The following is a 142,953-nucleotide window of genomic DNA, read 5'->3' on the forward strand; positions in this document are numbered from 1 at the left end:
CAAAAAGTGTACCTGTCCAAACCATGTGCTTCCAGCTTCTTCAGGAGAATATTGTGTTAAAGGCCTTGCTGAAGTCTAGGCAGACTACGTCAACAACCTTTCCCTCATCCACCAGGCGGGTCACCCGGTCATAGAAGGAGATGAGGCTGGTCAGGCAGGACTTGCCTTTCATGAACCCATGTTGACTGAGTCTGATCCCCTGGTTGTCCTGCATATGTTGTGAGATTGCATTCAAGATGACCTGTTCCATCATCTTTCCTGGCACCGAGGTCAGGCTGACAGGCCTGTAGTTTCCCTGGTCCTCCTTACAACCCTTCTTATAGACATTAGCAAGTCTAAAGTCAACTGGGACCTCTCCAGATTACCATGACTGCTGATAGATGATGGAGAGCGGCCCAGCAATCACATCTGCCAACTCCCTCAACACCCTTGGGTGGATCCTATTTGGCCCCATGGACTTGTGACAGTTCAGGAGACCTGCTATGGAGAGCAGGTCTCTAACTGTTTTCACCTGAACTGTGGGGGGTTTCTTCTGCTCTGTCCCAGACTTCCAGGTTGGGAGGCTGAGTACCCCAAGAATACATGGTGGCTAGTAAGGAAGTCCAGTCTGATGTAAAGAAGTCATTAAGAACCTCAGTCTTTTCCTTATCTTCAGTAGTCATGTTCCCCCCTGCATCCAGTTTTCAGCCACAGCCTTGAGGACGGGATGCCATGACTGCAGAGACTATGGCTTCATCAAAGTTTCGAGCAACATACTCCTGAACATAGTTAACTATGGAGCATTGTTGGAAACCGATTGAAATAATTCACAGCATTAGGCCCATCCTGTTTATTAGTGCAGGTTGATATTAAAAGCAGGTACATTCGCTTCCTCAGAGAATGTCAAAATTCAATAAATGGATCTTAATTGCTGCATACCTGACTGTTGAGCAATGTGTAGACTGGATTCCACATTAGTGGTAAAGAAAGAATGAGATGGTTGTCCACAGGGTATCTCAATGGAACTTTCTGTTGCAAAAACACTGTCCTTCTCCTGTAGAATGCTTGTCTGGGCCAGTGAAGATAGATCTTCTCCTTGGGGATTAACCCACATGGCTTTGGGCTTTACAAAGGAACCTCTTATTTGGCTCTCGTACATACAAGTGTTTGGCTTTTTCAGAATCATTCCATTCAGGGAACCTGTAACAGAGGCAACTTACCACCACTGCATTGGGCACAACAAAGAAATGCCAACTACGTCATGGGAGAGATCTCACAAAACACCTGCACTTTTGTTGCTATTTCATCTACAATTAAAAACCCTCTGGCTTTTAAGCATTTCGTATTAAAATACAACAAATACAACAAATGTTTCTCTTTGTTTTCCACTCACAAATGTGTAACTTCCTTCCCGGAAGGGGTCTGATTTCCTCAGCAATGCAGATACAAGTGTTAAAATGTTACCTACCAGTTCGGCTTATCTTTTCTTTGACGAGTGTGACTACACATTTCACATCTATATCGTCACAAGGCACTGTCATGATGCTTTGCAATGCGAAAAGGTCTCTCTCATTCCATGTTACATAGGTTTCAGCCTCCGCGTTTTTATTGCCTCCTTCATAGTTCGTCCAAAGTACTTCAGGCTTTGGGTTCCATCCTTTTGACTTACATGTGTAGCGACACATGCCTTCCTCCTGCAGATCCCTTTCCAAAGTTGGCTTATTTCCGAGTGCTGTAATGGAATTATTGCAGTAAGGATGAAACATGAGAGTTAAATAAAAATATAAACAAACATGTAAGTAACAACAACAACAAAAACTACAGAAAGATGACACTTTCTGATTTTTTCTGTTTTGTCTTGTTTCAATTAATACACTGCTCTAACTATTCATAGCACATAGAAACAACCGTAATTGATCTGATGAAAGTGACCATTTAATTTGATTCTCACAAGGAAACACACTAGCCCAGACAGTGAACGCCAATGAGTATGGAGGATGAAAAGTGATAATAAACTATCTGGGAACTTGCAAAACCAGATGAGCAATCTCCACATGGTTGAGAGTATATATGATACAGGGCTATAAAAAGGGAATGCTCTGAAGAGGAAGAAGAGCAAGTAATTGTTCCCTGTCTTTTCCAATACCAAAATAAGAGACATCAAATCAGACTAGCACATAACAGATTCAAAAAAGAAAAAATGGATTTCACACATGCCACTGATCTGTGGAATACATCTATGACATTTTTGTGGATGCTAGTTGTTTACATGCACTCAAACTAAGCTCCTGTCTGACTTGTCCAACAGAACGTCAGACCTGAAAAAGTGCCTTCTGGCAGTATTTCCAGGTTTATATTTGGGACAAGTCTTCCATGATGGGCAATTTCAAATGAGGAGGGAAAAGGGGTCCTTAGTGTATCATTGTGCTCACTGCACATTGGTAAATACCCTCCCTAGTAGCTCTAAATATATATATATATATATATATGTATATATATATATATCATTTTACAAAGCCAGACTTTCAGTTTACAAAGCTAACTGGAGAAGCTGAATATCAATAATTCCATAGTAGAAAAACATGATAGGTACTCGTACAGATACTCAGCAGTTCCCCATTGCACAGCTCTCCCACATGACAAGCCACAGGGCCTATGCTCTTCAGTACCCTGTCTTCAGATACTCAGAACTGAAGCAAAACTTTCCAGCTATTTCCTGGGTCTCTGTATATTTCCACAGGAGAAGGTCTCAACTGTTGAGGAAGGAATAGGCAGAGCCTAAAGAGCCCTGGTGGGAATTGAACTCAGCATGGTAGTAGCAGGTCTCATTTCACTGTGACAGCCTCCCTGCTTACCTGTAACATCAAGGTGAGTAACAGCCTCTTGTAAGCCAGCACTGCCACTCACAGCACAAACATATTCCCCCTCATCGGTTACTTGCACTTGCTGGATAATCAGGAGAAGTGATCTTCTTTCCCAACGCCCCTTAATCCTGCACCATTCTTCATCCTGGCACTGCTCCACCACCCCACCCAGGCTGGGGGAAGAGCACAGTGGAGTATCCCTTTCCTTTTCCTTTTTGTACCAAATCAAGCCTGTGTTGGAGGGGAGACTGTGTGTCAACTGGCAGGACAGAGTCACTTGCTCGCCAACACATACTACTGAAGGATCAACATTGATGGTGATAGGAACTTCACCTGCAAGGAAAAAGTGGGACCAAATGCATTGTTGTTGTTGTTGTTTTCTGCAAATATATTCTTTCTATCAAGGAAGCAATTAGGCAAAAAGTTATGTGTTACTTTAATCCAAAACAGAAATCTCAGGTTTAGGCTAGAGTTATCTAGTCCCCTGCAAAAATGAGGACAGGATCTTTAGTCATTGTTACCACCTCCTCCAGGCACATACATGCTTTAGGATTTCCACATTTCCAGGTTTTATATACATGGAAGTCATGTTATATGTTCATGGAGAAGAGGGGTATCGGGGGCAGCAATTTATTCAAGAAGACCATAGGTACGCCGGTGGGAGGATTGCAAACAAAAGCTCACTGAGATAGGAGCAAGTTACCATAAATGAGCTTCAAGGAGCTGACAATCTGATCAGCCTGAAAGCAATCTGTGTAGGTTCTTGCTCTCCACTGACCTTGGCTGTACTATCTGTGAGAAACTGACCAAGCCTCTTTCATCTGTGTGGTAAGATAATAAACCTATTATCTCCCTGAGATAGCCAACACTCCAGATCAGGACTGTCATGTCATCAGGACCTCATCTGAGATGGCCAATGTTATTCCACACTTGGGAGTTGCCAGACATTACACAGGGTCTACAGTACCTTTATTCCTTCAGGGAATGGGTACATGAAAGAAAGTGCAAGTGTGGTATCTTAGGAAATTGGCTAGCTGAACCAAATATTAAGCCATGCATAAGACATGAGCAGAACAACTTGGAGCCAACTCCTGGCCATGCAGTGCCAGGCATGGGATTAAAACAAATGTCCTAAAGGTGACTCAGGCAGGGACTGGCATCTCAGACCAGAGTAATCTCGATCAGGATTATCCGTCTACACCAAAGTTAGGTTTCAGTAATTGTTTCTGTGAGGGACTTCACCCTGAACAACAACCCCTTCGTGATCAGCAACTAAAATAGTCCACAAAAAAAAAAAATGTCTAACTTGGTGGTACTGTCATTTTTCTACAAATGCAGGGAAAAGGGGAAAGGGAAGGTTTTTTTCTTCTGTGTTCCAGCTTCCTCCATGGATCCTGTTTTCTTCATTTCATTACATGTACTGATCTTTCATATAATTCATCATATTTATTTCTATTCTGTAGCTAAAGTGAATTGCTAGATATAGTAAGGATTTTCTTACCTGTAAACCACTTTGAAATTAAAAAACATTTTGGAAGAGCTAAGAACAGGACTGCTCTGAGATTCATTTCTTAGCACACGTTCTGAAAAACTTCCAAAAATATAACGTCGATCAAGTTAACTTGCTAAGAATTCTGGAAATGGCTGATGTACCATGAGAAAGAATTCCTGAAATGAATAAAAAAAAAAAAAAATGAAACATAATCTCACTAAAACAGAAACACTTTCTCAAACAAGGCACAGAAATCTTCACTTTTCTTTAGCATGTACAGGCTCTATCTGACTGAATAACTTTTGGGGAGGGGAGTCTTGGGAAGAAGAGATGGACCAGTTAGCACAGATGTTTGGCATCCTGGGTGGAAGTTATTTAGCAGGGTGATAAGTGGAGGTGGCAAACCAGAGGATGCTGTGTATATCATAAGTGGGAAATATCCTGCACACTTCCTGATGATATTTTCCTAAGTGAAAAATGTGTGACTTGAACAGAGGCCACATAAAGAAAATTCCTTACGGCTCTAATATGGGCCTTTCCCCCCTCATCTATTCAAGCATTTTCCAACAGACAATAAAGAAACAGCAGTCAAAGAATTGCATGCAGGTTGGAAAAATCTTTCCCTCCTAGCTAAGCTCTTTGTGATCATATTTCTAGCCATGTAACTGCCTTACATAGTTCTGACTTGGGCTTAAACCACAAAATGGGCTTCATGAAAGATTTAAATACATTTAATTTTTGATGAAACTCTGTTGAATTTTCCCTCTTGGGATGGGAATAGCATTTAGGCCACTGCCTGGAAGCGTTTTTTGCTTTGTCAAGGATGGACCTGAAAACCATAGAACTGCTTTATAGTACAACTATATTCCCTGAGGTGAAGGTTTAACGATTTCTCAGGGAATGTTTAGAATATATTTCTTTACTTCTAAACAGAGCAAACAAAATATACAGCTCTTAGAACTAATCTAGTTTTGCCCTCATTGTAGCTGAGTATTATTTTATTTTGGTATAAATTGCAGATAAATCTTGTCCCTGTTATATTGACTCTTTCAGATCTGTACTAGCCTATGGTAAAATCCATGAGCAACAGGGGAGCACAGACAGACCCTCTTGTCTCTCCAGCCAGCGTCATACTGTGTAACCACTGGGGTCCTTCTTGCCTGCTCTCTTGGCACAAAGAATTGAGCTGATCACATGGCATTCTCAGTTTTGTCATTGTCAGTGCCTAAGTGCACTAAGGAACCTTCACAACCCTGACCACCCTCACTTCTAACCACACTCTCTGCTCATTGCTCTTGGAAATTCATTTAAGTTTGTGTCATGGACCACAGGCCTGTGCCTACCTCTCCCTCCTTGACAGACTTTGGACCTTGTGTCCTGAATAGATTTTGGACTCATATTGGAGCTTGTCTCTAGCCCCGTCTCCATCTTGCTCCTGACTGTACCCCTTAAATGGATCCTGCAACTGATTCATCGCTTTGCCTTGTGTAGGGCTGCTGATGGACTCCACCAGCAGCACCTGGCTCTGCCTGCTGTCTTCAGACCCTGTGGCATTGTTGGGTTATTTGGACAAAGGGGGAATTGTGCTTCCACAGCTCATAGCTCACTATATCTGAGGGAACTGCTGTCCATCAGTTTCCTAACTATCCCTTTTATGGGGCATAGTAACTTTCAACTTAAAACTTATTTTTATGTCAGGCCAGGAGTGGAGGATGCCCTCTATCAGCCCTCTACTTACATTGCTGGGCTCTCGTTCAATGTATGCAAGAGCACCTGCTCTTGTGTTCTTTTTAGGAAACTGGGCTGTATATCAATACTTCCCCACCTACTTTGTTTGTACAGTGGTATGTCACATCCTGGTGCAAGAGGCGCAATGTAAGAACACATCCTGAAAGTGGACATGACATCCTGCTTTCACTTTGTAACAGACTAGCATGTGTAGTCTATACATAACTGAGAGAGGGAATGATGGCCTGGTCTGGTTCTTCCATAACCTCCTTAGAAACTTCTCCAGGGTCCCATCTCAGAAGACTTCAGACAATAAATGCATTCCACAGAGTTGCGGAGTTGCAACACAGGACCTCATTTGTGCATACAGTTCTAGTCTGTTGTGACTTAACTACCACCAGGCACTCCTTTTTTTTTTTTTCACTTCCTCTCATAGCCTTTCAAAATCAATCAGCCTGTGTCTCCCAGCATACCCCATTCCTTATCTGTGTGTGTGTGTTACCTTGCACCTGCAAGCCATCATAATTCCAAAAGGCTTGTACTCTTGTCCTTGACCACTGTGAACCACTGAAGTGCAGTAAAAGAGGGCAATGAAACTGAGTGTTGTAAGGAAGCACCTGGGGAATATATCATGGCTTCATGAGTCCAGCATTTGCTCAAAATACGCAGAGTATAAGAGGGAGGCAATTCAACTACAGTGCAGGAAAACACAAGATACTGTTCTAATCACTCAAAAGTGAGGTTAGAGAATAATGAGTCCCCATGTAAGTCACCTCCCTTTTCTTTTCCAACCAACAAAGTTGTGACAAGCTGCATGTTACAAAAGATAAACTGAAATATGAAAATGCACATTAATCCACATTCTGATTGCAAGTTTGCACTTACAAGCTCTTTCCATATTACCCCATTTGAAGGACAGAGTATTAACATCTATGTCTAAATCATTCAAGAATAAAAAAGTATGAAAACAGCAAAATATGTATCTGTCATTCCATATCTTTGCACATTTCTCCTGCAATCCTTAATTTCTTGTTACGATAAATGTTTACACTTATATTATGATCATTTTAACAGATTTTTACCATTCCAAAACAGAGTATGTTACGTTTTCAATCATTCACATCAGAACACTACATATGTTTACAAAGTAGTAGTTCAATTAAATAAAATAATATAAACTACAATATAAATCTCAAAACAATACATGATTAACTTATATAAATACTCAGAGGTTTAGTTATCAAAACACTCTTTCCTTAATAACGCTAAGATATCTTCTACTATATTTCTTATCATTATAACAATCCCAAGATATATCTTGTGAAGTAGTAAAGAGAATATACTTGAACAAAACAGCATCTAGAATATATTATTTTGCTGTTTTAATTGTGCTTCTTTTTTAGCCTTTAAAAGTCTCGTGCTCTTACCTATCAGCAGAAACTTCTCAACCGCCCATTACTAAAAAAATCAGGAAGAAAAGAGATGACTCATGTTCCAGGATGAAGTAGGAGGAGCAATTCTGCACTAATGGGAAAAGGACAATAAATGCCTCTCACTTGCTGCTAGAAATAAAATCGAGAAGACTGGTATAACATGACAGGTAATTGTAGAAGAATAAAAAAATCTTCCTTTCTGTGTGTATTGGGTGTCTGTGGCAAGGATTTAGTAGCTGGGGGGCTGCAGGGGTGATCTCTTTGGGAAAAAGTGAAGGGCTGCCCCCATGTTGAGCACAGCTGGGTACAGCAGTCTTCAAAATGGACCCACTGTTGGAGAAAGATGAATCAATCAGTCAAGCTGGTGGCACCTCTGGGAAAATATATTTAAGAAAGGACAAAATGCTGTATGACAGGTAGGAATGAAGAAAATAAATGAGAGAAACTGCTCTGTAGACAGCAAGGTCATCAAAGAAAGAGGGGGAGGAGGTGTTCCATGCCCCAGAGCAGAGATTTCCACTGCAGCCTATAGGGAGGACTACAGTGGAGCAGGTACTGCACTGCAGCTTGTGAAGAGGACCATAGTGGAGCAGGTGTCCCTTCAGCCTGTGGACAACCACACCAGAATAGATATCCACACTGAAGGGGGCAGATACCTAGATCATTCACGAAAACGTTTAAGACTACTGGCCCTAAAATTGAGCCCTGCGGAACCCCATTAATAGCTGTCCACCAATTTGATGAAGAAAATTAAATTAATTAAATAGGTCTCTCCCCTCATGAGTCTTTGTTGCCTATGACCAATGATTGTGTCGTCATTCAATTTTTTTTTCAGTAACTCCCAGAATAATCTTCTCTATAATTTTAATAGGTACTGAAGTGAGACTGACGGGCCTGTAATAGATAGAAGACCAGGGTCTTCTATCTTGTCCTTCTTGAAAATTTGAACAATGTTTTCCAGCTGCTAGTCAACGGGGACCTTTCCAGATTCACAGGACAAATTGACAAATAATTGAGAGAGGTTTTGTAATGACATCAGCAAGCTCTTTGTATACCCTAGGATGAATCCCATCAGGACATATAGACTTACACACATTTATCTGGAGCAGAAAATCCAACAGAAGCTTAGTGCTGGCTGGAAGTTTATCATTTTCACAGTCATGGTCCTCCAATTCAAAGCACCTGGGGTACCAGTGCTCATCGTCAATCTTGAAGACAGATACGAAGAAGGCATTAAATGTCTCTGTTTTGTCTGTGTCCCTGTTTGTGAGGTGAACATCCTCACAGGTAATGGACAAATGTTTACTCTGGTCCTCCTTCTGCTGTTGATATATATATTTTTTTAAAAACCTTTTCTTAAGGTTTTAAAAACCTTTTCTTTTCTTTTCACAGTAATGGTCAGTTTCAACTCTAACTGAGCCTTGGCTGTATTAATTTCCTCCTTAGAACAGCAAACAGAATCTCTGTAGTCCTTCCATGTCACCTGTCCATGCTTCTAGTGGTCATGCGCTTTCTTTTTCTACCTAAGCTCTAGAAGAAGATACCTGCCCTGCCAAGATGACTTTCTGCCCTGCCTGATTAAATTTTGAGATTTTGGAATTGTCTGTTTCTGTGCTTTTAAGAGGTGGTCCTTCAAAAGTGACTAGCACTGTTGGACCTTGATGTCATCAAAACCAGTTTCACAGGGAATGTTACTAACCAGTTCCCTGAGTAGCCTGAAGTCTGCTCTCCCCTAATCAATTGAAGTTTTGGTGGCAATTTCTTCCTATCAGCAAAGATTTTAAACTCAACTACTTCATGGTCACTGTGGCCAAGATGCCCTCCAATTTCCAATTCACCCATGAGAAAAGGAGCATCAGATCTAGGAGGGCACCTATACCAGTCAGTACTAGTCTTCTGACCAATCAAGGTAAAAAGGACATTCCAGTTTTGTTTTGTTTTATTTTGTTTTGTTTTGGGGGGGAGGGGAGCTTTGTACATTTATGGGGAAGGGAAGCACTCTGGTTACTGAGTTCAAGTGAACACTACTTATTCTGGAGAAGAATGGGAAAAGAAAACCACAGTAAAGAGCTTCCTCTGTTTCTTCTCACGTGAACAGACCAGGTGGTTTACTTCCTGTTATAAAGATCTTTATAAAGGGAGGAAAGTAACTCTGAACTTACCAAGAGAAATCCAGACTTGATTTTGGACAGCTATTCAGCTACAGGGAGCTGATGAAAGAGAGACCCTGAACGGGATGGCTGATGGGGGCAAGTAAGGGAGGAAACTCACCATTTGAATGTCATGTCACTTCAGCTGTTGGGTCTTGTCTTGTATCCAGAGGTTTATTCAAGAATAAACCTGAATTTGTGAACTTGCCTTCTTACCTAGATTCAGGGAATCTTCACATATTAGTGGTTTTTTTGTTTGTTTGTTTGTTTTGTTTTGTTTTTTTGAGAAATCTAGTCATGTATTCAACTCCCTTATGATGAAAATGGAGAGTTTATTATACATGTATTCTTTGTGACTAGCTGAAATATTAAGCATTTTAGTAATTCCTATCATTCTAAGCTCTATTAATTGCATTTTCTGTGTTCATTGGGCTGGGAAAAAACAGGGAATTCAGCCCCTTCTACCACATCTGTAGTGTTTTCAGAACGATATGCATAAAATCTTAGTCAGATATTATCTTTCTACTTCTTATTTTCAATATACATGTATGTTTCTAATAACTTCCAATAACCACAAGGTTACCAATTGTTAATTGTGATTTGTTACTTACTCTTAGGAAAGAATATCAAAGAACACATAATGGCTGAGATTAGATCCAGTCAAGATGAAATGAAGAATTTACTGGATCATAAATTTATAAGTATCCACCAACATCTCAAAACACAATCCCACGATCCTCTTTCAGTGTTGAAAACTCAGATCAAGGCAATTGCCAGCAGTTTGACATCCCTTAGAGAAAACCTTGGCCATGGGTTTGAAATGCAACAAGTTCTAGTAGGCAAGCAGCAAATGAATAGAGACTAGATGAATCACACAAAATATCACCTAGAAACACAAACTAGAAGAAAAGAACAAATAAGCAATCCAATCTCACCTAAAACAAAAAAAAATTCTTCAGGTGCATTTAGATAAATTTCCTTTTGCTACTAGCACTCTAACCCTCATAAAACTGCATACACCCAGAAATGTGTTTCCCTCACCAGGCATCCCTGTTCCTCTTTCCCATCAGCCTGTGAAAGTCCTGAAAGAGTCCTGAAAGAGTAGCTTCCTGTAAAGCCTGTTCTATGAAGCAGCATGCAGTCAGAATCCCTTTACTATTATTCTGCTATCTGCCTCATGCAGAGTGATCTAGTGAAGGAAGTTGTCCCATAGGGTACAGATGACAGCCAGAAATGCAGAAGTAATGAGACACTAAGTAGAACTCTTGAAACCAAATCTGTCTAGATAGAGTTAATTTCCTTCCTAGTAGCTGGTATGGTGTTCTTTTAGTTGTTGCTGAGCAGTGCTTAGACTAAGTCAAGGAATTCTTGGCTTTTCATACTGCCCTGCCCATGAGGAGTCTGAGGATGCACAAGAAGATGAAGGGGACAGAATCAAGACAGATGATCCAAAGTAACCAAAAGAATTTTTCATAACATCATGTTGAACAATAAAATCTTAGGGGAGTTTTCCAAGCGGGCTGCTGATGCTTAGGAACTGGTTGAGCATTTGTTTTCTGTATTATTTTCTTTCATTTTTTTTTTCCTCCTTATTGTTTCCTACTAAACTTTATCTCAGCTTGTGAGTTTTGCAATTCTTTTTCCAGATTCTCTCCTCTGTTTCACCACTGGGGGGAGGGGGGAGAGGGGGGGAGTGAGCAAACAGTTGTGTGGTACTTAGCTCTCTGCTGGGTTAAACCACAACACAAGTTAATATTTCATAAAATTCACAAGAAAAGGCCATAAAAAATAATCCAAGAAATTGTGATAAGACTTTAAAATGACTTTTGTACTTTAAATAGCTTATCAAGAGGAGGCAATATATATGGCAATATATGGCAATAAAGTAGATTTCAGGTAGGGCTATAAAACCTTACTAGTGGGAACTCTTGTCAGTTTCAGAGGAGGACAAACTTCTTGGAGTGCTAGTGATAGGACAAGAAGGTATGGCCTCAAGTTGTACCAGAGGAGGTTCAGGTTGGAAATTAGGAGACACTTCTCAGAAAGAATAGTTAGGCTTTGGAACAGGTTGCCCAGGGATGTGGTGGAGTCACTGTCCTTAAGGGTATTTAAAGAAAGGTTGGACATCGTGCTTAGGGACATGGTTTAGTGGGTGATATTGGTGATAGGGGCTGGTTGGACCAGATGATCTTGGAAGTCGTTTCCAACCTTAATGATTATATGATTCTTTGATTCTGTTATTTAGAGAAAAATTCTAGAACATGGTTGCTGGCATGCTACTACTAGAAATCACTATTTCATGGGCAAGACAATGTTTCTTAAACCTGATTCCCAACTTATTCTGAATCTAAAAGGTCCCATTCACCACTTAATGTCCTACAATGTTCTGTAAAGGAAACAATAGAAAAAGTCAGATATGGCTCGATCTGGCCTACAGAAGCATCCCTAAAAATGCACAATAAAGGGGTTCCTTTACAATAAATTGTCTCCTACTGTGAAATCAGCAGGGTAATCCATTCCTGAAAATACAGCTGTCTTTCTGCTAGGGACCAGCCTTCGCCATGTAGGACCCATTCATATGTTATCTGTACCAGAGGCATATCAAAGATAACTCCAACCACACACATCATGTATGTCCTGCAACCTTTCTTCCTCAGATTACTTGGAGGCATTCATTAAAGAAAGGCACAATGCTAAATCTTATGCAAGGTTGAGATTTCGAAGGGTGATAAAAACTCTTCTGCCTGTTAGTGAAAGGCCTAGTGCAACATTTTTTTAAAGCCCTCTTTCCTGTAACTGTATAAAGTCCAAGGGCACTGAAGGCTGCCCGTAACTGTGCCATCTTACTGCAAGTGAAAGCCAGTCAGTTCAGAAGAGACACAGATGAGATGAGGTTTCTCTGAAGGTACGTTAACACATTTTTGTATATATCTACAGTCATTCTTTAAGAATGTATCACTCTATTGTACTGTTGCTAGGAAAAAATCTGTGAAAGCATAGTGTTCTAGGTTACCTTCATTGTTTCGAAAAGAAAATAAACAAATAAGAAAGCAGCTTAAAGGAATAGAGTTTTGTTAGTCATATAAAAGCATGATATTTTTAATATAATATATATATTTTATATGTATGTAATTATATATAAATACATATTTCAACCAGTAGGATTTCAGGACATTTTGAAATTCAGGTTTGAGAAATGTATTGTTCTGGGGTGAAAAAAAAGACAACCAGAAGTACACACAGTTGCTATCATAAGCTGTTTAGCCATGAGAAAAAGTAAGATATGGCAAGTCTTATCTGCAAAATCAATGAGGAGAACAATTCTTTGCTCCATTTCTCACAAGGGATTTCTCCCTCCAAGTGCCAGTTCAGCTGGTAGAAAAGTTTCACTTGCTCAGGGTGGGTGCTCTGGTTGCTGAAGAAGGAATACTGCGCTTAAAACTGTGTTTCCATAATGTTCGTTTCAGGTCTTTTTCTCAGCTGTTTGTGGTAATTTCTGTTGCTCTCAGAAGTACTGAGATGGGAAGCATCTTACCTCTGTGGTGCTCTTTCCCAGCATGGTAACTTTGGGCATTTATTGCCCTGAGAGAGGAGGACGTATGTCTCCAGGCCTGGGACTTAAAGATTCACTGCTAGGACTGAGCGTCCTTCCACGGGGGCTGAGTCACTTGCAGTTCATAGTTGCACAGGGTGTCCTTCCTGGGACAACGTGCAGAAGTTTATATGCTCGAGCAAGCAGAGCCACTACCTCACCTATAGGGTGCAGTTCACATCTCTACCTGGCTGTCTGGCATCTTTTGGGATCCCCTTGGTTACTGGAGACTCCCTTACGGGCTTGGCAGGTCTGAGTCAGTACTTAGTGAGACCCGGGCCCTCAAGCGGCAACTGCTGGAGAAGAGCAGGGACAGATGATGAAGGGCATCACCAACATCTCCCAGACACCAGAAATCCAGATAGTTAAGCTAGTGGTGTTACACAACCCAGAACAGGATTCCCTTCCAAGGAACGCATTCCTACTTCAAACACCGATGCTGGCATAAACGGTAGACAAGCATTTCAGTAGCCAAGGCTGGGGTGATCTACATGTGTGCTGTTCAGTTTAGCTTGCATTTTAGAGGAGAGCTAGTCAGCTCAGCCAAAGGTGTACAGTGAGGGATGTAGATCAGCTTGAAGTAGGCACAGTAGGACTCTGGGGGCTCCTCTTCAGGGTTCCTCTTCCTCCCTTTGATAAAACCACACTTGTGGGCTGCTGCCTTGTGTCTTATGTGTTTACTCATATGCATACATTGTACATTTCCATCACTTGTTCTTTGTATCAAGGAAGCTTCTGCAATTGCATCCTGTGGGACTGTACTGTCCTCTGGGACTGGCTTTCTTTAAAATTTGCCTTCCCATTTGATGTTGTAACTGGGTGGAGTACAATGCTGCCTTTATTGTGTAGCAAATGGATGTTATGACAAATAAGTGGTGTATTTTAGGAAATGTCTCATAGAATCCAAAGTTCCTGCATCCCCTGCAGGTTGCATGGATACCACAAAGTACTTATCAGGAATTCAGAGCTCAGACATGACACTAAGGCACACACAAATACATTCACTTTCACAAACATTTATATGTATCTTTTCTCACTGTTAGCACCTCCACTTTCTCATTGCCTTTAGCACGTTCAAGGCAGTGACTCTGCTGACACCTAACAGTCCTTCCTGTAATTCACTAACTCCTGGACAAAGTCCTTCTCTTTTTCATCATTGCACTTTCCAAAGAAAGCAAAAGAGAAGACAAGCAGACAGCAACAGGAAAGATGACTGGGAGAGAGATGAAGAGCAGAGCACAGCAATCAGGTGTGCCATGAGCAGGACTCCTCCACAGTAACAAACAGATCCCTATTTCTCCCTTCAGAATGATTGGTCAGAATTATCTTCAGAGCACCTCCTTAGCTTGTTGCTTTGAGTCTCCAATGGAAGATACCTTTCTCCTTTGACTGTGTAAGATAATGTATTGGTTTTATTTGGGAAGGCTTTGGTGGGGCTGGGGGTAGCAGTGGATGCAGGGGTGGCCTCTGAGGAATGAGACCAGTGTCTCTGTCTTGTGTAAGACAGAGCCGGTTCCAGCCAGTTCCACATAATGGAAGCTGAAGGCCATGGAGAGGATTCATGGTGGAGCAGTTTTGGAAGGACTGCATTGTTTGCAAGGGACCCCACACTGAAGTGGAACACTGTGTGGAAAAAGAATCAATGGAAATAAAGTCTATGAACTGACCAACCCCCCATTCCCATTCCTGTGCTCTAAGGTGCAGGCAGGCAGGCTACGACTTGGTTGCCATCATGGAAATGTGGTGGGACCACTCTCATGACTGGAGGGCTGCAATGTCTGGCTATAGGCTCTTCAGAAGGGACAGGCAGCACGGAAGAGGTGATGGTGTGGCTCTCTATATCAGAGAGAGTTTTGATGTTGTGGAACTTGAGGCTGGGAATGATAAGGTTCAATCCCTATGGGTTAAGATCAGCGAGAAGGCCAACAAAGGAAGCACCCTGGTGGGGGTCTGTTATAGACCCCGCCGAACCAGGATGAGGGGATGGACACGGAATTCTACAGGCAGCTGGCAGAAGCTGCGAAATCGTCGGCACATGTTCTCATGGGGGACTTCAACTTCCCAGATATATCCTGGAAGCACAACACAGCCCAAAGGAAGCAGTCTAGGAGGGTTCTGGAGAGCGTGAAAGATAGCTTCCTGATGGTTAGTGAGCCTACCAGGGTAGGTGCCCTGCTAGACCTTCTGTTCATAAACAGAGAAGGACTGGTAGGACATGTGGTGGTTGTGAACTGTATTGGTCAGAGTGACCACGAAATGGTAGAGTTCTCTGTTCTTGGTGAAGTCAGGAAGGGGATCAGTAAAACTGCAGTCTTGGACTTCTGGAGGGCTGACTTTGAACTGTTCAGGACACTGGTTGGTAGAGTCCCTTGTGAGGTGATTCTGAAGGGCAGAGGAGTCCAGGAAGGCTGGGCACTCTTCAAGAAGGAAATCTCAATGGCTCAGAAGCAGTCTGTCCCCACGTGCCCAAAGACAAGCCAGCACAGAAGAAGACCAGCCTGGCTGAACAGAGAGTTGTGGCTTGAGCTTAGGAGAAAAAAGAGGGTTTATAATCGTTGCAAAAGAGGGCGGGCTAGTCAGGAGGACTATAAGGATGTTGTGAGGCTGTGCAGGGACAAAATTAGGAAGGCCAAAGCTCATCTGGAGCTCAATCTGGCTACTGCCGTTAAAGACAATAAAAAATGTTTTTATAAATACATCAACACAAAAAGGAGGACTAAGGAGAATCTCCAGCCTTTACTGGATGCAGGAGGGAACTTAGTTACAAAAGATGAGGAAAAGGCTGTGGTGCTTAATGCCTTCTTTGCCTAAGTCTTTAGCAGCAAAACCAGTTGCTCTCTGGATACCCAGTACCCTGAACTGGTGGAAGGGGATGGGGAGCAGAATGTGGCCCTCACTATCCATGAGGAAACAGTTGGCAACCTACTACGGCACTTGGATGTGCGCAAGTCGATGGGGACAGAAAGGATCCAACCAAGGATACTGAGAGAACTGGCGGAGGAGCTGGTCAAGCCATTTTCCATCATTTATCAGCAGTCCTAGCTATCAGGGGAGGTCCCAGTTGACTGGTGGCTAGCAAACGTGATGCCCATCTATAAGAAGGGCTGGAGGACAGACCCAGGAGACTATAGGCCTGTCAGTTTGACCTCAGTGCCAGGAAAACTCATGGATCAGATTATCTTGAGTGTCATCACACGGCACTTAAAGGGGAACCAGGAGATCAGGCCCAGTCCTCATGGGTTTATGAAAGGCAGGTCCTGCTTGACAAACCTGATCTCCTTCTATGACAAAGTGATGCACTTGGTGGATGAGGGAAAGGCTGTGGATGTGGTCTACCTTGACTTCAGTAAGGCTTTTGACACCGTTTCCCACAGCATTCTCCTCAAGAAACTGGCTGCTCGTGGCTTGGACTGGTGTATGCTTCGTAGGGTTAAGAACTGGCTGGATAGCTGGGCCCAAAGAGTTTTGGTGAATGGAGTCAAATCCAGCTGGAGGCTGGTCACTAGTTCCCCAGGGCTCAGTACTAGGGCCAGTCCTCTTTAATGTCTTGATCGATGATCTGGATGAGGGTATCAAGTGCACTCTCAGTAAGTTCACAGATGACACCAAGTTAGGTGTGTGTGCCAATTTGCTCAAGGGTAGGAAGGCTCTGCAGGAGGACCTGGATAGGCTGGACTGATGGGATGAGGTCAACTCTATGAAGTTCAACAAGGCCAAGTGCCAGGTCCTGCACCTGGGGAACAATAACCCCAAGCAGAGCTACAGGCTGGGAGATGAGTGGTTGGAAAGCTGCCAGGCAGAGAAGGACCTGGGAGTATTGGTGGATAGACAGCTGAATATGAGGCAGCAGTGTGCTCAGGAGGCCAAGAAGGCCAATGGCATCCTGGCTTGTATATGAAACAGTGTGGCCAGCAGGGCTAGGGAAGTGATTGTCCCCCTGTACTTGGCTCTGGTGAGGCCGCACCTCGAGTACTGTGTTCAGTTTTGGGCCCCTCGCTACAAGAAGGACATTGAGGTGCTGGAGTGAGTCCAGAGAAGGGTGACAAAGCTGGTGAGGTGTTTGGAGAACAAGCACTACAAGGAGCAGCTGAGGGAGCTGGGTTTGTTCAGCCTGGAGAAAAAGAGGCTCAGGGGCGACCTTATCACTCTTTATAAGTACATTAAAGGAGGCAGTAGTGTGGTGGGGGTTTGTCTATTCTCCCATGTGCCTAGTAACAGGATGATGGGGAACGGGCGAAAGTTGTGCCAGGGGTGTTTTAGGTTGGATCTTAGGAAGAACTTCTTTACTGAGAGGGTTGTTAGGCATTGGAATGGGCTGCTCAGGGAAGTGGTGGAGTCACCATCCCTGGAGGTCTTTAAAAGATGTTTAGATGTTGAACTTAGTGATATGGTTTAGTGGAGGACTTGTTAGTGTTACACTTCTAAGTGTAGGGTAGACCCTGTATTCAGCAGCAGACACTGCTAGAGACCTTCCAAGGTCCTTCCCACCCTGAACAACTATGTCACTTGGTGAAAAAGGCAAAAACCTAAGTCCCAATCCAAGGCTGGACAAATACAACAAACTCCTCCAGAACCTTCCAGGCCATGAAGTCCAGTTGCCTTTTACCTGCTGAGAGGAGATGGGAGAAAGCAGAGCAATCCCTACGTGGGTTGGGAGGAGTGGAAGGGTCAGAATGTGCTCTCTGAAACCTTCCCAGCAAAGACCATGGGATGCTGCACTTGGGCTGTGAGGCAGTTTAGATGGGCTCTGGGGCAGTTTAGACAGCCTCATGGCCCTGAGAGCATGAATGGGGCTCCACAGCAGGATACATTGGTGCAAACCCACAGTGCTCCTATCAGGCCCTTGGTTCACAGGACACCATGTTTTTTGTGCTGCCTACGTGATGTGTTCTTTCCAAAAACTGTGCATATCATTTCTTCTACTTCCTTAGGAAAAGGTCTTTGCTAATTTCCTCTTTTCTGTCTTTCAAATGAATACAATGCCCAGGACACAAGGAAATATCTTCGAGTGTCCAAGACCTTAGAATGGATTTTGAGCCTTCAAGTAAGTATGCTGGATCCCATTCCTCTTGCCTGCGGTCTTCCTTGGGAACATCCCAGGTGGGATGGATGTCTACAGAGAGAACTGCACCCATGTAGGCTCTACTCCTGTGAGCAACTTACCCACAGAAGATCTTCCAGTCCACAGCAGAAGGCTTAGACTATGGGAAGGGATGTTTTTTTCCCCAAAAACTGTGCATATCATTTCTTGTGTTTCCTTAGGGAAAGGTCTTTGCTAAATTTCCTCTTTTCTGTCTTTTCATTTAAATATTCTATCCAGGAGGCAAGAAAATGTCTCAGAGTGTTCAAGACCTTAGGATGAATTTTGAGCCTCCAAGTAAGTACACAGGACTCCATTCCTCTTGCTCATGGTCCTCCTTGAGTACATCTTGGGTAAGATGGATCACTGCATAGAGAACTGCAGGCATGTGAGGTCTACTTCTCTCAGCAGCTTACCCAAAAAGGATCTTCCAGTCCACAGCAGAAGTCTTGGACTCTGGGAAGGGATTAATTTGATCCTAGGGCCACACCTCTTTAACGTCAAGCACGTCCTTCTGTCCTTCTACATCAGAGTGTATTGCTGTGTTTGGGAGAGGAGGACTTTCAAACAATGGGCTCAGAGGAAGATGATGCTGATGGGGGAGGTGAGAGGGGAGGGTGTTAACAGGTCATTGTGAGATTTCCCTCCACTGCTGTATGGTAAGGAGGACTGTCTCAACCCTTTGTGGAACTTCCCTGTGATGAGGAGGACAAGGCACCAGGCCAGGTCTTCCTCTGCTAAGGGAAGCAATGGAATATTTTCACCCTACACTCTTTGCAGGTGCTAGCTCTGCAGCTCCTCAGCTGGCAGTCCGAGGCAGAAGAACGAAAACTCCCCATGCCGGTGAGAGCCTGTCCTCATGCATTCTGTCTGGTGGCAAAGGCAGGCAGAGAGGCTAGGAGCAGTGCTCTTGTCTTGGGATGAATTAGAAGAGCATTGCTAGGTCCCTTCCTCTGCCTCCCAGAGTCCCATCCTTTCTCAGATCCCCACATGTGGCTCCGCAGTTTATTCTTTAGAGCTGGGAAGGTGTCCAGTGCAGCCAGCTTTCTCAGAAACAGCATCTTCATAAGGGCTTGTCCAGAGATTTCCACATCTCTGGCCACACTTTGGGAGAGGTGGTGTCTCCCCTGTGCAATGCAGACAGTTCTAGCTCAGTGGGCACACAGGGCTCGGGCATCCTCAGCCCGTCCCAAATGTGTTTCTGCACGTGCTGCTATTTCTGGGCAGGTAGCTGTTGTGGGACATGCAAATAGGTGGAACCTGTGGAGGTCTGTCATGCCTAAGGGACCACCGTGGTATCATAAAACTGCTGCTCTTAGAAAGAGCTGGCAACTGCATTATACTCTCCCTGAGTAGCCAGTCCCTTCTTCCACTAGACATAAACTCTCTTTTTCCCCCAGATTTTTCCCCAAAAGCTGCGCATATAATTTCTTCTACTTCCTTAGGAAAAGGTCTTTGCTAATTTCCTCTTTTCTGTCTTTTTATATGAATACAACGCCCAGGACACAAGGAAATATCTTCGAGTGTCCAAGACCTTAGAATGGATTTTGAGCCTTCAAGTAAGTATGCCGGATCCCATTCCTCTTGCCTGCGGTCTTCCTTGGGAACATCCTGGGTGGGATGGATGTCTGCAGAGAGAACTGCACCCATGTAGGCTCTACTCCTGTGAGCAACTTACCCACAGAAGATCTTCCAGTCCACAGCAGAAGGCTTAGATTTTGGGAAGGGATGTTTTTTTCCCCAAAAACTGTGCATATCATTTCTTGTGTTTCCTTAGGGAAAGGTCTTTGCTAAATTTCCTCTTTTCTGTCTTTTCATTTAAATATTCTATCCAGGAGGCAAGAAAATGTCTCAGAGTGTTCAAGACCTTAGGATGAATTTTGAGCCTCCAAGTAAGTACTCAGGATTCCATTCCTCTTCCTCATGGTCCTTCCTGGGAGAATCTCGAATTGGAGAGAAGTGACCCCCTGTGGAGGTCTACTCCACTGAGCAAGCTTCAACAGAACCCTTCCACATCAGACCAGAAGGCATGGCCTTCAGAAAAGATGGATTTGTTCCCAGGGCCACACCTCTTTAACATCAGGCATGTCCTTCTCCATCAGAGAGCATTGCTGTTGTTGGGAGCAGAAGGCTTTCAAACAATGGGCTCAAAGGAAGATGCTGCTGATGGGGGAGGAGGTGAAGGGGTGAACAGGTCGTTGTTAGATTTCCCTCCACTGCTGTACGGTAAGGGTGGACATTCGTACTTACAGTGCTGTACAGTAAGCAATGGATATTCTTCACCTCAACTCTCATGTGAGTGGCAGCTTTGCAGCTCCTCAGATGGAAGTCCCAGGTGGAAATAAGACAACTCCCCATGCACCTAGGAGCCTGGCTTCATGCATGCTGTCTGGAGGCAAAGGGAAGTGGAGGGGCTGGGACAAGTGCTCTTGTCTTGGGATGAATTAGAAGGGCAGTGTTGGGTCAGTTCCTGCTTCCTAGGGTCCCATCTTACCTCGTGGGGCTCCACAGCCTACTCTACAGAGCTGGGAAGGTGTCCAGTACATTGAACTTTCTCAGAAAAGATATCTTCGTAAGGGCTTCTCAAGACTTTTCCACCTCTTTGGCTACACTCTGGGAGAAGTCACGTCTCCCCTGTCCAATGCAAATAGTACTAGCTCTGTGGGCACAGAGGGCTCGGGCATTCTCAGCCCCCTCCTGGCTGTATTTTTGCACTTGCTACACCTTCTTGGCTGGCAGCTGGTGTGAGGCACTGCCAGATACGTGGGACCTGTGGAGGTCTGTCATGCTAAAGATCAACCTCAGCCTTGTCAAACTTCTTGGAAAGAGCACAGCAAGCATTCCCTATCAGCTGTTCCGAGCACACAACTGCATCCTCCCTTGGTGTTCAGCTTCCTGTGGGCATGAGTCAGGAATGACCATGAACCTGGAGAACATCCATGGGAGGATGACAGACCCTCAGAGAAGGACTACCTGTGAAAAAGGAACAACAAAGGCAAGGAAGAGCTCTAGCTCCTGAAGGCATAACAGGTGAAAGACAAGTGTCAGATATTCCTGGACACCAGCAGAAGCTGCCTAACAATGGGCAAATTATTTGGTAGCCTTGGCACAGTTGCCTGGTGAATTTGACCTCTTCTCTTTGTCTCTTTCCTTATTGTATGCTGCAAACCCATGCAGATCTCTTGGGCAGCATGTGGTGTCTTTAAGAAGGGTGTCTATAATAACACTCTGCAAGGCTAGGCCAGCCGTCAGACCAGCTGCCAGACTGCACTGAATCCCATCCTCCCTGGCATGGAGGGCAAGTTTTTTCCAGCCTTTGTCCTCCCCAGGAAACCTGCCTCCAAAGTCACACTCTTAGCTCAAGGATGACCTAGTATTACTGAGACCTGCATCCTCACACATGGCCATTGCTTTTGTTTGAAAACACTTGTTAGTTTGTGTGGTGTTTTTTTTTTTTGTTTATTTGTTTGTTTTCATTCCTTGTAGTTTCACACCATGGACAGTAGATGCTTCTGGCTGTGGATAAGGAACCTAGGTTCTATGGTTTCTTTTTTTCAGGCGTCACCCTTAAAGGAGAACAATCCTTCCAACAAGGAAGACAAATGTATTCCCATGAGGGAGAACAGGAGCACTACTCCAAGCTGACCAAGGGGGAAGGAAGTCCAGAAAGTCTGCAAAGAGGTAACTAGGAGTGACAGAGTACCCATCTCTACAACGCTGAGTCCTCACCCTGACAGTAGCCCTGCTCCTTATGTCAGGGCTACTTGCCATCTCCACAGAGATTTCTTTGCAGTCTACAAGGGGAGGGAAGGGTCGGTAGGGGAGGCGGGGAGGGGAAGTCCCCTTCTCACAGTTCTGCAGGTCCTATTTTCCTCTTCCCATGCTAACTGTAGCTAGAACAATGTGCTACCAAATTCGCCACACACAACCAAGCACAAACACAAGCACAAGCACACAGACCCAAAAACTGTCATGTGTTGGAGAATTCCTCAGTTTCCTTTCATTTGCAATTGGGATTAACACTGGCCATCTCTCAGATGCCTGTGGGCTTGACCCACGGCAGCAGGGCTAGAGATGCACACCTGACCTCTCCTGTCTTGGAAGAGTTCAGAACCCACTCAACAGAAGCCCAGAGATATCTGCTCATACCTCAGGGTAGACGCTGTATTCAGCAGCAGACACTGCTAGAGACCTTCCAAGGTCCTTCCCATCCTGAACAACTATGTCACTTGGTGAAAAAGGCAAAAACCTAAGTCCCAATCCAAGGCTGGACAAATGCAACAAACTCCTCCAGAACCTTCCAGGGCATAAAGTCCAGTTGCCTTTTACCTGCTGAGAGGAGATGGGAGAAAGCAGAGCAATCCCTATGTGGGTTGGAAGGAGTGGAAGGGTCAGAATGTGCTCCCTGAAACCTTCCCAGCAAAGACCATGGGATGCTGCACTTGGGCTGTGGGGCAGTTTAGATGGGCTCTGGGGCAGTTTAGACAGCCTCATGGCCCTGAGAGCATGAGTGGGGCTCCACAGCAGGATTCATTGGTGCAAACCCACAGTGCTCCTATCAGGCCCTTGGTTCACAGGACACCATGTTTTTTGTGCTGCCTACGTGATGTGTTCTTTCCCAAAAGCTGTGCATATCATTTCTTCTACTTCCTTAGGAAAAGGTCTTTGCTAATTTCCTCTTTTCTGTCTTTTCATATGAATACAATGCCCAGAACGCAATAAAATATCTTGGAGGGTCCAAGGCCTTAGGATGAATTTTGAGCCTCCAAGTAAGTATGCCGGATATCATTCCTCTTTTTCATGGTCCTCTTTGGGAACAGCTTGGGTAGGATGGGTCACTGCGCAACTTACCCACAGAAGATCTTCCAGTCCACAGCAGAAGGCTTAGACTCTGGGAAGGGATTAATTTGATCCTAGGGGCACACCTCTTTACCATCAGGCACGTCCTCCTACAGCAGAGTGTATTGCTGTGTTTGGGAGAGGAAGACTGAATTCTTATAGGCTCTATCATTCTGGTGTCAATCCATTCAAACCAATGCAAGGGAGATGAAAGGATCTTCTGTGCTCTGTAAATTTCTAACCAAAACCTATATGACCTTGGACCACAAGGAGATGAGCAGTGTACGGCTGAAGTTATCATGAGTAACTAAAAGCCTCAGAGAGATACCTAAAAAAGAGAGACCTTGAAGCAAAGTCTTTGGCAAGCTCTACTACTCTTGTTTTGATAAGTAGGGCCCAATTAGACTTTTTGTGAATTCTGTCCTCTCCATACAATCTTGCCTTCAAAAGTGTGAATTCCCTGGAGAGAACTGAAAGAAAAAGACTGTTCCAAAAGAATTATGTAGAAATTATGGAACATCAAAAAGAAAAGTACATATATGTTTTCCATTTTGTGTTTTTCTCAAAACACACATTCACATAATTGAGAGAAGGGCTAACATAACAGGAAAAAAAATCAGTTTCCCAATCAGCCTTGTTTAGTTTTTTTTTGTTGTTGTTGTTGTTTTTTGTTTTGTTTTGTTTTTGTTTTGTTTTGTTTTTATTTGTTTGTTTGGGGGGGTTAGGAAGGACTGTGGAGATAAACAGCACAAGGGCCCTAGAATTCTCGCAGCAAGAGGTGGAGAGGATCATGGATCAGAATATGGCTGTGTTGCGGAACCAACTGGAGGTTTCAAAGAATGCAGCTCCACCTCTGGAGGAACAGGCCAACATCCAGACTTCCCTCCAGGCCATCTCAGAAAAGCTACATAATCTGCAGGTGTGTCTGCAGAACCTGGAGGTATCCAGAGAGAAAGACCTTCAGATCATCAGAGAAGAGATGGAAGACAGAATAACCAAAGGTTTAGAGGCAGCCAAGAAGTCCTGGACCAAGGACTGCCTGCTTGAGATGGAAAACAAACTAGGTGAGCAGTGCAATTCTTAAACAAACCTTCAATTCTATTATGCTTAAACCCCAGTGGGAAGCTAAATACTGCAAATTTTCTCAATCACTTTCCTCCAATTGGCTGGGGGAGAGAAGTGGAAAGCTCAAAGTGAGAGAACTCATGGATTGAGATAGAGAGATTTTAAGAGGTAAAATCTGCAACCCCAAGCAAACCCAAGCAATGCAAAATGTGGGATTTATTCACTGATTCTGATCGGCAGGCAGAGGTTCAACCATTTCCGGGAAAGCAGGGCTGCGTCGCAGGTAACATTTCCTGGGGAAGACCAATGCCATCATATGAATATCTCCCTTTCCTCCTTTGTATCTCAGATTTATTGCTGAGCATAGTGTCATAACGTAGGGAGTATCCCTTTATCCCACTCAGGTTGGCTTCACAGCTGTTCTCCTTTCCAATATCATGGGCATCCCCTACCTCCTCACTGGCAGAGTGTGATGACAAGAAGAGGGGCCCGTGGCTGTGTGGAAGCACTCCTCAGAATAAATAAGACATCCACAGGTTGTCTACATGACTTTCCTCACAAATCCAAAATGCAGCATCATACCAGCTTCAACGAAAAATAAAAAAAAAAAAATAAATAAAAAAAATGACTCCATCCTGGCCAAAAGCAGGACAATTCCTTGAAGGCAAATGGTGCTATAGCATGACACCATCTTGTGAGCTAGTCTCCAGCATCTCCTCCATGGAAGGGGACATGGAAGGGGACTCCTCCAAGAGAAGGCCAGCCCATTCCGGGGAGAGGGACTCGTGTCCCTTTCCACTGAGAGAGATCCACGCCAAAGTGGTGGCTGCAGGTGGTAAGGGTGTTTCTTCTCTCCTTCCTCTTGGAAGACATTTGGTTTGATAGTCTCCATCCATGATGGCTGAATGTGGAAAAGGTTACTGCTAGGTCCCAAGGAACATCCACTTCCAGGTCCCGATACTGTCTCTCCATTTTGTCACTCAGAGTGCTCGACCCCAAACAGTCAAGTTTTCCACAGCCCACGGATCCTGCCTGGAGAGATGGAGTGAGACATTCCTACTCTCCAGCCTGTCCGGCAGGACTTCAGGCAGGATCATGGAGCCTATGCTCCTTCTCCATCCCCCTGGAACTCTTTGGTCTATCCAAACCAATGAGAGGGAGGTGGAAGCATCTTCTCAGTTCCATCCCCTTCCATTCACAGCCTGTGTACCATGCACCATGGGGAAGGAGTCACTTACAGGGGGCAATAACCATGAGAGGCTGTAAGCCCTAGGTGAAGATCTAAAGGGTGGGAACTGCAGTCCAGACCTTCAGTAAGCCCTACTTCACTTCCAGTAGCTCAGGCATGCTCATTCCCGCCTTGTGTGCATTCCCTCTTCCCAAGATCATCTTGCCACCCACAGTGTCCCTTTCCTACAAAAAAAAAAAAAAAAAAAAAAAAAAAAAATCTCAAGAATGACACCTTCTGAGCTACAATGTACTGCAGAGATAAGTCCACCATGAAACTGAAATCAGAATAGCATGTTCTCTAATATATCTAGGAGGAAACAGCTTTCCCCATTAGAAAGACAAGAAACCACTTCCCAGGAAGAAACGTCAGTTTTGAATCATCCATTTTTGTCGCTGTTTTATTATTTTTTTATTTTTTATTTTTATTAATTTATTTATTTTGTAGGAATGACTGTGGAGATAAACATCACAAAGGCCCTAGAATCCTCGCAGCAAGAGATGCAGAGGATCATGGATCAGAATATGGCTATGTTGCAGAACCAACTGGAGGTTTCAAAGAATGCAGCTCCACCTCTGGAGGAACAGGCCAACATCCAGACTTCCCTCCAGGCCATCTCAGAAAAGCTACATAATCTGCAGGTACGGCTGCAGAACCTGGAGGTATCCAGAGAGAAAGACCTTCAGATCATCAGAGAAGAGATGGAAGACAGAATAACCAAAGGTTTGGAGGCAGCCAAGAAGTCCTGGACCAAGGACTGCCTGCTTGAGATGGAAAACAAACTAGGTGAGCTGGTCAAACTAGGTTCCTTCTCTTTCATTAGAAAGACAAGGAACCACTTCCCAGGAATCAATGTTATTTTCCCATTGGCTCCTCTCTTTCCATGCAGAAAGGACTGTGGACACAAACACCACAAGGGCCCTTGAATCCACTCACCAAGTGGCGGAGAAGATCCTGAGTGAGAAGCTGACTGTGTTCCAGAACCAACTGGAAGTTTCACAGAATGCCTACAGAGAAGACCTGAATTCATTGGAAAGCAAACTAGGTGAGCAGGGTTGTCCACAAGGATGACTCCATTCCTCTTGGGGTTAAACATCCATGGGCAGCTAAACACTACACAGCCACTCACACCCTTTCCTCCAACTGGATGGGGGAGAGAAGTGGAGAGGTCAAAGTGTGTAAACCCTTGGATTGAGATAGAGATATTTAAGAGGTAAAGCAAAAGCTGCAAGCCCAAGCAAAGCCAAATGGCGCTGGTATAGGCACCAGTATTGGCTGGGGACTGACCTGTTGGAGAGCAACATATGGAAAAGGGATGTGGAGGTCCTGGTGGACAGCGGAATGACCATGAGCCAGCACTGTGCCGTTGTGGCCAAGAAGTCCATGGACAGCTAAACACTACACAGCCACTCACACCCATTCCACCAGCTGGATGGGGGAGAGAAGTGGAGAGGTCAAAGTGTGTAAACCCTTGGATTTAAATAGATAGATTTTAAGAGGTAAAGCAAAAGCTGCAAGCCCACTAAAGCAATAAATGGAAGTCATTCACTACTTTTGATAGTCAGGTAGATGATCAGCCATTCCCGGGAAAGCAGACCTCTGTCACACACAACATTTCCTTTGGACCAATGCCATATCTATGAATGTCTCTCCTTCCTCCTACTTTATCTCAGCTTTTATTGCTAAGCATTGTGTTATAATGTATGGAGCACACCTTTAGTCCATTGGGGTTTTCTTCTTGGCTGTTTTCCCTCCCAGCATTGTGGGCATCCCCTACCTTCTCCCTGGCAGAGCATGATGACAAAGAGTGGCCCATACAAGAATATTGCAGGTGTTGATCTAGCATTTTTTCTCCTGTCCAGAAATGACTGAAACACCTTTGTATGCTTGTAGGACCAAGTGCAGGAGTGACTGGAGTGTGAGTGCTTGAGTGCCTGACATTTCTAGGGATAAGCATTGCCTTTCTGGGAAGTTTGTCCCTGTGAAAGGTGATCTTTTTGGTCAGTTGTTTGGCCAGTTCTTTGACCTTTTCTTTCCAGCTGAAAAGGAATGAGAATCTCATCTTATGTCGTGGCAGCTTTTAGTCCTCTTTTTTGTTTGTTTGTTTCTTTGGTTGTTTTTTTGTTTGTTTTTCCCAACGGAGGATGGAATTTGGTAAGATAAATGTGTGTGTTTATGGCAGGGAGGGTGGGACTTGCTGTCACCTAAGGCAGATAATTGGTGAAATGCCTTTGGATATACTACAGGAGAAAACAGTCTTTGTATTCAACAGCATGGATGGTGTCTTATCACATTGTAGACCAGCATACCTTGATAAATCCACTTACTACCTGCTATATTCTTTTTCTCCACAGAGTTTTTCATAATTCAGATCTACAAAGGTAAGCATAAAGGAAATGATGAACCTACATTTTCTGAGCCTGAACCCAACTTCAGGAAACACATCCAACACTCTCACAGAGCTGTTCGGAGAACAACATGCTCAGAGGAAGGATTGTTTGATAACTTTTTTTGGTTGCGTTCTGCCAAAGTCCCTGTGCATGATTGACTCAAGCCATTTTAGCTGTGGAAAGTGGGGATGGAAAGCCTGTATTGGCTACTTCCATCTCCCACTCCTCTTTTTGCGCACTTTGGACTTTAGAAGTGTCAAGAGATGATCTTGTTCCACAAGATCTCTTTCATATTCCTGAAATCTGAGTTGAGCTAGATGAGCTTAGTTCACACCACTGTACCTTGCTAGAGTTCTGTCCAGTTATTATCATGTACACTGATAAGCTGGGTAAACTGTGGAAAGAAATATCTTCTTACCATTGCTGCAGTTAAGATCACTCTTCCATTCTAGTCCGTGTTGAAAAAATACCCAAGACTGGTGCTCTCCTTTTCTTGAGAAGAAACTATGCAATGTTTGAAAACAGAGCCTCCAGGCTTTACTAAGGAGATAATCATGAGACACAAACCAAATTCCAGATGATGTATATAAATTTATGCATAATTTATACTTGTATTCAACACAGGCAACACGTGAATTTCTTCCACCATGATTGCTAATAGTCTCTCTTCCCACGCATGAATGTTTAAACACACCTACAGGACACTTTGGATCTATATCTTAGCATTTCTTGCAGAACAGTGAGTGTCTACACTGATTTCCAGGTGTGATTCTGTTGTGTGCAGGGTTGATCAATTATTTACTAACTGTGGTGGCTTTACTCAGGTGGGCAGCCGAGCTCCACCACAAGTGCCCTCTCACTCCCGCTCCTCAAAGGGAAAGGGGGAGAAAATACAACACAAGGATCTCAAGGGTTGAGATAAGTATGAGGCGATTGCTCAACAATTATTGTGACAGGCAAAAGAGACTCAGAGTAGGGAGACAGTAAGATTTATTGCCTATTGCTAACAAGCTATAGAAGTGATAAACAAAGAAAAGAAACCAGAAACACCTTCCCCCATCCACCCTCTTCCACCTCCTCCCCCTGAGCAGCACAGGGGAACAGGGAAATGGTGGTTGCAGTCAGTCTATAGCACTTCTTCTCCACTGCTCCTTCTTGGTCACTCTCTTCCCTTTCTCCAATGTGGGGTCCCTCCCAAAACTGATCCTCCCTGCCATCCTTCCCAAACTGATCCTATGCAGGCTTTCCACAGGCATCAGCTCTTCAAGAACTGCTCCAATATGGAACCGTATCACAGGGTCCATCCATCAGGAGCAAGCTGCTCCAACATGTGTCCCCCACAGGTGACAGCTCACCCTCAGCTCTGGTCCTGCATGGGCTCCTCTCCACTCCTCTCCACGGGCTGCAGCTCTGGCCTGGAGTCTGCTCTGGCAGGGACTCTCTACAGGCCACAGACTCCTTCAGGGCAGATCCACCTGCTCCACCATGGTCTCCTCCATGGGCTGCAGCGTGATCTGCTCCATGTGGGACCCATGGGCTGCAGGGGAACAGCCTGCTCCACCAGGGGCCTCTCCACAGGCTGCAGTGGAATTTCTGCTGCATGCCTGGAGCACCTCCTGCCCTCCTGCTGCACTAACCTTGGTGTCTGCTCTCACAGAGGCACTAACAACATCGTTTATTGTCTCGACCCTGGGCAGCAGTAGGTCTCTTTGGAGCTGGCTGAAACTTGACCTTATCTAACATGGGGCATCTTCTGGATTCTTCTCATAGAAGCCACCCCTGCAGCTCCCTGCTACCAAAACTTTGTCATGTAAACCCACTACACCAACTGCTTCATAAAGTGACTTCTTTGGCCAGTAGGACTGCATATCAGTGCTCTTATAAAAGTCAGTTTTGATTCCAGTGTTGCCCAAAGAGAAGTCATATGGTAAATTCTCAGTCCTTTTCCCAAGGTCATCCCTACAGAAATTCAAAAATAGAGGAAGCAGGTATTCAGCCCTACACACTTCTCCTTGGTGCTGAAAGCTGGTGCCAGAGAAACCTTGGTTCAGTGCCTTTCATTTCAGGCACACTGTCTGATCTTTGTCAGGGAACCAAGGATGGGAATGGAGGCATATGTGAGGTAGGGGAGTGAAGATAACACAGGCACCCTGAGGTAAAAGCCTGTCTAGCACACCTGAGTGTAGAGATGGAGAAGGGACAAGTAAGAGATGGGTGAGGATGCAGAAAATAAAGTCTCAGAAAAACAGGCCTTGTGTTTTCAGCTACTTATTGTATGACTTAATCATTGCAGTTGATATCTCCCTGGATGCTGACACGGCTCATCCCAGACTGGAAGTGTCAGAAGATGGGAAAAGCGTGAAAGACACTGGCATGATCAGAAAGGTGCCCATGAGGGAGGAGAGATTTGATTCCCACCTTTTTGTGTTGGCAAAGGAAGGGTACACATCTGGGAGATTCTACTGGGAAGTAAATGTTGGAAAGAGAAGAAACTGGATCTTGGGTGTTGCCCAGGAATCTGTGACTCGCAAGGGGACAGTGACTTTGTCTCCTAATAATGGTTTCTGGGTCATAGGATTAGTAGATGGGCAAGAGTATAGGGCCTACATGGATCCTTGGACCCATCTGGCTGTAACTGGGACACTGCAAAAGATTGGGATCTTCCTGGACATCTCCACCAAGCAGCTGTCATTTTACAACGTCCATAAGAAAACAATTCTGCATGCTTTTACCATTGCTGATGACAGCATGCAGGAAGGTAAATTAATTCCCCTCGTCTCAACAGGTTCTGCTTCTGCAAAGACTGACCTTGAGCCACTAAGTTTAGTGTAGTATTTTGATGATGGTAACAGATCCTGAGATCAAACTGATGTCCTGTCAAACAATCCTGAAGTTGTGCTTCTCAATCAAAACAAGACAGGTAATTCATATAAGAAACACCTGGCACAGCCTGGTAACCCTGCACTGAGTCAATCAGAAAACGCCTTGGAGGACTGATTGCTTGTGTGTGACACACAATAAGCATGAAAGAACTTCAGTTATAGTGAACACTTATGCAGAAGAGTGAAATGTCTCCTCAGGGAATGAGGTGAAAGAACATGCCTTTTGTATTGCATCCTTCTGGCTCTATGGTTTTCCCACATCTGTCAATCAAAATGGAAGCAAATATCCAAGAGATGTATTTGTACAAAAGCAGATCACTGTTCTGGAGCAAGAAAGCTTTCTGGTGAGCTTGAAACACACTTCACAAGAACAAACTTCACTTCTGTACTTAAATTTGCACTAGTCACATAAGGCTGCTTTCAAACCAGTTGAGAAACAGTGGCATGTCCTGAAGGCAATTTACCTGACTTGTCATCCAAGTTTGCTCTGGAGGTGTGGACATTGCATTCTGAAAGTTCCTATTTTGTTCCAAATGCTTCAAAAGTTAACAAGGATTAGTCAGTCATTCCTAAGTATCTAAATGGTCCAAGATGAAATTTTACTCACAGCTAAATATTTGGGGCATTTGTAATTTCTCCTATTGAAGCTTTGCACTAAATAGTTCAATGTTCATTTAAAAACAGAATAGGAGGCAGTCCTATCCACCATATTTTTGTATACAGACTTTACATGCTGGGGGATTTACAGTGTTTGGATGTGCTTTGCTTTCTAGTGAGTGATGACTGACTTAACTTGTTGCAGGAATGGCTAAAAACACGACAGACACCAGTATGGTCAGATCGTGATCTCCTTTTATTACCTGAATAGCCTGACTTTTATAGCAAACTTAACAGGCACGGATAGTGTCTCACCCAAGGGTAGGAGATGGGAGAGACTAGTGTATACTTTCCTATAGCATTCAACAGACTGGGAAGTGGGAGGAAAGCCAGGGAAAACTGGAGGACATTGGGGTGCATCCTCAAGAATGCTGTTATTTTGCTACACTCACACTAAGTCTCCCTGGTGCAGTTTTCCAAGAAGCCTCCAGCAGAATGCAAATGTCTTTCCCTTCCTCTCTAGTGGGGGCCTCTACTTCTAGGATACCAGAGCCAATGTGCTGCTGATATATCATCCATTGAGGATGCCACATGCCAGAATACTGGAGGTTGATTACTTTTGGTCAAATCTGGTTCCCAGCAGAAGGTAAAATCAACATGGTTGGAGACCACCTTGGGAGCATTACAAATCCAACCATCTTCATGAAATTGAAAAACAGAATTGTGGTGGTTTTACCTGGGTGGGCAGCCAAGTTCCACAATGGCCACTCTCTCACTCTCCCTCCTCAAAGCAGAAGGGGGAGAAAATACAACACAAATTGCTCAAGGTTTCAGATAAGGATCATAGAATCATAGAACATCCTGAGTTGGAAGGGACCCATAAGGATCATGTAGTCCAACTCCTGCCACCACACAGGTCTACCCAAAATTTTAGACCATGTGACTAAATGCAGAGTCCAAACACTTCTTAAACACTGACAAGCTTGGCGTAGTGACTACTTCACTGGGGAACCTGTTCCAGTGTGTGACTACCCTCTCGGTGAAGAACCTCTTCCTGATGTCTAGCCTAAACCTCCCCTGCCACAGCTTGACACCATTCCTATCACTGGTGATTAAGGAGAATAGGTTTGTGCCTGCCCCTCCACTCTCCCTCCTGAGGAAGCTGTAGACTGCGATGAGGTGTGGTGGTTTTACCGTGCTGGGCAGCTAAACCCCACAACCGCTCTCTCATTCCCCCTCCTTTAGATAAGGAGGGGGAGAAGTAAAGCAAAGAACAACTCACGGGTTGAGATAAGGATAATTTAATTAAAGGGAAATAATTATAATAATTAAATAAAGACTACCATGAACTAAACAATTTAACTAAGGGGAAATAAAAGGGAAAGGGAAAAAAGGGAGGAAAACAAACAAACAAAATAAATGAAAGCGATATGGAAGTGCAGAGGAAAGAAATTACTCTCTACTTCCCACAAATGAGCGATGATTGACCACGTCCTTGAAGCAAGGCCTCAACGCACGCAGCCGGTGTTCGAGAGGAGGACCGACGTCTTCTCAACGAGAGCCCACCCCTCCCCTCTTCTTCCTGTTTCCACCTTTTATTGCTGAGTGTGACACCACATGGTATGGAATATCCCTTTGATTGGTTTAGGTCAGCTGCCCTAGTGATGTTTCTCTCCTCACCTTTTTGCCCACCCCCTAGGAGGGTTAGAGAAAGGCCCAATGCTGTGCCACTGCTGCTCAGCAGTAGACACAACACTGGTGTGATAACACTGCTGTTCCAGCTACAAGTACAGAGTACGGCACTGAATGGGCTGCTGCCGGGAAAGTTAACATTCCAGCCAGACCCAGTACAACCTCCACCCCTTATTCCATAACATTTGTGTCACACTCAGATCCCCATACTTTAGCATACAAGCATTTTCATCATTATCCCTTGTCCTTTAACAGGACAAGGATTTAACAGGACAGGATTAATAGGCAGATGTATCTTTTCATTCCATAGGTCTTTCTTGGAAAATGTTCATAAGAACTGTTGATGATTAGGTCTTCATCTGCCAAAGTGGCCACTCAAGGCAGGCGGAGTTGGATGTCTGGACACCAGCACCAGCTTAGCTCAAGTCCTTGTTGCACTGCCCGGCTCCTTGCAAAGTTGACCTGTCGTTGATCCTACAGCATCTTCCTACAACATATAACTTAGATTATAGATTAGTTTTCTCTCAATGTCAAATCTCCTTGAGGTACACACTTGATATCCCCATTCTTTTGCATGACCCACCAGGTATACCCTGGTCCTTGGGCGAAGACAATCCCACGAGTGGGTTTGCCTTTTCCCGAGGCAGGAGCAACCCACACTGCCTTCCCCATCCACCTTCCTATATGCACTACGGGAACTTTAGCTCCTTTCACAGTGTGTAGGGGTTTTGTTTCGGCAGGACCAGCACGGCTCTCAGACCCCCTGTTGTTAACTAGCCAAGTGGCCTCTGGTAGATTTGTGTCCCATTGTTTCCACGTCCCAGCACCTAATGCTCGTAACATAGTCTTTAACAGTCCATTGTACCTCTCAACCTTCCCAGAGGCTTGTGGGTGGTAAGGGATGTGGTACACCCACTCAATACCATGCCTCTTTGCCCAGGAGGTAACAAGATTGTTTCGGAAATGACTCCCATTGTCAGACTCAATTCTCTCTGGTGTACCATGACGCCACAATACTTGTCTTTCCAGGCCCAAGATAGTGTTTCGGGCTGTGGCATGGTTTACAGGGTATGTTTCCAGCCACCCAGTAGTTGCTTCTACCATGGTGAGTATGTACCGTTTGCCTTGGCGAGTTTTTGGGAGTGGTCCGATATAGTCAATTTGCCAGGCCTCACCATATTGAAACCCTAACCATCTCCCCCTGTTCCAGGGAGATTTTACCTTCATGGCTTTCTTGATTGCAGCACAGGTCTCACACTCACGGGTAACCTGTGTGATGGCCTCAATGGTCAAGTCCACCCCTCGATCACGAGCCCATCTGTAAGTGGCATCTCTCCCCAGATGTCCTGATGTTTCATGGGCCCATCGAGCTACAAACAGCTCACCCTTACGTTCCCAGTCTAGGTCCACCTGAGCCACCTCAATTTTCGAAGCTCGATCCACTTCTTTGTTGTTCTGATGTTCTTCAGTAGTGCGACTCTTGGGCATGTGGGCATCTACATGACGTACTTTAACATCCAGGTTTTCTACCCGGGCAGCAATATCTTGCCACAGGGTAGCAGCCCAGATAGGCTTACCTCTGCGCTGCCAGTTGCTCTCTTTCCATTGCTGCAGCCACCCCCACAGAGCATTTGCCACCATCCATGAGTCAGTATAAAGATACAATACTGGCCAATTTTCTCTTTCGGCGATATCTAGGGCTAGTTGTATGGCTTTTACTTCTGCATACTGACTCGACTCACCTTCCCCTTCCATGGCTTCCACAACTCGTCGTATGGGATTCCACACAGCAGCTTTCCATTTCCGATGGCTCCCTATCACACGGCAGGATCCGTCAGTAAACAACGCATACTGCTTTCTGTCTTCTGGCAACTCATTGTATGGTGGTGCCTCTTCAGCACGGGTTACCTCTTCTGTTGGCACTCCGAAATCTCTGCCTTCTGGCCAGTCCATAATCTCTTCCAGGATTCCTGGGCGATTGGGTTTTCCCATTCGAGCCCGCTGTGTAATTAACGCTATCCACTTACTCCATGTAGCATCAGTTGCATGGTGTGTAGTGGGAATTTTCTCTTTGAACATCCAATGTAACACAGGTAGCCGCGGTGCCAAGAGGAGCTGTGCCTCTGTACCCACAACTTCTGAAGCAGCTCGAACACCCTCATATGCTGTGAGTATTTCCTTTTCAGTTGGGGTGTAATTGGCTTCTGATCCTCGATAGCCCCGACTCCAGAAGCCCAGAGGTCGACCTCGAGTTTCTTCTGGGGTTTTCTGCCAAAGGCTCCAGGTGAGCCCATGCTCCCCAGCTGCAGTGTACAGTATATTTTGCACAGCTGGTCCAGTACGGACAGGCCCAAGGGCTACTGCACGAGCTATTTCTTGTTTGATTTGTTCAAATGCCTGTTGTTGCTCAGGGCCCCACTCAAAATAGTTTCTCTTTCGAGTCACTCGATATAGAGGACTCACAAGCTGACTATAGCCTGGCACATGCATTCTCCAGAATCCCACGAGGCCTAGGAAAGCTTGCGTTTCCTTTTTGCTAGTTGGCGGAGACATTGCTGTTATTTTATTGATCACATCCATTGGAATATGGCGACGTCCATCCTGCCATTTTACCCCCAAGAACTGGATTTCCTGTGTAGGCCCCTTGACCTTGCTCTTTTTTATGGCAAAACCAGCTTTCAGGAGAATTTGGATTATTTTCTTCCCTTTCTCAAAAACTTCTTCTGCTGTGTTGCCCCACACGAGGATGTCGTCAATGTACTGAAGATGCTCAGGAGCTCCCCCTTGCTCCAGTGCAGACTGGATCAGTCCATGGCAAATGGTAGGGCTGTGTTTCCACCCCTGGGGCAGCCGATTCCAGGTGTATTGGATGCCCCTCCAAGTGAAAGCAAACTGCGGCCTGCATGCTGCTGCTAAAGGGATGGAGAAAAATGCATTAGCAATATCAATTGTGGCATACCACTTGGCTGCCTTTGACTCTAGTTCGTACTGAAGTTCTAGCATGTCTGGCACTGCAGCACTCAGTGGTGGCGTGACTTCATTCAGGCCTCGATAGTCCACTGTTAGCCTCCACTCGCCATTAGACTTTCGTACTGGCCATATAGGACTATTAAAGGGTGAGCGAGTCTTGCTGATTACTCCCTGACTCTCCAGTCGGTGAACCAACTCATGGATGGGAATCAGGGAGTCTCGGTTGGTGCGATATTGCCGTCGGTGCACCGTTGTGGTAGCAATTGGTACCTGTTGTTCTTCAACCTTCAGCAATCCTACAACAGAAGGGTCTTCTGAAAGGCCAGGCAGGGTAGACAGCTGCCTAATCTTCTCTGTGCTCAAAGCAGCTATGCCAAAAGCCCACCGGTATCCTTTTGGATCCTTGAAGTACCCTCTCTTGAGATAGTCTATGCCAAGGATGCACGGAGCCTCTGGGCCAGTCACAATGGGATGCTTTTGCCACTCATTCCCAGTTAGACTCACTTCAGCTTCCAGTACAGATAGTTGTTGGGATCCCCCTGTCACTCCAGAGATACAGGTGAGTTCTGTCCCTTGGTAGCCTGATGGCATTATGGTACATTGTGCGCCAGTGTCCACTAAAGCTTTGTATTCCTGTGGTTCTGATGTTCCAGGCCATCGGATCCACACAGTCCAATAAATCCGGTTATCCCTCTCCTCTACCTGGCCAGAGGCAGGGCCCCTCTAGTCCTGGCTGGAGCGTCTGCCACTTAATTCTTGCAAATGAGAGGTAGAGGTCCCTTCATCGTGGTCAAGAATAACATCAGCTCTTCTACTGCCTCTGGGGTACTGCCCAATAGAAACCGGAGCAGCATTTCTCTTAGGAGCCCCTCTTCTTGCTGCTGTATTTCCTTTCAGTTCACGTACCCGAGCAGCTAGGGTTGAAGTAGGTACACCATCCCACTTCCTCATATCTTCCCCATGGTCACGCAGATAAAACCACAAGGTGCCACGTGGTGTACGTCTTGGGTACTCTCTCTCTTGAGCAGGCGAATGCTGATTCTTAGTGGCTGAAGTATCACTCTGTCTAGATGAGGGGGAATATACTTTCTCCACAAGCTTGTCAAGTCCTTTAGACAATTTCTCCACAGCTGAGACACAGGACTGTAGCGGAGCAGAGAGATTGTCTTCATATTTTTGAAGTTGGCAGGAGACATCATACATTGTTGGTCCCATCCCCTCATCCCAGTGAATTGCTGCCAGGGTACTGGCATGTGCTGCTGGTGCACTCCGCACAAATTTACGCCACATGGATGTTGTGCACTGGACTTCATCGGGGTCTTGAGGTGTCTGGGCATTGTCCAAATCACTATAAATCATCTCCCGCACAGCTAATTCCCGCAGATGTTGGAGACCTTTATCCACAGTGGTCCACTTGCCTATGTGATATACAATATCTTCCTTATGGGGATATCTTTCTTTGATAGCTGCCAGGAGTCGTCTCCAGAGGCTGAGGGCCTGTGCTCCTCTCCCGATTACTTTGTCGATTACCCTTTCTCTAGAGAGGGATCCCAGCTGCTTGGCTTCATTGCCTTCTAATTGTAGGCTACTGGCCCCAGCATCCCAGCATCGGAGCAGCCAAGTGAGGATGTGTTCACCTGGGCGTCGACCATAATCCTTTCGTATTTCTCGCATCTCACTCAGGGATAAGGATCGAGTGATTTCTGATTCCTTTATGATTTCCGTCTCGTCTTCCTGCTGTTTTTGTGATGGCTCTGCTTTAGAGGTGCCTGCCAATTCCCCTTCTCCCTCCTTCTTAGGAGAGCCTTCTTCCCTTACTAAACGAGCTGACCTCCGTTTCCATTGTTTTGACTTGACTATGGGGGCGACTGATACCATAGTTGGTTGGTCCTCTGGGTCAGCCACAGCATGTGTTACTTGGTCATCAGATTCAGAGACTTCCTCCCTCTCTTCAAGTTGCTGGATGATGTTAAACAGTGTTTGATAGGAATAAACCAGGACCCAGCACAATGCTGCAAGCTGTTGTTCTCCGGCATTATCAGGATCAGGACATACAACTCTCAAACATTCTACCAAGTTTTTAGGATTTAGCACTTGCTCAGGGGTGAAGTTCAAAACTATTGGAGGAGACACTCGTGACAGGTATCTGCTAACATCATCCCACACACCGTGCCACTCACCACGAGACTGTTTCAGGACAGATTCCCAAATAAGTTTTCTAAACAATCGACTAATCTTAGAGAGAAAATGAAACCTGTTATTCAGAATTAGAAATAGCAATACATGGGTTACAGATGGATCTTCAAAATACTCCCAAACTGTTGTAATTATCCCACTGTGAAAGAAGGGAAAGGTACCATTCCTGATATTATTAATAAACTGGTGTCCAGATGAGAAAAGGAAGGCAGTGTAGTTCTGAATATTCTCTGAAAGATAGTTTCCATGGGACCCAAATGATAACAGCGCAGAGCCTGAATTCCAGAGTAAAACCAAGGTCAGTGCTTGGCAGCACAACGAATTAAAAAAAGTGAACACAGATTGTAGCACTTTGTCGGATCGGATATATAGGAGAAAGGAGAATATGACACGAATTGCATGACATATGAACAAAGCCATTATTATTAACAGGGCAAGGAACATGGTTACTAGCAAGCAAGTGTGTTAGTTGTATGCGTTTAACCAATTCTATTGTTATCTCAACCCTTCGAGCCCCACGTTGGGCGCCAAAAAGGACTGTGGTGGTTTTACCGTGCTGGGCAGCTAAACCCCACAACCGCTCTCTCACTCCCCCTCCTTTAGATAAGGAGGGGGAGAAGTAAAGCAAAGAACAACTCACGGGTTGAGATAAGGATAATTTAATTAAAGGGAAATAATTATAATAATTAAATAAAGACTACCATGAACTAAACAATTTAACTAAGGGGAAATAAAAGGGAAAGGGGAAAAAGGGAGGAAAACAAACAAACAAAATAAATGAAAGCGATATGGAAGTGCAGAGGAAAGAAATTACTCTCTACTTCCCACAAATGAGCGATGATTGACCACGTCCTTGAAGCAAGGCCTCAACGCACGCAGCCGGTGTTCGAGAGGAGGACCGACGTCTTCTCAACGAGAGCCCACCCCTCCCCTCTTCTTCCTGTTTCCACCTTTTATTGCTGAGTGTGACACCACATGGTATGGAATATCCCTTTGATTGGTTTAGGTCAGCTGCCCTAGTGATGTTTCTCTCCTCACTTTTTTGCCCACCCCCTAGGAGGGTTAGAGAAAGGCCCAATGCTGTGCCACTGCTGCTCAGCAGTAGACACAACACTGGTGTGATAACACTGCTGTTCCAGCTACAAGTACAGAGTACGGCACTGAATGGGCTGCTGCCGGGAAAGTTAACATTCCAGCCAGACCCAGTACATGAGGTCTCCCCTCAGCCTCCTCTTTTCCAAGCTGAACAGGTCAAGTGACCTCAGCCGCTCCTCATACATCTTTCCTTCTAGGCCCTTCACCATCTTCGTTGCCCTCCTCTGGACAATCTCTAACAGTTTTACATCCTTTTGGTACTGTGTTGCCCAGAACTGCACACAGTACTCAAGGTGAGGCTGCACCAGCACAGAGTAGAGCGGGACAATCACCTCCCTCAACCAACTAACGATGCTGTGCTTGATGCATCCCTGGATATGGTTGGCCCTCCTGGCTGCCAGGGCACACTACTGGCTCATATTCAACTTGCTGTCAACTACAACCCCCAGATCCCTCTCTGCGGGGCTGCTCTCCAGCGTCTCGTTGTCCAGTCTGTACGTACAGCCAGGGTTGTTCCATCCCAGGTGCAGGACCCGGCACTTGCTTTTGTTAAACTTCATGCAGTTGATGATCGCCCAGCTCTCCAATCTGTCCAGAGGAGCTGGCCAAGCCACTTTCCATCATTTATCAACAGTCCTGGCTATCAGGGGAGGTTCCAATCGACTGGCGGCTAGCAAACGTGACGCCCATCTACAAGAAGGGCCGGAGGGCAGACCCGGGAAACTACAGGCCTGTCAGTTTGACCTCAGTGCCAGGAAAGCTCATGGAGCAGATCCTCCTGAGAGTCATCATGCAGCAATTGCAGGGGAAGCAGGCGATCAGGCCCAGTCAGCATGGCTTTATGAAAGGCAGGTCATGCCTGACGAACCTGATCTCCTTCTATGACAGAGTGACGCGCTGGGTGGATGAGGGAAAGGCTGTGGATGTGGTCTACCTTGACTTCAGCAAGGCTTTTGACACCGTCTCCCACAGCATTCTCCTCAAGAAACTGGCTGCTCTTGGCTTGGACTGGCGCACGCTTCGCTGGGTTAGAAACTGGCTGGATAGCCGGGCCCAAAGAGTCGTGGTGAATGGAGCCAAGTCCAGTTGGAGGCCAGTCACTAGTGGCGTCCCCCAGGGCTCGGTGCTGGGGCCGGTCCTCTTTAATATCTTCATCGATGATCTGGACGAGGGCATTGAGTGCACCCTCAGTAAGTTCGCAGATGACACCAAGTTAGGTGCGTGTGTCGATCTGCTCGAGGGTAGGAAAGCTCTGCAGGAGGATCTGGATAGGCTGCACCGATGGGCTGAGGTCAACTGCATGAAGTTCAACAAAGCCAAGTGCCGGGTCCTGCACCTGGGGCGCAATAACCCCAAGCAGAGCTACAGACTGGGAGAGGAATGGTTGGAGAGCTGCCAGGCAGAGAAGGACCTGGGAGTGATGGTGGATAGTCAGCTGAATATGAGCCAGCAGTGTGCTCAGGTGGCCAAGAAGGCCAACGGCATCCTGGCTTGTATCAGGAACAGCGTGACCAGCAGGGCGAGGGAGGTGATCGTCCCCCTGTACTCAGCTCTGGTGAGGCCGCACCTCGAGTACTGTGTTCAGTTTTGGGCCCCTCGCTACAAGAAGGACATCGAGGTGCTTGAGCGGGTGCAGAGAAGGGCGACGAAGCTGGTGAGGGGCCTGGAGAACAAGTCCTACGAGGAGCGGCTGAGGGAGCTAGGCTTGTTCAGCCTGGAGAAGAGGAGGCTCAGGGGTGACCTTATCGCTCTTTTTAGGTACCTCAAGGGAGGCTGTAGCGAGGTGGGGGTTGGCCTGTTCTCCCACGTGCCTGGTGACAGGACGAGGGGGAATGGGCTTAAGTTGAGCCAGGGGAGTTTTAGGTTAGATGTTAGGAAGAATTTCTTCACTGAAAGGGTTGTTAGACATTGGAACAGGCTGCCCAGGGAAGTGGTGGAGTCACCATCCCTGGAAGTCTTCAAAAGACGTTTAGATGTAGAGCTTAGGGATATGGTTTAGTGGAGGGCTGTTAGCGTTAGGTTGGAGGTTGGACTCGATGACCTTGAGGTCTCTTCCAACCTAGAAATTCTGTGATTCTGTGATTCTGTGATATGTCTCTGCAAGGCCTTTCCACCCTCAGCTGAGTCTACAACTCCTCCAAGTTTGGTGTTGTCAGCAATTTTGCTCAAAACACCTTCTAGTCCTACATCCAAAACATTTATAAAAACATTGAAGAGGGCTGGCCCTAAAATTGAGCCCTGGGGGACACCACTAGTGACCATCCGTGAGCCAGATATGGCCCCATTAACCACAACCCTTTGAGCCCTGCCCGTCAGCCAATGGCTCACCCATTGTATGATGTTTTTGTTTAGCTCTATGCTGGAATTTTTGTCCAGTAGGATCCTATGGGAAACCGTGTCAAAAGCCTTGCTGAAGTCCAAAAAGATCACATAAGCTGGTTTCCCTTGGTCAACTAGATGAGTGATCTTATCATAAAAGGAAATCAAATTTGTTAGGCAGGACCTATCCCTCATAAACCCATGTTGGCTGGGACCAGTGACAGCATTGTCCCCTATATGCGCTTCTTTTGTGAGGAATGTTTTAACAATTTGTGTCCATAAAGAACAATTCTGTTTGAATCCTGTCTGCCTCTGGGCCCTGCACTGGCAATTTAATTCTTGAACCACAGATGCAGTGTGTCCCAGTCTCCCCCTCATTCTAGTCAATTTATCACTTCTTAAATTTATGAACCTGTTTGCTTTTGTTATTCCGGACTTCTATTTCTAACACTGCTATAGATGTGTCTGTGAATGGCTGGGGAAGAATGTTTTAATTACTCGTGTGTCTGGGAGTTTCAGAACAACTGATAACAACTAGTGACTGTTATGGGATACTATGTGGATCTTTGGTATCTGGTTAGGGGGGGCCGAGAGATAAAGAGGAAGGAGAAAGAAGCTGAAGGACAGCTGGGAGACAAGACTTGAAGAGGATGTTCCGTAAACTTGGTATGGTGCCCAGTAAGTACAAAGGTGGAGAGGAAGACTACGAGCCTTCAGCATGAAAGACCCCTAGAGACCCCCAGAAGAGACCCCAGAGGAGACTGCGCATGCTCCAGTAGGAGGGACTGCACCCCGGAAGCTAATTTTAATAATCTATTTTTTTTAGAAGTAGTAATGAATATGTATTAGTCTAGGAGCATAAAAATCAGCTGCTTGATGTAACTGGTGTGCGTCCTGGTGGAGCGGAGACTCCCGGTGCACCCAGCGCTGTTTGCTTACCTCTATTCCTTTATATTCTTCCAATAAATCCTATTTTTTTTATTTAATCCTAATTTGAATCCTGAGCCATTTATAACAAGTAACTTCAAGGATTATCTTCTCCATACTTTTACCAGGTGCTGATGTGAGGCTGACAGGTCTGTAATTCCTAGGGTCTTCTTTCTTACCCTTCTTGAAAATTGGCACAACATTTGCTAGCTTCCAATCTACTGGGGCCTCTCCAGATTCCCAAGACCACTTTCTACTCTCTAGTCTAGGAGCAACATGAAGCAGCTTTCTAGTGAGGCAAAAATGCTGGGCTGAGACCAAAACCCAGATGGAGGGGCCACAACCCCCGTCTTGTAGATGCCTCTACCCAGACAGACCTCCCAAGGACTGAAAGACCTGCCCAGACCACCTGTTTCAGTGCTATCTGGAAGATAGCTCCGATATCTGGAGTTCCTGCTAGGGACTGAAGGCAGAGCTGGGTGTCATGGGTACAAGTGTGACCAGACAAATGAACTCTCTGAGCAAGCTGCTAGGTTGCAGCAGGAGCTCAGCAGGTTGCGATGCATCCAGGAATCTGAGTGAGGGATCAATGCATGGTATCATGTGCTGTTGCAGGCTGAGCAACAGCTTTGCCTGAAGTCCTTGCAAGGAGGTGGTAAGATGTCTTCCAACCCAAATCCAGAAGAATTGATGGACTCACAAGACAAGGGAGGCTGGACCCTCGTCTCTTCTTGGAACAGAGTGAGGAATCTCCCCCTTGCCCCTGAAGTGTCCCTATGCAACAGATACAATGCTCTGGGGCTTATAAAAAGGAGACCATGTCAATAACAACAATGGTAATGGTCAATACCCAGGAAAGGGCAACTGTGTAAGAACCAATGCCACCAAAAATAAGTAAATAAATAAATAAGCACAGATGGTGTTGTTAATTGGCAATCCCTGTCTGAGAGACACTGAGGCTCCCATTTTCTGCCCAGAAAATCTCTCAAAGTTTTGCTGCCAGCCTGGGGCCCACATTTGTGACATCACAAGGAGACTACCAAGATTGGTCAAGCTGGAGGATTATCACCAATTCCTGCTCTTTCATGTAGGAACAACTGAGGCCTCAACAAGGAGACTTGGAAATACCGAAAGGGTCTATGTCCCTTGGAAAGGTGCTGAAAGGATCAGGAACACAAGTAGTGTTCTCCTCAACCCTTCCAGTCAGAGACTGGGACCCAAGGAGGAGGTGGAGTACGCATCAGGTGAATGATTGGCTGGACAGCTGGTGCAGTGTCCAGGGTTTCTTGTCCTATGATCTTGGATGTGCTTTTGAGAGACTGAACATTCTGACACGGGATGGGGTGCACCTGAACAAGTGGGGCAACAGCATTTTGGACAGCAAGCTGGCTGGATTCATTACCAGGGCTTTAAACTGGACTTGGTGGGGGAAGAGGATGCACTTTTAAGTGAAAAGGAAAAAAAAAAAAAAAAAAGAACCCCTTAATACCAGTACTTTAGAAAACAGCAGGGAAACACCCATGAATCCTCCCATAGGAGTTAGGAAGGACTCCTCTAAAAAGGTGACATAGCCTTTGCCCAGCTGAAGTGCCTTTACACCAATGCATGCAGCATGGAAAAGAAGCAGGAGGAGTCAGAAGCCACAGTGCAATTAGAAAGCAATGATCTAATTGCTGTCATGGAAAAATGGAGGATGGGGTATCAGGATCATTACCTTCCCTGAGGAGCCCTAGGATGATCCTATGGGACAACTCAGAGGTTTTTCCATACTATCTTCATCAGAGTCAGCAGTGATAACATCCCCCAGCCCTCCTCTGTCACTTCCAACTCCCCTCCTTTCCCCCGTCAAACCTAGTTTAAAGCCCTGGTAATCAGTCCAGAGAGCTTGCTTGTGCCCCACTTGCTGAACTGGAGTCCACCAGCAGCCCACATACCCGGCTTCTCAGAGGCCTGCCCAAGATCAAAATACCCAAAGCCTTGACCCAGACACCATCCCCTCAGCCAGTCATTTACCTGTCCTGTTCTCCTCCTTCTTTCTGGGTCCTAGTCACCCATGGGGAGGACAGAGGAGAACACTACCTGCACCCCCGATCCCTTCAACATCCTTCCCAGGGATGCAAAGTCCTGTTTAATATTACTCATTTTTCTTGTTGAAGCTTCCCAGAACCCAACCTGAATGACAACAAGAGGATGGTAGTCCTCTGGTTTAACAAGCTGTGGCAAAGCCTTCCTAACGTTTCTGACACGTGCTCCAGGAGGACAGCACACCTCTCTGGAGAGGTTATCCAGATGACAAATGGGAGCCTCAGTGCCCCCCAGCAAGAAGTCTCCAGTCACTAAGACTCTCCGCCCTTTTTTGTGGCACTGGTTTTGATGCAGTGCCCTGTCTGGCCCTGCTCCCTATGCTTGGTACTCCCCTCATTCTTAACATGCTTGTCAGGGCCCAGGTTTCTGACTGCTGTCCAGACCCTCATCCTTTTCCTTTTCCTGCCTGAGAGCCTTGAATCTATTACCCAGGGATGACTTGCAGAAAACGGACACCACAATCAGTAAGATTGTAAAGTAGGTATGTTTATTCAGCGCTGGGCAGCACGGGGGGTAGTCCCACCAAAGTCTTGCATGCCTGATGCAGCAACTTCCAAGGTCATATGCAGCAGAGTTACATATGCATGAAGTTTCACAATGTGTCTATACATATTCATAACCTGCCCCTGCTTCATATTAAAATTAGTTAAGAAGTCATTTCCATAAGCTCCTCCTGTCTGCACTTGCGCAATGTCTCCTGGTAGTGGTTTCTGGGGGTTGTGAGCATGAAAGTTGGTGACTCTTCCTCGTCACCGCTAGTTGACCTCTTGTCTCTGCACCGACTCAGTTGCTCCTTTGCTCTTGTCCATTCGCAGGACCAGTTTCTGCCAGTTTCTTAAGATAGGTTCACACTCTTATCAAGACACTAACTTTGGTAAGGGGCCCAAAGCTTTTTTTTTTAATTAATTTGCACAATGAACAGTATTTAGTAAAGACACTAAGTAGAATCCACTAGTTTAATACTGTCAGCACTCTATCTCTACTTGATAAAATTCACCTAACTCCCTCTCTCTGGAACACTGTGGGGGTTGGTGGCACCATGGGCGTTGGGGGCAGATGCCTCCTTCTGCTTCAAGCAGAGATGAGGGTCCAGCCCCTTTCGTCTCATGAGCTGTCAAGCCCTCTGTCCTGCAGGTAAACAGCAGGATAAGCTACTACCCCTCACAGGGTCTTAGGAGGGGGCTGCTGGGCCTCAGTAGGGGTAGATTGAGACCTCCTATCTTTCTCACTTGGAGACTCCCAGAAGCCCCTCAGGCTGCCAATTTCTCGCTGCAGCCTGGCCATCTACTCGAACAGTTCCTTGAGCAGGACATAACTGCACCCACAATAGCCCTCTCTTCTCTCAGGACACAGGGGGGGCTCCAGATTCTGTAACTCCCTACAGTCTCCCATATGGACTGCCACTTCACCCCTCAGAGGGGATCCACCTGGGTGCCCACATGAGCCCAGAGAGGCCGCGTCCCCTCAGGCTGGGTTGCTGCCATGGACCAGCCATTGCAACAGGTGCCCACCACGGTGAATTTTAAATTATAAGAGGCAGAGTTCCCAGAGGAGAGGAGAGGAAGAGAAAAAGGGGTGGGAAAGGGAGGAGAGGATCCTCCCTGCGCTCCTCCCTGCCTCGCGCTCATCCCTGCCCCACGCAAACTGTCTGCCTGTCACCTGTCCTGTTTACTACGCTCCTGGGTCATGGCTCTCCCTAAGCCCTGCTTTTATGCCATCAGGGGGTGGCTGCTGTCACCCCGGCTCCACCTTCATCCCCGTCAGCACTCACAGCAGCACAAGCACAGCTCTCACCTGCTCAGGGCAGGGGGCTTAAGCTCTGACAAAACAACTCTGCGCTGCATTATTGAGGGTTTAGGGGGTCTATGATCTGATTGCTACCATGGAAAAGTGGAGGGATGAATCACACAGCTGGAACATTGGAATGCTAGGCTACAAGCTTTACAGGAGAGATAGACGGGGAAGGAAGGGTGTGGGTGTTGCCCTCTATGTTTAGAAATGGATAGATTGTGAAAATTTCCCTCTGTGAAACAGCCATGAGCAGGATGAAAGCCTGTGGGTAATAACCAAGGACTAGACCAACAAAGGACTCCTTGTGGTTGCAGTCTACTACAGGCTGCGCAATCAGCCTGTGGATAAAGCATTCTTTTCTAACAGCAAGAAGCATTGTGCTCACAGGCTCTCATCTTCCTGGGGGAATTCAACCACCCAGATGTCTGCTGGGAAAGCCACACTATAGGAAGTAAGCAATCCAAGAGACTCCGGGAGGACAACAGAATTGTCTCAATTGAGGACAATTTCCTTGTTCAGGTATTACACAAACCAAGCAGAGGAGAAGTATTACTGGGCCTGGTGCTCACCAATGTGGAAGAGCTTATTAAAGAGGTTAAGGACTGGCAGAAGCTTGGGTTGCAGTGACTATGCCCTGGTTCAGTTTGTGATCTCAAGGGATATGGGCCTGGCTAAGAGCAAAGTCAGGACCCTGAACTTCAGAAGAGTGAATTTCATGCTATTCAAAGTATTGGTGGATGAGATCCCATGGATCCTTAGGGATCAAGGATCTGATCAGAGCTGACAACTCTAAGAATATTTACCTAGGAGTGCAAGAGCTCTCTATTCCCAGATGTAATAAATCAAACAGGGAAGGTAGGAAACTGACATGGCTGAACAAGGACCTACTGGTAAAACTTAGGCAAGAGGAGGAAATGCACAGACAGTGGAAACAGGGCCATGTTCCCTGGGAAGAGTACAGAAACACTGTCCAGATGTGCAGGGATGGCAACAGGAAAGGCAAGGCACGAATGGAACTAAACACAGCAAGGGATGCAAAGAATAACAAGAAGGGCCTGTACAGGTACATTGGCCACAAAAGAAAAACTAGGGAGAGCATACTACCTCTGACAAATGACAGAGAACCAGTAACAACAGACATGGAGAAGGCAGAGGTACTTAACAATTTCTTTGCCTCAGCCTTCACTGTCAGTCAGGCTTCCCACATCTTTCAAGTCCCCAGATCTCCAGGCAGGGTCTGTGGAAGCAAATTCCCTCCCACTGTAAGCAAAGAGCAAGTTCAGGACCACCTGATGAAACTAAAGTACAAGTCAATGGGACTGATGACATGCATCCCAGGATCCTGAGAGAATTGGCTGATGGAGTTGCCAAGCCTCTCTCCATCATACGTGAAAAGTCCTGGCAGTCAGGCAAAGTCCACAGTGACTGGAAAAAGGGAAACATCACTCCCGTTTTTAAAAAGGGTAGAAAACAAGACCCAGGGAACTTCAGACTGGTCAGCCTCACCTCTGTGCCTGGCAAGATCATGGAAAAGATCCTCCTGGAGGCAATGTTAATGCACATGCAAGACAAGGAGGTGATCTGAGACAGCCAGCATGGCTTCACCAAGGGAAAATCATGCCTGACCAATCTGGTGGCCTTCTGTGATGGAGTGACTGCATCAGTCAATAATGTAAAACCAACCAATGTCATCAATCTGGACTTCTGTAAGTCTTTTGACACAGTTACATACAATATCTGTGGAAGATGACACGTGCTCAGCCTCATTGTTTGCAGAGTTTTCTGCCTAGCAATGTATCCATATGGCTAGGACATCTCTTCTTGATTGCCTAGCACCTGAACAGACTGGAATGCATGGGCAGGAGAAAAATGCCAGTATGCGATGTGCTGGGCACATGGCACTGGAGGTCTCCCTGCCCAGTGACAGTGGTCTCAACCAGTCAGAAATAAGAATATGCATAATGATGAACTGGCTATGTGCAGTTACCTAGAAACTAGGTAAAAAGACCATGAGGGGAAACTATAAGAAGACAGTGCTTTTTCAAAACACAAGGGACCCTCTCCACCACATCTTTGAAGACAACAGACCAACAGAATGCCACTTGGATGGTGGTGATCTTGCAATCTATAAGAAGGCACCTTCACTTATATTTTAAAACATTTTCTATCACTACGACCCCAGGGACATAGTCATGGCACCAAGCCTGTTGGAGTTTAAGAAGCATTTAGACTGCACTTAGTCATATGGTCTCAATTTTTGGGTAGACCTGTGTTGCCAGGAGTTGGACTCAATGATCCTTGTGGGTCCCTTCCAACTCAGGATATTCTATGATTCTATGATTCTCCAGACTAAATAACCCCAGTTCCTCAGCGGTTCCTCATAGGATTTGTGTTCTAGATCCTTCACCAGCTTTTGTTCACAGAATCACAGAATCACAGAATTTCTAGGTTGGAAGAGACCTCAAGATCATCGAGTCCAACCTCTGACCTAACGCTAACAGTCCCCACTAAACCATATCCCTAAGCTCTACATCTAAACGTCTTTTAAAGACTTCCAGGGATGGTGACTCCACCACTTCCCTGGGCAGCCTGTTCCAATGTCGAACAATCCTTTCGGTAAAGAAGTTCTTCCTAACATAGTTCTTCTTATTTTCTCTCCTGAGAGCAAGTGAGCAGCTGTTTGATGCTCAGCTGCTGGCCACGTTCAACCAACCACTGCTTAGCACATTGAGGTGAAGTTCAGCATTTGTAGGTTGTTTTATTATTCCGCAGTAGTTTCTATTTCTGACTTCTAACTTAGTAATGCAGAGGAACCTACAGCCAAGGGAGTGGGTAAGACTTCGCATTGACTAAAAGTAAAGAGCAAGATTCATTTATAAAATTATTCATCTAAGTTGTTTAAACAAACTTAGCTGCCAATAAATATGGAAGTGCTTTCTCATTCCCAACCTTCATCCTTTGGGATGTAGGAAGCATGGAAATATGCCAATCCATAACAAGGGTACAGTGAGAAAAAATATATTTTTTCAGCTGCAGTCAGAATAAAGAGCTGATCTCAGGAAACTGTGGCCTCCAAAGGATGAGATCACAGGTTTATCAAGTGGGTCTTTTAAAGATGCTTCCCTCTGTTCTAGCACCTCTCACTGCCAGGCTGATCATTATCTTGCACTGGTAATCTACCTTATCTCCAACAATCTTGTCCTCTAATCCTCTCTTAATCAACACACATTTATTGCCCCATGGCAGTTACCTATGAAATTCACAATACCTTGGGTCATCTGGATTAACAGAAAGGCTATGCCTACTTTAAATGAGCAATTATGGATTATGCCATGACTTGAAAGAATCCAGTATTTATTTTAAATGTATAAAATACACAAGGTATGCAACATTCCTCAAAGACAGTTTGGAGGATAACAACACATTCACAGGTTGGTCCTTTTCCTCTGCTTTAATGTATATTTCTCATTTCTCAGTTGGTCATTTTTCAAAGGCACTGGTGACTTTGAGTAAGAAGGCCATGTTGTTTTACCTGGACACATCTCACGACACTGACACAATACGCTGATTGACCTTTCAGTTATTCACACAAATGTTATTCATGAGAGTTTTAAACTGAACTAAGTATTAAGACTGAGCTACCCTCTTTTTTAATGTTGATGCAGCCCCACTCTGAATTAGAAGTGATACTGAGCTTGCAAACTTGGTAATTTAATTCTAGGTGCCTACATTCTCTACTGATTGTAACTAGAATGTGATGTCATTCATTTGCCTGAAGACAGACATCTATTGCCATTTACAAGCCATGTTCTATCTTCCCTCTTCTTCAGCTGCTACTCCAGGACAGAGATTCCCATAAATCTTATTTTCAGACAGCCCCATTGGGAAATCAGATTGCATTAGGCTTTCACATTCAGGCAGCAGAATCTAACTGTTGTCTATTGTTCCTTAGGTCAAACTATCTTTACCAATTGTTTACATACAAGCAGTTGCATGTGAGTTTCATCACTACCAGTAGTTTTATCATATCCAGTATGTAATCTGTGGATTTCACCTTCATCACTTAATATTACTTATAAGCAGAACTCCAAAATGGGGTCTTCCATTTCATAGTTCACAATTTGTTTGATATTTGTACTTTTCTGGTTCTGTATAAAATTAGAAATTTCAGAATCACAGAATCATAGAATTGTCTAGGTTGGAAGAGACCTCCAAGATCACCTAGTCCAACCTCTGATCTAACACTAACAAGTCCTCCACTAAACCATATCACTAAGCTCTACATCTAAACATCTTTTAAAGACCTCCAGGGATGGTGACTCCACCACTTCCCTGGGCAGCCCATTCCAATTCCTAACAACCCTTTCGGTAAAGAAGTTCTTCCTAATATCCAACCTAAACCTCCCCTGGCACAACTTTAGCCCATTCCCCATTGTCTTGTCACCAGGCATGTGGGAGAATAGACCAATCCCCACCGCTACAGCCTCCTTTAATGTACCTATAGAGAGCAATAGGGTCGCCCTGTACTGGGTCTGGCTGGAATGTTAACTTTCCCGGCAGCAGTCCATACAGTGCTGTACTCTGTACTTGTAGCTGGAACAGCAGTGTTATCACACCAGTGTTGTGTCTACTGCTGAGCAGCAGTGGCACAGCATCAGGCCTTTCTCTAACTCTCCTAGGGGGTGGGCAAAAAGTGAGAAGAGAAACATCACTAGGGCAACTGACCTAAACCAACCAAAGGGATATTCCATACCATATGATGTCACACTCGGCAATAAAAGGAGGAAAAAGAGGGGAGGGGTGGGCTCTCGTTGGGAGAATGGCGGTCCTCCTCCTGAACACCGGCTATGTGCATTGAGGCCCTGCTTCAAGGATGTGGTCAAGCATCGCTCATTTGTGGGAAGCAGAGAGTAATTTCTTTCCTCTGCACTTCCACATAGCTTTCATTTATTTTATTTGGTTTTTTTCCTCCCTTGTTTTTATTTTTCCCTTTTCCCCTCCCTTTTCCCCTTTCCCTTTTTATTTCCCCTTAGTTAAATTGTTTCGTTCATAATAATCTTTATTTAATTATTATTATTATTTCCCTTTAATTAAATTATCCTTATCTCAACCCGTGAATTGTTCTTTGCTTTACTTCTCCCCCTCCTCATCTAAAGGAGGGGGAGTGAGAGAGCGGTTGTGGGCTTTAGCTGCCCAGCAGAGTAAAACCACCACATGCCCCTGAGCCTCCTGTTCTCCTGGCTAAACATTCCAAGCTCCCTCAGCCACTCCTCAAAAGACTTGTTCTCCAGACCCCTCACCAGCTTTGTAGCCCTTCTCTGGACTCTCTCAAGCACCTCCATGTCCTTCTTTTAGTGAGGGGCCCAAAACTGAACACACTACTTGAGGTGCGGCCTCACCGGAGCCGAGTACAGGGGGACAATCACTTCCCTAGCCCTGCTGGCCACACTGTGTCTTATACAAGACAGGATGCCGTTGGCCATCTTGGCCACTTGAGCACACTGCTGCCTCATATTCAGCTGTCTATCAACCATCACTCCCAGGTCCTTCTCTGCCAGGCAGCTTTCCAACCACTCATCTCCCACCCTGTAGCTCTGCTTGGGGTTATTGTTCCCCAGGTGCAGGACCTGGCACTTGGCCTTGTTGAGCTCCATGCAGTTGGCCTCAGCCCATTGGTCCAGACTTTTCAGATCCTCCTGCAGAGCCTTCCTACCCTCTCAGGGTCCTACCCTCGAGCATATCGACACATGCACCTAACTTGGTGTCATCTGCGAACTTACTGAGGGTGCACTTGATGCCCTCATCCAGATCATCAATAAACATATTAGAGAGAAGTGGCCACAGTACTGATCCCTGGGGGACTCCACTAGTGACTGGCCTCCAGCTGGATTTGACTCCATTCACCACAACTCTTTGGGTCCGGCTATCCAGCCAGATTTTAACCCAACGAAGCATACGCCAGTCCAAGACATGAGCAGCCAGTTTCTTGAGAAGAATGCTGTGGGAAACGATGTCAAAGGCCTTACTGAAGTCAAGGTAGACCACATCCACAGCCTTTCCCTCATCCACCCAGAGTGTCACTTTATCATAGAAGGAGATCAGGTTCATCAAGCAGGACCTGCCTTTCATAAATTCATGCCGACTGGGCCTGATCATCTGCTTGCCCTGCACGTACCACGTGACGACACTCAAGATAATCTGCTCCATGAGCTTCCCTGGCTCTGAGGTCAAACTGACAGGCCTGTAGTTCCCCAGGTATACCCTCCAGCCCTTCTTTTAGATGGAAAGCGGTTAGGCCAGCTCCTCTGCCAGTTCTCTCAATACCCTCGGGTAGATCCCATCCGGCCCCATTGACTTGCGTACATCCAAGCAGGTTACCAACCATTTCCTCATGGATTATGAGGGCCACATTCTGCTCCCCATCCCCTTCCACCAGCTCAGGGTACTGGGTATCCAGAGAACAACTGCTCATGCCACTAAAGACTGAGGCAAAGAAGGCATTAAGCACCTCAGCCTTTTCCTCTTCTCTTGTAACCAAGTTTCCCCCTGTATCCACTAAAGGATGGAGATTCTCCTTAGTCCTCCTTTTTGTGTTGATGTATTTATAAAAACATTTTTTTGTTATCTTTAAGGGCAGTAGCCATTTTGAGCTCCAGATGAGCTTTGGCCTTTCTAATTTTGTCCCTGCACTGCCTCGCAACATCCTTATAGTCCTCCTGAGTGGCCCACCCTCTTTTCCAAAGATTATAAACTCTCTTTTTTCTCCTAAGCTCAAGCTACAACTCTCTGTTCAGCCAGGCCGGTCTTCTTCCACGCTGGCTCATCTTTGGGCACGTGGGGACAGACCGCTCCTGTGCCATTAAGATTTCCTTCTTGAAAAGCACCCAGTCTTTCTGGACTCCTGTGCCCTTCAGAACCACCTCACAAGGGACTCTACCAACCAGTGTCCTGAACGGTTCAAAGTCAGCCCTCCAGAAGTCCAAGACTGCAGTTTTACTGACCCCCTTCCTGACTTCACCAAGAATGGAGAACTCTACCACTTCCTGGCCATTCTGCCCAATACAGCTGCCGACCACCGCATCTCCTACCAGTCCTCTGTTTATGAACAGAAGATGTAGTGGGGCACCTCCCCTGGCAGGCTCACTAACCAGCTGCATCAGGAAGCTATCTTCCACGCTCTCCAGAAACCTAGACTGCTTTCTCTGGGCTGTGTTGTGCTTCCAGGATATGTCTGGGAAGTTGATGTCCCCCACAAAAACAAACGCTGACAATTTCGCAACTTCTGTCAGCTGCCTGTAGAACTCCTCATCCATCCCCTCATCCTGGTTTGGCGGTCTATAACAGACCCCCACCAGGATGCTTGCCTTGTTGGCCTTCCCACTGATTCTAACCCATAGGGATTCAACCTTATCATTCCCAGCCTCAAGTTCCATGACATCAAAACTCTCTCTGATATAGAGAGCCACACCACCACCCCTTCCGTGCTGCCTGTCCCTTCTGAAGACCCTATAGCCAGACACTGCAGCACTCCAGTCATGAGAGTGGTCCTACCACATCTTCATGATGGCAACCAAGTCATAGCCTGCCTGCTGCATGATGGCTTCCAGCTCCTCCTGTTTGTTGCCCATGCTGCATGCATTAGTGTAGATGCATTTCAGTTGGGCCATTGCCTTCTCCTCTGGTTTAGCCATTATTCCTCCTGGAACACCTCCAACAAGCCTTATTTCAGCCCCGTCCCCCTTCTTACCTAGTTTAAAGCCCTCTCAATGAGCTCTGCCAGCTCCTGGGCTAGGTTCCATTTTCCCCTTAGAGATAGGTGGGACCCGTCTGCAGCCATCAGGCCGGGTGCCGAGTAAAGCACCCCATGGTCAAAAAAAAAAACATTCTGTGTTGGCACCAGCCTCTGAGCCACGTGTTTATCATGTGGGCTTTCTGTGTCTTCTCTGTACCCCTCCCTGCTACTGTAGGGATGGATGAAAACACCACCTGTACTCCTGCTCCATCCACTAACCGTCCTAGTCCCCTAAAGTCCCATTTGATAGCTTTCAGGCTTCTCTCTTCAATATTACCACTGCCAGCCTGGACTATCAAAAGGGGATAGTAATCAGAGGGGCAAACCAGGTTGGAAAGCTTTCTGGCTATGTCCCTGACCCTGGCCCCAGGGAGGCAGCAGACTTCCCTACAGGTAGGGTCAGGCCGACAATTAGGACCCCCTGTTCCCCTGAGAAGGGAGTTGCCTACAACAATTACCCTTCTATCTTTCTTGGCCGAGGCAGTCTTGAGGTATGGAATTGACTTTAATGTGTTTAATTCGATTTAATGTGTTTTTAAGGGTATTAATACCCTTCCTGGTAAACAGAATGAATGGGCTTATTAGTTAAAAATGAATTTACAATAAATACTGCAATAAATGGTCACTAGTGGGGTTCCTCAAGGCCTCACCTCAAGTACTGTGGCAGTTCTGGGCACCACAGTACAAAAAGGACATTAAACTGTTGGAGAGTGTCCAGAGGAGGGCGACTAAGATGGTGAAGGGCCTACAGGGCACTGGGCCTGTTCAGGCTGGAGAAGAGGAGGCTGAGGGGGGACCTCATCGCGGTCTACAACTTCCTCGCGAAGGGGATTGGAGAGGCAGGTGACCTGTAAACACCGGTGATAGGACCCACAGGAATGGTGTTAACCTGAGGCAGGGGAAGTTTAGGCTGGGTGTCAGGAAAAGGTTCTTCACCGAGAGGGTGGTTACACACTGGAACAGGTTCCCCAATGAAGTAGTCACTTCATCAAGCCTTTCTGAATTTAAGAAGTGGTTAGACTTTGCACTTAGTCACATGGTCTAAACTTTTGGGTAGACCTGTGCAGTGCCAGGAGTTAGACTTGATGATCCTTATGGCTCCCTTCCAAATCGGAATATTCTATGATTCTATGAGATCCATAATGGTTTATTTTGTTTATATATATATATATATATATTATATTTTATTCAGGCAGTAATTGCAACATTTGATAGGCTTGGGTTTTTACAAAATTCATTCTTACTGCAAGATGTCTCACTAGGAAGTACTTCAGGGACTACTTATTTCTATGCCAGGATTTTAAAAGCTGATAATTATTTTTTTCTTCCTTTATTCTTTTTCATCCTCTTTTACTCACCACATTATTAATTTATTAATCTCCTGGCCCTGTGGAAGAACATCAAAGAGAGGGTAATAGGTTTAAAGTCTTTACAGGACGTACTCCTAACCATTTGCCATCAGAGCCTGGACTGAAGAATGGGTACAGCTTCCCAGATAAGTTGTAAAAGATGGATCCAATAGAGGTCTTTTCTTCAGCATCATAGAATGAAAGCTTTTTACGTTCTTGGTCCAGGAAAACAGCCACCACACTGCACTGCTTGCAATTTCTTAGATCCTTCTCATTAGTTAAAATGTATTTCCCCTGAGAAAACTGTAGACTAAGTAAGTTCTCCCCTGGGAGACAATTTACTGTGCTGCTCGTAAGTGCATTCCTAATCTCCTCAGTCACCACTCCCAGCTCCCACTCTGATTGGTCTCCCACCTCCACTTCCCAGTAATGTTCATTTTCTGAAAAGCCCTCAGTAGCTGCCACCATCATTTTGAGGGCATTCTCTTCCTGGATGGAGGACTTCACCCTATTTTTCTCCTCATTAATGCAGAGGCTGGGGTGCTTGTATTTCTGATCCAGAGTGATATTAACTTGAGAAAGGAAAAAAAAAAAAAAAAAAAAAAAAAGTTATTTCTGAGTTTCAGAAAAGCAAACTATAATCTCAAAGGAAATGAATACAGAAAATAAACTGTAAAATAATTAAATATATATATACACCCAGAAATATACAGTGTGGTTTTGTGAGAAAAAAAAAATGAATGAATGGGAAAAATAACATCCATCAGCGCACACCTTTTCTCTGGTTTTACTGTGACTTAATGAAACCATCTGCACTCAGAGTAAGGGGATCAAAGTCCTTTGGTCAGATTCATCTGGCAAATGGCTTTTTAAGTAAAATGCAAAGCTGAACCTCTTGAAGGTACATAACATTTTTAAAGGTCCTAGTTAGCTGAAAAGTTATTTATCCCTACTCACAACACTGAGAACTGTGTAAATGGGAGACTCCTACAAAAGCCTATGTGTTCATTTTGACCAACAAGCTTAAAATTTTCTCTAAATTATGATAGCCTGTGAATTTTTCGTAACAAAAATGATACTCTTGTATGTGCATGAAAGAACAAGAGGTTAATGGTAGGCAAGACTTAGCTTACCTGCATTGCTACGAGCTTTCCAGAACTCTGTAAGAAAAGAAAAGAGTTAATTTAAATTACTGCAGAGTGTTAATATTCCAGATTGTGGAGCTGTGTGGTGGTTGAGGTTGCAAGAGAACTCTGGAGACCATCTGGTCCAAGCCCCCTGCTCAAAAAGAGCTACCCAGAGCCATGTTCAGAGGGCTTTTGTATATTTCCAAGGTGGGAGACTCCACAACCTCTCTGAGCAACTTGTTCCAGTGCTCCATTTTGATAGAAAATATTTAATAATATTTAAAATTTGATTAAATTAATTTTCAGATTTCAACTCACCCAGTTCAATCCTTGCTTTGTCTGAAAAACAGAGAAATTTATATCATCTCTATGAAAGGCAAAGCTCTTCTGTAGTGTATCTGCTAATATGAGTATTTCCAATACTACATTGCTAAGTATGACATGGCTAGAGTATGAGATGCTAGAGTAACTGCGTGTGTTGAGGTTATCTAAATCTATGCTAGTCACCTGCATGCTGTGTAAAGTAAGGAGAAAGAGACTGGTACATCAGAAAGTGTTTCTTCTTTGCTGTTTCAACCACCTATCTCTTGGTCGTATCTCTATTTTCATCTCTCAGTAAGAAAACCAAGAGTACCGATTCAGTCTTGATGTCCAGAATTTAAATAACTACCCAGGTGAGCTGAATTGCTTGTTAAGAGCTGTGGGCATACTTCCACATCCTGTCAGATGACAAACAGGAGCTTTACATGTCCAAGAGTCAAATTGTATATAAATACATATATATGTTTTATTCCTGTTTTCAAAAGTATGTGTTAGGACGGAATATGTTTTCTGCTCAGCAACAGCAAAAACTGTACCCTTAATTGACTGAAATGAAATTCCCATGATGTGGAAACAGATATTCCAGAGTCCAAGATTGTGCCAGATAAACACTTTTTTAGGGACAACTATGCCTCAGAGTATGAAAGAGAGAGTGCAGTGCTGTGACAGATCTCAAATCTGGGGAAGAACTCAGAAATTTGCACAGTTCAGATCTAAAATAATATTTCTGAACATAAATAACTTAAATGAATTTTAAGGATATTTCAAAGTTAACTTATTATCCTTACCAATTTTTTCCATTGCATCATCAATTTCTATAAAGAAACAAAATTAAAAGTCCATGAAAAGCTAGGAAGACTAAAACAGGTGAATTATGCTACTATCACACATTATAGAATACTTTATATATAAAATTAATCTGTTCATATAGTGCCTCTATTATTCTTCATATATAAGTTTTCTCTAGTATTAAATAATGTGCTTGTAGTTATATACCTATAGATAAAAAGAGGGACTGTATGTACACATACAAATATAACACAACTTTCAAATTATATTTTAGTTGCAGTAGGGGAGTTAATCTTTGCAAATAAGAACTTCTAAGAACATTTCTCAATTCAAAATTGCATAAAACACCACTATTTTTGTAGAGAGGTCATCTGCAATGCATCTTTCAGGATATGGTTAAAAGAACAATGTGTCATAGTAAATGTACAATAGAAAAAAAATGTTATTTTACCCTTCTGAAAATTCTTCTGCATCTCATCTGAAACGAAAACAAAGCAGAAATAGCAATAAACTATACATTTCTCAAGAGGAAAACTCACAAAATTTCACTGAGAATTTTGGTGTTAAACAATTTGTTCATTTATGGAAGTGGGGCTTAATGCTAAGTTAAGAATAAAATAAAACACAAGTAGGTTTTCAAAGGAGATGGGATAACTTGTCCTCTGGAGATACCCTTCTTCCTCTATATACTGCAGAAGGAGTCTAGATGATTAGATTAGTCTAGATTTGTAAAATCCATTGGCTAAAACCAGGTGGAATTAATGATATCTGGTATTTTTATCTTCAACTTAATTGAAAACACTGGGTTTCAAATAGAAGGACATTTTCCGTAGGGGCCCTCTCTCATGATTTCACAGAATTTTCTAGGTTGGAAGAGACCTCAAGATCATCGAGTCCAACCTCTGACCTAACTCTAACAGTCCCCACTAAACCATTTCCCTAAGCTCTACATCTAAACGTCTTTTGAAGACTTCCAGGGATGGTGACTCCACCACTTCCCTGGGCAGCCTGTTCCAGTGCCTCACAACCCTTTCAGTGAAGAAGTTCTTCCTAACATCTAACCTAAAACTCCCCTGGCTCAACTTAAGCCCATTCCCCCTCGTCCTGTCACCAGGCACGTGGGAGAACAGGCCAACCCCCACCTCGCTACAGCCTCCCTTGAGGTACCCATAGAGAGCGATAAGGTCGCCCCTGAGCCTCCTCTTCTCCAGGCTGAACAAGCCCAGCTCCCTCAGCCGCTCCTCGTAGGACTTGTTCTCCAGGCCCCTCACCAGCTTCGTCGCCCTTCTCTGCACCCGCTCAAGCACCTCGATGTCCTTCTTGTAGCGAGGGGCCCAAAACTGAACACAGTACTCGAGGTGCGGCCTCACCAGAGCCGAGTACAGTAGTAGATTGTACTATGATAGTAGATTGCACTAATGATAGTAGATTGTTTTGAAATATAGAGGATTCTTCTAACTAAGGAATACTCAAAACCAAAATTCAAAAACAGCAAGGGAATAAACAAGGAAATCTTGAAGAAAATAGAGAGGCCTGTAGCTTGCGTAGTCTTTCTGTAGCTTTTCTAGTCGTTTAGCTGACAAAATAAGGAAACATACATGTAGGACAGGTAGCATAACAAAGAGAAATCAAAATATGCTCTTACCCAGTTGATGATTGAGATCATCTATATCTGGAAAAAAAATGTTTAAGTATTAAAACAGTAATTTCTTTCCATTTTATTTTAAACACCAGCTAAGCACCACACAACCTTTTGTTCACTCCTCACAGTGGGATGAGGGAGAGCAGTTGTTCAACTGCTACAAGACAGCCAGAGATTTTGGCTGCATTATGTTCAGGTGGGAGCAAAAAGACTGCTCAAGAAAATCACCAAAGTAAAATTAAGTATTAAAGATGACTTAACTAGGGGAGAAGGGGAGGGATAGAATAAATAAAACATCCTTTCATGACAATGTGATTGAACAGCCTTAGCACAGGCATCTAATGGATGGTTCTTGGTACTTATACTGAAACAATTGAACCAAGTCCAGATAGTGTTAAATATGGTTTTATAAAAGGTATAACTGATGTTTCTCTGCGGTACCCTAAGGAGTACTAAAATAGTCTCAAAATAAATGCTGACTTTACTACATCTCTGGCACAATCTGCATGCCCACTACACTTGCTCTTAAGAGTAAAAAAAATCTTGCTCTACATTTGTACAATGCAGTCCTAGTAACAAAGCTCGTAGGTTTTTCATGAAGAGATCTGAACAGAAATTTATTTTTGAGATTCTAAAGCTTAAACATTTCCTTACTAGTTGAAATTTGTCATGAAACATAATCCTAAATCGATTTCTCTGAATTAACTGACCAAATAATTTGCAAGCTCTAATACTGACTGAAAATACTTACCAGATCAAACTTCAATGAATTAATCATTGTCCTTGCAGTAGGCATCAACTACCTTTAAATGTACAATATGAAAGCTAATTTAATGATTTCTAAATTTTACTTTGCAAAAGCAATACAGCTACTAATGCTTCCTGAGCTCAGCCTTTATCTGTTTATAAAGGATCAGAGAGATTTATAGATACAAATCACAGATAAAAAAGCTGTTACACTTACCTTGTTGAATCTCCTTTTGTGCATTTACTGTGAACAGAGAGAATTATGTTTGAATCCTAAAAATAATTCCTCAAGCACTAAACATTCAGTTTTAAAGACTACTCAGAAGTGATTAAAACACAACAATTTGCATGTATATTTGTACGTATGTATTTTACATACATATGTATATGTATGTTTGTATGTATTTGCATGCATATTTGTACATATACATAAATTGTTGGTTGTATCCCAATGCTAGGGAATAAACTTCAAAAATAAATTATTTTTCATAGACACTTTTAAAGAACTTCAATACTGTCATTGACTGAAACAAAAATAATAACCTTGTTTCCTCAAGTTAAGCCTGTTTCTTGCAATATTTGAAACAAAAATAGTAGAGATCAAGTGCAAAACAGATTTTGATATCTAACCTTGTTTTCTCTGCTATTTCAAACTCATGGCAATTCAGGGACCAGCAGCTAATGACACTTTTTGCAATCACAGAAGAGCTGAGCTTGGAAGGGGACCTCTTGAAGCCACCTAGTCCACCCACCCTGTTCAAACAAGTTTGGCCCAGGGCTGTGTCCAACTGGATTTTGAATGTTTCCAAGGAAGGAGATTCCACAGCTTCTGTGGGTTCCAGTATTCAGACACCATCACAATAAACACGCTTTTTTTGGTTGTTCTGTGATGTCAGTATATACTGAGTTTTATTTCACAAGCCATACAAACTTACCATTTGAAAACTGGCAAAATGGATTAAAAATATTTCAGCAATGACTAAATATAAATAATATTTAAAGTTTCTGTAGAGATATTCCCAATTTTAAACATCCAAAACATTTTTGTTTGTATGTAGTTTTCTAAGTTTAGTTTCTGGGTAGGAGTCCATTCCCTTAAATATGGCAGAGAAGTATTTTCTTTTCTCTGGAGTTAGCATTAATATAAAACAGCCACTGGATTTATTCTTATTCTCTTCTGTAAGTCAGAAGTATTAAAAAACAAAAACAGCTTTAGGAATACAGGTAATTAGCCCCATTGTTTATACCATTGGCTAGTTCTATACTGCTGTACGTATCAAGGTGTTCATGATGAAATGCAGCATTAACATTACTTACATGCACGAGTTGTAGCCTTATTGTTCACTGAGAGAGAGAGAAAGGGGAGGGAGGGAGAAAGAAAATGTTATCAAGCTTTCCTCCTTGCCTACTTCTATGTTTTCAAATGAAACTTCATATTCTATAGTTGTCACGGGTACTGTTTGGTAAATACACAAATTGTCTTCAAAATATCTTGATTTACATTTATTTTCAATTACAATCATGAGGAATCACACATAATTTAATGAATAAAACTAGTGATATTGAAAGAAAAATATCAGACTTAGCAAACTTCTTGGCAACAGATTTATGTTTTAGAACTGTCTTAGAAACAGCATATAAAGCAATAAAATGACTTGCAAATATATGAAACCAGTGGATACATTTGGGTACACTAATATATTTTTGTGAGTGTTGCTGTATTTCAGTAATGAGATTAAGTTGAACCAATGATTTCACTACAGTAATGTGTTGATTCATATTGTCAAATGTAATTGTATAGATTTATGCCCCAAGATGTTGGAGTAGTTAACAGTTGCTTAAAAATAAATATATAAGGTAATCAAAAACACATTAAAAAGTTATGGCTGGAAAATCACAAGTGTGATTGCTCATAATGCTGTACACTACCCAGATAACTCTGGACATGGTGACACAGTCTTTCAACCACATTGTACTAAGCATTCATCACTTTAACATTAAGAGTAGAACTTACCTCTGAGTTTATAAAATGCAGCAATAACGAGGAAAACACTCAGGAGTAGGATCACAACAAAAGCCGCCAGCCAAGGGGAGGTGGTAGGAAAGAAGACATCTGCAAATTATTTAAGGCGATCAGTATCATTTTACTCGCATAACTGACTATTAGCATTCTATCAGATTCATATGGATAAGGAACATTGTCTGTAAAGAAGTAGGAAGAGCAGTAGCTATCTCTGATCATCTTTGATGCCTGGTTTCAATAGGCTAGTGGCCAGTTTAAACTAGGCAGAACATCAGCATGAGCCTGGAAACAACCTCAAGTGTATCAGAATCCAGAACAATAAATGTTTATGGCTTTGCCTCCTATCTTACCAAAATAAAAGTTAAAAAAAAATATCTCTGTGAGATCTCAACATCTTTCAAAAGTTGTATCCACAGGCTCAAATGAATGATGCTAAAGATATGTCGATAGTTGCTTGTGCTATAAATGTATGACTGTGTGTTGTGACCACATTTTCACTTTACTGGAAAGCACAGAAGAAAAATTACTAGGATTAGCCTTATTCCAAAGAAACTAGTCATCCATCTGTCAACAACTGGCAATTTACTATTGGAACTTCACATACTACAGTCTGAATAATTTTTGGAGTAGCCTATTGAACTCCACTGAATGTAAAAAAAAAAAAAAGTAATTTTATACTCTGACTGTATGCCTAAAGTGAAACAAAATAAAATTGAATCTATGCTTCATTCCTAGACACCTGTAGGAGCAGTTCACCAAGACTTTTATCCCTGCGTCATTTTATTATGTCAGCAAAGATTTGACCAAACCACTGCATTAGGTATTATATTAATAGAAAAATAAAGGTGGAGAAGGGAGAGGAAGGGAACTGAATCCTCCTCCATCCCTGTGAGACCAGGTACCACCTGATCACAAAAGTTCATTTCCCCCAGGTGTGATCACACCCATGGAAGGGTATTTTCATTAATATTTTTACAAAGTTTGCCACTGACCTACAGAAGCTTATATCTGTTCAGTTTTCTTAAATATATATTTATACATATATTACAGAAGAAAACTTCTGTGAAACTGATAATTCTGTTCCACTGGAAATTTGTTTTCCTGGAGCAATCTGGTCTGTACACATCAGTTCACTATTTTCCCTCCCAATCCAGAAACTCACTCTCACCTGCAATGACAACTGAAGATTCTGTTGATGTTTTCAGCAGTTTATCTATTATTTTGCAGGACACAGAGTTTCCAGATCCTGGTTTCAAAATGATGGAGCTGCTGACATTAGCAGTGCTGGTGCCAGTAGTGAGAGGAGTTCCAGTGATATTATTTCCTCTACTGTCTGTCCACAACATCTGAACTTGAGAAAACAACCTTTCAGAGAAACATTTGAGTCGAATACCATCACCCTCGTAATCATCCACAACAAGCAAGGGATCATGGCCAGCACCTACAAGAGACAGATGAACAGGTGAGCCATGCACAGCAATCTCAGTGGTTCTACAGGGGAAGGGGGAGAACACTGTGAGAAGTTTTGCATTTATAATGCACTAACAGCACTTTCTCCACAGAAGATGCAGCCTTTATCAGATAACATCAGCATGTACTCCCACAGCTCTTATCAGAAGCAGAAGACAAGAAGATAGATTGTAAAGCACAGGATTTAAAAAAAAAAAAAAAAAAAAAAAAAAAAAAAAAAAAGATCATGGATGCCTTTGAAGCACAAGTCATTAAAAGCTGTCCCTATTTTAAATGACCAGCAACAATCCCAGCTATGCAACTGCCAGTCAAAATTACATTGGCACCTCCATTCCCAGTACTGACAACACTAGGTTATCTGGGTATGTTCATCTCATCAAATCTTAGCTATCTAAAAGATAATTACCTCATGGAAGCAATTATAGAGAAAATGTGGAGAAACAGAATTTACCACACAGTGTTTCATTCATGTGGAAGATGGTAGCATAAGATATGTTACACTTTTTGAGCTCCTGTCTCCTCCTACTGACTGTACAGGTATCTTAGATAAAACTGAGCTCTCAGATGCTCAGTTTTAATGCCTGCATTTGAGCACACTGAATTCTAGAATTCGCATCTGTGCTCCCTGAAATCCAAAGAAATCATCTAAACCTGGCCCTCCTGGAGAGGAGAAGACAGTCATAGGAGGCATCCATTCAAATGTATTCATAGTCTCTTAAACAAACTTAGTACAGAGTGTACTTATTACAGAGCTCAATTACCTTCAATGGGCTGGTATGTAGATACCAACATCAAGATGAAGATGACTGCTGTCAGCTGGACTGAGAGTCCCATGCCTATATGGTAGAAAAAAAATATCTGTTTGAAGGTAAAATAAAGGATGTGGGGGTCTGCATAGCTGAATTACAACATCCCCAAATTCACTCTCTCACTCTAAGATCTTGTCGACTGCTCATGTACAGTACTTACATGCTTAACTGCAACCCAAGTGAAGCAGTGGCCAGAACAGTCCTATGACTGCTCCTGTGAGCTGCATGGAGATGCTCCAATTGGCACTGATAGCAGTTGATGTTTATGAATTGAGCAGTTCCTGAGCCAGGTAGACATGTGTCTCATTAGCCATACTAGTAAAAGGACTTGGGATGACTCTTTTGAGTTAAGGGCAAAGACCATATTGGTACAAAACAGAACACAAAATTATTTTGATATGTAAAGCTATGGTATGGACACTGAAAAGCCTTTTTTTTCATGCCAACTAATCTCCATTGAATACTTCAGTCCCAATTTGAGTCTGATGAAGTGCTGTTGAACTGTGGCTCCCTCTTGTGATTCTTGTGGCTGCTGTTGAAACTAAAACTTGAAAATTAAGTCAACAGTTTTTAAAGACATTCAAATTTCAAGCCCGGCATCTTTTTTTGTTTTGAGGGACCATCCCTAATTATAGATTTCCATAAATATCCCTAACAAAGTATAATCTTAAATAAATAAATAAATACACTCTTTAAATAAAAAGGCATATTGGGATTGGTATTTTCTAAATTAAATATTTCACTTTGGAAACAGTATAACCCTATTTTCCTCAGATATTTTAAATGAAACTGTTTAAATATTTTTTTTAAAAAGTAAATTAACCATGAATTTAAAGCAGAAGTTTCCAATATTTATATAACCAAACCCTGTCTTGCTTTCTGTATGTATAGATAGATATAAAACTATAAATAGATATCATTAGAATAAATATAACTCTGTATATATAGTCAAATAAGAATGTTTCACTTTGGAAACAGTAAAAATTAACTTTTAAAAACTCATAATTTAAAAAAAGAGAGAAGGGATGAAGGGAGGGAGGGAGAGAGAGAGACAGAAGGAGGGAGGGAGTAAGGGAAAAGACAGATCTTCCTTTAACCTAGTAAAACAAACAGTGCTCTGCTTTGAAGACCACCATATTTCTTGGTAGGTCATGTGTTTTCTTCTCCCTTCCCCACCACATGCACTATCTATATATATTTTGTTCTTTGTTTTGCTTGTTTGTTTGCAATGTAAAATGGAGCTTCTCATTACTTTTGGCCCACCCATACTTCCCTGAGCATTTTCAGCATTTCCTTTGGTTATAATGACTAAGACAACTAATCACTTAACACACAGTAAGGTCACTTTCACAGGAAAAAAAAGACAAATACCATGACTGCGAGATGCCTATTTTTCTTCGCTGACTGTAAAAGAAGAGCAGGAAACTGAATTATATATATTATATATATATGAGTTCTACTTTTTATACTTTTTGAGGAGCATTGTAATCTATTTTTAAAGCCATTAAGAATGTAGGACATTGACACATTTATGATTGGCTTTATCAACTTTTTTATTTTACTTTTTAAAAATTACTCATTTTTTGACCCTTCACACATTTTAAGGTCTTCTTTTCCTGGCAAGGTACCCAGAGAAAAGTTTTCACTTTGCTTTTTTATCATAGCTAAGATTCTGACGGAAATACAAGAACTGAGATGCCTGGGATTTGAGGAAACAGGAAAGGAAAAAGCACAATATATTGAAAGAAAAAAAAAAAAAAAAAGGAAAACAAACAAATGGGATCAAAAAATTAAGGTGTCTGCCATCTATTATGACTTAATTTGTTGTGCCATTGTCATTGTAAAGACAGCAATGAACACCCTGAGAATGAAGAAAAACACTGCACACTGAATGCACCAGCTACAAGCAGGGGCAAAGAGTATTATGAACATCAAAAATGAAAGTAATGCCTTATACCTAAGAAAGAAGACAAAATGGAGGAGTGAGTTAAGGGATCTGCTCCCATTTCATGCTATTAATGCATAATCTCATCTGGGTCTTACCAAAAGGACTGTACATCCACATCTCACTTCAAGAGTGTGGATTTCCCTCTGCTAATCTGATCTTATTTGAGCCTGAAGTCAAATGTAAAAGAAAGCATGGCTTTAAGACAGGTAGATAGGACAGTATGGTTGAAGTTTTTACCATCTCTTGCAGGTAGCAGCTCACCATTCAGAAATACATACAAAACAGAGTTCAGCAGTTCCCAGACATAATCCCAAGAAATCTTTCAAGACAATAACTGAAAATATCTACCAACCAACGCAATTCAACTTAGCACAATGCAACACAACACAACGCCTACCAGAAACAGAGAGCTAAGAAAATATTCAGAAGTCCTCCCTACATAAAAAGACAAAGAAATTACTGTATTTGTTAATGAGAAATACAAACCTGCATTTCCACAAATGCAGCTGTACCCTAAAGAAATCTGCATGCAGGTGCTTACATTTGTTGGCGATACTCAGAAAGTTCCTGGTACCTTTGGACCCTGACAGCCACAGCTTTCCTGACCATAAAACTAATTAATTTATTTCCGTAAGTTGCCTGTTAACCTTTGCAATGCAACAATAAAATAAGGGAGGGGATGAAAAAGGAAAAAAAAAATGGGATTGTTGGTTGGGTTGGGGATTTATACTATTAGGGGTCAAATACTCTATGGTAGTTAAAAAGAAGTGTAAAATACCCTCAGAAAACTTCAGACAATGGAAGCTTTCTATAGTGTTGTGGAAAATGAATCCAAGTAACTACTAGGGTTGGCCATTATGGGCCAGATTATACTGGTGCTAATCTAAAAACGCAAGTTTACGGTTGGATGTATTGGAGGAGGTTTTTCAAGAAAAGAAGAGCATTCCTACTTAAAATTTGGTATCTGTGTCTTCATTTACTTTGAGATTAGAATACAAAAGGTGTGCCTCCCCAGACTGGCAGCATTCACTATTTGTGTATAAAAGAATGTTAAATATTTGGCATAAAACCTCCCTCAGGAAGTGTTGCATCCTTCTGAGACTATTTCACAGAATCACAGAATTGGTGGGGTTGGAAGGGACCTCAAAAGATCATCGGGTCCAACCCCCCTGCCAAAGCAGGTTCCCTAGAGCAGGTTGCTCAGGTAGGCATCCAGATGGGCCTTGAATATCTCCAGAGAAGAAGACTCCACAACCTCCCTTGGCAGCCTGTTCCAGTGCTCCATCACCCTCACCATGAAGAAGTTCTTTTGGATGTTGGTGCGAAACTTCCTGGGCTCCATTTTTTGGCCATTGCCCCTTGTCCTGTCCCCACAAAACACCGAAAAGAGGTTGGCCAAATACCACTGTCTCCCATAGTTAAGATACTTATAAACATTAATAAGATGCCCCCTCAGTCTTCTCTTCTCCAGGCTGAACAGACCCAGGTCTCTCAGCCTTTCTTCATAGGGAAGATGCTTCAGGCCCCATATCATCTTTGTGGCCCTCCACTGGACTCCTCCCAGGAGATCACTGTATTTTTGTACTGGGGAGCCCAGAAATGGACACAGTACTCCAGGTGAGGCCTGAGCAGGGCAGAGTAGAGGGGGAGGATCACCTACCTTGACCTGCTGGCCACACTCCTTTTAATGCACGCCAGGATCCCATTGGCTTTCTTGGCCACCAGGGCACACTGCTGGCTCATGGTCAACCTGTCCTCCACCAGGACCCCAGGTCCTTCTCCACAGAGCTCTTCTCCAACAGGTCATCGCCCAGCCTGTACTGATATATGCGGTTGTTCCTTCCCAGGCGCAGGACTACGCTTGCTCTTGTTAAACCTCATTTGGTTACTTCCTGTCCAGCTCTCCAGACTGTCCAAGTCTCGCTGAGTGGCAGCACAGCCTTCTGGCATGTTGGCCACTCCTCACAGCTTTGTATCATTGGCATACTTGCTGATGGTGGACACTATTCCCTCATCAAGGTCATTGATTAAGATGTTGAACAAGACCGGACCCAGCACTGACCTCTGGGGAACACCGCTAGTCACAAGTCTCCAGATGGACTCTGCACGGCCAATCACCACCCTCTGTGCTCAGCCAGTCAGCCAGTTCTCAACCCACCTTGCTGCCCACTTGTCTATCCCACACTTTCTCAGCTTTGCTAGCAGGATTTAATGGGAGACAGTATCAAAAGCCTTGTTAAAGTCTAGGAAGAGGACATCCACTGCTCTTCTCCAATCTACCCAGCTGGTGATGCCATCATAGAAGGCAATATGGTTGGTCGAACATGATTTCTCCTTGGTGAATTCATGTTGACTACTCCTCATAACCTTCTTCTCTTCCAATTGCTTGGAGATGGCATCCAGAACAAGCTGTTCCAACACCTTTCCAGGGACAGAGGCGAGACTGACTGGCCTGTAGTTTCCCAGATACTCCTTCTTGCCCTTCTTGAAGACTGGAGTGACATTGGCTATCCTCCAGTCTTCAGGCACCTCTTCTGTTCTCCAGGACCTTTCAAAGATGATAGAGAGTGGTTCGGCAATCACCTCTGCCAACTCCCTTAGCACATATGGATGCATCCCATCGGGATCCATGGATTTTTGTGCGTTGAGCCCACTCAGACGCTTCCGAACCACTCCCTCATCAAGCAGGGGGAGATCTCTACTTCCCAGATCCTTTCTCCTCCCTCCAGGCTCCAAGAGTCCCAGGGGGCGAGTCTTTGAAAGAAAGACCAAAGCAAAGAAGGCATTCAGTATCTCCGCCTTCTTGGTGTCCCCCGTTACCAGGACACCCTCGTTCATCAGGGGACACACATTATCCCTAGTCTTCCTTTTACTGTTTACATACCTTAACAAAAAAAAAAAAAAATATATATATATATATATATATATATATATATATATATATATATATATTATTATCCTTTATCTCTTTTGCAAGCTTCACCTCCAGGTGGGCTTTAGCCTTCCTTGTCGCATCCCTCAGGCCCTGACAACACTTCTATACTCCTCCCAAGAGGGCAGGCCCTTTTTCCACATTTCATAGACCTTCCTCTTCCTTTTTATCTTGTCGATGAGCTCCTTGTTCATCCACACAGGTCTCCTGCCCCCCTTTCCCAATTTCTTACTCTAAGGGAAGCACCAATCCTGAGCTTGGAAGAAGTACTGTTTAAATGTCACCCAGTTCTCACAAGCACCCTTGCCTTCTAGCAATCTAGCCCATGAGAAACCCCCAAGGAGGTCCCAGAAGAGATCGAAGTTGGCTCTCCAAAAACCCAAGGTGGCAATCCTACTTTTTGCCTTACTTCTTCCACCAAGTTCCATCTTGAACTCCACCGTCTCATGGTCGCTGCATCCCAAGCTGCCCCCAACCTTCATATCCCTAACAAGTCCATCCTTGTTGGTAAGAACAAGGTGCAAAAGCACCCCCAGCCTCAGTGGTTCCTCCACCATCTGCATCAGAAAATTATCTTCAACACATCAAAGGAACTGTTTGGACTGCACGTTCATGGCTGAGCTGCTCATCCAGCAGATGTCTGAATAATTGAAGTCCCCCATGAGAACCAGTGCTCAGGATCATGTGGCTACTTCCAGTTGCTTGTAGAAGGCCTCGTCGACCTCCTCCTTCTGATCAGGTGACCTGTAGTACACCCCCACAACAGTGTCACCCATAACAACCGGCCCCTTAATTCTCACCCACAAGCTCTCCACTTGTTCATCACCCTCCCCCAGGTGGAGCTGGGTACACTCTAATTGCTCCCTCACAGAAAGGGCAACTCCTCCCCCATGCTTCCTTAGCCTGTCTTTTCTAAAAAGTGCATAGCCTTCCACGACAGCTTTCCAGTCATGCGAGCTGTCCCACCATGGCTCCATGGTGATCACAATGAGATCATGGCCCCACGACTGTACACAGATCTCGAGCGCACCTGTTTATTTCCTATGCTTCGTGCATTGGTATCTAGGCATTTTAGGGAAGCAGCAGGCTCAGTTACCCCTAGACAGGCACAATAAGAAGATTTGGGATGGGGTATCTGGAATATTACCTTCCCCGAGGAGCCCTCAGATGATCCTATGGGACAACTCAGAGGTTTTTCCATACTATCTTCATCAGAGTCAGCAGTGACAACATCCCCCAGCCCTCCTCTGTCACTTCCAACTCCCCTCCTTTCCCCCATCAAACCTAGTTTAAAGTCCTGGTAATCAGTCCAGAGAGCTTGCTTGTGCCCCACTTGCTGAGCCGGAGTCCACCAGCAGCCCACATACCCGGCTTCTCAGAGGCCTGCCCAAGATCAAAATACCCAAAGCCTTGACCCAGACACCATCCTCTCAGCCAGTCATTTACCTGTCCTGTTCTCCTCCTTCTTTCTGGGTCCCAGTCACCCATGGGGAGGACAGAGGAGAACACTACCTGCACCCCCGATCCCTTCAACATCCTTCCCAGGGATGCAAAATCCTGTTTAATATTACTCATTTTTCTTGTTGCAGCTTTCCAGAACCCAACCTGAATGACAACAAGAGGATGTTAGCCCTCTGGTTTAACAAGCTGTGGCAAAGCCTTCCTAACGTTTCTGACATGTGCTCCAGGAGGACAGCACTCCTCTCTGGAGAGGTTATCTGGATGGAAAACAGGAGCCTCAGTGCCCCCCCAGCAAGAAGTCTCCAGTCACTAAGACTCTCCACTGTTTTTTAGTGGCACTGGTTTTGATGCAGTGCCCTGTCTGGCCCCACTTCTATGCTTGGTACTCCCCTCATTCTTAACATGCTTGTCGTGGCCCAGGTTTCTGACTGCTGTCCAGACCCTCATCCTTTTCCTTTTCCTGCCCGAAAGCCTCGAATCTATTACCCAGGGACTCCGTGGGGGTTGGTGGCAAAGTGGGTGTTGGGGGCAGACACCTCCTTCTGCTTTGAGCAGAGACAAGGGGCCAGCCTCATTCCTCTCATGGGCGGTCAAGCTCTCTGTCCTGCAGGTGAGCAGCTGGATCAGCTACTGCCCCTTGCAGGGACTTTGGAGGGAGCTGCAAGGTCTCAGTATGGGCAAGTTGACACCTCCTCAAAAGACTATCCGTCTCCCTCAGAGTCTCCCAGGAGCCCCTCAGGCTGCCAATTTCTCACTGCAGCCTGGCCATCTTCTCAAGCAGCTCCTTGAGCAGGGCACACCTGCACCCACAACAGCCCTCTCTTCCCTCAGGACCCAGGGAGGCCTCCAGATTCCAGAGCTCTACACACTCTCTGGTCTGGACTGCCACATCACCCCTCAGATCCACCTGGGTGCCCACATGAGCCCAGAGAGCCTGCGTCCCCTCAGGTTGGGTTGCTGCCTCAGCTCAACTGCTGCGACAGGTGGCACCGTGGTGAATTATAAGTTATAAAATGTACAGTTCCCAGAGGAGAGGAGAAGAAGAAAAAGGGAGGTGGGAAAGGGAGGAGAGGATCCTCCCTGTGCTCCTCCCTACCCTGCCTGAACTGCCCCACGCAAACTGCCTGCACTAACTGCTCAAGTCTGTCCTGTTTGCGCGTCCTGTTGGCGGTGCTCCTGGGTCGCGGTGCTCCCTAAGGACTGCTTTTATACCGTCAGGGGGTTGGTTGGCTGCTGTCACCCCTGGCTTTGCCCTCAGCACGTCAGGGCCGGCGGCGGCACAATCACAGCTCCTGACTGCTCGGGGAGGGGGTGTGCGGTCGGAGTTGCGACTCTGACCAAAAACGGCTCTGTGCCGCGTTATCGGGGGCGGCGGCCGGGGTTTAGGGGTTGGCTCCATCCGTCTCCCTGCCAGGAGCCCTCGCTGCAGCCGATCTGCGCGAGGTCCTCGTTAAAATGTTATTTCTATGCACTAAAAAATCCCTTCAGTGAAAATATGCAGAGTAGGATTTTTAGCAAGTAAAAAGACTTGGCGATAGAAAGTCAAACAGAATAAACTCATTCTGTTGTGTCTGACAAAACACTTCATGAAACGACAGTGTTATCCCACAAGAGGGAGTTGAAACCTCAGTTGAGCTACTTTGAATTTGCTGTGAACCAAAAGGCAAGTTATATTCTTTCTACCAATACTTTTTCTTTTCGTGGATTTGGAAACCAATAAGAGCCTCCTTTTCCTCCTACAGACCACTGGAAGCATTTGGATTTTCTGACCAAGAAAACAACAAACAAACAATAAAACCATGCTAGAAAGTACATTCTCCCCGGAGTTACTTGGTTCCCTTTCTCTATCTGGATGTAGAAATTAAGAATACTCTTTCCTGCCTTGGCCACTACCAACTGGACATTCCCGACGACCAAGATAATAAATGCTGTTGTCTATTAAGCATGAATTTTATAGTGTTTTTTGGTTTTGATCAAAAGTGCATTTGGAATTATATTACCGGCTGCCTCCAAAAATCCTTAGTACTAAAAATTATGACAATGTGTCAAAATTACAAAGTCATTACATTTCTTACCATTAATTCTTTTTTAATGCTACAGTACATATACATGTGTAAATGTGCTGGAAAGGGATTTTGGAAAAATTAGTTGTCTCTGGACATCTGCCAAAAGACAAGCTCAAAGACCTCCATGTCTCTGCCAAGAGGCTGCTCAGAAGAAAAACACTGACAGGATTTGGTAACTTGGGTTTGTAGCCCCTTGTGCATGGGTTTCTGCCTTGGTAATTCCAGGCTGTGCTGGGCTATTCACAAGCAGGATATCTGCAAGAAGATCTAGTTTGTGTCACGAGGCAGATAGCCCTTGCATGGGAAATTGAGCTTGAATGAGTAACCTAGGAGCTTCTGGCTTTTCAGCTGCTAGGAGCTCTTTAGCTTCTTTCCAGTGCAGAACTTTTATTTGAAGTACTCCATTAATTTTGCTCACAAGATCCGCTCCAGGGCAGATGTGTTCTGTAGCATTGAGAACACAAGCAGCCAGGAGCATGGCAAACAGGGCAGGTAGTCAGGACGTGGCACAACAGTTCATGTAGGCAGGGCAAGCAGGGTCAGTCATATCTGTGTTCTGGGAAGGACCTTCTACTGAAGAAATGGTGTCTGTCTGGCGAGCCCGCTGGTCTACAGCTGAAACCCAGACAGTGGGACCACAGCCTCCCCGACAGATGCCTCCACTCAAACAGACCTCCTGAGGACTGAAAGAGCAGCCAGGTGAATGATTGGCTGAGAGGCTGGTGCTGTGCCTGATGTTTTGGGTTCTATGACCTTGGACACACTTTTGAGGGACCAGGCATGTTGATGCCAGATGGGGCACAGTTTTCCATGTGGGGCAAGAGTGTTGTGGGAAGTAAGCTGGTTGGGCTTATCAGGAGGGCTTTAAACTAAATGCAGTAGAGGAAGGGGATTCACCTTTGAGTGAAGAAATCATACCTGACAACACTGTCACTCTAACTAACAACAGGGAAATACTTGTGAACTGTCCCAATGCAATCAAGACGATTCTAGAAAAATGATACAACCTATTGCCCAGTCGTGATGCTTCTACACCAATGCACACAGCACAGAAAACAAGCAAGAAGAGTTGGAAACCATGGTGCAATTAGACAAATAAAACCTGACTGCTATCACAGAAATGTTGTGGGATGGATCATATAACTGGAACACTGGAACAGAGGACTACAAGCTCTTCAAAAAGGATAGATAGGGAAGGAAGAGAGGGGGTGTTGCCCTCTACATTAAGGAAGGAATTGACTGTGAACTGTTGCCTTTGAGAAACAGCCCTGGACAGGTTGAGAGCTTGTGGGGAAAATCAAAGACTGCGTCAACAAATGACAGCTTGTGGTTGCAGTCTAATACAGGTCTAATCTAGTGGATGAGGCCTTCTTGCTTCAGCTGTGCTCAAGTGGCCAAGAAGGCCAACAGCATCCTGGCTTGTATCAGGAATAGTATGGCCAGCAGAATGAGCGAGGTGATTGTCATTGAGGATGTTGACACCCTGGAGCATGTCCAGAGAACGGCTATGAAGCTGGTGAAGGGTCTGGAACACAAGCCCTGTGAGGAACAGGTGAGGGAACTGGGATTGTTTAGTCTGGAGAAGATGAGGTTCAGGGGAAACCTTATTGCTCTCTACAGCTACTTGAAAGGAAGCTGTGAGGAGCTGGGGGTCAGCCTCTTCTCGCAGATAACTAGTGATAGGACTAGGGGGAATGATCTCGATTTGCACCAGGGGAGGTTCAGGGTGGAAATTAGGAGCCATTTCTTCTCAGAAAGAGCAGTCAGGCATTGGAACGGGTTGTCCAGGGAGGTAGTGGAGTCACCGTCCCTGGGGGTATTTAAGGAGAGGTTGGACATGGTGCTTAGACACATGGTCTAGTGGGCAACATTGATATTAGGGTGATGGTTGGACCAGATGATCTTGGAGGTCTTTTCCAACCTTAATGATTCTATGATTCTATGACCTACAAGAAGGATCGTGCTCACACAGTCTCATCCTGAGGGAGGATTTTGACCATCTAGATATCCACTGGGAAAACTACACATCAGGCTGTAAGCAATCCATGAGATTCCTAGAGTGCACTGAGGATAACTTCCTGGTCCAGGTACTAGACAAACCAACCAGAGAAGTGTTACCAGACCTGGTGCTCATCAACGTAGAAGAGCTCATTAAAGAGGTCAAGACTGGAGGCAGTCTGGGATGCAGTGACCAAGCCCTGGTTGAGTTTGTGATCTCGAGGAATATGGGCCTGACAAACATCAAAGTCAGGACACTGAACTTCTGAAGAGGAAACTTCAAGCTACTTAAAGATCCAGTAGCTGAGATCCTCTGGAACACTATCCTTAAGGACAAAGGAAACATCACTCCCATTTTTAAGAAGGGTAGAAAGGAGGACCCAGGGAACTACAGACCAGTGAGCGTCACCTCTGTGCCTGTGAAGATTATGGAAATGAACCTCCTAGAAGAAATGTTAATGCACATGCAAGACAAGGAGGTAATCCAAAACAGCCAGCATGGCCTCACCAAGAGCAATTAGTGCCTGACCAATCCCGTGGTTTTCTATGATGGATTGACTGCATCAGTTGACAAGTGAAGACCTACCGATGTCATCTACCTGGATTTCTGCAAGGCCTTTGACATGGTCCTACATGACATCCTGGTCTCAAAATTGGAGAGATATGGATTTGAATGGTAAGACATTCAGTGGATAAGGAATTGGCTTGAAGGTTACACCCAGAGAGTAGTGGTCAATGACTCTATGTCCAAGTGGAGACCAGTGACAAGTGGTGTCTCTCAGGCATGTCCTCAGACCAGTACTGTTTAATATCTTCATCAATGACATAGACAGTGGGATTGAGTGCACCCTCAGCAAATTTGCAGATGACACCAAGCTGGGTGGTGCGGTGGATACGGTAGAAAGAAGGGATGCCATCCAAAGGGACCTGGAGAGGCTGGAGAACTGGGCCCACATGAACCTAATGAGGTTCACTAAGTCTAAATGCAGGGTACTGCACCTGGGCTGGGGCAATCTCAGACATGAGTACAGATTAAGAGAAGAACTCATTGAGAGCAGCCCTGCAGAGAAGGACTTGGGGTTGTGATGGATGAAAAACTCGACATGAGTTAGCAGCATGTGCACTTGCCACCCCGAAAACCAACTGCATCCTGGGCTGCATTAAAAGAGGAGTGGCCAGCAGGTCAGGGGAGATGATTGTCCCCCTCTACTCAGCCCTTGTGAGGCCCCACCTGGAGTACTGTGTCCAGGTCTGGAGCCCCCAGCACAAGAAGGCTGTGGAGCAGTTAGAGTGAGGCCAGAGTAGGGCCACAAAGATGATCAAGGGGCTGCAGCACCTCTCCTACAAAAACAGGCTAGGAGAGCTAGAGCTGTTCAGCATGGAGAAGAGAAGCCTCAGGGGGGACCTCATTGCAGCCTTTCAGTGCATGCTTATAAAAAGATGGAAAGCAATTCTTTGCTCAGTCAGATATTGACAGGATGTGGGGGAATGGTTTTAAACTAAAAGAGGGGAGATTTAGATTAGAGGTTAGGAGGAAATTTTTCACTCAGAGGGTGGTGAGGCACTGGAACAGGTTGCCCACAGAAGTCGGACACATCCCTGTAGGTGTTCAAGACCAGATTAGATGAGGCCCTGAGCAGCCTGATTTGGTGGGTGGCACCCCTGCCTATGGCAGGGGGGTTGAAACTAGATGATCTTTGATGTCCCTTCCAGCCCAGGACATTCTATGATTCTGTGATTAGTGTAGCCCTGTTGGCTGTCACCAATCACTACCTTGCATCTTAGCATAGTTTCCAGGAGCATCTGCTCCTTCATCTTTCCAGGAACAGAGGTGAGACTGACTGGCCTGTAGTTCCCCAGGTTTTCCTTTTTTCCTTTTTTAAAAATGAGGGTTGTGTTTCCCCTCTTCCAGTCAGTGAGAACTTCACCAGACTGCCACAACTTCTCAAATATGAGGGACAGTGGCTTAGCAACTACATCCACCAGTTCCCTCAGGACCCATGATAGCAACTACATCCACCAGTTCCCTCAGGACCCATGAATGCCTCTCCTCAGATACCATGGACTTGTGCTCCTTCGTATTCCTTAGAAGGTCTCAGACCTTATCTTCTCCTGCAGTGGATGGTGCTTCATTCTGCCAGTCCCTGTCCTTTTCTTCTGGGGCCAAGGCTACGTGGCTCGAGCTCTTGCCAGTGAGAACTGAGGCAAAATATTCATTGAGTACCTCACCCTTCCATGTCAGTTTTAGCCAGGTCTGCCTCTTCACTCATCACAGGGAGTACAGTTTCTTTTAACTCCCTTTGTTGACATATGTATTTGAAGAAACCTTTCTTGTTATTTTTTAACATCTCTAGCCAAGCTCAGCTACAGCTGTGCTGTGACTTTTCTGATCCCCTCCCTGCACTCCCAGGCCTATAATATTCACAGGAAGAATATCCCTGCCTCCACTGCATATGCATCTTATTTTTGTGCCTTATTTTGGCCATATCTCAGAACAAAGGTTCCTTTCTGGTATCGTCCTCATCACAGCCATTCATCTACCTCCAGGATTTTCAGGAGTTTAGCAGATCTCACCGGCCTTGTCTTTGTCCTAGTCCTTCTCACAGGTGAGTCCTCACTATCCCCATTTACACAAAGATGTCATCCGTGAGACTTCTAGCATAACAGCTACAACACAGAACATCTCATTGCTGGTTTAGTGCATGACAATGGAATGGAGTGACACCATGCCAGTCAGGATGTATCTACAGTGAAAAAAAAAAAAAAAAAAAAAAAGAAAAAAAAGATATCGCTTGTTTGGCCACAATTATGTCTCTGAACAGCTCTCCTTACTAGCAACATTCTGCTTCATGCCCTGCTATCAACTTTGGTTCCTCTTAGCTATCATCCAAATATACCACCAGGAAGAAATTGACTATAAATGTACAGTGTGTTCTTTTGAGGATGAAAGCTCTCTGAGCAGGAGGAGAAATAAAGGTTTTGATGTCACTGTGAGGAGCTAGAAGCCTAACCAAAGTTGCTTCTGTGTTCTTGAATGGCACAAGCCACAAAGCTTCACTCAAAGAAAGGTGTGCATGGGAAGGATGTGGCACTTGATTTCCCCTAAGATAAGTTTCAAGAACGAGGAACACCCTCTGTTTCTGCAGAGTTGTTCTGTACATGGCAAAGATTTGTTTTGCCTTAAATAGCTGGAAACTTTCCAAGACCTGTAATACATAATGGCAGGTCTGTTCTGCAACAGAGAAAGTCTGAGGCACCTTACCAGCTAGAGACACCATCAGGTAGGTGCTGGGAGAAGGGACAAATTCACACACTATTCACCATGAAAAACAGTTACTTATTTGAGCACCTGAAATAACCCTATCCAATCCTGTTCTGCTCTCAGAAACTTAAGGTAGTAAGAAGATACCCCAATCAAATCAAGAGGAGGAGAACCCACCCAGTCGAAAATAAATAAATAAATGAATAAATAAAATAAAAATAAAAGAAGAAGAAGAAAAAAAAAAAAAGAAGGAAAAAAAAGCTTTTGAGAAAATGTGTATTTCTTTAAAGGGAACGTAGGTGGAGTGTATACATTTGAAGCAAATTCAGTAGCAATAGTGGGAAAATGTTTCAAGCAGAAAAACACACTTATTAGTGCTTCAGGAATGTGAGTTAACTGTTAAAGAAATCACAGGTTATATATTTGAAGCAGGAAATACATGTGTCAATTAGAATAACTTACAGTGGAGATTTTTATTTTATTTTATTTTATTTTATTATTTTATTTTATTTTATTTTATTTTATTTTATTTTATTTTATTTTATTTTATTTTTTATAATGAGCAATATGTCCAACAGGTAAATTCCTCAAATGGAAGAGAAAAACAAGTGTTTTTTTTTTTTTAATTTTTTAACTTCATCAACAGTTGAAGATGATGGCACTTGACCTGAAGAAAGATGTCAGTTATCAAAACCTGGCAGAAAATATTGATCAAAAAATGTTTACAACTGAAAAGACAAACGAACTACACAGTCCGAAAAAGAAACAAAAGGAAGTTATAATTATTAACGCAGAATTTATATGTCATAAGAGCTGAGCTATTGTTAGCCCTTGGCAAAGTTGTACTAGTGCATTATTTCAGTCACAGATTAAGCAGGTTCATCAAAATCTAGTCATTAACAGACATTGTATGTCAAAACTTTTAGTGATTAATTCCTGTGCCTTTCATTGCCCCTACAAACTGCTGATGTTTATAGAGATCATGGTTTCCTAAGATACTTTGCCTGAGGGCTATAATGTCTGCAGTGACTGATGTCAAACAAAAATGTATATGCATTAGAACATGATGTTTTAATATGAACATTCAAGTTAAATCAAACAACTTTCTGTATGCAAAGGTTTTTTTTTTTGTTTTTTTTTTTTAAGTAAATTAACCTCTACAGTTGTTTTTGCAATTACAGCATAGCTCTTGAACTCCTTCATGCACTCTTTAATGGATCATACTGTCAGAGTTGCAGAACAAGCCTCAAATCTCATGCAGCATGCCTGGTTTAAGGTAGGCAAAGCCTTCAACAAATTGTAACAAGGCCACTAGTTACTAATGAAAACAAACAAACAAACAAATGTAAACAGGCCCAGGAGCTATTATGATTTTCCAAGCAGCATTCCATTTTGAAGGAGGTCAAACATCACAATTGCTAGTGGTTGTATCATTTACCTTTCTACTTGTATCATTCTTTCTACAACATAACACAAAAAAATATTACAGATTGAATCCCTTGGTGCACAGCAGCAGTTTGGTACAACACAACAGCACTCCTGCTTCCCTTTGCAAGAGAACATTGCTAAGCTGCCAGACACCTAACAAGCTAACACCAAGCAAGGGAAGAAAGGTGAAAGACAGGTGTAAAGTTGTTGAGATCAGAATTACTGATGGGGAACCTGAAAAATTATAGCAGAGTTGGTTCAACACGCACATATCTGCAGCAGGGCTGTGGCAAGGTGAAGACAGTGGTGTAACTATCCCAGTAGCTCAATAACTCACTTTCAAATATGTTCTTTGGAGGTGTTTAAAGGAATTATATTTCAGGAGGATTTGGTCCTGTATTATACTATGCACAATTCTCAGGCCTAAAACAAACAAATAAACAAACAAACAAATACAGATAATTTTAGTTACTCTATAATACAGACAGATATGAAAAAAATCTGCAAGAATTTTGTGAACTATTATTGCATTTAATTGCCTTCTTTATTACAGGCAAACAAGGGGAACGCACTTTATACATGGAGCCAGAAATTTACTGGTAGGTTGATTCATGCTATGACAATTCAATGAAAATAAAAATATTGCTGTAATCATAATATTAACACTTATAGCCATAATTATCCAATTACTACAAGATAAAAGAAAACTTGAAAGTGGTATATATATGTAAACATCCTAGAATCCACATTTTTTTTTTCTCTGGGGTAATGCTTGCTTTTTTTTTTTTTTTTTATCTCTCAGGGTCTCGTGTATGTTCAACATAACTACAGTTAAAATTATACCATCACCCCTCAACCTCAATGAAAATACGTTAATATTTCTCAACAGCTCCATAGGTTTTCTCATGATTTCCATATTTGTTTATAGCTTATTTGATTCAATTTCACTAAGGAAAAGTCACATGAGCTTTAGAAGATTATTGTAAGAGCTAAAAAAGCTAAAATCTGCTGCAGTGGTTTTATTCGGGTGGGCGGCCGATCTCCACCATGGCCTCTCACTCTCCCTCCTCAGAGGGAAAGGGGGAGAAAATACAATGCAAAGGTTTCAAGGGTTGAGATAAGGATGGGGAGATAGCTCAACAGTTATCATGACAGGCAAAAGAGACTCAGAGTAGTGAGATAGTAAGATTTATTGTCTATTACTAACAAGCTAGAGAAGTAAGAAATAAAGGAAACAAACCAAAAACACCTTCCCCCCATCCATCCTCTTCCACCTCCTCCCCCCAGGTGGCACAGGGGAACAAGGGCTGCGGTCAGTCCGTAATGCTTTGTCTCCACCACTCCCTCATGGTCACTCTTTGCCCCTGCTCTATGTGGGGTCCCTCCCCCGGGATGCCATCCTTCCAAGCTGATCTTGCTTGGGCTTCCCACAGGCAGCAGCTCTTCAAGATCTGCTCCAACCTGGGTCCCCACGGGTGGCAGCTCCCCCCAGACCCTTACTCCTGCGTGGGCTCCTCTTCACGGGCTGCAGCACCAGCCGGGGGCCTGCTCCTGTGGGGCCTGTCCATGGGCCACAACCTCCTCCAGGCCACTGCCACCTGCTCCACCGGGGGCTCCTCCACGGGCTGCAGCGTGGAGATCTGCTCCATGTGGGACCCATGGGTGCAGGGGGACAGCCTGCTCCACCAGGGGCCTCTCCACAGGCCTCAGGGGACTTCAGCTCTGGCACCTGGAGCACCTCTCCCCCTCCTGCTTCACTGACCTTGGCGACTGCAAGGCTGTTTCTCCCTCCTCTCACTCTCCCAGCTGCCATGTGTAGCAGTGTTGTTTGTTTGTTTGTTTGTTTTTTCCTTTCTTAAATATGCTCTCACAGAGGCGCAAACAACATAGCTTATTGGCTTGGCTCTGGCCAATGGCAAGGCCCTTATCTAACATGGGGCAGCTTCTGGATTCTTCTCACAGAATCCATCCCTATGGCCCCCCTGCTACCAAAACTTTGCCACATAAACCCACTACATCTGCTTAGGTCAATGCAATCCTCTAGCCTGCTTAGATCAAAGCAAATCCTCTAGCCTCACAAACCTATGACTTTTTACTAGTAATCAAAAGGCTGTACCTAGTGGAACTACAAAGCCATAGTATGCAAATGTCACAGCTGGATAAATTAAATAGACATGATCTATAAAACATGCAACCATCAGCTGATTAATTTAAGGAAACGAAAAATCAGAAATTTGTGACTGGAATAAGTTATGGCCTCCAAGAGAACCAGAAATTTTCATTGTGTCAGATCAGTGAACCCAGCTTCCTTAACACCTTAAACGACCTGGCCACAGAGACAACTTAGAAAACTTTATGCTTTTATATATAATTTAGTCTTCTCCCCCCGCCTCTCCTTTTTTTTTTTTTTATCTTTAATCCTAATTAATTTTGCATCATGTTTTTCTGTTGGTGTCACTCTTCAGCCAGATGTTCATTGCCACCACTAAGAGCCAGGATTGAATTTAAAGCAGTTGCTACTCACAGAATCACAGAATCACAGAATTTCTAGGTTGGAAGAGACCTCAAGATCATCGAGCTCGAGTATCATCCTTGGAACCTGGAAGAAATAAACAGTCTTGGGGCCTGCATAGCTAGATTTCCCTGCCCACAAATGTAATTCGGTGGTTTCATTACACAAAAGGTGGTTTCAACAGACAAAAAACATCCACAAGGTGGGACAGAATACCTGCCTAAATGGAACTGTGGATGCTTGCAGACCTTTAATTTAGGACTGAATTTGCAGTCCCCTACTTGCATTTGCCCCTTTCTCCAAGTTAGTGTTTGCAAAGGTTGCTGGACAAAGAGGTGTTTGTTGCTGCTTCATCTCCATCTCATTCCAGTAACATCAGGCTTTCATTGTCTGTGATTTGGCAGGACTGACTCCAGAATAGAGTAAGAGCACTGTTGAAAGGCAACCCTGTGTAATACATCTGCAGTAAATGTTTTGACCCCAAAGGTAAGGGAGAAGAGTACAACCAGGGCTGAAGAAAGCAAGTGAAGAATAAGTATCTACACTGTTGCTGATAATCTGTAAGGACACCAGAAGGCAGTGGAGTTCTGCAAACAGTTTGAATTTTTTGTTTTGCCTGCTTGAGTTGGATGGAACTGACCCAAACTCTACTTATCCCTCCAAACTTTCAAGCTCTGATTGTCTTAGAGGAATTGCATTGCCTCTTTTCATCTAAGGTAGCACCAGATCATGAGTATGACCATAGCAAATGAAAATCCAGGCTTCACCACAGTGGAAAGGCACACACACTACACTTTCTCCCTTTTCTGTGTGTACAGAAGGAGTTCAAGTTTCACAGCCTTGGACATATGCTCTGTGTGTGTATGTATATATATGTGTACATATATATAGTGTGTGTATATATATGTGGATATAGATGTGCACACACGCATACCCTTGGTGTGAAATTATCAGCATGCAGTCATCTGCCTGCACTCACCCTCTGTGGAAGAGGAGAATGAAGAAAAGGATGAAATTAGGAAAGAATGAAATTAGGAAAATGATGAGAATAGAAAGCAATATACCACAGAAAATAGCATTGAAAATTATAAGTAATGTTAAAAATCTTATGCACTCAATAGGAAGAAATGAAGAATACACCCCAAACTCCAATCCTACGTTGAAAATAAGTAGAGGTGTGTTAACTGCTAGGATTAAAATTGTCTAAACTCAGGTAATCTCAGTGACAAAGCTCCCAAGGAGACTTAGAAACATCTGTCACTGAGAAGTCCAGAGAAGCAAAGCATCCTCATCTTTTGTTGATAATCTGTGGTGGATTAACCTTAGCAGGCTGCCAGGCACTCTCCAAATCACACTCTCACTCTCTCTCCTCAACACAGGGAGGACAAGGGGAGAAAGTAAGACAATTGCCTATAGGCAAGTGGATATACCACCATACTGCAGTATTATGTGATATATTTAATTATATTATTAATAAATTAATAATAAAATTAAATATTATTTATTATTAATAAATTAATAATAAAAATAAATTAATAAAATATCTTATATTTTATAAGATAAATGAATGCATCCATTGCTAACTTTATCTCATCCTACGCAAGAGAAGCACACAAATCTAGTAAGTGTCTGAGCTTTGTTTCTGAAAACCTGTCTTATTTCTCCCTAGTTCCAAAATTTTCATTTCCATTTGATTTCTTGCTTGTAGGATAAAAGTCCAGCCAGGCTTGTTCTGTCCACATTTGTTGATGCTTACTGTATTGCTCTTATATATACAGATAAGTAAGCAATACTTATATATATATATATATATATATATATATATACATACAGATAAGTAAGCAATACTTATCTGTATTGCTTACTTTAAGGCCTTCTTAAAATACCATAGCTGACTAAGAGTTAAGTGGCATACTCCACTAATCTGAGACTTGCTAAGTCCCAGCAAGAGAATATGTCCTCAGGGACATTCACATGTTTTAAGTATGCTTTATAAAGGCTGACATTGAATTGAGATCATAGGAGAGACAATAAAAAGTTGTTCCTGTGTCTTGAAATCTTCCTGCTCTTTCCCCACGCTCATATTTGGTGGTGAAGCTGTCTCTGATAAGGTCATAAATACATTAGTTGATAGTAAACCTACATTTAATCTGATGTCTTCCTTCCATCCTGCATCCCAGGTATGAGCCTGGGTCACACACTGATGATGATGATGATGATGATGATGATGATATAAACATATTATTAAGGATATTATTGTTTATGTCTTTGCTTTCCACCTTTTAAGCCAAATTTGAGGTGGCTGCTGGAGCTTGGCTTCAACTACCTTTCTTTTGATGAGGCCACCCTGACCTTTCACTGAAATACTTTTTGTTTGCATGAATTCAGCCTCTTTGTGGTGCTTGCTGATTTAATGCACAGCTTTAGGGTCACACAGTGGCAGGGATGTTTGTCAGTAGGACAATATGGCATGCAGGCCCCAGCATATCTGCTTGCTAAGCTCACATGAGTGTCAGAGGGCTCTGCAAGAACCTCAGCATCTGCTGCAGGGAGAGAATGGAAATACCTGAAGGACAATCCCACTTATATGCAACCTATCCACAGGAATTATGGTGAGCCAGCAATGAAATTTGTATGGTGTGTTTGTCCCGTACCCCCAGTACAGTTTTCCTCTGTGAGATCAGGCTCCAGCAAACCCAGAATGAGCAATTTCTGTTTCAGCAGCAGTGTCCTTAGCTGCCTGCTACCAGCAATGCTGAAGAATGCAGCTCTAAAGTTTGGAGTTGCCTGCATTGGCTCTAGGGTTTCTGAATGTTCAGGTCACCAAGAGCAATGCCACAAATAGTCATCTATGGGGGTCAACTTGGGAGGTGCTTGTCAATCTTAAAGGGTTTAGAGGAGAAGTAAGGGAGATATTGAGCAGCCTTGACAGCACCCCTAGGTGGAGGAGAAAGGGAGCCCAGACACCAGCACAAGCAAAAGAGATCACAGACCTACAAGTACATCAGGGGAGAGCAGGTGTCAGAGAAACTCCTTACAGATTCCACAAAATAAAAGATTGTATAGAGGATAGCTCAGACAATAAAATTCAGTGGTGTAGTACCACCCCAATTTCAAGTGTCTAGGTTTTTATAAGAAAGAGATGTACTTTCTTTTGACTATGAAAGTTAGTATAAAAGAGAGACATGGTTAGAAAAGCCTCCTTTAGTTACAAAGCTACAAAACACCTGACTCCACACTGCAAAACACAAATACCTACTGGTATGACTGTGTGCTGCTAGAATATCTGTTGCACTTTCCCAGCCAAAAAAAAAAAAAAAGGAAATTTCAAACATAGACTTGTCCAAGCACAGCATGCACGATCAGGTCCAGAGCCGAGGGTGCTTTACAAGAGTTTAGCAAAAGGTGTTCAGACAAGACATAGCAGCTCTGTTGATCCAGCCTAATAGAGACTAAACCAGGTGATGGGTTTTAATAAAACAAGACCAGCTGTACATTATTTCATGGGGATTTAGAAGTATAGCCTAGTCTTTGCACAGGGAAAACATTGTATTACAGGACAGGAACTCCCTAAGAATCACTGAATGATTTGGTTTTTGAAGGGACATTAGGGATCATCTAGTTCCATGGGCAGAGACACCTTCCACTAGACCAGACTGCTTAAAGCCCCATCCAACCTGACCAAGAGCTTTGCAGGTAGTCAAACTTTATAGACATCTTACGTCAAACCCCATAGAAAGATTCTGGGGAATCAAGGAAGGAAGTCCTTCTTTGCAAATATTGGCTTAGAGATGGTTCTATGATTTATGTATCCCCAAGCCTCCACAGAGCCTACGAGGAAACCCATCTCTTCACAGCTGCCAAAGTACAGCTTGTAAAAAAGACACAGCTTTATTTCCTGGGACATCCAGCTAGACACATCAGGGCATGGCTCCAGGCTTGACAAGATACTACCTGGTCTATTCAGTCCTAGTCTTTGCCTTCATTTGATGTTAATCGTATTGTGGTTGGGACACATTGCTATCATCACCGTGCTCTGCTTCCCTACTTCTAGTGTTGTGGGACTATTCCCTGGTGGTGAGGTGCATCAGCACCTGTGTGATGCCTGCCCTCAACTCCTGGCTTTTCTTCATTTAGAGAATGGCTCTGTCCTTATATATATACTACAATCAAATGGCTTTACTTGTATGCTGTGTTCCAAATGTTTGCATGCCTTATTTAAAACTTGCATTCAAGCCAAATGTGTCTCATCCAACATCTAGCACGATGCTCCTTCCCATTCTGTTAATACTGCAAATAGATCAGTGCTGCAGCACTTTGAACAGATTATGTCATATGCTTCTGAGAAGAATTTAGGAAAGAACAGTGCAACAGACTCCCCTTCTTCAAATATGGGGAGGGAAGGTAAGACCAGTCTGCATACTTCCAAAACCAAAGGGAGATACAGTAACAAGGGAATGCAGAACTGCTCCACTACTTGGCCAAAGGCCTATTGTTTTCAGTAAGTGAGGACAAAGAAGATATATAAGGTTATATTGAAGGTCAAAAGGAATAGGACTGAAGGGTAAACAAGGAACTACAAAACCAATTAAAGTTGAAGCAAATAGTGAATAGAAGGCTCAGAATACAAGCTGAAGGAACAATGGCTACTTGAAAAAAAAAAAAAAAAAAAGACAACTTGATTGAAAATGTGAAGTAATAAGGTAAAGCAGGGAGTCTAATTGGCACCTCTGACAAAAACCTGTGCATGAGGACTTTGTGGCTCCCTTCAGAGACACAGAAGGTATTGCTGATAGTTTGTCCACAGCAGAAAAGTCTTGTTCATTGTTGTTTTGATATTTCATGAGATCTCCTCTCTTGGCTCACGGTCTCTTCAGTATTGTCCCTTTCCCTCTCACAGCCCACTCTGTTCCAAGCCTTCCTTCAAGTAACCAGCACATCTGTTCAATTTTCTTTGTGTCATGTGATTCAGTAAACTCCACCTCTTAACAATTTTCTGGGCATATATGCTTTCTTTTCCATTCATGAGCTTTTCATACTCCCATATGCTGCGAGGGGAAAAAATTGGAAAAACTAAATAAATTGAACCTCCTATTTGCATGATTTAAAGGGTTTCCACATTCAGCCTTGGTCTGTGCCATGGTTTAGCTCAAAGGATCTACCAAAATAGAAAGGGACCTAGAATGCATGTTCAGTAAGATGAGGTTGAAAGAACAGTGTGTTTCTTCTTCTGAACAGAAAGCAAATGGTGATGAAATAGCAACTTATAATCACTTGAAAGTCAGCAACAAAGATAATGGAGTCAAAAGGTTTTTGACAAGGACAGGAAATACATGTATAACAAGGAGCAACAACAAATTGCATCTTGGGAGGTTGGAATTTAAGAAAAAAAATGCTGAATGGTGTTTCAGTCCTCAGGCTATAGAGAATGTGAAGTTTTTCAAGATGTAGCTGGACAAAGCTGCAGTGAATTTGATCAGTAGTAGTGAATTTGAGCAGTAGTCATGCTTTGATCAGTGTTTTGACTAGAAATCAGCAAAAAGCACTTCCTCAAAAACATCTCTGTGAGTCATAAACTATTAAACCAGATCCAAAATTAAGCATCCCTGTGGCCTTTAGCTGTGCTATTTGAACTCAAAATGTCCATCTTTGACTTACTTATGAAGCTGCCCCTGCAGCTTCCACTGCTCGTCATGCCTCCAGATAAGCAGAAATCCCTGCCCAAAACTTCATCTGTGATCTATGTCCAAGAAAATAACTGGGTTGTGACATCAAAAATATCATCAAGGTGAATCAAAAAAGGAAAAAAAAATCTATAATAACAACAACAAAGTTTAAGCCTGTAAGCCTCAGAGATCACTCTTCTAAACAATTGCACCAATGAAAAACATTTCTTTAAAGAAAAATTGTTTCCTGAAAAATCATGTACTGCAGGCTAGCTGGACATTTGCTGGTTTTTGTGTTTTTTGTTTGTTTGTTTACTTGTTTTTTTCTGTTTTGTTGTCTGAAAACAAAGTTTATTTTAATCACCAGTAGTACAACTGAGTGCTATTTCAGCTCATGTTAAGCAAATTCTTTGCAAACGATATCTCCTCTGCAGGCCCTGTTTATTTTGTGCACCCTAATTTACTCTCATATGTATGCATGCAATGTCCCTTTCATGGGACAATATCTCATATTGAACTCTTTGATCCTGAAGTTCTCATTCTTGCAATGTGTTTACATTGACTTCACCAGTGCAGCCCCATCCAATTCCCAAGTGACTCCTCCTCACCCCCACTACCTGGAGAGTTTCACTGTCCCCCAGCTCAAACAAGAGTTAATCCACAACATCACTGAGGTAGGAACAGGCCTGTTATTCCTCATCTAGACCAACCCCCTCCTAAAGCACAGCCAGCTAGAGCAGTTGTCAAAAGCTGTGTCAAGTTGGTTTTGGAGATCTCCAGGGATGGATACATCTGTAAACAGCCTGTTCCTGTATTTGGCCACCTCACAGTAAAAAAAGTCTTTTCTTGTTTTCCATATGCTCCCCATTCCTAGATTGCACTTAAGAACTGGTCAAACAGGCAGACCCACACATCACTCCTGCCTTCTCCAAGAATTCTTCCCAGGGCACTGCCTATTCACAACCTTGTCCTGCCAGGAGAATGATACTCTTAGAGAAGTAGCAGAAACAGTTTGATTTTTGCTAAAATAACAGAGGACAAAAGATTACTTTCTAGCATGGGTTATTTTTCCTCATTATGTTGACAAACAGAAGAGCACGGGAAGATGGAAACAGTAATAGGGAGATGCAGAAAAGCAGAGGGAGGTGGCCAGAGCTCTGGTGGGTGAAGAGGGAGAGGCCAATTAAGGGGAGGAGTCAGTGTAAGGAATATTTGTCATTTACCTTAACTCTTGGTCCTTACTGTCTTCTCTCCTTCTTGCCCAGCCAGTCACTGACTCTGAGCTCTTTGTCTCTCCTAAAAAGGACATTATTCCTGCTCTACACTGTCCAGGCCTTCAAGGACTGGATTGTACAAGGTTTCTGCTGCTACCATGAGACCGCCAGGAAGTCTTCTCTCATCCAGTCTTCTCCACAGCAGGAGTCTGTCTGCCTTTGGAGGAATGAGGATGGAAACTGTGCTTTTCCTCCTGGCATGGCTTTGGGGTAAGTTTCCTCCTTTGCTCCTGGAGAATGGGGTTCCAGATATGGTCTGATATATGGTGCTGATGATGGATTGACCCGTCTCATATCCCTGGTTCAAGCAGGGAAATGGGTTTTGTGGCTGGAAAAAAAGGACTGAAAATTCAGTAAGCTTAAGGAAGGGATGACATCCAGGGGGACCTGGACAGGCATGAGAGAGGGACCAATATGAACATAATGGAGTTGAACAAGTCCAAGTATCTGCACCTGGGTCAGGGCAATCCCAAACGTGAATAGAGGCTGGGGGATAAAAGGACTGAGAGCAGCCCTCTGAATCTGAATGGAGAAGGACTTGGAGGTGTTGGTGAAAGAAAAACTCTGCATTAGCTGGTAGTGTGCACTTGCAGAAAGCCAACCATAACCTGCATCAATAGAAGCGTGACCAGAGGGTGACAGAGGTGATTCTCCCCCTCTACTCCGCTCCTGTCATACCCCACCTGTAGTAGTGTGTTCAGCTCTGGGTCCCACAGCAAAAGGAAGACATGGACCTGTTACAGCAGGTCCAGAAGAGGGCCACAAAAATGATCAGAGTGTTGGAGCACTTACAGTTTGAAAACAGACTGAGAGATCTGAGGTTATTCAGCTTGGAGAAGAGAAGGCTCTGGGGAGACATTATTGCCACCTTTCATTAATTAAAGGGAACTTACAAGAAAGATGAAGAGATAATTTTTGTAAGGACATATAGTAACAGGACAAAGGGTAATGGCTGTAAACTGAAAGAGGGTCGATTTAGATTAGATATAAGTAAGAAATTCTTCATTCTGAGTGTGGTGAGGCACAGGAACTGGTTGACCAAAGAAGTTGTAGGTGCTCCCTCCCTGAAATTCCTGAAATCCAGGTTGTATGGGGCTTTGGGGAACGTGAAGATGTCCCTGCCCATGGCAAAGAGGTTGGAACTAGGTCCCTAGTTGGAACTGGCCCAAACCATTCTATGATTCTATGATAAATTAAACTCCTGGTACTGCAGAAGGACATGACCTTTCTCAGGCAAGAGAAGGCAGTAGCAGAGATCATCATTTGGCTTCCAAAGCTCACATGGAGATTTAGAGGTATTATGAATGCAAACATACAGATACAAACCCTGGAAACAAACAAATGCAAGCATAAAGACAGATCTTTCCTTGATTGATCTCTGTAATCCAAAACTTAATCCTTTTATTTTTCCCTCCCCTCTACATTCACAGACTAGATTTGAACCAGGACCTAAGAAGGAATCAGTATAGCAGACCTTCCCTGCTTCTCTGTAAGAGCTACTGCCTAATGGAGTTGCATTTATATTCCACAAACCAGCATTTTCAGATAACTTTAAAAAAAAAAAAAAAAAAAAAAAAAAAGGTAAAATAATGGGATAGGGATTATCTGGAGACAGTACTGTTAATCTTTAACCAAGCCTGACATAAGCTAAGGCTGCTTCGGGGACTAGGGTGAAGCAACAGCTGGGCCAGAATTGTAAATAATCAAATAGCATCATTTGGCAGTTTCAGGCTTAAGAAAATCACAGAATGATAGAATGGCTTCGGTCTAGAAGGCACCTTGAAAATCACTTACTTTCAACCTCCCTGCCATGGGCAGGGATGCCACCCACTAGATCAGGTTGCCCAGGCCCTTGTCCAACCCTGATAGGATCCATATTGGCAATTATCTGTGCTTCTTACATGTATTATCATAGAAAAGTGGACCTGGCAAGCCTTTATGTAGCAGCCCTTTACATAAAACCCTCTCTTATAATGCATAAAGGCTGTGGGAAACAGCACCTAGGATCAAAGATATAGACACAATTTATGCATCAGACAAGGTCTTTCTCAGTACGGAAGGAACTATGGTGTCTTCTGACAGTTTTGGATCCCAATAGCAGCCTGAATTTTCCTTTCAACAACAAAGAGAAACAGGCCCTTCTGTACCTCAAGTTCTCCTCCCTTGTTATAAGATGGATGCTAATTGGAAATACCATTTTCTCTTCACTGTGTGGGAGCCCATTTGTTTAGCACAGACAATGCTGGAACTGTCAGCATGTGGGAAGTCAATCCTACCCTATCCACTGTAGGCATTTGTCTGAAAATAGGTGCCTAGAGCCATTTAAGTTGCTCTAGTTTCTCTTTTCAGGGCTCCAGCTACTGCTCTACAGAGTGCAGAGCTACAAATGACACCAGCAACCTACATTTAGACACATAAAGTATGCTTCCCATGGCCCCATCTGAGAAGCTCTGGATAGCACAGTTCTGGCAAATGTTTTTGACAAGTATGTGGAAATCCCAATTTACACTCAGAGTACTGAACTAAAAACTTCCTTCAACAATTTGCAATATACAGTGAAAGTGACAGGTCTTGGGAGAAGCATTCATGGTGGAGGAAGCTGAACAAAGAGGGTGGGTGGGGATGACATGAGACCTGCAGTGCTGCAGTAGCTCAGGTTGCATGGAAACACTGTCACCTCCATCTCCTTATGACCTGAGATTTTCCTCTGAAGCTACATGATACAGCCTAAGGTTTCTGTGGTGTGGTGCTGTCACATCGTGTCACATTTGCACCACTAATTAGCCAACAAACTTTTATTTCTGTGTTCTTGCTGAAAGTACCAGTGGTTGACATTTCAGCAATCCTTCTGCAGCCAAACCCAAACAGGCATTATTCCTACAAGAGCAAGATGTTAACATTCTCCACTGTCAGCCAAAACCTGGTTCATGCCTATTTCACATCTTGTCTTGTTTTGTGATTCAGGTGTTGCCAACTCAGCTCCAATCAGACTCGTGAATGGCCCCAACCACTGCACAGGGCGGCTTGAAGTGCTTTGGAATCAGCAGTGGGGAACAGTGTGTGATGATAGTTGGGATCTATCCGATGCCATGGTTGTATGCAGGCAATTGGAGTGTGGGGAAGCACTGTCAGCTCCTGGATTGGCTCAGTTTGGTCAAGGAACTGGTCGTATCTGGCTGGATGACATGAATTGTAATGGTACGGAAGTTGACCTTTCTGCATGCAGGACCAGACCCTGGGGAGAGCACAACTGCAATCATGGAGAAGACGCAGGCGTTGTGTGCTCAGGTAACTTCTGTTTACACCATTCCTCATGTGGCACCAAGAGACTGTGCTGTGTAGAGGGTTATTTTTAAGCCTGCTTGCAAGATTTTATTTCTCAGTGAGTGCCACCCTTAGGACTCAGATCGGAGATGGATGCTTCAGAACTGTCCTGTACCATGCCAAGGACAAGCTCAGTTCTGTTGTCAGTTAAATTGTGTGTCTGGTAGAGCATTGATTTGTTCTGTCTGTGCTGGTCTGTTTTTTATTCCATCACCATACTGTTAATGGGCAAAAAAAACTGAAAGGAACACCTCCTGGATGCATAAGCTTTCCATGCATGCATGGCTTAAATATGCCTTAGAAGTTGAGCATTTCTATTTTTGTATTTGTAATTTTTTGTTCCATTTGTATTTTGTGATACTCCTGGTGGATACATCTATTCTCCAGACTGGCACTGTGATGAGAGATGACCAGTATTGGGTCATTTGTCCATGAGCCAGTTCTGTCCTGGAAGTCATGGTGTTGATGAATGCTGAGCTCCTGGAACTGGGTGGGAAAGGCTTGAAATTGTTTCTTACCCTTCTACACCACAGTTAATGAGGGAATAAAGCATAATCAAGTTTCCCATAGGTCCCAGGAAGTAGAGAGCGTGTTGGGAGATAAATGGGCTGCCCATTGCCCCTTTTCATGGCAGTATTTCCCAAAGACTCTGCTCCTAGACATCCACCTAGTTGGATCTGGAATGGGATTCAACTCCATATTAAGGCCTAGATTTATCTGTGTCTAAATGCAGCTGTCACAGTTTGGGCTGTGTGTCTTTCTGATAGGAGTAGTGTAGTCCATTCCCTACACAGTTGCCACACAGCTCTAAATGCCCTGGGGCATCTGACATAACTGCATGGGACTAGCAGATGAGACAGATTCCCTAAGATAGACCCAACAGGATACCAGCTGGACTCTGATGGAGTAATATGTGCAGCATTGCAAACATTGTTGATCACCTTTTTGGGCCATTGACTCAAACCTCAACATTTGGTGAGCTGAGACACCATCAACTAACCAGAATTTCAATACTCATCTCACATGGAGATACCAACATGTATATACATGTAAGACATAGGTGTCTGGATATGCAGCCTGTTGCCACCCTGGAACAGTTTCACAATGTCAGTTGAAATTCTGCTTCATAAGAAAATCCAAGTCCTTTCTGTTTCTCTCTCTAATTAGGAAATCTGAAACGTCAGAGAAAAGTTCAGAAGTTTATCCTCATCAGCCTTTTCAGGCCCTGGACAGACTTTCCTTCAGTCTCTAGGGGATCTTTCCATGTGCAATCCCTGATCCTGTTGGATTGTTGTTGTTAGTGATGGTTTGTCGATTGTTTTCTTTTGTTTGTTTGTTTGTTATTTTTTAATGCAGGACTTAATAAAACAGTTCCAATACGATTAGTGAATGGTACAAGTCACTGTTCTGGGAGAGTGGAGGTTTTTTATGGCCATCAATGGGGAACTGTCTGTGATGACAACTGGGATATAGTTGATGCTGAAGTTGTATGCCGGCAGCTGGGCTGTGGGACAGCCCTATCTGCTCCTTCCTCGGCTTATTTTGGGAGAGGCTCTGAGCCCATCTGGCTTGATGAGGTTATCTGCAGAGGAACTGAAGCTGCCCTGTCTGAATGCAGTACAAAGCCTTGGGGGCTCCATGACTGTGTGCACGGAGAAGACGCTGGTGTTGTATGCTCAGGTAATTCTCACACAAGTGGGTTTGTAGGGGGTAGACATATGCTAGAAATGTAAAGCAGAGGCAGCATATGCCACAGCTGATTTACCCAGTATGAGAGTGATTCTGGAACCTCTAGTTATCTAGACCCTTTAACACAACTTGGACATCTACAAAGGGCTGGCAAACATGCTACTAGACATACAGGAGAGCTAAGTCCCCTTGTAATGGCAGATAGAGGCTAGAGCATCTTAAATAGCACTGGACATTGACATTTAAACAAGACTGGGGATTGTCTTCTGGCACCCCAAGTATATTTTAGTTTATGAAATACATTGAATCACAGAATATCCTGAGTTGGAAGGGATCCACAAGAATCATCAAGTCCAAATCCTGGCTCCACACAGGACCATCCAAAATAAGCCATATGTGTGAGAGCCTTGTCCAAATGTTTCTTAACTCTGACAGGCTTGGTGCCATGACCGGTTCCCTGGGGGGCATCTTCCAGTGCCCAACCACCCTGTCAGTGAAGAAACCTTTCCAATCCGATTAATACTTCCACTGACACAGCTTCATGCTTTTCCATTGGATCCTGTCACTGGTAATCAGACAGAAGAGATGAGCACCTGTCCCTCTGCTCTCCCTCAAAAAGAAGCTGTATATTGCAATGAGGTCTACTGAAAACCTACAACCTTCTCTTCTAAGCTGAACAAACCAAATTACCTCAGCCACTCCTTCTGTTGTGCCCTCTAGACTTTTCACCATCTTTGTTTCCCTCCTTTAAAACCATTCTAGGAGGTCGATGTCCTTCTCCTCTTGTGGTGCCCACAGGACTCAAGGTGAAGGCCAGCCACACTAGCACAGAGGGCAGTGAGACAAACACTCCCCTAGACCACCTAGCTCTACCGTGCTTAATACAGCCAGGATACTCTTGGCCCTTTTGGCTGCCAAGGCACACTGTTGATTCATATTTAACTTGCCATTGACCAGAACCCCCAGATCCTTTTCCACAGGGCTGCTCTCCAGCCTCTCATCCCCCAGTCCATACATCTATCCAGGGCTGCCCCTTCCCGGGTGCACAATCTGGTGCTCAGTTTTGTTAAACTTCACATTGTTGGTGATTGCCCAGCTCTGTGGTTTGTCAAGATGTCTCTGCAAGGCCTCTTCACCCTTGAGGGAGTCAACAGCTCCTCCTAATTCAGTATCATCTGCAAACTTAGTTTGCATTTGAGTCCTGAATCCAGAATACCTATAGAAAGTATTAGAGAGAACTGGCCCCCAAATGGATGCCTTTGGAACCCTGCTGGTGACACTGCTGAACAGATAATGCTGTGAGGGTGGAGGAATAGTTTGTGTTGCTTCTTTATGCAATATTTTCTCTTGTCAAAATCTACAAAATGCAAAGCCATGAGAGTCACTATACTCATTGACAAGTGGGAGACAGACAAAACAAAATCTTCATCAGATATTTCTCCTTTTTTTTTTTTTTTCTTGCAGGCTTTGCAAAACCTGCCCCACTCCGATTAGTGGATGGCTTGACCCCCTGCTCTGGGAGAATCGAGGTGTTTTACGGCCAACGTTGGGGAACAGTGTGTGATGATGACTGGGACTTGGTTGATGCAGAAGTTGTGTGCAGGCAGCTAGGCTGTGGGAAGGCCTTATCAGCTCCCCATAGGGCTTACTTTGGACAAGGATCTGACCCCATCTGGCTTGATAATGTCAACTGCACAGGGACAGAAGCTGCTCTCTCTGAATGCATGGCCACTCCCTGGGGAGTCCATAACTGTGGGCATGGAGAAGATGCTGGAGTGGTTTGTGAAGGTACCCATAATTCACCTTAAATCATGGGGGAAGTTATCTGTGAGTGACCCTGGGGTTCAGGTCCTTCACCACAAATAATAGGTCTTCCAAAGGAAGTGACATAGAGTACTTAAGAAAACGGCGTGCCTTAATCTATAGGCAATTATAACCTATGTCTTTTTAAAGGGGTTGCTTCTGGGGGCCAGTTTGCTAAAGCAGAGCGCAAAACCCCCATTATGGGGTGTTTTCTCATCTCAGCTACTCTTTAACCCAATCATTTTGCATTTCTTCTGGCCTAACAGAGAAAAACACGTGAAGTATGAGGAGTATCACTGCATAAGTCAGACTGTAGCCCATTCATCCAGGGCTAACAGCTCTGGTTCTCAAATGCTACTGCTCTTTCTCCTGTTCCTCTTCCTTCACGCATTCAAAAAATGTCTGTGAGGAATGGCTGTAGGTCTCCCACTCTCGTGCTCTGCCCAGATAATCTTAAGCAGTTCCCATCATCAGCTGCTGAGTTTAAGAAGAGATTTGTCTTTCAAACCTCAGACATAAAAAGTGCAAATATGAAATCTAAAACTGTGGTTTGACTACACATCTATGAAGGAAACGGACACCTCTGGTGAAATTTGTATGTCTTACCTCACAGTTGTCCCAAGACAGATGCTGCTGAGTGTTTAAACACCTATAATAGGCCACATTAATTCTATCCTTCAAGCTTGCTGCTGTTCAAGTAATATTCCTCAGTGAGATGTTATTGCATAACTTCACCCAAGCAAGTCCCCCAGCACCAAATACTTGATGCTCAACATCACCAGAGCTTTACAGCTTCAGCATCTCTTACTCTCAGTCCTCAATCAATGCCTTGTGCCTTACAGAAATTGCTGATCTGAGCTGCCAAGAGTCCTTAACACAGCCTAGACTATAATGCCCCTTGGTGCTCCTGGACCAGTGTTAGTCCACAGGTTTCTGTCCCTTCCAACTTCAGCTCACCAGCCTAGACTATTCCCCCTAGTCTGACTCATCACAATAACGTGGTGCAAGTATAACTGTTATCTTGTGATGGAATGTGGGTTCACCAGACTTGTCTGATTTTTAGTCAGGCCCAGTCAACAAGAGATGTCAACTGAAGACCTGCTGCAAGGATCTGCTGTTCTGTCATGAATAAAGAGCAGTGTCTGCCCATGCCACAGAGCAGCAATCCAGGCAGCACAGAATCAGTATGAACCAAAACATAGAATCATGGAATCATCTAGGTTGGATGAGACCTCAAAGATCACCTAGTCCAACCTCTGACCTAACACTAACACTAACAAGTCCTCAATCCACATGATTGAAAGCCCAAAAAATTGATGCCTTTACTATTTCTCAATACAGGATTTTCTGAGCTGTTTCCAGTCCGGCTGGTGAATGGTTCAAATTCCTGCTCTGGGAGAGTCGAGGTGTTTCATGAGCAGCAGTGGGGGACCGTCTGCGATGACAGCTGGGATTTGGCAGATGCTCAAGTAGTGTGCAGGCAGCTGGGCTGTGGGGCAGCAATCTCAGCCCCTGGCTCTGCTCGGTTTGGACAAGGAACCGGCCAAATTTGGCTGGATGATGTGAACTGTGCAGGAGCTGAAAGCATCCTCACAGAGTGCCGGGCCAAGCCTTGGGGAGACCACAACTGTAACCACAATGAAGATGCTTCTGTGGAGTGTTCAGGTACTGCTAATGTATGACATGACATGTGGAGTACAATGGAGGGAATGCACTTGTGAGAAGGTTGCTGGTAGCTCTGGAGTCCCCTCAGGACCAGGAGACTGTGTGCTGATCATTCAGCTGTGGGCTGAGATATAAGGAGAGTGATACATGGATGCTAAGGTTGTTTTTCCTTCTGCACTAATCCCACTGCTAAGGATAATCCCTGGGGGATATGAGCCATGGAGGAGGCCTAGGGCACTGTGTTACCCATTGTGCCCAGAACCTGGAGCCATGGTCCAGGGAGCAGTTTGAAGCTCTCACGGGGACTAGAGTGCTATGGACTTTGACAGTGAGTCCTGATGGCTGGATTTATAGAGGCTCACGAGTACAAACTCTGCACTCCCAAAGGCACAGTTTCCCCCTGCACTCTGGTCCAGTCAATGCTCCCCAACCCCATTTTGATGCCCTACTATTAGGGAAGAAATCTGGGTGCTCAGCTCTGAACACTCAACAGATAAAAGATTCATTGCTAAAGTACCAGCCAAGGGTGTGGGAACAAATTCTGAGGCCTTCCACTGCAACTTTACACACCAGGGGGTCAAGTGCTGTTGGCTACTAGACCATTGTGATGATGTTTTGTTTTGGCCCCTCCACAGCACACTGAGGCATGCAATACTCCTGAACATTTTTCAATTGTGTTTTGCTCCAGATGTTGCAGAAACAGCTCCCATCCGGCTTGTGAATGGTCCGAGTCATTGTGCTGGTAGAGTTGAGGTGTTTCATGACCAGCAGTGGGGAACTGTGTGTGATGATGGCTGGGACATAGCTGACGCCAATGTCGTGTGCAGGCAGCTGGGCTGTGGGACAGCACTGTCAGCCCCTGGCTCAGCTCGCTTTGGAGAAGGCTCTGACCCCATCTGGCTGGATGATGTGAATTGTATAGGAACCGAGGCTGCCCTCTCTGAATGCCAGTTCCAGCCTTGGGGATCCCATAACTGCAGACACGGAGAAGACGCTGGTGTGGTATGCTCAGGTAACTCCTGTCTGTGTCTCTGTCTGCATGATAGGGAAGGTTTTCTGCACCAACCTGCCTGAAGGCTCTGTCTTTATGATGTGCCCATATGCCCTTAGTTCCTGAATGTGTTGTGAGCTCTCTGTCATCATACTGGAGACGTGTTACAAATTCCTCTTTTTTGGCATGCAGGTAGGTGTCCTTGAACACAGAATCTGTGTTTCCCTTGGCTTAGAAAAATTAGAGTAGATTACAGTAGAGTAGAGTAGAGTCGAGTCGAGTCGAGTCGGGTCGAGTCGAGTCGAATAGAGTAGAGTCGAATAGAGTAGAGTCGAACAGAGTAGAGTCGAGTCGAATAGAGTCGAGTCGAATAGAGTCGAATAGAGTCGAGTCGAGTCGAATAGAGTCGAGTCGAGTCGAGTCGAGTCGAATCGAATCGAATCGAATCGAATCGAATCGAATAGAATAGAATAGAATAGAATAGAATAGATCAATTGGAAAGGACCTACAGAGATCATCTAGCCCAATTCCCTGACCACTTCAGGGTTAACCAAAAGTTAGATCATATAGTTGAGGGTATTGTCCAAATGCCCCTTGAACACTGACAGGCATGGGGCATTAGCCACCTTACAAGGAAGCCCATTCCAGTATTGATCACCTTCACAGTGAATAAATATTTCCTAAGGCCCAGTGTGAACCTCTCCTGGTGCAGCTTTGTGCCATTCCCATGTTGTTATCAGCTACCAGGGAGAAGAGGCCAGCAGATCTCTCTGTGCTTCCCCTCTTTAGGTAATTACAGAGAGTAATGAGGTCATATCTGGGCCTCTCTTTTTCTAAAGAAGTGTCCTCAGCCTCTCCTCACAGGACATGCCATCCAGCCCTTTTACCAGATTTGTTGCCTTCCTCTGCATGTTTTCAAGGACTTTAACTTCATTTTTATAATGTGGAGGCCAGAACTGCACATAATATTCAAGGTGAGGCCACACCAACACTAAATATACCAAGACAACCGCCTCTTTTTACCATCTGGCCGTGCTGCATTTAATGCATCCCAAAATGTGGTTTGCCCTCTTGGCTGCCAAGGCACTCATCTGGCTCATACACTCAAGCATGCTGTCAACCAACACCCCTGGGTCCCTTTCTGCTGAGCTGTTCTCCAGCCTGTGCCTGTGTCTGGCATTGCTCCGTCACAGGTGCAGAATCCAGCATTTTCCTCTGTTGAACTTCATACAGTTACTTACCGCCCAGTGCTCCAATCTATCTAGATCCCTCTGCAAGGCCTCTCATCCCCCTAGGGAATCAACACCACCTCCCGGTTTAGTGTAATCCTAAACTTGCTGAGGATGAGCTCCACTCATGCATCCACATCATGGATAAAAACGTTGAGTGGGACTGGCCCTAGAATGAGCCTTGGAGAACACTGCCAGGCAGATGTAGCCCCATTCACTACAACATTTAGAGCTCTACCATCAAGCCAGTTCATCAAGCAGTGTAGCATGAACCTGTTCATCTTACAGTTGGACAATTCACCCAAAAGGATGCTGTGAGGAACAGTATCATAGATCACACTGAAATCCAAAAAAACTGCATCCACTGCATCCCATCCACTGCAGTCTCATCCACCAAGCAGGGAGCTTTGTCATAGAAGGAGATAGATTTACTAAAGCAGGACTTTCTCTTGATGAACTCATGTTGACTCTGCCTAATAATATCTTTGTTCCTTAATGTCATTCAGTATCTCCCAGGACAATCTTCTGCATAACTTTTCCAGGTACTGAAGTCAAAATAACAAGTCTGTAGTTTCCTGGGTCTTCTCTCATGCCCTTTTTATGGATGGGTATAACATTGCCTAGCTTCCAGTCAGCAGGTACCTCTCCACACTCCCAAGACCTTTATTAAATTATTCCGATTTATACTATACTATATCTAAATTATATTCTGCAGAATATGGTACACAGACTATTTCCTACTTAGTTTTGAACTGGTGAAGATATCCCAACTTCAGGCAACTGGATAACAGTACCCTGGATGCCCCAAGATACTCACCGTGATTATGCATTTTATCTTACTTTTAATTAGGCTAATGGCAACTCAGTAATGTATATTCCTGCCCTTTCTATTTTATTTAGACATACCAAGAGTAGCTCCACTCCGATTAATGGATGGGCCGAATCGTTGCAGTGGGAGAGTTGAAGTTTTTTATGGCCAGCAGTGGGGAACAGTGTGTGGTGACAGCTGGGATATAAGAGATGCAGAAGCCGTTTGCCAGCAGCTGGGCTGTGGGAAAGCACTATCCACTCCAGCCTCTGCTTATTTTGGAAAAGGGTCGGGCCCCATCTGGCTGGATGATGTGAATTGCACAGGAACTGAAACTGCCCTTTCCAAATGTGAGACCAGTCTATGGGGAGCCCATAACTGTAGTCATGGAGAAGACGCTGGTGTTGTGTGCTTGGGTAAGTCTCTTCTATTTCACCTTTTGATTGACATTTATGGTATGTGGAGGGATGCTTGAAATGCCATAAGGTGCTCTCTTCCCATCTTACAAATCTCAAACCACAGTACTATACAGAAAAAGTGCTTCAAGCAGGGATGTTTGTAAATCCATTTGTGTTCCCCTCTCCTTCCCATTCAAAATCTAACCATAACACTGTGGTGCTGAAGTCCAGCCTGCCACTTGCTGTGCTCAAGAATTTAAATTTGGGACTCTTTCCCACATGAGCTACTGGTAACCTTGACAGCTTGCAGGACTGGTGTGATTCATCCTAGTACGGAGAACAGCACACTGTCACTTGGGCTCTTCTGATTTTGTCAGTGACAACCCCAAAGAACATACCACACTTGAAAAATCAAGATATAGTCTCAGTTTTCTTTCTTTCCTCTTCAAGTCAAGAACATGAAGAAGTCTTGCAGAAACTAGTTAATCTACCTTCCCTTTTCCCTTCCTTGCTAGAATCATCTTCAGAAGACCTGTTTTCACAAATGTGTTTCCAGCATCTTCTCAGAAACCTCTACAGTTGACACAATTTCCTCAAAATTGTTGCACTGCACTTCTTTGCCACTAGTAGGAAACTCTGACCTGACTACCTTTACCTGGAATTTATTGTACAGCCTCTTCTCTCTTTGTAGTGTGTATTGTTATTTACTCTTTGCCTTTTGTTAAGTGTGTTACATCCCCTCTCAGTTTTCTCATCCTATTCATATCCACCTCTTGAGACAAGGTTTTTAAGCTTCTTCTCATTCCCCTCATTCTTCTCTGGTTTCTCCTTAGATATTAGACATATTTCTTCTAATCTGTTACCCAGATGAGGTTTTGGAAGGCCTGAGTAGCTCTGAAGGCTTGATTTGGATGTCCTGTAGTTAGCACTGCCTCTTATACTTGTCTATGTCTTTCTTCAAACAGCACAACACTTTAGAGTGCCACTTTCAATCCTTTTTATCTCTTTGTGAAGAATTGCCATTTAATTCCTCTTCATCCTCTGTGCAATCATGTTACCTCCCCAGAGTAGTAGAACACTTGAATTGCCCTTGCTGGCTACTCTCTGGCTACTTGACAACAACTTGAAAATACCCTGTGGATTCACTGCCTGTGTCTGAACTAAATGTACTGTTGTCTCTTTGCAGCCAGCAAAGACTAAGACAGAAGAGTCTGTGTCAGGATTTGGCCCCAGATACATTTGGGATGCAGACACCCAAAGCAGATTAAAGAAACTGCAACCCAACAGAGCTTTTTTTTTTTTTTTCTGTGACTATAAAGGGTCCTCAGTGGAGTTGTAAAAGTGGGGTTCATCTGCCAATACATACCTGTCTTGTGTCATCTGAGATATCCTGTGATATCCTACCCAGTCTCTAATTGCAGATCCAAAAGGGCACAAATTACTCTTGATCCTGTATCAAGTCTGCCAGCCCCATTGGGATGTCTGGGATTCCCTGGGTATATCAAATAGCACTAGGTACCAATAATAAGGAAAACAAGTCAGCTTCTTGAAACTTAAGTCTAGCTGAGGTGAGTCATACCCCAGTGTTCCCACCATGTTCCCTAAAGAGCACACTCTGGCAAATGTCCTTTCCCTTGAGTTGTGGAGTTACTTGGATTTGCTATCTGGACATGGATATCTTTCTAGTCAAAGACAGGGATAAAAGGTCTTCAAGCACCTCCGATTTTGGGATTTGAACCATCAGTACATCTCTTTTCCTTTGTTTCAGGCAGCACTTTTCCTCGACTTTTTCCTTGACTTTTGGGGCAAGAGCAATCACAATGAACCTCCTTTTCTCCATGGTGCTTGTCTCTGGAATACATACTAAGCCAAGGAGTGCATGCTTGCAGTGCTTGTTGATGTGGCAAGCAGGAATGTCTTTGCCAGAATAACTTATCCTGTCTTACCTTTGTGGCTCAGGTGTTCCAGAACCAGTCCCAGTCCGGCTGGTGAACGGTTCGAACTTCTGCTCTGGGAGAGTCGAGGTGTTTCATGAGCAGCAGTGGGGGACCGTCTGCGATGACAGCTGGGATTTGGCAGATGCTCAAGTGGTGTGCAGGCAGCTGGGCTGTGGGGCAGCAATCTCAGCCCCTGGCTCTGCTCGGTTTGGACAAGGAACCGGCCAAATTTGGCTGGATGATGTGAACTGTGCAGGAGCCGAAACTGCCCTCTCTGATTGCAAGGCACGGTCTTGGGGAGACCACAACTGTAACCACAAAGAAGATGCTAGTGTGTTCTGCTCAGGTACAGCTAAATGATACCATGTAACATGGGGTACAATGGAAGCTTTTCTGGGGAGAGGTGCCTTTGGCCCTGGGGGACATATTTATCAATGTTGCTCTTGGATGAGATACAAGAGGATTGGACCGAGTGTTATTTTAGACTACTTTACACACCTGCACATTGCTGAAGGATACGACACAGTATTTAAAGAAGCCTGGTATTCCTACGGAGCTGCAGCTGGAAGTCAGATGACATTGATTGGCTACCAAAATGGATATGTTTTCTGGTTGCTGAAATCACATCAGAAGTGTGGGCCATGGGGGGAGAGGGTATCCCAACATGCTGCAGTGTAGTCAGCTGGTGATGTGCAGAACTGTTGTGTTGAGTAATGAGGTAAATGGTGCTCTTTAAATCATGACTGCACAACGTCATGACAGAGACCCATAGCACAGTCACTGGGGAATGTGGGAAGGAGAAACAGATGACACAGACTACCCTGGCCATCCTAGACCCTAGATCCCTAGAAAAGGGGAGTGTTGTGTAACCAGTGATAACACTGGCAGCATCTGCTGCTTTCCCTGAGGCCCTAAAGCAAGAGCTCAGCTCTTGGTGCTCTGTCCGGTAGCAATCTGCTACAGGTACAAATGAACTCTGAGGCACTATCAAAGCAAATCTCACTGATGTTCTGGATGATCCACATCCTCGCCACATCATTTTTTTTTTGGCACAAGACCCCTGCGAGGAAAGATATTTTCTCACTTCCATAGAGCACTGAGGCATGAAATGCTCCCTGACCTTTTTCTGTGATTCTTCTGTGTTTTGCTCCAGGTGTTGCAGAAGCTGCTCCCATCCGGCTTGTGAATGGCTCAAGTCCTTGTGCTGGTAGAGTTGAGGTGTTTCATGACCAGCAGTGGGGAACTGTGTGTGATGATGGCTGGGACATAGCTGACGCCAATGTCGTGTGCAGGCAGCTAGGCTGTGGGACAGCACTGTCAGCCCCTGGCTCAGCTCGCTTTGGAGAAGGCTCTGACCCCATCTGGCTGGATGATGTGAATTGTATAGGAACCGAGGCTGCCCTCTCTGAATGCCAGTTCCAGCCTTGGGGATCCCATAACTGCAGACACGGAGAAGACGCTGGTGTGGTATGCTCAGGTAACTCCTGTCTCAGTCTCAGTGGTGTCCACAAACATGGAAATAAGATTTTCACCTTCAGCAAAAGGACATTTTTGAGCTTAAGCTGCTCCTAATGTCTGCTGTTAATGACTGTTGTGTATAAACCCAATCTTGTGTGATGTATACAATGCTCATGGTCAGCAGGCAACACTGGAAGATAATCCATAATTACTGAGTTGCCATCAGCAAGCTTCAGTCTGATAGTTGTATCCCATCATGCAGCTTCTGAAGGCTCCAAGAATTTTACTAGGACTGGATAGGTACCATAAACATCCCATTCCTGATTGATTTACAAGGTTCAGGTTTGTAGTCTCATATGAATAGAGTCATCTCTCAGACTGATAGTTTTACATAAAGATCACATGTAAAGCTAAGAAATGTTTTCAGCAAATCATAGAATCACAGAATCATAGAATATCCTGAGTTGGAAGGGACCCTTAAGGATCATCAAGTCCAACTCTTGACACCGCACAGGTCTACCCAAAAGTTCAGACCATGTGACTAAGTGCACAGTCCAATCTCTTCTTAAATTCAGACAGGCTCGGTGCAGTGACCACTTCCCTGGGGAGCCTGTTCCAGTGTGCAACCACCCTCTCTGTGAAGAACCCCCTCCTGACGTCAAGCCTAAATTACCCCTGCCTCAGCTTAACCCCGTTCCCACGGGTCCTGTCACTGGTGTTAATGGAGAAAAGGTCTCCTGCCTCTCGACACCCCCTTACGAGGAAGTTGTAGACTGTGATGAGGTCTCCCCTCAGCCTCCTCTTCTCCAGGCTGAACAGGCCCAGTGACCTCAGCCGTTCTTCGTACGTCTTCCCCTCCAGGCCTTTCACCATCTTTGTAGCCCTCCTCTGGACACTCTCCAACAGTTTCATGTCCTTTTTATACTGTGGTGCCCAGAACTGCACACAGTACTCGAGGTGAGGCCGCACCAGTGCAGAGTAGAGCGGGACAATCACCTCCCTTGACCTACTAGCGATGCCGTGCTTGATGCACCCCAGGACACGATTGGCCCTCCTGGCTGCCAGGGCACACTGCTGGCTCATATTCAACTTGCTGTCTACCACGACCCCCAGATCCCTCTCTTCTAGGCTGCTCTCCAGCGTCTCATCGCCCAGTCTGTACATGCAGCCAGGGTTTCCCCGTCCCAGGTGCAGGACCCGGCACTTGCTCTTATTGAACTTCATGCGGTTGGTGATTGCCCAGCTCTCCAACCTATCCAGATCCCTCTGCAAGGCCTTTACACCCTCATTCAAGTCCACAACTCCTCCAAGTTTGGTGTCATCAGCAAACTTGCTCAAAATACCTTCTATTCCTACATCCAGATCGTTTATAAAAATATTGAAAAGTACCGGCCCCAAAATGGAGCCTTGAGGGACCCCACTGGTGACCGCCCGCCAGCCTGACACAGCCCCATTTACCATAACCCTTTGGGCCCTGCCCGTTAGCCAATTGCTCACCCATCATATAATGTTTTTATTTAGCTGTATGGTGGACATTTTGTCCAGTAGGATCCTATGGGAAACCGTGTCAAAAGCCTTGCTGAAGTCCAAAAAAATCACATCAGCTGGTTTCCCTTGGTCCACCATACGGGTGATCTTATCATAAAAGGAAATCAGGTTAGTTAGGCAGGACCTACCCTTCACAAACCCATGCTGGCTGGGACCAATGACTGCTTTGTCCCTCAGGTGCGCCTCAATAAGTTCGAGAACCAACTTCTCCATGATTTTACCAGGCACTGATGTGAGACTGACAGGCCTCTTGGCCTCTGGCTAATTGGGAAGTCTGTTTTATTCTGTCATGAGAAGTAATAACATGTCACATTTCAGGATGTTTTGAAAAACTGAAAACACAGAATGTGCCTTTACAGCACTTTTATCTAAATGCTTTTTCAGTTTTCTCTCTGGTGTCTCTTGCACACCTGCAAGAAGTCTCCTGCTTTGTTAAAGCAGTTGAAAGTCTCCTTGGATCATAGGACAATTCATACCTCAGGAGGTCTCTATGTCAGATTCATGATCAAAGCAAGGTCAGCTGTGAGGGCAGACCAGGAGGCCTTTATCCAGCCTTGAAAACATCAGGACAATCGTCCCTCAGGGTAATCCTAAAGAATCACAAGGTTTTCTTTAAGACCTGGTAGCCTATTTTCTCATCTTTTAGCCTTTCTTTTCTACTTTTGGGGGATGGAGAAATTATCTAAACTGTCCTGCAGTCCCTCCTTCTTTCCATTAAAAGTTTTGGGAAACTTCAGGAGAACTCAAAGCTCTTTCAAAAGGACTCTGACCTGAACATAGAAAAGTGCACATCTGCAGATGACCTGGCTGTGCATCTCCCCCTCTAAAGTCAGCGGAAAGAAAAAGGTTCCACAAGTTCACCTGAATCACCTTGGATGATGGGAGTTGTAGGTGTACAGTTCCACAGCTCTGCTTGTGGGGAAAAAAATCCCTTTCTGCTCTATATATCTTGATATAGGGTATCTCCCAGAGGTGCTGACTGCCTCCATCAGGAGCAGAAAAATGGCAGCACTGCAAAGAGGAACAGTTCTGCTCTCCTGAAATGCTTACATCCAAAGGCTTACAAATGTGGTAGACGACATTACTCCTCCTTTGGCTTCATTGTCATGATGGATTGAAATGCTGTCATCTGATGCTAGTACAGAACAGGCCATTTGTAAACCGAGGTATTTATTTTACTCTCTCTTTTTGACTGATTCTGCAGCGCATGGTTTCAGTGCAGAAAAGAGTAGGCTGACACTTCCTAAGACCACTTATTTTCCAGTCCTTCTGTCTTCACCAGGCAAGAGAGATTTCAAGGAAGAGTAAGTGTATATTAATATACACTACTGTAATCTAGTTTCTCCTAGCAAATTATCCAGAACACATATGATGAATATTTCAGTAACTGGAGTGAAAGTAAGTAAGTAAGGCCAAAAGAAGGTTTCAGGAACGTGGTCTATTCACTGATGGACATTATGAAGCCTCACACATGTGACCTCATTTATTTAGGAATGCATCACGTTTCTTAACATAGGTATCTAATGCTGCATAAGACACCTAACAGGATGTGGAAATCTACATAGGGCCAATATGAGTGCAGGAGCTATGTGAAATTTCCACCCTTCTGACTTGAGAGCTGAAGATGAAGCAAAGATGCTTCACGTCATCTCATATGGGAGAAGACACCTAACTGGAGGCTCCTGAATTGTTCCTTTTGTATGGGTTTCATCTGTAATATCTGTACACAACATTGCATTTTTATTTCAGAGCTCTGCAGAGCATATTACTCTTTATATAGAACAGGTATGGTGCCCTGTTTCACACAGTGATTCAAATAAACTATCTGAAACATGCCTGCTCAGAAGGGATGAATTAACATTTCTTACTGGCTGGGAGACTGAAATACCACTCTCAGTCCTTACCAAGATGTTTTAGCAAGTCTGCGGGCAGAGGAAACGGAGAAGTAACATGGACAGGACCTGAGGGAATGGTTTGAAGCTGTGACAGGGGCAGTTCAGGCTGGATATCAGGAAAAGGTTCTTCACTGAGAGGGTGGTCGGGCACTGGAACAGGCTCCCCAGGGAACTGATCACAACACTAAGCCTGCCAGTTTTTGGTTCAAGAAGCGTTTGGATGATGCTCTCAGACACATGGTATGAATTTTTGGGTCATCCTTTGGGGATCCAGGAGTTGGACTCGATGATCCTTGTGGGTCCCTTCCAACTTGGGATATTCAATGATTCTATGACAGTATGGAGGCAACCCTGGGAGGAGCTCTGTCCACCCAGAAGGTCCTCTTTATCCATGGGACAGCTTGGTTGGCACTAGGACACCACGACGTGCCTACTGTCAGTAGGGTTTAGGTGCAGGGCATTTACGTGTGCATTTATATTTCGGGGTTGCTTTATGTGCAGGGATTGCAGAAATAGCTCCACTCCGGCTGGTGAATGGCCCCACTCGTTGCGCTGGGAGAGTTGAGGTGCTTCAGAGCCAGCAGTGGGGAACAGTGTGCGATGACAACTGGGACCTGAGCGATGCTGAAGTGGTGTGCCAGCAGCTGGGCTGTGGGAAGGCCATGTCAGCCCCAGGATCCGCTTATTTTGGGCAAGGTTATGGCCGTATCTGGCTGGATGATGTGAAATGCTCCGGCAGAGAATCAGCCCTCTCCAAGTGTGTGGCAAGGCCTTGGGGAGTCCATAACTGCAACCATGGAGAAGATGCAGGCGTCATATGTTCAGGTAACCTTCATCCATGTCCCATCCTGCTAGACATTAGTAGCCATTAAGCCTCTAAGCTGGGTTTTGGCACTGGTGGCCCTTCATCCCTTCTCAGTCTCAGACAAGTGGCACTTGTCTCACTTTCACTGTCTCTTTCCATGTCTCTGACAAGTGCCATGGGGTAGGGAGAGGTTTGAAGTTGGAGGTTGGTATTTTGAGGGATGATTCCCATCTACCCACATAGCAGCTCATTTTTCCTATTTGCATCTTTGAAATATCACTAGGATATTATAAGTATACTACTACTTTCAGTGGCCTTGCAGGATAAAGCAAACTACTTTTACAGATCTGGATTGCATTAATTTCCTTCCAGGTTGGATCTAAACCTCACAGATCTTCTGGAGTGGAGAAGAGAGAAATAGTGCCAGCCGACATGTGTATGACATTTATTAAACCCAAACCAAAGTGATCCTTGAAGGCCAAAGAGCATGCAGTACAGAAGAAAATCCCTGAAGCTCAGATCTATCACACTGAAATGCAAACATAAAAACAATGTGCCCAAACTGGGGGCATGCTTGCTCCAGGAATCTTCAGCTAATGAAGAGAGAGAGGCACTTGCATGAGGCAAGTCAGCCCGGCTGTCTCCAGAGTAACTTCAGAAGCCTTTTCCTCCCCTGGCTGTAGATCCTTCTACAGCCTTGGGTGATTTTGTGTCTGATTTGGGTACCTCTGTGGATGCCTGCAGGTGGTTGGAGTGGACATGGTCCCACTGATCACAATTCCTTATCTTGGCCACAAGACAATTTTCCAGGCATATTCCCTTGGGGGGGGGAGGGGGGGAGGGGAGGGATTATCTGGAGAACACAAGTGGGCATTTGAAGTCAATTTGAATCCCTGAAACATCTCACATTATCATGCCCTTGGTGCCCAAGAGATCATACCGTTCCCATGCCAGTTCAACTTCTTCTGCTGATAATGCCTCTAATCCATGAAAGCTTTCTTGTGCTGATTGTAGAATACATTATATAAACATCCAGCTTTTGCTGTATTGGCTCAAACAGCTTGAGGTTCCCTTGGGTAGAAGATGTTTAGCTACTGTCATGAAATCCTCACGCAACCTTCCCTCTGATAGGTAAAACAGATTGTACCTTGTGGGCCCTCTCTGCGACATTTCCACCAATCTTCGAACCACTTCTGTGTTGCTTCTCACTTCTCATCTAAATATATATATATAGGCATGTGACCTGAACTTGATGTTTCTGTGAGTCTGTCTGGTGCACTGTGTAACAGTGAGGTCACCACCAGCTTCACCTCATTTCTGTTCTCCTTGGAGCCATACTGAACCAGGCACTTCCCAAAAAGCAGATGATCCAAGCTCCTTTAGACTTGCTTGGGGAGGGGATGAACTCTTCCATGAGGAGGAGGCGGGAATGGAGATGGTGTTGTGTTGTAACCTGGCTCAGCATCATGCAATGGTTCACTCACTCCCCCACAGTGGGATGAGGGAGGGAATTTAAAAAAGGTAAAAGTGCAAGAACTCATGGGTTGAGATAAGTATAGTTTAATAAAAAGGAGCTTTCTTTTTTTCCAGCCAACTTTCCCCAGTTTTATTGCTGAACATGATGTCATATCGTACAGAATATCCCTCTGGCCAGGTGGGGATCTGTTCCCTCACAGCATTTTGTGCACCCCCAGCCTCCTCACCAGCAGGGTACCACAAGAAGCTGGGAAGTCCTTGACTGTGCAACTACTGCTCAGCAACAGCTAAAACATTGGTGTGTTATCAACATTATTTTCATCTTAAATCCAAAACACACCATACCAGCCACTATGAAGGAAATTAACACTATCCCAAAGAAAACTGGGATATACAGTCATCTCTCCTGTCCATAACAACAGCTTGAGTTTGCTGACCAACTTGGAGACACCCAATGTCAATACTGAGATGAAGACCTTAGTGCTTTGCTTTGCTGGGACAAAGCATTCGCATGGTACTGATGGGCACAAAGCATATTGCTTTTTGGAAAGCAACAAATCAGACACACACATACACAAAAATATGTTAGAGCCTAAGCCTTGATTGGACATCCCCAGAAAGTGCCAGTTTTGGCTTTTAGGAAGAGTGAGAGAGGAAAAAGGGTGTGTCCTCCTCTATGGGGTCAGTGCTTCCTTGGGCCCCTCTTAGGAGGGGCAGACAAACCTACAAAACTAAACTTATGCTGTTCAATGTCCAATACCCTTTCCAAGGCTTTTATGGTTGTCTTTCTTACCAGTCAGAATACCAGTGAAAACACATGCTTCTCAGCAGATATCTTACAAATACTTTCATAAACTTGGTATAAATATTCATCATGTAGGATAAACAGCTCCTTGACAGATATATGCTCAGGCAGCGGAGGTCCATAAGCAATTTATGAGACAGACAGAATATCAGTTTTAGAGGAAATTTATTGATACTTTTTGATCCCAATTTTCAGTGGGAAAACATTTTGAGATGTGTTTTCTATCAATGTATTTATAAACAAACTTGTAGATCACTCAACGGATGAGAGAATGGTTTTGCCAAAACTTGAATTCTGTTAAGGCACGCTGGTGGTTCTTTAGCATCCCAAATATTCTCTTTCTCAGCTGAATCTTACTGGCCCTTCTCCTGTGGCAAGGTGAGCATGGTCTGGTGGGGTCAGCACGGCATTCACGATGTTTCCGGCTCCTCCAGATTCTTGTTAACTGCAGAGAAAGGGAAAAATGAAATCTGCTGTCAGGAATTCTGCACCAGAATTGGCACCCAGAAGTGACATGGATTCTGCTCTAGAAGAAGGTCTTCGTGTTAGGTTATACTGATATATTTGGGTCTATTAGCGAAGAATACTGTGGACACCAGAGCCTTGGACTGGCCCCTCTGGAAGTTAGGTTATGGCTGCACAAAGACCAAGCTCTCACCCTGATGCAAAATTCACTGCTTGCTCCAGAGGACTGCAGCATGTAGTCCTGGCAGAACAAGTCCTGCCAACACCCTACAGCCCTTTTCCTCCATAACAAAACCAACCAAAAACCCCCAAGGATTCCTTCCTTCACCTATGCAGGGCCTGTCCAGCCTTCTCTTCCAGGAAACAGAGCATGAGAAGTGAGGAGTTAAACTCACAGAGGTTTCAGAGAGTTAAACTTAGATATTTCTTGAGTACAGATGATAGAGAGGTGTCTCTCCCTAGACATGGTTCCAGCTGTCCTCCTCCTGCCCTCCACAGATGTTTGTCATTACCTCCTATTCCAAAAACTGTTCTACCTTCCCTTTTGCTGCCCATTAGGAACCTTGCCCTATACAAAACTCCCTTGTAAGCATCTCTCCATCAGAACCCATCCCATAGTCAGACTGTCACTGGTGTGTTTGTCTGTGCCCTGCTAATCACATCTAACCCACCACATCCACCCTAATCAGATGTTCTGTATTCCTTAGGGCACCCTGCTTCACTCATTTCCCTGCCTCCAACAGCATCTTCCCGAGAGCAAGAGCCTTCCTGCCTTGTGATTTCCATTATGTCCCATCCAGTCCAGCCTGCTGGCTTTGCCAGAACTGCTTGACCCTGTCCCCTCATCAGTTCACGTGTCACAGTGATGGGTGGCTTACATGCACAGACAACATCAGCATCCTCTCCATGATAGCAGTCGTGTTGACCCCATGGCCTGGCCTGACAGTCAAAGATGCTTTCTTCTGTCCCCGTGCAGTTCACATCATCCAGCCAGATGACGTCCGACCCTCGGCCGTAGCGGGCACCTCCCAGGGCTGACAGTGGTGGCCCACAGCCCACCTGCTTGCACACCACTTTGGCATCCTCCATGTCCCAGTGGTCATCACACACGCTGCCCCACCGATTCTCATGGAGTACCTCAACTCTTCCAGCACACTTGTTTGGGCCATCCACAAGCCGAACTGGTCCAGTCTCAGGAACGTCTACCTCTGCAAAAATGCCAAAAAAAAAAAAAATATTAAGGGAGCATCCTATGTGCCCCATCCCCTGTGGAAAGTATGCCTGCTCAACAGGGGCTCAGGTGCCCCTGAGCACAATGAAGATATGCCATCAGCGTTCTTCTAATGACACCTGTGCTTTCTGGGGTGGGAGGAAGGACAGAAAACAAACAAACAAACAAAAGCAAAAAAAAAAAAAAAAAAAAAAAACAACAAAAGAAATAAGAGGCTGTAGGAAAAGGGCAGGAGAAAGTTTTTTTGGTCTTCATGGACAGCTTCAGGCTCTACTGGGTATCTGGTTTGAGGATTCTGTTGATCATAACCACCCTGCAGGACAGAGGTGGGACAAGGGACCACAGTGTAGGAGAGAATTTAATGCAACACTGGCACAGCTACATCAGTGTGTCACCACTGGTCACCCCTGCTCTGCATCACAGGGCTGGCACCCAGTGATGGGATGAGTTCCTCAGCTGTGTCCCCCTGTTTCCACTAGAAAACATACACAGAGGTGCACTGCCCCTTTCACAGGGGCTTGGGATGATATCTGATTCAAGTTTATATACAGTGGGATCTGTCATCCTACTGCCCAGCACATGCAGGGGAGGGCTCAGAGGTGGTTACCTGAGCACACCACGCTGGCATCTTCCACGTGATTGCAGGTGTTCTCTCCCCATGGCTTGGTTTCACATTCCGTGATAGACCCTTCTGTTCCTGTGCAGTTCACATCAGTCAGCCATATCTGGCCCTTCCCTTCTCCGTATTTTGACTCTGGGAGGGCTGATAGTGCTGTTCCACAGCCCAGCTGCTTGCACACAACCTTTGCTTCCCTTAAATCCCAGCCGTCATCACACACAGTCCCCCAGACATCATTGTGAAGAACCTCGACTCTCCCAGTGCAGCGGTTTGGGCCATCCACCAGGCGGACTGAGGTGGAGATGGTAATCCCTGATTCTGCAGAGACATCCAGAGAGGGCATGCTCAGGAAGGCAGAAGGCTGTGCACTCATACCTTGGTATCCCCCCCCCCCGCATAACCTCTCCCTCCCACACTCATGGACATGGTCCATGGTCTTGTTCATGGTCTTAACCTTAAGCCTGAACTGGAGAAAAATGACCACAGAATGCCCCAGTGAACAGTCAGGAGAAAACCTTCCAGACTGGAGCCCTCTTCTAGGGTGTAAGGACCCCAAACCACCAGCAACACCAATACTGTAGGTGAGTGCTTTGTGTTAAGTCCTAGTTCCTGTCCATGATTGTATCCACACTTGTAAGTGCACCCCAACACATAGCTAGCAAAAGTTGGAGGATGCAAGGATTACCTGAACAGATTGCACTGGCATCTTCCCCGTGGTAACAGTTGTGATCTCCCCATGGCCTCGCCTGACATTCAGAGAGATCAGCTTCTACCCCTGTGCAGTTCACATCATCCAGCCAAATGGTGTCAAAGCCTCGTCCAAATTTGGCTCCAATGGGGGCCAGCACTGCATCCCCACAACCCAGCTGTTTGCATACAACTTGGGCATCTTTTATGTCCCAGTCATCGTGGCACACGCTGCCCCACTGCTCTTCATGAAGCACCTCAACTCTCCCAGCACATCGGTCTGGGCCTCCCACCAGACGGACAGGCCCTGGCTCAGGTATGTCAGTTCCTAAAAATCAACAAAGAAAAAAAAAAAAAAAAAAAAAAAAAAAAAAACAGAGAGAAGTTTTAGAGAAGTGTCTGTGCCCTTGATCACCTGGAGAAAAGAAAACAGAATCTCCCATGATACACCAAAATTCTCTACTCACCCCTAACACCTATACCTATCAACAGCTCCCTTCCTACCTTCTGGCTTAAGAAGAAAGGTTGACAAAAGAAAAGAAAAAAAAAAAAAAAAAGAAAAGGAAAAAAATATGCATAGAAGGTGTTAGGAGAGGGATCAGACTATCTGTGTTTAATCCCAGCTCCGTTGGACTTACCATGCAGCTTCTCTGGGTCAAAGTGGATAGGGAGATGGAGCTCAACAAAGTCACTCTGCATCCCTAACCTCCTAGTTGGACATGTCAGAAATTGCACCATAGCTTACAGAAGGGACAATGTGGCATAAAATCGAAGACATCTGGAATTTACCTGAGCACTCCACACTGGCATCTTCCACATGGTTGCAGGTGTTCTCTCCCCACGGTTTTGCTTTGCATTCAGTGAGGGACCCTTCTGTGCCTTTGCAGTTCATGTCACTCAGCCAGATCTGGCCCTTCCCTTCTCCGTATTTTGACTCATGGGGGGCTGACAGCGCCGTTCCACAGCCCAGATGCCTGCACACCACCCTGGCCTCTCGTAAATCCCAGCCATCATCACACACAGTCCCCCAGGTATCCTTGTGAAGCACCTCGACTCTCCCAGAGCAGCTGTTTGGGCCATCCACCAGACGGATCTCAAGTTTGGTTGTGTCTGCATCTTCAGAGAAGAACAAACACCCCAGGGTGAAGATAGGGAATGAGAAAGAGGGCTGTTCCTCCCCAGAAGGCTGTCCTTATTGCCAGACCAGGGGGAACAAAAGCCTGGTGTATCCTTGCGTCCGAGATCTTTGGTGTCTGGGAACCTGGTTTTGAGTTGGGAATGACCAAATGCTGCAGGTGCCTTTGTGACCAAAAGTCCATTTTGAGAAACAAATTGCAGGGTTCATTTTCAACCATAATTGGAGAAGTGTAGCCACACCAAAACTACCCCAACATTCTTTTTCTGTCTGAGTTTGTCCGTGGTTAAGGCCAATGTCTCCCAACAGACACTGCTACAAGGCACTGGGATAGCAGAAGGGAAGAGAGAATTGAGAAGTTTTCACCCTTTCCCCGGAAAAGCTCTCAGGACTGGAAAGGATTGTCTCTGTGACTCAGTCCTCCTCCAGTTATTAAACTCATAAGGCCACAAAATCTGTCTCAAAATCTGTCTCAGCCCCAGTTACCAGTCCCCTAATCACAATACCTGCCACCCCTATATCAAGAACTGAGTATCTCTAGACACCATCACCCCTTTGCATGGATCTGGGGAACTCCAGTGGGAATTATTCAGTGACTGGAAAGTACAGGGGTCTAAAATATGGAACACCTTCATATTGGCTTATATAGATAAAGGGGACACCAGGCATTCATGTAACTGAGAACAGACTCCAATATTTATGACCCATGATCCACTCTACTACAAATACTGACCTGCCAGCAGGACTCCTGTGAGGGAAGCTGAAATAGAAGAAATACAGGAAGTTAGTCTGAATCAGCTCTGCAAAGTGCAGAGATTCAGGGTAGCAAAACACCAGACAGGAGGCAAGACCCTGTGAGCTCTGCTAAAGCCCATCATTGTTCTCAGCCTCTCAAATCCTGCTGTCAATGGGTTTTGCTCATTTTAGAGCATTTGTGTTAAAGAGTTCAGATAAGGAGAGAAAATGTGGAGAGAAATATATATATATGTGTGTGTGTGTGTGTGTGTACTGGGAAAAAATTATTTGGGCAGATAATGTGAAAATATAATAAGAGATCAGCTGAGACTCATCTTGTCCATACTTGGTGATCTGAAATTCTTTGTGCAGACTGATTAAATTACCTAGGCTCCTGTAATAGTCAGCAGAAAGATCTGAGTTGTGGCTGAAGCACAGACAGCTCATCCTAAGACTGGAGCCAGAGCAGGTCGAACTGCATCTGGATGTGTTTGTCTCTCCCTAGAGGCTCTGGATAGGCACACAGATCTCAGCAAAAGCCAGGCAAGAGGTGCACATCTGGATGAAACTGCTGAAAATCTGATAAGCTGCAAGTGCCACAGCATTGCTTCCTTTTTTTGTAAGGACTAGACCCATTAAAGAGGCATTGCTGCTTCTGAACTTCAGGTAGACACTGGACAAAACTAACTCCAGGGCTACTGCCAGGCCTGTAGACATTAATGGTAAGAATGATATGCAATTGGGACAGTTATGGGCCAAAGAATGGGGCTGTGCAAAAAAAGCGTCTTCAAGGTAGAAATCTGTGAAGAGTGGTATTGCTGCCCAGAGGCTTCTTCTGGGGATTAATTAGAGGCTGAGGCAAAGTTGGGAAGGGAAAGCTTGCCAGAATCTGTTTGTCCTGGAAACTCAGGAAAAGAAGACTTTGTACTCACTGTAGAAGGTCAGAAGCAAAAAAGAGCTCAACACAAACAACAGTTTATGTTCCTACATGTAACAGCCTGGCAAGGTCCCAAGCACTGACCAACAACTTCAGGCAAGGGCAGAATTGCTGACACCAGAAGTGGCATTAGCACTATTGCCCAGGTAAGTGTTTTTACTACTCACTTTTTTTTAGCTACTTTTAAAATTCATAATTACTTCCTTCTCTCTCTAAATTCCAGTTACATTCAGATAGCTTATCATCTTCAGTGCCTATCCACATACTGCAACCACAGATCATCCCCTGCCCATTGCTACTAGGTCTGGTCCCATCCCTGACACATGGAAACCCGCAAAGCCTGGGGAACCACAGGGCAGAAACAAGGGCACCCATTTTGTGCAGTGCTGTCTTATCTCACAAGGGTTGGGATTCAGTTCCTGAACGAGACACTTAAGTGTCTAGGTATTGGTGTTAGATGGGTCATCATCCAGCTGTCCACCTGTGGCTGTCTGAGATGCCAGAGGGGATCCAAGTCACCAATTGCAGCCCTGGTAGTCTAGAGAGGGATTCAGCTCACTGCAAAGTAGACACCACCAATTGCATTTCACTTCCCTGCAATGTCACATCTGTTTTGTGCTATGGACTATGGAAGAAGCAATGATGGAAGGGAAGGACTGTTGGTAAAGTTATGACAAGCCAAAAGTGGAGAGAAAAGAATCCCACCTCACTTACCCCAGAGGCATGCCAGGAGGACGAACCTCATGTTGGTAGCAGGGAGAAACGTGTGCTCTGTGTCTCCACGGGAGAGGAGGGCAGGGAAGAGGCAGGACATGCACCCAAGGGACAGGGTATTTGAGAAGTCCCCATGGAGCTGGCTCCTCCCCTCCGTCCCAAAACCTCCCTCTGTGCCCCATGGCAGGTGTTCAGCAAAGTGCAAGAAGCCAAGGGGCTCTGCTGGGAAGTGACCCTTGTGCCATAAGTGTCACGTAAGCCATAAGCCATAGGATTGTGAAACTCGGCTGTTTCGGGAATTTGCTGAGCAATAATGTCGTCTCAGTTCAGATCTTTCTGGACCACTGATGGCAAGGATAGGGGCACCTGGTGTTTTGCAACTCATCTTCCAGGACTGGCTTCAGGCAGGAATAGGGTACTAATATATATGGGAAAACTAAATTTATCCCTTGGCACTAGTTCAGCAAGGGAGTCTTTAAAAAAAAAAAAAAAAAACAAACACTATTCCCAGTGCTGAAAGCAGTGGCTTTATCCTAAGATGAGATTTTTTTTTCCCTTTTTCTCCTATGTTTGTTCCAAAGAAAACTTTGTGCAATATTGTTTTAATATTTGTCTGTGTTCACAGTTTAGTTAATTTTTCTGTCAGTGTGATTACTTCTCCTAGTCTTGACAATGTCAGATACAGAAGCAGCAGGATGCTCTGTTGCTGGCAATGAAAGCCAAGCTCCCAGGTCCCCTGTGAAGTTGGATCACCCAGACAGTCACATGCCCAAGCATAGAAATGATGCTACAGGGATATGATGCTGCTGCTATCATGTGTGGGATCTACTTCATACCAACTTCTTGCACTCAGATAACTTGCATGCTCAGCAGAGCTCATCAAGCACTCCTAGGAGGTGATTGCATTCATTTTTTGGACTCAGACACCAGTATTGAAGATGTCTAAGCAGGGAAATGCCATCAGGCTGTCTGAGGACGTGGATATGCCAAAAGGAGAGTGATAGATAGGAGAATCACACTGCACCCTCCACTGCTGTACAAGAGGGGCTCAGAAAATACTCCTTGCATTTAGACGAGCAATATGTGTGTGGTTGATCAGTATGACCATTGCTCAGCATCATCCCTAGGAATCCCAGAGATGGGTACAGAATATCTCAGCTGAACACAGAGAAAATATTACTGCTCAAAATACATACAGATGTCTTTAACCCCAGTGAAAAAGCTTGGTGAAAAAGCTGCAGATTTTGTGCATCTTTGACATACACCTCTGCTTAGACTGTGCAACCCAGGGACTATTTGCAACACCCCTCTGTCTTCCCCAAGCCAAGGTAGAGAGTGAAGCTGAGATAGGCTCTGGAAAGGACAGACAAGGAGAGAAAATCTCTGGCAGAAATGGAGTGTAGGGACAGGTGACGACTAACAGGGAATGCAAATGAACGTAGAGCTAGCAAATCCTTTCATTGCAACAGCATGTCTAGAGGATGAAAAGTGGAGGTAATAGACCAGAAAAGCAGGCCTGAATTAGTATAAATCTCAAGCTACCTGGGTCACGACTCTCAGTTGCAGACATGCATCAGTACAAATTTTATTCAGATTTTATTAATACATTTAATATCAAAGCTGTGTGTGGTGAAAGAGAGCATTGCATCCAACTCAGAGTAGCTGAGTTTCATATCCTATTGTCTGAAGACTGTTTGCATCCATCTGCTTAGTTTCGGGGTTTGTCCATCAAGCAGACTTTTTACCCTCTCCATCTTTGCCCTGTTTTCTATGTTCTGATAGCAGTTGCTGCCTCACTCATGGTCTATCTCAAGCAGGCCAGCATCTGGCCAACACCTTTATCAAAGACTGATGCCTACACCCAGACACTGATGTGTGGCAGAGACCCCAGAGCCCATGGGAAGATAAAAGTGTCACACACATTACTCGTAAATGAGAACCCTTGTTATAGAAGTCTCAGATGAGGTTTGTGTGGTTTTTTGTTTTGTTTTGTTTTTTTGTTTTTTCACAACACCCATATGTTACTGATCTGCAGCCTGTTGTGCTTTGATACTGATCCTTAGGTTCTGTCTGTCTGTGTTGGCCAGTAATTCCCGATTTGTATTTGTACAGTTGATTGCTTACTTGATAGCTAAACTCAACAAACCTGTGTTCACTGATAACTCCTAGAATGTTATCTACTAGGTGACTACAAATAGAAGTATTGGATCTCTGCTCCGTATTTTTCCAGGAACTGAACTTAGACTAAATCTTCTAAAATACACTGGGGTTGCTTCCTTCCTTTCTTCCCAGCCTCCCTTCCTTCTTTCCACCCTTTCTTCTTTCCTATCATGATCATATTTTTTCTCTCATTCATCCATTTATTCATTCATTCATTCCTAAGCATACACACCAGGTCAAACCAGCCAGTTACCTGGAATCTCCCCCATCTCACAAGTATTGTTGATGACGATCATTGCCATTTCACAAAAATATTAAAGGGTTATTTTTGAAAGGATTGGGATTTCAAATTAAGATTAAAATATCTGTCTTTCCTGGGTGTACACCCAGTATTTCAACTTGACTTCCACCTTTATTGTTACTTGTAACTATTTTAGCCCTGTCAAAATAGTAAATATTTTAGTAAGAATGGAAGAAAGTGTGAAAAAATTAAACACTTGTATACACTTTCACTAGCTTCTCTTCTTCTCTGCATTGCTGGTAAACTCTTTCCTTACTCTTTCCCTTGTTGCAGATGTGATTACGCAATGTATTCTTATTACCTGATATAACCTTTGATCTGTGTATTTCATTTTGGACTGTTGGCTTTTTAATTATGACCCAATAAGCCATTCTGTCATATTCTCTCCTTAGTAATTTGGTGTGATTTTGTTCTTCTGGATGATTTTTTCCTGAACATTGTATCCCTATCACTCCTATCAGCCTCTGTCCCAGAGCAGCCCCCACAACCCTGGCCAGCCCCCCATATTAATTGTTCAGCATGATGCCATATGGTATGGAATACCCCTTTGGCCAGTTTGGGTCAGCTGTCCTGGTTCTGTCCTCTCCCAGTTCCTGCTGCACCCCCAGCCTAGCCCTACATCTCTAACTCCTCTGGTTTATTCTAATTTAGTTAGTATAGAGACATTTTGTCAGACCCCTTCCTTACTGGCTAGAGAGGCTGGAATTCCTCTGTGCTGCTCTTCAGGTGAAGGAAGCAGCTGTACCCCTCTCTACAACTTACCAAAGATCTTGGGAGTGCGTAGAGGTCCCTGCTGACTGGAAGCTAGGCAATGTTACACCGAGCCATAAAAAGGGCATGAGAGAAGACCCAGGAAACTACAGACATGTTAGTTTGACCTCCATCCTGGAAAAGTTGTGCAGAAGACTGTCCTGGGAGTTATTGAATGACATTAAGGAACAAAGCTGTTATCAGGCAGAGTCAACATGAGTCATCAAGGGAAAATCCTGCTTTAGTAGATCAATCTCCTTCTATGACAAGGCCAACCACTTGTCAAAAAAAATATATATATATATATATATATATTTGATATGCGTTAAACGCAGCATAGCCAGCTGGCAAAAAGAGGTGATTCTCCCACAGGAGAGGCTGTGGACACTTGGGTTGTCTAGTTTGAAGACAAGAAGGCCAAGAGACAACCTCATTTCTCTCTGCAGCTTCCTGAGGAAGGGACACACGGAGTGAAGTGTCAGCCTCTTCTCCCTAGAAGCTGATGATAGGATTCATGGGAATGGCACAAAGCTGCAGCAGGGGAGGTTCAGACTAGATATTAGGAAAAAATTCTTTGCTGTGAGGGTGGTCAGTACTGGAATAAGCTTTCTAGAGGGGTGGTTGATGCCTCATGACTGTCAGTGTTCAAAAGTGATGTGTTTTAATCCAGTAGGCAGCTCAGCACCAAAAAACTGCTTGCTCACTCTCTACCAGAAGAGTCTTTTACCAGGACAGGTAAAAGTGCAAGAACTCACAGGTTGAGAAAAGGACAGTTGACTAGATAAAGAAAAAGCTTTGTATGCAAGCAACGCAGAAGAATGAATTAATTTACTCCTACCCATCAGTGGGCAGGTGTTCAGACACATCACATAAAGCAGGGCTCATCGTGTGTAACTTACTTGGGAAGACAAACACCATCACTCCAAGTGTCGCCTTCTCCTCCTTCTTTACGCTAGCTTTTACTGCTGAACATGGTATAGGATACCCCCTTGGCCATTTGGGGTCAGCTGTTCTGGTTCTGTCCTCTCCCAGCTCCTTGTGCACCCCCAGCCTCCTTACTTTCAGGACAGCATGAGAAGTTGAAATGTCCTTGACTCTGTGCAAGCACTGCTCTGCGACAACTAAAACACTGGTGTGTTATCACCACTATCTTCATCAAAAATCCAAAACCCAGTATCATACAAGTCTCTGTGTAAATAAATTATCTCTATGACAGCCAAAACCATGGCAAGAGGTGTTTGGATAATGCTGTTTAACATTTAGTTTACCCTGAAGTGCCTTGGCAGTTTGACTTGATCATCTTGATCATCAGTGCTCATGCTATCTTTCAATAATATCACCACTTTCTCAGACATGCCAGGATAAAGCTACTGTATCATTGACGTTCTTACAGTGAGAACTCAGCCATTTGTCCTTTTGTCATCAGACCTACTGCATTGGATGTTTTTCACAGTGCTTTACCAGGAGATGCTCTTTGCCTTTTTTAGGTGTAAGGATAGATGTGCTGTGTTTTTCAGATCAAAATGTTTGAAATAAAGGGATCTTTTTCATGGCTGCCATAGTTATTTTATATAGGAAGAAGATCAGATGTGTTGGGTGTACCGGGGAGTGACAGGGAAGTGTGTGCAGAGGGAGTCAGAGCTGGCCAGAATAGTGCTAGAGCTTCAAGAGGCAAAAGCAGTTTGCTACAGCTCTGCTAAGCTCATCTGGGACAGGCTCTGGTGTGAGCAAAGCTGTGCTCTGGTTTTCCCTGGGGAAAACAAGTGGGTCAGTCTAGCAGAGAGGGTTGGGCAGGATTAGTGTGCATGTTTTTACGACAGAGTGAACAGGTGAGAACTGAATCAAGTGTAAAAAGATATCTAATTTGAGACCTGATATCTGTGCCCCACTGCAAGGTAGGATTTATAACTGCAGCTGGTTGATCTGAGGTGAGATGTAAGGGTATAAAAACGTGAAGGATGCTCTCCGTGTGTCTGAGGAGATGCATACAAGTGAAGTGTACTCGCTTTGCATTCTCCCTCCAGAGGCTATAAAAGCACCTAGCACTTGCCCTGAGCATATATTAGTTCCTACCTGTTAATGAGGGCCCTGCATTGAGGAGTGAGTTAGGGGGAGAAAGGGTAACCATTAACTGAACTTTTTTGCTAAAACAGCTCTATTTGTTCTATTTTCTTTGAGCTCTTCTCCTGCTGGAAAAGGAGTCTGAGTAACTGAACCTTGAAGTAAGAGACCACAGTGCATTCAGTGAGAAGTCCCAGGGAAACATCTTAGCTGGCTGAAGCTACTGAAAAAGCAGACCTGATCTGTGCTCCATGGATAGGACATGTTTCACCTGTGTACTTTCAGGGGTGTGCTACCCTCCTCTAGCAGCAGGAGAGTAACAAGTTGGAGGGCAGGGAGATGTGTCCTACCCCGGAGGGTGCCCAGAGCTTATCTCAAGGCTAAAAAAGGTCAAGAGATGGAACAGACAAGAAAGGTACAACTCAGGAGGTTCAATCCCCAAGCAGAAGGGGTGCAAATTAACTGCTTGTACGCCGAGGTTTAGAGACGTTTGTATCCCTGGGTCCAAGGCAGTGGCAGAAAAGAGACAGGTAACCCTGGTGCCAATAGCTGGTTTATATCCAGTGCTCAGCTGGCTTCAGTTAGGTCTGGATCCTAATGTCTGTCCCAGGGAAAGGCCATGTTCAGGCCCTGCATCCTGTCCTGATAGATCCTGTCAAAGGTCTCACTCTGTGCCACTGTGAAATGGTTCTTCCAGTCCCCGCAGATGCCTGTGGAAGGAACATTTCGATCTCAGAGCACATCCCAGTGCACAGCCCCCCTTTCTGCTCAAAGGCACAGGCACAACCCCTGGGTCCAGTTACCACCCTGCTGGGCTGTCCAAAATGAGATACCTTCCTCATGGACCCCATTCTACACTCCCAAATGCAGGTGCTGTGGCCCTCCAGACACCCTCTGTCTGTTTGTCCCCTTGGGGACACCAAAGCCCCACTGCTTCACCCTCCATGGGCCCACCCTGCTCACCCTTTCTCAGAAACTGTCCCTTAGTCTGGTCCATGATGTCCGCAGGGAGCAGGACAGAGCTGCACATGGGGTTCTCCCTCATGGCTGAGAAGGAGGCATTTTGAACTACCGAGGAGACAGCAGCATCATCTAAATCCTGTCCCAAGAACTGGCAGATGCGTCTCACACTGCCTTGCAGGTCCTGGGGGAACAGATGGAGCCTGTTAGCACCCAGGGGCTTGTGACACATCAGCACATTTGGAGCTGGTGGGTCTGCCAAGGTCTCTACCTGTTTCAGCTCTTCGTAGGTGATGAAGAAGAAGTTTTCCTGGTCCTTCATCTCCATCCAGCCTTGGACATGTTCAAACCAGGAGCCATGGGGCACTGATGGGAGACAAAAGGCAGAAGGGGCATGGGTCAGATCCTGCCAGGGTTTTATAGGGTTTGCTGACCATGACTTCCTGAAGACATCTGAACCCTGTAGAAGAAGGCAGGGAAATGGAATTTCCATCTGTTTCAGAGCCCAGCAGAGCTTTGTGGGCCTGTGGGCCTCTCTCCAGAAGTATCTTTGTGTTTGTTTTTTGTTTTGTTTTTTTTTTCTTCCTGAGCCATTCACCCCTCTTCTGGGGGAAGCTCTGCTTCACAGCCATCATCAGTGGACCATAGGAAAAGAGCCCTGAGTCAGAGGTGATGAGAGACCCACACACACAAATGCTCTGAGCAAGCCACAAACCACACTCACGCTCTCCATTGAGAAAGTCCCTCAGGAACTGGTCAAAGGATGTGGGGTCCTCATAGCTGCTGCACATCTTGGAGAAGTAGTAGTAGGAGACAACGACATCTCGAGGATCCCGTAGGGTGTAAATAACCTGGGGTAGAGTGCATACAGGAGTGAGACACTCCTACTAAGGGAAGGCAAATTGCTGGCACTGTCACTGGCACTGTAAATTGAGGGGTCTGGCACAGAAGGATCAACGCTGTGCTCCATCACACAGACCTTGGGCAGGGGTCCATGAACACACTAGTTCCCTAGAGTCATCGGAGCTTCCCCAGAATATCCAAAGATGCAAGATGTGAGACAGGGGGTTGCATATTTCCATCTGGGGGGTGTGTAGGACTCCCACCCTAGGCCAACACCAAAGTTCTCACTCCCCAAGGCCTCCTTACCCCAAGTTTTCCCCGATCATGGGCAGTGGCCCTCCCAGCCTCCCAGTCCCCTTCAAGCTCTGCGTGGGTGCCCATCCCACCTTGGCAGTGGAATGGGAGAAAGACTTGGGGAAGATGTGCCTAGGGAGGTGGCAAGTCAGCAGACGAGGTGAGGGGTAGCTGAGGGCTGCCTCCAGGCCCAGACGGGTGGAGAACCAAGGCATACGGTCCGAATTGAGGATGGTTTGGCTCCAGCTGGGGTGGCCACGGCTGCGAATGAGGCTCAAGATCTCGGTCATCCACACAGTGCCTGCCAGGGATAGCAGAGATGCAGGGACTTGCCCAGGGGGTTGGGATGGGTGGACCTCACCGGCACCCTCATCACCAAGGCTGTGCTCCCTAGGAAAAGGTTCTCCCTTGCCTGTGCGAAATCACTGTAGGGGAAGGGAAGAAGAAGATTAAAGGAAAATGGAAGAAGGAAGAAAAGGAAGAAGGAAGAAAAGAAGCAAGAAGGAAGGGAAGGGAAGGGAAGGGAAGGGAAGGGAAGGGAAGGGAAGGGAAGGGAAGGGAAGGGAAGGGAAGGGAAGGGAAGGGAAGGGAAGGGAAGGGAAGGGAAGGGAAGGGAAGGGAAGGCAAGGCAAGGCAAGGCAAGGCAAGGCAAGGCAAGGCAAGGCAAGGCAAGGCAAGGCAAGGAAAGGAAAGGAAATCTCACCCAAAACATTCCTGTTCCCCACCACAAGAGAAGACTCACCCTCTAAACTGCCCCTGGAGGTGATTCCACAATCCCAACCTATTTTCTGCCACAGACCTTCCCCTGATACCTACAGAACACTCCGCCCGTCTCCCCCCTGCCCCCCTCCCAGCCACCCCTGCCATACCAGACTTGGGGTAGGTCACGTTGAAGACATCATCATCCCGCACCAAGAACTCGTTGTGGGCAAAACTCAAGCTGTGCTCAGAGTTATAGGCAGGGGGGAATTTAATGCCTTTGTACGTCACGTAGTGAACTGGCATTGTGCCCAGATAGGGACGGGGCACTGCAGCTCTGCAGCCCTACACCAGGGAGGGAGAGAGACAGAGTTCTGACTCCAAGCTAGGAAACATCTTCCCACATAGCAGGCCCCAAAGAGGACCCCATCCATCCCATTTGCCAAACATCAGGGTAGGGGTGTGTTATGCAGTGACACACACTCTCTGATACTTCCTCTTGAGGATCCTACATCAACAGCAGGTTGTCCAGATGGGGAACTGCTGGGTTATAGGGCATTTAAGAAGCCCTGGGGCTAAATTCCTGCTAATGGACCAATGTCTCTTCTTTCTCCCTTGCTGCCCCAGGTGTTTACCTGCCCTCACAGCTTGGATGGGTGTGTAGCAGTTATCTTAGCAGGATCTTGGGCAGGCCAGGGAGACAGGAGGCAGCTGGAAGCCAAAAATTCCCTGTCCGGTACCCAAGACACAGCTTTACTCTGCTGCAGGAGCTGTAGGACCTCAAGGCTTCCAGGGGCTGGAGAGAGAATAAAAAGGAGAGGAAAAGTTTTCCTACCCTTGTGCTGCCGTTCTGGAGCAATGATTAACAAGCTCCAAAGTCCAGCAGCCCTCCCTTTCTTGCAGGGGGGAAGGGGGCGGGTAGAGGGGGCTGGTGTTTTGGGAGCACAGCAGAGATCAAAGCCAGTCCCCCACATCCTCTGCCCTGAACCCAGACCCCCTGCAAGAATCCCAGTTTTCTCCCATGCCCCTTTATTTTCCCATGTAACTCTCTATTTTCCTCCAAATATACTATTTAAAGCCCCCAGAAAGACCCAAGGAGTCCTACTGCAGTGCCTGCATTTCTTACCATTTATATTTCCCACAGCCGCTTTGAAAAACCCATTCTATTCCCATGAGCTGAAGGTCCTTTCCATTATGTCAAACTATGCTGAGATTGCATCTTAAAAAATGCTGTATCCTCCAAAAGGAGGAGAATGGAGCTCAGTGCTACTCCGGAAAAGAAAAAAGGGAAAAAAAATAAATAAAAGTCAATTTAGCAAATCCACCTGTGACATTAAAAAAATAACCTGCCAGGAAAAGAAGAGTTGCCTCTGCAGCAATAAAGGATGGGGTAATTCTTGGTTACTCTTCCTCTTCTTCATGAAAAACCTTCTTAACTGAACAACTGAACTACAGGGAGAGGAATAAGGGAAATTCTTTCTCCAGTGAGGCATTATATGGTGCTCCACTCCAAGGACAGGGATGTTTAATGGCCTTAATTAGAAGCAAGCAAACGCCAACCAATACTTTTAGTAAATAAGGCAGCCACATAGTCACATGTGAAATTAAAGGTATTTTCTAAATGCTACGCTAGGGATGAATGCAATAAACAATTTCTTGAAGCTTTTTTTATTATTATTAAAAAAAAAAAAAAAGGTATTTTGAAAAACTTATGTAACACAATGTTCTGATTAAGTACACTGAAAAAATAAGTTAAGTACATGGTGTGTGTGAAAAGTGCCTGAGTAGTAGCAAATATTGGCTTTGAGTGCATAGGACAGTTGTTTATAAGACAAACAACTAAAACAGCAGTTTCCCTTTTGATCACGTCCTGTTTTCAAAGCAAACAGGAGAAAAAATGGGAATTAAGAAATGTTTAAACACTTCAAAGAGGAATGTTAACTGAACACAGGCAATCAATTAACAGCAGAAGCAAGGAATGCAATTAATCCCTGGGACTACCCATCACCTTTGTTGCTCTAAACTAAGAAAAAAGTTAAATAAAACTAAAAGCTTCAAGGAAAGCCCCCCAAAAATTGCAAAAAAATATTTTTTCCTTGCAGTTCATAAGAGAATCTACATTCTTCAGAACAGACCTAAAGAGAATCTAGCTGTCTTTTTATAATCAGCAGTTAATAAATAACTAGACTTGCCTGACTCCAGTAAGTAAATATACTAGCCTAAATGATCATTTTAAAATGGGCAATTAATGTGCTTGTAAACACCCTATCTTAGATGTATAGTTATTTAAAAAATAAGGTCATCATCTGTATTTTAGAAATATACATCTCATCATATTTAGAAGGCAGTAAAACAGTAAAAAATGTTTGGTTAGTTGAGATAGAGACAAAAATGAAAAATATGATACTAAGTTTTAGATATGTTGAAAATCATAAAATTAAAATTAAAATTTAAAAAGTAGCATAAAATCATCCATGCTACTGGGGAAAAAAAAAAAAAAAAAAGAAAAAGAGAGGATTTTAAAATGTAACCAAGTGTTTTAAGTCAAACTTTAAGGAAAAAACTGTAATTTTCAAGATTGTCAAGTAAAAATACTAATATGCAACAATTTCAAATTATGCTTGTTACAGCACAATTAACAGAAAGTAAGAAGTATTTAAAAGTATCCTGGTTTTGGCTAGGATAGAGACTATTCTCATCCTAAATCCAAAACACAGCACCATACCAGCTACTAGGAGGAAAAAATAATTCTACCCTAGCCAAAACCAGGACAAAAAGCTAAGAAAGAATTAAGGCATGCTTGTCTTTTAAAATGTAATTATGATGTATGAATAATAAATTCCTTTTTGAGCACCGAGAAAGAAGCCCCAAATGAATCCAATGAAACCTGAATTCAAAGGAAATTAAAATTATTTAAAATCAATTAAAGTCATTAATTGAAATTATTACTTTAATTTAAATTAACCTAATTAAGGTTATGATAACTGAGTGAAGTCTCATTAAAGAAAAAACATTTATGCCAAAGGGGAACAGAAGTCAAACACGCCGCACTTCCGAGCAGCCTGGGCAATCACCCTGTTGCTCCAGCTCCAAAAAGACCAAATCCCTACTTGGGTGGAAATTAAAAATAAATAAGGCACCAAAATGTCAATATCAGGTTTGGAACTGAAAGGAAAAGAGATTTATTTTTTTCACAGATCTCACCTAAAGGCGATGCAGTGGTAATGCACTACCCTCTCTGGGTACCTAATGACTTGTTAATTAGATGTAGACTGCAGAAGGGAGATTTGTCTCAGTGTAAGGCAGGCTTCTGGGTCTCCTCTGGAGGCACCTAGTGGTGGTCCTGTGGTAAGTGATGCTGAGCAGAAGCATGCCCAGATGGGATTATGAGGAACATCAAATGCCTGCTGCTTTGACACATGATACTCTGCCCTTCCCCTCTGAACATAAAGGGATGCATAAAGAAATTGACATGTCTAATTCTCAGGTGCTTATAAATGCAGCCCTCCAGGTTGGTGAGCACAATGGTCCCCATTGGGATAAGCCACAAGGAAGTCCATGTCACCATGTCATCGTGTCCCTGTGTACATCAGTTGCCCCAAACCAAGCCATTCCCCACCTCCCAAGAAGGCAACAAAGTGAATTGCAGCACTGAGGTGTTGTCAGAGTCCAAGCAGCTTGGGGAGACATGAAGGAAAATCTCATTTTGAATGTTTGAAGCGCCTCCAAAGATCCCTTCACCTCCTCTGACTGTGCTTGTTTGCAAACCTGTTTGTTTTTGGTGTGGCTTTTCAAACAGTTCCTGCATTTCTTTTATTCCCTGCCTGGAGCAGCTCCATGCAGCCCTGTATCTCTTTGTTTGCTCTGCCTCTTGGCAAACTTAATTCAAAGAGCTGGATTATCCGTGGGTCCTTGGAATCACTTGCAGCCCTTGCAAACAATTAGGCTTACATTTCCCTGCCTTGTTCTTGTGCTGGGGAGATTGGTTTAAGAGGCTATGTTACACAATGTGGGTAATTTTGTATTTGAGCTCTTTGAAAAGGTTTACGTAAATCCTGATGGTGATTGTCCATGCTATTGGTTTATCCTAAACCCTCTTGTACCAAAACTTTGGCATGAGGATAAAAGGTGGCAGAAGCATCTCAGAAATTTCCCAAAGCAAATGCCAAAGGACAGGTTTGGTTAGCAGAGTCGTGATCCAACAAAATGGCTTCAGGAACTGCAGATGGCAAGTGGCAGGGTCAGCCCTTCCAAGGGACAGGGGCTGGCTGCTCCTTAAAAAACCACACAGGTGCTGGTACACACTTGAGTAGCTTAGAGAAGACACTGCCCAGAGAATAATCCTAAGAAGCTGTCCTAAAACACACTTTTTGCACTTATTTTGAGCTATTTTGCTTATTTAAGCATAATTTCTAAAAACTGTTGGCTGCTCTGCTAGAATGGGCAATTCATACTTACTACACAAATCACATCTTCACAGAGGATGAGCCATCTGCCAGTCTTGATGATGGAAAACCATCTTCATAACCCTACAGTGGAGCTGAGATGCTGCTTCCAGTGGTCAGGGCCCGCAGAGTCACAAGCACTGTGAAGGGTCTTGCCCCTTTCAGTAACTTAGATCTTGGGACTTGTATGCAGGAATTTTAATTTGTCTTTAATGTCCTTTAACAACCTCCAGAATCTCCCAGACCTTATGCAGGTATTACAAAAAGAGAAAAGCTAGCAACAGAGGTATTAAATATTACAGAGATGGCAATGCATGCATCCATTTCAATATCACCTTTGACTTTTTTCTCTGCAGCTGAATTGACAATTTCTGCACCTGCAAGGTCTTCATGATCATAGCCCCCATACTCTCCACCAGCACCACCCCATGTACCTCCAGTCACACACTGTCATATCTTCCATATCCTCTCAAAACACTTTCCATGATTCCTGGTCTTCTCATCGCATCTGTCTGCAACAGTTCCCCAAGGTCCATCTCTCTCTCCACTCCTCCCTACCTCTCTCTGTCTCAACCTCCTCCATTCCTCAGTTTCCCTCACTTAAAATCTTTTCATGGAGTCTTCATGGATTGATGCAAACCAGGCTATAGTTCCCCCTGCTTCTCCGTTTGATTCTCTGGCTCTAATTTCCTCCAAAGCTGTTGGATGAGGAGATTAATCAAAATCACTTCTAACTGTGGGGCAGGAAAAATATTTTTTTTCCCTCTCCTGAGCTTTCTCCTTCACTGTTACTGAATAAATGTGGCTGCAGACAGGGATTATCAAGGGGTTGGTGCTTTGTGGGTAGCAGCTGCAGCAGAAAGCAGCTCCAAATAACATACATAAGATGCCAATGAGTTTTTTTTTCCTTCTTTGGGGAGTGCTTACTGTGCCCCTGTTCTTTTCTGACACGGGTAGCTCCTTCCCCTTGTTCCTTTCCAGGCTGGGTATTTGCAGTACAGCGTCCACTCTAGGAAGGAGGCATCGAGGCAGACCTAGGTGCAGAAGACATCTGGTTGGTACTGCTGCCAGAAGGGTTTGGTTGCAGACCGTTGCGACTACAGCAAGGGCAACCAGCCACAAGTTACCCGCAAGGTCTCCCAAGTGGATTCAGGATGTGTCAAGTACAGCAAGAGAAAGCCAGGAGAGAGAGGAAGGGAGAAAAACAAACAAATAAATAAATAAATAAATAAACAAAGGCAGATTTATTTAAGCATGCCTTAATAACGCATTTTTCTTTCAAAAATATAAGCATGCATTGGGAAAAATAATGCATTTAACATTGCTGATCATTATTACAGCTGACAAAAAAAAATTAAACTGGTATATCAGCAAAGCCTCTCCCTATATGAAAGACTGAGGAGATATTACTTGATATTACTTCTTACCTGCACAAGCTGAAAGTACCTTAAATCCTGATTTCTTCCTACTGTCAGTATTTCTGTATGTCAAGCTGTGCCCCCTGCATACAGATGTGCTTCATTATCTGCGTCTGAGCTTGTTTCTTCGGTGCAGCCCGTGCACTCCTCTTCCCGCACCCTGTGGTATTCAGCATTGAGAAAATAACTGGAACTCTGGGAAAGAAAAAGGAAAGAGAGACATTTGGATCAATGTAGAGATGACAGCAACTCTCCTGACACTTTGGAGGACACAATTTATGGTTTTCTAAGAATTGTGTACCTATACTTCATCAAACATGGAATAAACACATCATAAAACAGTAACAGGCATGAGTAAATAGATACCCTGAACCCTTTGGGTCCTGGGGCTGGAAGCAGCAAGGCTGGAGTCTGGTGCTTCATCTTTTTCTGTTTCGTTCCCAGGTTCTGACCCAAATTTCTTCATGGAGGGGAGTGTTATAAATGGCTCAGGATTCAAATTAGGATTAAATAAAAAAATAGGATTTATTGAAAGAATATAAAGGAATAGAGGTAAGCAAACAGCGCTGGGTGCACCGGGAGTCTCCGCTCCACCAGGACGCACACCAGTTACATCAAGCAGCTGATTTTTATGCTCCTAGACTAATACATATTCATTACTACTTCTAAAAAAAATAGATTATTAAAATTAGCTTCCGGGGTGCAGTCCCTCCTACTGGAGCATGCGCAGTCTCCTCTGGGGTCTCTTCTGGGGGTCTCTAGGGGCCTTTCACGCTGAAGGCTCGTAGTCTTCCTCTCCACCTTTGTACTTACTGGGCACCATGCCAAGTTTATAGAACATCCTCTTCAAGTCTTGTCTCCCAGCCGTCCTTCAGCTTCTTTCTCCTTCCTCTTAATCTCTCGGCCCCCCCTAACCAGATACCAAAGATCCACATAGTATCCCATAACAGTCACTAGTTGTTATCAGTTGTTCTGAAACTCCCAGACACACGAGTAATTAAAACATTCTTCCCCAGCCATTCACAGACACATCTATAGCAGTGTTAGAAATAGAAGTCTGGAATAACAAAAGCAAACAGGTTCATAAATTTAAGAAGTGATAAATTGACTAGAATGAGGGGGAGACTGGGACACACTGCATCTGTGGTTCAAGAATTAAATTGCCAGTGCAGGGCCCAGAGGCAGACAGGATTCAAACAGAATTGTTCTTTATGGACACAAATTGTTAAAACATTCCTCACAGGAGGGTCAAGCCTTGGTACAAGCTGCCCAGGGAAGCAGTGCAGTCCCCATCCCTGGAAATATGTAAGAATATCACTGGGCAGGGAGGATGAGCGAAATTGTTATAAGCATTAGACCAGTTTAATAGTTGCTAATCATAATGTTGATTATGATTAGCCTGTTTTCTGAACTGAATTATATAGCACATGACTGTGCTATACATACATACTGTATGTGTTCCCTGTCTTGCTGCTTATCCTTTCCAGGGGTTGGTATAGGGTTATTATTTTAGTGTACGGTGTAACGCTGGCTTATGGTATGATAAAATTACTGATCATGAGACTAATCTGGTATTTGTACTCAGCATCGCCCCCAATTCCATAATTCAGAAACCACGTCTCAGAAGCTATTGATAATTACAACTTTTACCTTCTCTTCAGGGAGCCAATCTAGGGATTTTTCCCACTTGTTCACTCTAGTTTCTCCTTCACCTCCCCCTTCTCCTCCAGGTGAGTTACGATAGCTCTTCAAAACTCTGAATATCCTTGGACTATGAGATTTGCAAAAAGATTTTGGTTGTCGTCCAGGTGAGCACCTTGTCACCTGGCTGCTCTGGTGCTGGGACTGTGAAGCCAATAGTCTGAAATTAGGGGGCAAGAACCAAGCAGCTGGGATCCCTTGCTAGGGAAGGGGGCATTGACAAAGCAATTGGAAGAGGAGCACAAATCTTCACCCTCTGGAGGCGTCTCCTGTTGGGCTTGAAGGAAAGGTGTCCCTTCAAGGAAGATCTTGGATGTGAAACAGGCAAGCAGACCACCATGGACAGGGGAATCTAGCCATGAGAATTTGCCATACTGGAGGTGATTTATGATGACCTAGACAATGAATATCTATCCAAAGATCCAGGTGAAGTCAAATGTACAGGACCCACGTGGTGGAAGTTTGTATGGAGCACACCATTATTATGTGCCAGCTCATTGACAGTAATGACCTGAAAAGACCATGAGGAACCCACAGTGGATAAATTGACTAGACAACTCCAGCAGCACAAAGAAAGTCTCTCCTCATCCCTATAGAATCTCAGCTGTGGAGAAGCTTTCTGAAGAGGTTCACCAACTCAAAGAGAATGCTTGGGAGAAAAGATGTCCACCAGCTTAAAGAGAATATATTTTCCTCCCCACTTGCATGAAACAATTTCTCAGCTATCAGGGTAAGCATCCTTCCATTCACGTAGTAAGATATAGTGGGTAGCCACCCTGTGCCACCCTGTGGTTTTGCCTATGTAACCATGGAGAAGACATGAGAAAATGGGATGGAAAATCTACCTCGACACTAGAGGCACGAGTACGTGAATTGCAAGGAAAAACAATCAGAAAAGGGGGGGATTCTAAGAAATTTGCTGCTCCGATTTCCAGTGGGCAGTCCTCCAGACACAGAAATGAAGGTTCTGACCAGAATTAGAGGGGCTCTGCCTCCAGCCAGGGGGAGGAAAGGGACAATCGAGTTTATTGGACTGTGTAGATTCAATGGCCTGGCACGTCAGATGCACAGAAGTATAAAGCTTTAGTAGACACCGGTGCACAGTGCACTGTAATGCCATCAAGTTATAAAGGGCCAGAACCCATCTGTATTTATGGGCTGAGAGGGGGATCCCAGCAGGTAACTGTTTTGGAGGCTGAAATGAGTCTTTTACCTTCAGAGGATGACCCCAGGCAGTTCTCCAAGGCCAAATTCCTAAGGATCTGGGTTCATTTCTCCCCATTTATCAGCTCAGGGTTGGAGGATAAACAGTGGAGAAAGAGCAAGAGCTGTGCTGAGACAAGATGCCCCCTGCTCCCAGCAGGTCACAGGTGTTTGTCTTTTCAGGGATGAGAGTGGGGCAGATGTTTTGGCTTCATGCATTTTTAGGGATTTTAAGGCTTCTTGCTCTATTTTCCTTCTTTGGTCTGTTTTCAGAGGGTACTTTTGGATCAGGCTGCAGCTGCACTTATTTTTTTTTATTATTTTTTTTTTAAGAAAAAGGCTTTTAAAGAAAAAGCAATGTGCCATAAACTCACACAAGTTTAGTGCCTCATTCCTGCAGCGTGTCAAGGTTCACCTTCATGTGGAAAAGCTACTAAAAGAGGAAAGTCAGGGATTTTTTTCCTTGTTCTTGACCTTTTTGTCATAAAGCCAGAAGCCAAAGTATATTTAACAACATTTTTAAAAGCTATGATAACGCAGCCTGAGGCGTTTCTTTAGAAAACAATTTGTAATCTCTCAGCAACCTTAGTACATTAGATAAGACATAGATGAAAGTACATCAGCACGTAAAGAACCATACCAAACTTACAAGATAAGAAAAGCACAGGACTTTACGATATTATCAGTACTTTTGACCCAGGCACAACATGGATTACTTCTTAACTCATACAAACGTGACACAAAGGCTGATATGAAGTAGATCTCCATACCTAAAGAGCTTGGTGCAGAGACCTGCGTTACATGGCACTGGGAGGCCAGGTCAGCCACATAGGTGCTGTTATTTATTATCTAAATTAGCAGAATTTACAGACCTAAAGACAAATCTGTACAGATTTGTATTTTGCTGAGGAGACAATGTCCTATAAAACTGGAGAGCATCATGGGGAGCAGGGGCAGTAAATGAACCAAACACAGCAGAGCTAAAAACAGCTTTAGCTCAGAACAGGGTTAACTTACCCAAATTCACATAGCTGGAGTGCAGATGGTGTCAGCCAAGCCAACCACAGAAGATACCCTTGCTGTCACTGTGCAGAAACATGTACCAGAAGACCTGACTCAACACAATTGATGTTGATGTCTCCCTAAGGTGAGGTGAAGTGAGTCCTGGAGGTGTACATTTCTCCCAGATGACTGCAAAGAGAATTTAGATCAAATGCCAAGACCAGCCAGCAACACAGCAGCTGTCATATTCCTGTAGTCTATCCTATAGAAACATCCTGTGCCTGCCACTCCCCTGATACTGTCACACCTGTGCATCCAAAATGTTTATTGCTCTTTCTGGGAAAAATAGTAGGAACCCAGGACTATATATCAGATACATCCTTTTCCTCCCAAGTGCAGCTCACTGTGTTTTAAAAGCATATTGCAGCTTAAACTTGTTTTTAAAAATAAGGTTTGCAGTCAGCCCCTGTTTAGCAACACCTTTGCCTTCTCTTGCAAATAAGAATGGGAAATAGGGCACTGCAGAAAAGCTTCCAGTTTCCCAGGGGAAGCAGCAAAACTAAAGCAGACTCCAGTTTTCCAGGGGCACAGAGCAGGAGCTTTTGCTGAAACAGCATTTCTCCTGGGGATGGGGGATGCAACTAAAACGGGGATGCATCGCAGCTGGCTCGATAAACAGCTGCCACTGCAGAGGGTAAACAGCTGCATTAAGCATCTGAATTGCACCTAATTTGTCTGCTGTAAGTCCTTTCTCTTAAGCTTGGGTGTTCTGTAGTCAAGATAAATCTGGTTAGGACTCATAGCCCTATTTCACGTAAGTCTAGAGGCAACCAGGATGTGACTGAAGACAGGGACTGCTTGAAATCCCAGTCCTCCCACGGGGACACGAGTGGGCTGGCAGCACCTCACCCCTTTCTCTCTGCCACCGCTGGCATCACCATGTTCCCAGCACACAGACACCAATCTGGAGGATGCTCAGGCATGCAACAACCAGCAGGAAGGGGATTTGGAGCTTCTGCCCAGTGCAGGACTGGTCCCAGTGCTGCGTTTGGCTGCACAGGCTGTTGAGACACAGGGAAAGCAGCTGTAGCCACAGGATGGCACCATCAGCCCTGGAAGGGGACCTTGGTCATGGCCCCTGGTGCTCCCAGCTGCTGGCTTGCTGCAGCTCAGTTTGGGAAGGGCTGTCCCTGGCTCTGTGGCACCGGCTCTGCAACCCCTGGACAACGGTTTTGGTGAGAAAATGGGCCAACACTGACCTCGGACCAAAGCCCTGCCCAGTAAAAAGCTACAGAAAGTGGGGTTTTCTCCTGGGATACCTCATGCATGTGAATATGTACACGCCAAACCCATGCCCACCTGGGCTCCAGGGTTTAAAGCAGGGGTGCACACAGAAATAAGACATTTAGCACACAGAAACAGGACATTTACTGGCAAGTTTTTACATACAGATTCACAGCTTGCTGAGAGAAGGGCTCACACATTGAGCTGCCACAATAAGACACAGAGTGACCATGCTGCCCTGCTCTATATTAATTCCAAACTTTACAGCAGTGCTTATGGAAGAATGAGCTCCCCAGCTCTGCACAGAGCCTTCAGTTTAAAGAAAAGCATCCTAAAACAAGTATGTACAACACTTACCTGCAACGGTGCACTTTTCTTGCATTGATTTTTTTTTCTACTTTTCATCTCCTCCAAAAGGTTTCAAATTCATCCTTTCCTCAAAGTGCTGGCTTCAGTAAACTCCCCCTCCGCAAGTGCAATAGCTGCGCTGCCATCAAGCATCCTCCCTTGCTGTCTTGATGTATCTTGGTTCCAGCAGCCAGGGCTGTAGTGCACAGCAGGAGGAAATCCCATCAGGAAATCCTACAGCTGGGATTTGCTGGTGCAGCCTCCAGCAGACTTCAGGCTCAGATGAAGCCACATCCCCTGGGGACATGACCCCTCTGCCTTGCTGAGGAATGTGCTCCAGTAGCACCTTTCTGCCCAGGGGCTGCAAAGTCAAAACAGGGCCCCTGCACCTCCAGGGAGAGCTGCTGAGTTAGTATTTTTCCTTTCATTGTCCCTGTGCTGGGAGTACAAGGGATGTGAAGCAAAACAGCCATGCCCTGAAGGCAGCCTCAGCTGTTTACCCTGCTCTGTAGAGGGGAGATGGAGGGGTTGGAAATGTTCCTGGGTCACATTAGCAAACAGCAAAACCAAAACAGCTCACCTGCAAGGACGAATCTGAGCTGGAAGGGGTGGGGGCTGAGACAAAGCCCTTAATACAGCCTTCTTAGGTGTGACCATTTACCCAGAGCTTGAGCCAAGACTCTGACAGCTTTAGGAAGCTGCCTGGTACAGCTTAAGATTCATCCTAGCCCACAGACAGCAGAAATCACCCTGGGGTTCCCGGCTGAATGCTTCAGGTGCTGAGCTGTGCAATTACAGGAAATGCGTTGGATTCCCAACAGCAGAAACCGAGCAGAAAAGGGACAAAACAAGTGGCTGGAGCAGCCGGGCTCCATCCCTTCCCTTCCCTTCCACCCCAACCCTTTCCAACCTCTGACCTCCAGGTGGGAGGTTTTCAGCTGGAAGTGGGTTTGTGCCCCACGTCAATAAAAAACTATGGGGAAGCCTCTGTTTCCTATAGTGCAGCAAGAGCTGCTGTGACTTCTGAATTTGGGGGAAGGGAAGCAAGGAGGTAAAGGGAAAATACTCAAGAAATGCAAAAAAAAAAAAATAATAAAATAAGGAGGGCAAATAAAAGGAGTGCAAATGGGTGTTCATAAATACAAAGAGCAGCTAAAATGCTCTCAGCTGTCCTGAGGAAGGAAAGGTGGTGATTTATAAGGACAGCTGAGGGTTGCCTGAGCAGCTACATCAGAGCCACACAATCTGGAAGGCAAACACTGGCTCCTTGTTTGAAAACAAACACAAGGGCTGGTTTCCTCATCCACTTCTTGCAGGGGAAACAAGTGCCAGCAGTGCTGCAGCCTCGCAGGCTGGTGGTCAGAAATGCTGCCCCTGGACTTTGAAACCCATCCTTCTTCTGCATCCCTGCATCTTGGGTGGGTTGCCATGGGTGAGCACCAGCAGGCTCAGCTACTTGCTCGCTATCCCCAGAATGGGATGAGGAAGAGAAAAAGAATCCCCCAGAATGGGATGGGTTGAGGTAAAGAGAGTTTAATAGGCAAAGCCAAAGCTGCATCTGCAAGCAAGGCAAAACACAAACTCATTTAGTCCTTCCCACCAGCAGGCAGGTGTTTGGATGCTTCCAGGAAAAGCAGGGCTCCATCCTGCATAAGGATTACTTGGGAAGACCAACTCCATCTCTCCAAACGTCCCCATTTTCTCCTCCTTTCCTTGGCCTTATATTGCTGAGCATGACACTGTGTGGCATGGGACATCCCTCTGGTTGTTTGGGGACAGCTGTACTGGGTCTGTCCCCTCCCAGCTCCTTGTGCACCCTCAGCCTCCTCGCAGGCAGGGCAGCATCAGGAGCAGAGAAGTCCTTGGCTCTATATAAGTGTCGCTCGGCAACAACTAAAACATCGATGTGTCATTGCTGTTTTCATCACAAATCCAAAACACGGCAGCGTACCAGGTGCTAGGGAGAAAATTAACTTTTCCCCCACCAGAACCCGTAGAGGAGTGCATGTCCCAGGACAACACCCCCACTTCACCCTGCCTCCTGCCTGCCCTGGGTGTGATCGGGCTCTCAGGGAGGAGCAGGGCAGCCCAGACGGCTCCATCCGCAGCCCCGGGAACCCAAGAGGCAGTGGGTTTCTTCTCCCCATCTGCACAACTTGGGCAGCACCAGGTAAGGGTCCTCTTGTGTGTCCCAGGAGAGCAGAGCTGGGGTCCAGGAGTGATTTCTGTGCTTGCTTTTTCTCTCTCTCACTCACCTCTGCTGTCAGAGCCCAGCTCCAGTCTGAGACATCTTATTCTGGGGTGTCTCGGTAGGTTTTTTTGTTTTGCCTCATTCATCCAACCCACACCAGCCCCTTTTTTTCTTCTGAGATGCCCTTGGGATATCCCAGCACATCAGTGGGGCATGGTGTGGACTTACAGGACCAAGCTCCCTAGGGCATCTCTGTGCTGCCTCATCTCCCCACACCGAAGGGCTGGATCCTCTCATCTCCTTCTCCCATGGCTCGGATGAGAAATCAGAGCAAAGAAATGGATGAGAAATCAGAGCAAAGAAATCAGAAGCTCCCTGCTTCTGCTGCCCACCCCAGCCTGTCCCCTCTGCCCCCTCTGCCATTATTTTGAAGATGGATGTGTCAGCTTGCTTCAGTGGGGCTTGGCTCCAGCCTGGACCCTGCCCAAAGACAGATTGTGCCCCTCAAACCCCACTGCACTTCTCCCTCTGGATTTCCAACCCCTCTAGGCTGTCCTTTTCTGTGCACCAGCAGCCTGACCCCATGGAGAAGCACAGAGACCTCGAGGAGATCCTCCTCAGCGTGCCCCAGTCCCGGAGCGTGGGAATTGAGATCACCAACAAGACAAGCGTGACCCTCCGCAATCCCAGGTTTGTACGGTGCCCACCAGCCCCCGGATTTACAACGTCCCCAAAGCTTGGGCATGAATCTGAGAGCAGCAAAACCTGGTGTGCACAAAGTGCTGCATAAAAGCTGCAGGGGGAACAAGGAAGCAGACGGGAGGTAGAGGCACCCACAGCCTGGGCTGGTGCCAACAGGGTGAGGGGACTGCCACAGCCTCGTTAGCCTCGTTAGCACACACTTTGCAGAGAAAATGCTCAGCTCTGAGAAAACACAGGGCTGGACAAATGCCCGGGTTCCTTGGGGCTTGTTTATCCGAGGTAAAGGGCAGCCCATCCACTCCCACCCCACCGTTTGCTGCAGGGTCTGGGATCACAAAATGGTGAAAGGGCTGAGGTTCGGAGGGACCTTTGGAGGTTGTTTTGTCCATGTCAAGCAGGGTCACCTACAGTAGGCTGCTCAGGACCACATCCCGACAGCTGTTGGATATCTCCAAGGAGCCTCCACCACCTCTCTGGGCAACCCATGCCAGTGCTCTGTCACCATAAATGATGTTCAGATGCTCAAAGGGAACCTCTCCTCCAGTTTGTGACCCTTGCCTCTTGTCCTGTCACTGGGTGCCACTGGAAAGAACCTTTTCTTCCCAGCTGGTTCCCAGCTGGGTGCCTCCTGGTGCCTGGGGTTGTTTCTCCCAGCTTCAGGACCTTCCACTTCTCCTTGTTGAACTTCATGAGGTTCCTGTCACCCACGTCTCCAGCCTGCCCAAGTCTCTCTGGATGACAGTGTGACCCTCTGGTGTATCCACCACCCCCTGGGGTTTTGTGTTGCTATAATCTGCCCCATCATCCAGATCATTAATGAAGCCGGACCCTGTACTGACCCCTTGGGTACGCTGCTAGTTCCTGGCCTCCAGCTGGACTTTGCAACCACTGATCACCACCCTTTGAGCCTGGTCGCTGTGGGATGTCATTCCTTGGCTTCCCTCCTGCCCTGCACTCTTTCCTGCTCCAGCACTGAGCCCTTGCTGTAGTGCCTGGGGTGATGGGATGGGGACGAGGGTGTCTGCAACCTGTACCTGTGCCTGCAGCCTCACCCTCTTGTCCTGGGAGATATCAGAGGTGCTCCTCAGCAGTGCCCCGTGCATGGGGAATCATAAAATGTAGAATCGCGGAATCAGGTTGGAAAACATCTCTAAGATTATGTAGTCCAACCCTTAACCTAGTACTAAAGTCCACCACTAAACCATGCTATTGAGTTCTATGTCTACAGGCTTTTTTGAAGATCTCTGGGGGTGGTGACTCCACCACTTCCCCAGGCAGCCCATTCCAGTGCCTCACAACCCTTCCAGTGAAGAATTTTTTCCTAATATCCAACCTAAACCTCCCCTGGTGCAACTTGAGGCCATTTTCTCTTGGTGCCTAGGAGAAGAGACCGATCCCACCTCGCTGTAGTCTCCTTTCAGCTAACTCGAGAGCGATGTGGAAACCTTCCAGCCTGACGTTACAGCTCTCTTTCTGGTCTCCCCACAGCTATTTCTGCCAAAGCGGTGATGTCTTCACTCCCCCATCACCATTCATCAGCCCCCAGTCCAGGGAGATGTGCGTCTTTGTGAAACGCCACCTGAGCGCCTGGGGCGTATCTGGAGCCCTCTTGTACGTTTCGGAGCCCTTCTCCTTTGCGGTGATGTTCTACAATCCTAGGAACAACATGATATTTGCCCACCAGTATGCGGTGGAGATCTTCCAAGGGCCAACCATCTCTGGGAGCCTGGAGAGCCTCTACTGGTCCATGCGTGGGGACCGATCCCAGTCCCAAACCTACAGGAAGGAGGTGCTGGACAAAAAAAACTCCTCCATCGTTGTGTCCGATGGGACCTACAGCATCTCAGCCACCATGTCCAACCACAACAAAGCCGTCCTGAAGGTGCTGGTGGAGGAGACGCGGGGGCCTCCGCCAAAGTATACACCCAACTGCTTTCCTCACCCCAAGGACATCTCCAAGGACAGGCACCCCCAAGCTTTCTCCTACTTGCCAAAATAGTGACAAAGCTCCATGTCCTGGAATTTCGTCCCCACGTTGGGAACCCAACAGTTTCTGCACAAAGTGTGCAGGTTTGGTTTTATTTTTGTGTTTCCTCTGATTTCATGCCCTTTTCACCAAGCCTGTTGACAAACTGGGCAGGCAACCCAAGAAACAAATCATTTTCAGATTTCACACTGAAGTTTTACAGATCTCCATCCTCCAAAGCTGAGAAATTAGGAAATACTGAAGAAAAATAAATCAACACATTTCTCTGAGAGCTGCCCTTCGTGCTTTTGGGGTTGATCATAACCAAGGCAGAAGGAAGAAGGCAGTGAGGGCTCCAGCATCTCAAGTTTTCAGCCGTCACAATTTCCATTTCCTGAAATAAAATCTCTTGTCCAGACTGAGGGAGAACAATGGCTTTTTTTCGGTGCTGAATTCCCCTGATAACGTGCACTGGCACTTTCTCCACCTGCTGGGATTGTGGTTCCTCAGCTCTGCACATCCGTCTTGCTTGGCACAACCTTCAGAAAAAGGAGGGGAGGCGGGGGAGGAATGGGAAAATACATTTTTTTTTTCAATATATATTTTTTCCTGTTAATTCTGTCCTGGTGACATCTGAAACCAGCTTTTCCTACAGTGAGTCACAGCCGACAAACTAAACACCCAGCTGCTCCAGGAGCTGCTGCTGGGGCTGCAGCAGGGGCAGGTTGCAGGAATTTGGGGCGATTTGTTGTGATTTCAAGGCTGGCTGCCAGGCAGCTGGCACGCACTCCCTGCAGTCACTCGTTTCTGTATTTCTTTACTCCGTCTTCCGTGTGCTATGGTGGCTTTTGAGACTATGACGGGAGGGTAAAGTACCTCGCTGGGGGTTAAAACAGCTCGCAGAGCTTCCGCGTGGAACGAACATGGGCTTGCTTGGAAATCCCCGAGCACCAGGAATTGCAGAGACACACAAACATGTGCTCCAAACACGTCCGTGCCTTGCACACACGTGTTCCATACACACACGTGCTCCAGGCACGTCTCTACCACATGCACATGTATTTAACACACATTTGTGGTGCTGCACATCCCTGCCATGCACATGCATGTCCCACACACACGTGTCCCCCACACACCCATGTCCAACACACACATCCTCCTGCAGATCCCCGCCATGCACACGTGTCCCACACATGCACATCCAACATGTCCCACATGCATCCTCCTGAACATCCCCGCCACACACGTGCTACCCACACAT

The 142,953-nt window shown here is 44.8% G+C and overlaps 4 protein-coding genes across 4 annotated transcripts; 1 reads left to right on the forward strand and 3 right to left on the reverse strand.

Annotated features, from left to right (window-relative positions):
- Positions 1-55,586: 55,586 nt before the first annotated feature.
- On the reverse strand, positions 55,587-64,488 carry LOC311220299 (butyrophilin subfamily 3 member A3-like; the record flags this gene model as incomplete). The annotated part of the gene is made up of 7 exons (XM_084303805.1): positions 55,587-56,107; positions 56,669-56,695; positions 60,379-60,405; positions 61,479-61,505; positions 62,176-62,274; positions 63,353-63,625; positions 64,416-64,488. 7 exons carry the CDS (start codon positions 64,486-64,488, stop codon positions 55,587-55,589), a joined length of 1,047 nt encoding a protein of 348 aa, XP_084159931.1.
- A 24,620-nt stretch (positions 64,489-89,108) lies between these two features.
- LOC311220300 (scavenger receptor cysteine-rich domain-containing protein DMBT1-like) lies at positions 89,109-108,627 on the forward strand (the record flags this gene model as incomplete). The annotated part of the gene is made up of 10 exons (XM_084303806.1): positions 89,109-89,220; positions 91,975-92,298; positions 93,691-94,014; positions 95,488-95,811; positions 97,168-97,491; positions 98,180-98,503; positions 100,612-100,935; positions 102,877-103,200; positions 104,008-104,331; positions 108,257-108,627. 10 exons carry the CDS (start codon positions 89,109-89,111, stop codon positions 108,625-108,627), a joined length of 3,075 nt encoding a protein of 1,024 aa, XP_084159932.1.
- Positions 108,628-111,251: 2,624 nt separating this feature from the next.
- Positions 111,252-117,395, reverse strand: LOC311220301 (soluble scavenger receptor cysteine-rich domain-containing protein SSC5D-like; the record flags this gene model as incomplete). Its single annotated transcript, XM_084303807.1, has 7 exons — positions 111,252-111,286; positions 112,185-112,514; positions 113,145-113,474; positions 113,842-114,171; positions 114,633-114,959; positions 115,712-115,738; positions 117,365-117,395. The coding sequence occupies 7 exons, from the start codon at positions 117,393-117,395 to the stop codon at positions 111,252-111,254; spliced, it is 1,410 nt and encodes a 469-aa protein (XP_084159933.1).
- Positions 117,396-123,230: 5,835 nt separating this feature from the next.
- Positions 123,231-125,738, reverse strand: SULT2B1 (sulfotransferase family 2B member 1; the record flags this gene model as incomplete). Its single annotated transcript, XM_084303793.1, has 6 exons — positions 123,231-123,346; positions 123,600-123,780; positions 123,868-123,962; positions 124,321-124,447; positions 124,826-125,034; positions 125,603-125,738. 6 exons carry the CDS (start codon positions 125,736-125,738, stop codon positions 123,231-123,233), a joined length of 864 nt encoding a protein of 287 aa, XP_084159919.1.
- Positions 125,739-142,953: the final 17,215 nt, after the last annotated feature.

This window comes from Netta rufina, assembly GCF_964035555.1.
Source record: "Netta rufina genome assembly, chromosome: 31".
Classification (NCBI taxonomy): Eukaryota; Metazoa; Chordata; class Aves; order Anseriformes; family Anatidae; genus Netta; species Netta rufina.